At 43.3% G+C, this 143,373-nt stretch overlaps 6 protein-coding genes across 16 annotated transcripts; 4 read left to right on the forward strand and 2 right to left on the reverse strand.

Moving 5' to 3' along the window:
* The first annotated feature begins 9,545 nt into the window (after positions 1-9,545).
* On the forward strand, positions 9,546-29,812 carry SEPTIN3 (septin 3). Of its 4 annotated transcripts, none has more exons than XM_063133616.1 (10): positions 9,546-10,017; positions 16,621-16,812; positions 17,286-17,414; positions 19,104-19,185; positions 22,393-22,530; positions 23,804-23,921; positions 24,044-24,139; positions 25,850-25,949; positions 27,419-27,470; positions 28,967-29,812. In XM_063133616.1, exons 1-10 carry the CDS (start codon positions 10,008-10,010, stop codon positions 29,100-29,102), a joined length of 1,053 nt encoding a protein of 350 aa, XP_062989686.1. In that variant the 5' UTR covers positions 9,546-10,007; the 3' UTR covers positions 29,103-29,812. The 4 variants fall into 4 exon arrangements, with proteins under 4 accessions (XP_062989686.1, XP_062989687.1, XP_062989688.1 ...); XM_063133617.1 differs by having other exon boundaries at positions 25,853-25,949; XM_063133618.1 differs by lacking the exon at positions 22,393-22,530.
* A 7,762-nt stretch (positions 29,813-37,574) lies between these two features.
* Positions 37,575-52,366, forward strand: WBP2NL (WBP2 N-terminal like). The gene is made up of 8 exons (XM_063133621.1): positions 37,575-37,680; positions 39,528-39,636; positions 45,394-45,529; positions 46,470-46,562; positions 46,900-47,112; positions 47,679-47,816; positions 48,624-48,700; positions 50,359-52,366. Exons 1-8 carry the CDS (start codon positions 37,622-37,624, stop codon positions 50,404-50,406), a joined length of 873 nt encoding a protein of 290 aa, XP_062989691.1. The 5' UTR covers positions 37,575-37,621; the 3' UTR covers positions 50,407-52,366.
* Positions 52,367-57,224: 4,858 nt separating this feature from the next.
* On the reverse strand, positions 57,225-75,482 carry NAGA (alpha-N-acetylgalactosaminidase). Of its 8 annotated transcripts, none has more exons than XM_063133624.1 (11): positions 75,313-75,447; positions 74,096-74,155; positions 73,737-73,795; positions 69,701-69,878; positions 68,629-68,803; positions 66,672-66,849; positions 64,217-64,311; positions 63,133-63,294; positions 61,613-61,810; positions 60,605-60,748; positions 57,225-57,832 (listed from the first exon to the last, which is right to left on the reverse strand). In XM_063133624.1, the coding sequence occupies exons 4-11, from the start codon at positions 69,859-69,861 to the stop codon at positions 57,650-57,652; spliced, it is 1,296 nt and encodes a 431-aa protein (XP_062989694.1). In that variant the 5' UTR covers positions 69,862-69,878; positions 73,737-73,795; positions 74,096-74,155; positions 75,313-75,447; the 3' UTR covers positions 57,225-57,649. The 8 variants fall into 8 exon arrangements, with proteins under 8 accessions (XP_062989694.1, XP_062989695.1, XP_062989698.1 ...); XM_063133625.1 differs by having other exon boundaries at positions 75,372-75,445; XM_063133628.1 differs by lacking the exons at positions 74,096-74,155; positions 75,313-75,447 and adding an exon at positions 75,463-75,482.
* A 3,892-nt stretch (positions 75,483-79,374) lies between these two features.
* Positions 79,375-84,613, forward strand: PHETA2 (PH domain containing endocytic trafficking adaptor 2). The gene is made up of 3 exons (XM_063134655.1): positions 79,375-79,624; positions 81,955-82,179; positions 83,372-84,613. The coding sequence occupies exon 3, from the start codon at positions 83,387-83,389 to the stop codon at positions 84,188-84,190; it is 804 nt and encodes a 267-aa protein (XP_062990725.1). The 5' UTR covers positions 79,375-79,624; positions 81,955-82,179; positions 83,372-83,386; the 3' UTR covers positions 84,191-84,613.
* A 2,984-nt stretch (positions 84,614-87,597) lies between these two features.
* Positions 87,598-90,954, forward strand: SMDT1 (single-pass membrane protein with aspartate rich tail 1). Its single transcript, XM_063134656.1, has 3 exons — positions 87,598-87,800; positions 89,480-89,620; positions 90,661-90,954. Exons 1-2 carry the CDS (start codon positions 87,657-87,659, stop codon positions 89,615-89,617), a joined length of 282 nt encoding a protein of 93 aa, XP_062990726.1. The 5' UTR covers positions 87,598-87,656; the 3' UTR covers positions 89,618-89,620; positions 90,661-90,954.
* A 2,311-nt stretch (positions 90,955-93,265) lies between these two features.
* NDUFA6 (NADH:ubiquinone oxidoreductase subunit A6) lies at positions 93,266-96,326 on the reverse strand. Its single transcript, XM_063134657.1, has 3 exons — positions 96,158-96,326; positions 94,606-94,721; positions 93,266-93,485 (listed from the first exon to the last, which is right to left on the reverse strand). Exons 1-3 carry the CDS (start codon positions 96,300-96,302, stop codon positions 93,354-93,356), a joined length of 393 nt encoding a protein of 130 aa, XP_062990727.1. The 5' UTR covers positions 96,303-96,326; the 3' UTR covers positions 93,266-93,353.
* Positions 96,327-143,373: the final 47,047 nt, after the last annotated feature.

Raw genomic sequence — 143,373 nt, forward strand, 5'->3', positions numbered from 1 at the left:
AGCAGCCATCAGGGGGCAATATTAAACAGGAAATTGGTGCTGGTCCTGATCCGGATCAGGGGGACATTCCAGATCAGTGCCTCCTGCGTGCTTTTTCTTCAAAGTAAAAGTGTGCTTACCGTAATGTGTAGTTTGGCCCCTGTGTGGATTTTTCTCATACAAGTGGCCTATTGTGTTGCACAAATGCACAGAGGCCTGGGGGTGGATGTCTCAAAACATTTAAGTTAGGGGTGTGCACCACTGACCACAAGATTTGCTTCGAGTCCTGATTCAGCGATTCAGGAAATTGCCAGATTCATGAGGCCACCCCGAAGTCAAATCTCCCATTGAATATCATTGCAAATTAACAAATAGCTATAACCTTTTTGCTGTTCGACAAAATTTGCTAACATTTGCAAGCATATGTGAGGTGATGCAAACAGACAAATTCCAAATAGGTTTTTGTGTTGGCTGCCATTAAAGCTTGATTTTATTTTTAAGGGAACTGCCAATAACTTTTCTATTTAGTAGTAGAATTGAATGAAATGTTCAGGCATAGTTGCCCTTTCTGATGGGATCATGCCTGCCACATTTCAGATGAAGTGTGTGTGTGTATGTAAGAGAAGCTTTTAGTGCTTGCGGGTTTCCAAAAAAGTAAAAAAGAAAAAGAAAAAAGGATGTGCTGATGATGTGCTACATCAGTTGTGGGCAATAATAATGAAAATAACGCATAAAATTTCAACAGGATAGCAGCAATGTATTTTGTGGAAAGGGTGTCTTCAGATTTATTTATTTTTCTTTTTTTGGGTAGAAGTGAATCATATCCCCTTCCCGTCCTCCATGGTTTTTTTGTGGGGAGGGGGAAATTTGTATGAAAATGGGACACATTATAAAAGTGTCCATAGACAAGAAACATACAACATTTCAGAAGGACCGGTGCAAGGGCTAGGGAATTATGACTAATGAAAACCAGTTGAAGTCTTCTTTATTGTGGAAAATGCAAGCACTGGAAAAACTCTCATAAAAGTTCCAACCTCTAGGCCGGATCTACACTACTGCTTTAAAGCACTTTATAACAGTTTTGACAACTGTATATGGAGTGTGTCTTGGGCCCCAACAGTTGTCGAAACTGTTATAAAGCACTTTAAAGCGCTTTAAAACAGTAGTGTAGATCCTGCCCTAGTGTTATTATAACTATTACTAGTAGGAGTGCTGTTAAAGCTGTAGAACCTTTATTTCCCTCCTCATGTCTTTCTCCTTTAGTTCCTTTCTCTTTCCTCGTATTGTTTTTTTTATGGGATTTGCAGGCAGGAAAAATGACCCAAAACAACTAAAAAACACTAAAAACGGTGCCATGACCTCATCACCTTCTCCCCCCACCATCGCCTACTCTTTCATGATTAATTTTGGGTGGTTATTTTTGACTGTGCATTTATGGAGCTGAACAATTTATTTTTGAACCTCCATTAGCATGCACCATTGAAGGTGCGCATGCAGACAGCAGACTAAAAAAGAAAAGAAAAACTTGAGAAAAGTGAAAGTGAAATGGCAGCTGGCCCTCCCATTACCCTTGCAATTGCAGCACTGTAATAAGGCTTGTGACACGTGCTCATACACACATGACCCTTCGAACTCTTCCTACTTCTCCTGCAATTAAAACACTGTGCATTTGTGTGTGGCACTTAGTCATGTTATAAACACGACTGCTGTATTCATTAGTCAGTGCCCCCAGAGCAACGACTGCATATTGAAAAAATACTGCCACAGCCGCATAAGTACATAAGAACATAAGAGTGATGCTGGATCAGACCAAAGGCCCATCTAGTCCACACAGTGGACAACCAGCTGTCCATCAGGGATCCACAAGCAGGACATGGTGCAACAGCACCGTCCCACCCATGTTCCCCAGCAACTGGTGTGTATAGGCTTATTGCAAATCTTTAGCACAAAAAAGGGACTCTAGTGTAGATCCCCCTTGTGTTAGTATCTTGACTGATGCTCAGATTGTTTTATATAGCATGATTTTGGGATATCTATAATTAAGAAATGTGTACATCATTGGTTTATAGCACTTGCATAGACTTGTCTGGGGATGACAGGGTTAGAGTGGCAAGAATGTGGTAGGGTCAAAGGCCTGGAATGTAAATAATCTTAGGATTCCAAGCCCTTCAAGCCTTCCACAGAAAGCCTATTGTTTCACCCACTCCTGCACTTACGCCCCATAAACAAACACTGGATGAAGATGGAAGTGGGCATGATGACTGAGTAGATATGTTCTTTCCATGTATGACCAAGTAGGTCGAGGCGCTAGGTGATTCAAGACACTCAAATTGTGTATCAAAACTCAACCCATATGAAGCAGAAAACCTAAACTCAGGAAAGCACTACAGAAGTAAAGGCACTTTTTAAAAGGCTTCAATACGTTTATAAGATTGCTGCTACGCATCACTGCGATCAGTGACAAAGGCGACAGGAAGTACTGAAGAGATACTTCCTGTTGAAGGAATTTACCGCTTCTGTTGCTGTTCTGGTGCAGCTGCAGCCCTGCCTCTTTCAGTGACCCTGCTCGTAGTAATTGATGAGGAATCACTCATTGAACCATTACATTGTACTTTATCAACACATATATGCCAATTCATTTAAAAGCATAAAAGCAGTCATATTGGGTCAAGTCAAGTCACTGACCCATCTAGTCTGCCATTCCTTTTAGGCTGCTATAGGAGAACCAGCTTTACATGTAACTGGATATGCTGTTAAAATACTTTTAAAAATATATACCACCCCAAACCTGTAGAAATTTCAGAGTATGGCAAAATATGGATACCCAGGCTTAGGATGTGACAATGAGCCTTCTGAGTTTCAGGTTAGACTATTCCAGCCCTTCTTCTGCAGCTGGCTATGTCACTAGTCCCACATCCTTGCAGTAGCTAGAGGCTACCAGATAGTGATCTATCTATGACCAAGTGGTAACTTTAATCTCCTTCACCAGATTTTCTCAGCAGTAAGAAAGCAAGTCCAATGTGTGTCCAACCTGAAGTATGGGAGCAGATACTGAGACAGGATCACACCTGAGCACAAACACCCCATCCTAGAAACCTTGGCATGAACATCACAGTCTCTTAGTATCAATAATCTGAAGTGCCACACCAGAGCTCACCTCAACCAACTCAGGCAGGAAGACTATTGGATGGCAGGGTGAGTGATGCACTAACAGAATCCCAACCCTGTCTCATACCTACCATCAAGAACAGACACTCAAACTGCTGAACTGTGCACCTAGATAGAGGAATAGGACTTCTAGCAAAAAATCCCACACACTTACTGGGGCTTTGTCTTCTGGAGCCTTTGCGGATTTAACAATCAGCACAATACATGCACTCCCCCTCTTGTTTTTTCCAGTTCCTTGCCATCTATTTCAATTATACTGCCAGCAGATGGCACTATTTATTGCATGATTTCAATTTATTACAGCATTTTCAGGGTGTTATAAAATGACAGATCCCTGCTTGAAATGGTGGGAGAGGCATTGGTGGTTGCTGGCATCATGAAAAGCACCTGCACACTTCACTTAGTGACCAACCGCGAGCATGCTAGAAATCGCTCCTGTGGAGAAGCTCATAGACTCCTAAGAGACCACCGTGACTCTGCCTCCCTGCCTCTTAAGTCTTCACTGTTTGCTGGGCTTTGAAAGACAGGAGAGATTCCCTCCTCCTACCACATCCATCCAATCAGGCCTGTGCAATGCATGTCAGAGCAGCTTGCTCCGCGTTTGTCATCTGCAAAATGCTTTAGAAGAAAAGTCTTGTGCTGTGTGAACAGTTGTTGATATTGTTCTGTGCACTGAGACCTTTAGGATTCACTTGTCCCTGTTTTTCATTTCCTGCTCATGAGTGCTCTCATTCAGTGGCCCTGCCCACTCCTTCTGGCCTCTGCATCCAGCTGTGTTCAGGTCCCAGACCTCCCAGACTCTCTCTCCCCCACTCCCACTTAATCTCTTAAGAAGGATGGAAAAACACCCCACAGTTAGGGACAGAGAAAGAGAAGGCCGGATCTCATGTTGGAAGGTCTGGATATCGTACAGCTGATGTTCCTTCTGCTAAGTGCTGATGCAGTTAAAACATTTTTGGCGGGATTCGCTGCAATCTGTGGGAGTCTGTGAGGGGGTCTGGCTGCCCTGGAGCCTCTGGGACGTCAGATGTTTCTTCACAGTGGAGATTCAGCTGCGTCACATTGACATCTCCCCAGGTAAGCTCTTAACATTCTCTTTTATCGTTAAAAAACAAAGTAAGGTGTCTGGGTTGGTTCATGAGGGGTGGGGTGGGGGGAATCCAAACTCCACAGTTGTGCAACACCTTTACTAGGAACAATCAAAATTCCACAAAAATGTCCTAGCTTTTGAGATCTCCTGAAATCTTCATTGTATGGTACAAAAGCAGGGGATGGGAGAACTGTTTCTTTCCCCTTCCTCCCGATGAAGGATTCTGAAGGACTTGAAAGCTTGCACATTTTTGTAGAATTTTGGTTGGTCACAATAACAGTATCCCACAACTGTGAAATTTGGATTTTCCATTGTTAGGAACCATCTGGGAAAACAAGAGAAAAAACAAAAACAAATGAAAGAGCAGAATAGTCCATAACCTTGTTGAACAAATTATTCCTCGAACCACGGTTGGCTGGAGGTTTTAAAAGAGCGGCATTACTTTCCCTGCTGTATAGACAGAGATTTCTTTCATCCCACTGTCACCTCTGGTCAAACAGGCTTTGTGGGTATTGGAAGCAGCTCGCCCCTGCCCTCGTCTTCACGACTTTGATAATGCTGCACCCAGCAGCACAAGCTGCAGCGCAGCCGCATGGACGCTCCTTCTGACCATCTACATTGGAAGGAGCGAAGCTGCGAGCTTTCCAACCACCACTGCAGCTGCGCCCGCCCACGTGAGCACTCATGCGGCCAGTCCGGGGGCGCCTGGGAGCATCTGCGCCCCCTCTTCTAAGGGTAGAGGATTTAAAAAAAAATGGGATGGACGTTGTTGCTGTTGTTTCTAAAGCTGTAAATGCAAAGGATCGCATTTACAGCTAACTGGGGTGGGGGATGGGGTGTTCCTCCCTGGTGGGATTTCCAACCCCCACTTTAATTTTCTTTCTTTCTTAACAAGGCTCCGCAGAGGCGCAGAGCCTTGCTCCAAGCTAAAAAAGTTGGGGATCAGACTTAGGGTCCATCTAGTCCAATATTCTGTTCACATAGTAGCCAACCAGCTGCCCACGGGAAGCCTACAAGCAGGACATGAGTGGAACTGCACCCTCCCACCCATGTTCCCCAGCAACTGGTGCACATAGGCATACTGTCTCTCATACTGGAGATAGCATCAAGACTAGTAGCCATGGGTTGTTGTTGGGTTGTACAGGGTGGATAACAAGCTATGCTGCATAGTTAGTCACCAAGCCAGCCTGCAGAAAATGTCCTGGGTTCAGACAATCACACGCTAACCCACGTTTCAACAACAATCCACACCCACAAGCTTCAAGTCTAACCAGGCCAAGTTTACAACATCTTGAGGAAATGTAGGGTCCCATAGTCTCTCAAAGCATATTGGCTGGGGAAAGTATGTAGGAAAGGGGTACCAGAGTTGCCAGGACAGAACAGCTTGGTCCACTTTGTTTTTTGGCATTAACCCTTCATTTGCTTTTGCTACTTTAGGAAAAACAGAGGCAGCAAGCATTTGTAATGGACAAGGACTTGGCTCCTTCCCCACACAGGACCCAAAGATGCCTTCCAACCTTGGGAGCCCCATCCAGTCCCAGCCGCATCCCAGGACTCTCAACCCGTCCCACTGGAGCTGGGGGCCTGGCAGCTCGTAGCCCCATCTTGAAAAAGGAAGCCTGCCTCAACTCTTTCATGCAGGACTCTGCCAAGCAGAACCCCTGTCCAAAAGGTAGAGGGATTCCCAGACCGAATTCCAGGCTTGGGCCCCCAAAACCGCCACGGAGCCATGAGCTCCCCGCCTCATGTCCTCCTCCTCCTACATCCCAGCCTCTTCAGTGGACAGCAGCCAACGGCCTAGAACCCCGGAAGCTAAGCTCTCTCTCTTTCACCCTTCACCGGAGCAGCAACGCCCCTCCACCAGGCCGGCAACTCCTCTTGCACACTCTGGCAAGGAGAGAACTCCAGAAGATTCCGCTGAGGAAGGATCCACTGGGAAGGGCTGGACAGTCGCCTTTACCTCAGCCACCCAGTGGATCACAAACCTTGCCCCAAAGAGTAGATGAGATCTCTGCTGAGCATGGGCAAGTCACCCCCTGCTGTGAAGTTGAAAGTCATGTCTCAGATCTGGAAATGTCAGATGCCCAGAGAAATTTGGTCCCTGTTAGCCCGCCATCATCACCTCCCCCACCGCCTCAGCCGCATCCCCAAACCACAGGGAAAGATCCTCAGAATTCAGCCCTGAAGGAAACTGCTCAGGAGGGTCTTGATTCGAATAGCAGCTATGGAGTTCTAAAAGACATAGGTACACCTCAGGCCTTTCCTGAATCTGGAACCGTGTTACTTCCTCTTCCTCAGGAATCTCTTGAGGGACAAGCTGTGATGAGCAATCTTTTCAGGGCAGATTCAACTCTGTCTCCTGTGACAAATACAACCGGGATGGAATGTAAGTGCCAAAGTGATGGTCTGTCAAGTATTTGTTTTAAGTATGAGGGAAGGGAGGGGAACTGGTAGGTTTGCTCTAGAACATTGTAGACCAACATGGAGGAACGTACTTCAGTGTTACATGAAGCAACATTCTGATTTAATGTGGTTTTATCACCTCAGGCCAGCAGCTCTGCTAAAGCACAGAATCAGGGATTTTATACACGAGGCTGTTAATCCGCTGCATTTACTTTTGGTTTCCTTTCCTGTTTTTCTTTGACATAACCTGGACATGGCACTGTGGTATAGCAGAATAGTGCAAATACACAGGAGGAAATTGCACATTCTTTCACCATAAGTAATAATATCCCATTTCCTTTCAATAATAATATTATTATTAATAATATTAATATTAATAATAATAATAATATTCCATTTCCTTTGCATCAAAAAAACTTGCAGAAAGTGCTGCTTACAAACAGAAGTGAAACTTCTGGCTGTATGCTACTTCCAGTACCAAAATGCCTATGTACATCAGTTGCTGGGGAACATGGGTGGGAGGGTGCAGTTGCACCCGAGTCCTGACTATTGGTCCCTGATCAGCAACTGGTTGGCCACTGTGTGAATGGAGTGCTGGACTAGATGGACCCTTGGCCTGATCCAGCATGGCCCTTCTTATGTTCTTAACTGGAGGGTCACAGCATCATCTAAAGAACCTGTAAACAACATGAGTAGGGAATGATAAGAGCAAAATAAATGCTTCATGTAGAAAAGCTCTCAGTCACAGCCAGTTCATATATGTGAGACATCCACATTATTACTTACCCTCATATGATCCTCCAGCAAGCAGGATCACATAGAGAAACTCCACTGGACATACGAAAATGGTTTATATCAATGGTGGACAACTTTGGGAGATCTGGAGGCCATTTTTTCCTACTTCCAAGACCTCTTTGGCCTCACTCCATTCTTTGGGGTGCCAGCAGCAGCAGCATCTCACCCCACCTGACTAATTTGCTGTTGGAATATCACACTGGACAAATTTGGAAGCAAGCTAATTTTGTGCAGTGAAGTGTTCTGTATTGGTGCATGGCTGATTTTCAGTGGCAGTAACTGCTTTTACTGCTTTTAAATTATATATTGTTTTAACTTGGTTCATGGTTTAATTTGTTTTTAACTGTGCATATTTATTGTTTCATACTGTATGCTTTTATCTGTACACCTGAGATCTTAATGATCTAGGGCGGGATACAAATGTTTTAAATATATAAATAAACTGGTGGTGTTTTTTGCCACTGCGAATGTTGGTGGCTGAAATGCTCTGAGCATATGTGAGGTTTGTATTTTAAACTCCATCTTATTGATTGATTGATTGATTGCGCTTATATACTGCTCCCATAGCTGGGGCTCTCTGGGCAGTTTACAGAAATTCTAAAATTAAGATAAAAACGAGTATACAAAATTTTAAATTCTAAAACACAGAACATACAGACATAAAGCATTAAACCGTTAAAAAACTAAACATGTGGGTGATTAAGATGTGCCGCCATATGCCTGGGCAAAGAGGAATGGAGTTTGCTTCTGCTGCCCTCATCACTTGTTACTCTCTGGGTAGTCATTTGGGGAGCCCTCAGGCTGCAGGACCCTGCCTTTGACCCCAAGGTCTAACCCTAGATGCACCACTGGGTCCATTGTGCACAGAGTTGTCTGCATTGATGAGTAGCAGCTCTCTAGGGTCCCCGCTCTGATCTGGACATGCCAAGGACTGAGCATACAAAACATGTACTCTGCCACTGTGCTACAGCCTGTCCCTCAGGAGTCAGGCATGCCAGTACAGTACATCCAATCCAGTGCAGACTGTACCAGTTCCTATGCTGATCCCCGCTGATCCAAATGCTACTGGGGGGTGCGGTGGGGGATAGTGAATAGATTTAGCTCAGGTGATTTTGTCTATAGGAGGGATATAAATGCTACCTAGGGTATTTGTAAAAAGGCTGGATATAAATTATTATTAATAATAATATAAGGTGGTACAGTCCAAATGATGGTTTGTATTGGAGGCGCTTTGCACAGCCTTTGTTGTAATACCACTTTAGTACTCTTGCTTTGAGTACTTCTTCAAATGATACCCATTTTCCTCATGGAAAGCCATTTTGTGCAGGAATGATTATGCACCTGCATCAGGCATCACCTGTGAAGATTGCATAAGTGTGTATTTATATTGATATATTTATATTGATATATTTTCCCTGTGTGGACATGGTTTCCCAGTCATGGTTTCCCAGTGCAGTGAAATTTAATTGTACATGATTCTCACATGTTGCAATAGCAATGTATCTGTGGATTGTAGATTTTATCTTATGTGGAAGTGTTTCCCATTTGCACAGAGTGTGTGTCTCTGTGCATTTGCCAAAGCAAGTGCAATTGTCTAAGAGAAAGGGAGAGGTAAAGGTGTGCACTAGACACACCTCCATGCTCTCCACGGCATTCATGCTTGCCATGACAAATGTGCAGAGACACACACAGCTGTGGATGCCTACAGGCACATGGAGAGACATCCTGGGTGCACTCTGCACACTGACACAAAGGCAGATTTCTTGCTGGGGCTGACATGCAGACCATTGCTGGCAGACACGCCGTGTCTCTATACATTGGTTTATTGCTTCTTGCTGTTTCTAAGAACTCAGGATGATGGGGAAGGCTTTGGAAAACAGAGGCAATGTGCTCTCAAAGTCATCATGGCACATAAAGATTGCAAGCAGGCAACAAGGCTAAAATCCTAGGAGATTTAGACACAGACACACACTTGCCTCATTGCTGCTGTCTGATGAAGAGGTTAACAATCCTTTTGCATTAACTAGCGGCTGTCTCTAGAGATGCTCAGCAGACAATGTGCCATATGAAAGCTGCCTGGGAACAGGGAGGAGAAAGGCGGGGTGGCGAGGCCAGGAAGAAGGAGTATTTGCATGGTGGTGGTGGTGGTGGTGGTAGTGGGGGACATGTTCTCTGGCTCCACCTAACCCACTTATCGCAGTATCTTCCTTCAGGAGCCAGCACATATTTTCATGCCCACCAATCCGGTCAAGGTCTCCCAGATGCTTGAATGATACAGCCCTGGATCCTCGGAAGAGAAGGAGGCAGCGTGTGGGGGAGATTTTGCAGGGACGTTTAATATTCAGGTCACGTGATCATGGCAGTGGCGGCAGCAGCAGCAGCAGCATCCCTGCTTATCTGAAATATCCACTGGAGAAGTGGGGAAAGGAGGAAGAGAGATAGAGACACGCAGGGAGGGAGGGAGGGAGGAAGGAAGGAAGGAAGGAAGGTTTCACAGGCAGTCTTTGGGAGCAGAGAAAAGTAAGGAGAAGCCGCACCCCAAAGGATCATATCCAGAGACAAAGGAAGATTCATGTTCAAAGGTAGGTGGTCCACGGGGGCTATGGGCTTGGCTGGGCTCAGAGATGCAGGAGTGATGATGCTGAGACAGCTCTCTGCTGGACAGCTCATCCATTCTGTGAGCGGTTTGGAGTGGAAACCCTCGCTGCTGTTCCAATGCTTGCAGGGAAAGCCTGTGGAAAGGGAAAGCGGCCTCCCCTGCTCATCTCTTCCATCTGGTGTCAAGGGGGAAGCTGGAGCGCCACGCTGCTGTGCACCAGACGCTGGGGCTTTTGTGAAGGGAAGGCTTTTATCTCAGCTGGCCCAGGGGCGTGAGCTGCCTGCTTCGACAGCGGCTTGGATGGTGCTGAGTGCAAGTGGAGGCTCTCTATTTTAGGGACCTGGTGAACATGTCGCAGCCTGGGGTGTGGGGCTGAGTGGGGGGAAAATGTCTGTTCTGTGGGCCTCTGAGGGGATCATGGTGGATGGCGCATTCAGTGGTGTGGCTTGCAAGGGTGGAGAATGGGGCTCAACCCTGGATTTGAGGCAAGGAGGAGAAGAAGGGGTGTGATGGTGGGGTTGGGGAGCAGGCGCAGAAGGGCTATGAATTAGGAAGGGGGCAGGAGAGGGTGGAAGAACAGAATGAAGACAGTACAAGGGGGATGTGCTAAGAGTGGGAACTGCCAGACTAGGGAATAAGACTGGGATCATATAGAGGAAGATCTTTTTTTGGCCATGGCTCTAGTCATTTGAAAGTGGAGAGGAAAATGTGAGCTTTTGGCAAGACAATCGTATGTGCTTGGGGCAAATACACCCCACTGCTCAGATGAGCCATTTTGGTGGGACATAGGAAGCTGTCCTGTACCAAATCAAACCATTGGTCTGTCTAGCTTAAGCCAGTTTTCCTCAACCTGGTGCCCTCTAGATGTGTTGGACTATGCCTCCCAGAATTCTGGGAAATGTAGTCCAACACATCTGGAGGGCACCAGGTTGGGGAAGGTTCATCTAGACTGTGCAGGTAATGGCTCTCCAGGACCTAAAGTAAGGGTCATACCCAGTCCAACCTGGAAACACCAAAATGTGAACCTGAAACCATCTGCATGCAAAGCCTGCACTTGACCACTGAGCTACTGCTTTCCACCTATATTTTAATATTGCTTTCAATGCAAACTATGACATGGAGGAGGAGAATATCATAATTTTTGGGAGCAGAGATCTGAAGAGATCTCTTTTCTTTCTACACTCTGTTGTACATACTGATCTACATCGGGGTAGTGTTGGCTGCAGCTCTAGCTCCAGAAAGTGGGGACAATATTAGGATAGTTAAGACTGCAATCCTATATGCACTCACCTGGGCGTAAGCCACACTGAACACAGTTGGACTTATTTCTGAAAGGCACGTATAAGGATGCCCTGTGTAATTTGCAAAAAAAGATGTTTGGGAGTAAGTCCTCCTAGAAGCCATATCCTTTGTGAAGATATGTGAACACTGTCTGGGCTTACTAGTGACAGAAAAGACACTGCACATGCTCAGAAGCATCCCTTTCTTAGATCTTCACATTTTCCAAGGTTGAGGCTTGGTGTTCAAAATCAGGCCTGAGGCCTGATGCTCCCCTGCATTCTCATGAAGAATGGAGCCAAGAAAGTGGTCTTCTTGAGGCCAGTCAGTGTGGGTGTGATGTGCTTGAGAGTGGTTTGTCTTAAAGCCTACATGTTTTTTTTATATTATTATTATTATTATTATTATTATTATTATTATTATTATTATTATTATTATTATATGGATGTGCATGCATTGGAAGAAAAATACCTCCTTGTACAGTTTTTGAAAGAACACCTGTATCTTTTGTATGGATGTCCATCACTGGGAAATCTGCCTTGATGGAGTTCTGTGGCATGTAGGAGTCTCTTTGTGTCTGTGAACCGAGCTGCGGGCTTTTTCCGAACTCTGGGAACTTTTGGACGCATCTTTTTAATCGAAGATTCTGAGCAATTTGCACAAAGTTCTGAGCAATTTGTGCAAATTACTGCTGAATTTTTGCCAGTTACAGCCATATTTGTGCAAATGATGGCCAAATTTTTGGGCATAATTTGAGCAAATTCTGCTGTTATTTACACCTGTTGCTCAGAAATGTGTGCAAATTGCAGAACCTTCCCAAGAAAAAAGTAAAATTCCCAAACAATCCGCTAACTGCCCTGACTCACTACAGATTGAGTTTGGCACTGCAGTGGGAACCAAAACAAAGTCCAGGGGTTCGAGCCAAGGGAAACATGTTAAACTCCACTCCCCAAACAAATTTCTTCAACATACCTAATACTGAGGATCTGTACTTTCCTGTGTTTTTAAAGGACTGTTAATTGGAAGCTTGTTCAGTAACAATAGTTCAGCTCCCAGGGATGGATGTTGAATGTGCTCCTTTGGAGATCCTATGTGTGAGTCGTTCCACAAATTTCAATGGAGGTGGGATCTAAATGGCACATAGCATACAGTGAAGCTGGGGGTGAACTGAATGATAGCTTATTATTTTGTTCCATAGACAAAGACAAGGAAAGAAAAGGGAGAAAATGAGCCTTCCACAGATAAGGACAATACACACACACACAGTTACTGATTCTCATCTGGCCACAAGACAGTAGCAACCACAGGCTGCAGCCAATACATATAACACACATAATTTGATGTATTGAAGTCACATTATAGCAGAGTACATGTCATTTAAAACTCACAGTTAACTAAAAGTTGTCATCCACTAACTTAGCACATGGAGAACAATTTTCACCCACAGGAAATCTTTTCTGAATCAATCCTAGATATTTTGGTGCCTAAGCCATACAATCCAAACTGTTTCTGAAAGACAGGAAAAATATGAAAGTAGAGTAGGTATCCCCGACTTGGTGTGCAACAAGTTGGGCCAGGCAGCAGACTTTTCATAAGGTTTTTTGTTTGTTTGTTTTGCTTTAAAAAATTGCACACATTTCAGCTGTAAATTGCACAAATCTGCATAGTTTGTACAAATTATAGCCATAATTTGCACAAATTATGCACATTTGCACATTTTACAGTTGAAGTTTGTTCAAATTAATAAAATAACAGCATTTTAACAGTCTATAAATAAATTTTAACTTGGTGTTTTAAATTTGTAATTTTGCATTGCTGCTGTTTTTATCTGGTTGAGCTTTTATTTTGTATTTTATATTATGGTTTTATACTGTTGTTTTACACTTTGAATGGTTTTAATTATTTGGGATAAAAACAAAGGGTGATTTGGTTTACCCTAGTCATGGCACAGCATGTCAAAGGAAGCAGACCTTTGGGCCAAGAGGGACCCGGAGGTTAGACCCAGGAATGGTAAATGGGCCACTTAAAAATAATGCTGATCAGGGTGATTTTGCTGGGCGATCTATCATCTATCTATCTATCTATCTATCTATCTATCTCACAATGGGTAGTTCACAGTTAATATATATTTAAATGTATTATTTATTCATCTTGCTTGATATTCTAAAATCTCTAAGCAGTTTACATAAAAAAGAAGTAATAAAATAGAAAAACAATTGTAAAAGCAACATAATGTAGTAAACTAAATGCATGAAGTTATTTATTTATTTATTCATTCATTTACTGCATTTGTATGCCGCCCAATAGCCAAAGCTCTCTGGACACTTCACAAAAGGGCAGGCCTGCCTTGAGTATTCAGCAGGTAATGCTTTTAAAAAAGGAAAGGCAATAAAAGAAGGAAGAGAGACGGCTGTGGGAGTTTCTTGCTTTTAGCCCGACAGCTGGAGGTTTCTTTTCTGGGCCAGCAGCAGCTTCAAGAAATCTCGAAAAAAGACAACAGAAGCCTCAGGGGAAGCCCTGTCAGCATGGAAACCGTGAACGGATTGTGAAATGTTGAAGACAGACTTCCAGCGGGGGAGAGCTCAATTTGGTTCTTGCTTGATCCTTAATTCAGACACTGTGGGTTCTTCCCTCCACTAGAGGCAAGCTGAGCTGGGCTAACTCCCCAATCTGCTTATCCATTACAGTGCAGGTGTAGGCTCGGTGGAAATTGCATTTGAAAATGGTGCATGGTGGTGATGGTGGTGGGAGAAGGACTGATTTTGCATGTGTGTTCCTACTGCTGTTGAAGGTCAATTAAAGCCAAATGATGCCTTGGATCTATCAAAATAACTCTGGATTGCCACCCTGCCATAATTGTCATGAAAAATTAAGTGTTCACGGCTGAATCTAATCTGGCCTTCCTAAACTTAGTTCTGTCCAGGTGTACTACAGTCCCCATCATCCCCAGCCAGCATGTCCAATGTCCATGCTCCCTGGGGATATGAACTGTTGACCAGGGAGGGCACCAGGTGGGGAAGGCAGGCTAGAACTACTACTGCCACGGATTCACAGCAAAGCCAGGTGAAAAAATGCTAATATGAATTAACATTGAATGTGTTCAAAGTTTTACTGTAATGTGCTCTACGTAGGGCTGCAATTGAAAAGCATTCAGAAATGTCAGCTGGTCTGGAATGCTGCGGCCAGGCTGTTGACTGAGAAGTAAAAGGAGGAAGAATTTTAAGATCTTGGAGTGGGTGGGTTGGTGGGTTGGCCATTCTCTCAGTGCTGCCACCTTCAGAGGCACATTTGGTGGGGATGTGAGAGAGGGGGCTCACCTACACCAAGCCGAATATTGCACTATGAAAGCAGTATGAAAGTGGTATATAAAAGGTAGGAGCCACACCAAGCAGGATCTAGCGGTATGAAAGTGGTATATGGTATGTTAGGGTGACCAACTGTCAGGATTTCCCCGGATTTGTCCTGGTTTTTGTTCTTTCCATGGTGTCAGGGGGGATTTTCTATAATTTTCAATAATGTCCTGGAATGACACACCTTCCTCTTTAAGGCTGCCATTAGCATGGCAGGAGGGAGTGACATGCTTTCTTGAGGCACATCATTCCCACACCCCGAGCTCCAATTGAGGTCTTAAAAGGGAAAGTGGGTCATTCGTGGACATTATAGAAAAGGCCCCAATTGGAGTGGATGGTGGTGTTGCAGAATGAAATCCTTTCCCCTCCTCCACTCCAATCGGGTTCTTTAAGGTGGCGGGGGAATAACGTACTTTCTGCAGGACTCAGAAAGCTGCTTCCCCACACACACACTAGGTGTCCTCTTTTTTAGTTTCCCAAATATGGTCACCCTATGGTATGTGTCAAGGGCTCCAACAGTTGTCAGTGCACTTCAATACCACTATAAAGCAGTAGTGTGGCTCCTGCCTTTTGTATGCCACTTTCATCCCACTTTCATAGTGGAATATCCTGTTCGGTGTAGATGAGCCCGGGGTCTTCTCAGTAGTTCCCTGTTGATAGGGTCCTGGCTGGTCCTCTCTCTTTTGCCCTTCCACCAGCAGGGAATGACATTTTTACTCAGGCATTTGGCACGTAAGCTGTTGCTGAAGAGATTTTTAATTGGTCATGTGCTGTCTAGTTCTTTTATGTGTTTTGGTGGATTTATTTTTGTGTTACGTTTTTAGTCTGTATTTTATTGTTGGCCACCTTGAACACAATTTTGACAGAAAACCATTACACAAACAAACAAATTTACCTAAGAGCACCTACCAAGTACTTAAGGCAGAGAAGAAATTTAAAGCAGGGGCTTCCTGATTTGGAGTCCAGTTCTTAGCCACTATGCCAGGTTAGAGATTTAGTTTTAGGTGGAGGGCCCCGCCACCCAGAGGAATCCCCACTGTTATCTCCAATCTGAGGTCAGAGATAATGGTGGTGATGTAGGCCAAGCCCCGCCCTCTGGAGGAATCCAAGGAAGCTGTATGGGCTCATGGGCTGGAGGTTCCCATCCCATGCACTACACTGTGGTGAGATGTCTTAAAAGGTTTTTTCCACAGCATTCACTACAGGAGCTTGGCAGCAAATAAAGGAACAGAGGAAGCACTCAATAGAGGCTTCTGGCTGTTTGAAGCATTTGGGCATTGCTATTGGCACTGGGTGTTCTATGCGTGGGTACAACCAATTTCTTAAGGAGTGTGATTGTCTCTTTGCTGGAAGGCCCCCAAAACACTATTCTCATTAAGCTGAAAAGATGCTGTTTCCCTTCAGTCCTTTAAAAAGGTTTGCTTCTCCCCCTTCTGTTGCAGAAAAGTCTAGCAAAATGAACCTCTTGTCTTCTGGGAGAAAGTGATACTCGATAGATAGACCAACATAGAACTTGGGACTGGGTTAAGGGAAAATACCTTTCCTCCTGGATCTCCACCATTTGGCCAATATTACTGTCAAAGAAAAATAGTATCTCTTTGTTTAGTTTCGTAAATAGCAATGTACTGATATTTCAATATTTCAGAACAGCTGAAAATTAATTGGCAGTGGATTGTTGGAACATGCTTTCAACAGACAACCCATGGTTCAACAACACCCCCTGAGTGTGGGTTAGTGTTGTGTGGACCCAGTGAATCTCTTACTATCCCCACTTACAAGAGCACAAACACAAAAGGATGAGAGGAAAAGGGAGTTTAAAGTGGAAGAGCTGTCTCAGTTTGTGCCTCCCTTTCCTTCTATTTATGGTGTAAACATAAGCAGAACATAGGATTTCTACTTGTAGAGCAGCAGTTCAGCTTTTTGTTTGAAATTAACTGCTATTTCCCTTAAACTTGCAGGCCCAGCAGATACCAAGCCTGAAGCAGCCATGTCTGAGCTGGTGCCAGAGTCCCGGCCCAAACCAGTGGTGCCAATGAAACCTGTTGGTATTAATTCTAACCTTCTGGGCTACATTGGGATTGACACCATCATAGAGCAAATGCGCAAGAAGACCATGAAAACTGGATTTGACTTCAACATCATGGTTGTAGGTAGGAAGGGTTGGGCCCAAGGGAGAGGCTTAGCCTGGGTGCTATCAGCATGGCTGCCTTGTCACACTTGGGGCAAATATACTTGCATTTCTTTGGGTCATTGCTTGCGCTGAGTGGAGGCTGGTGGCTCCAATGTCAGTGGACAGGTGAATCTGTTTCAGATTTTAGTCAGAACTCTAAAGTAGCTATCCAAGATGCAGAAGTGCCTTGGATAACTCCTTTAGAGTTCTGACCAGTTCTAAATGAAACCCGGAGCAGGTTCGTTGCCCCACTGACATAGGAGCCACCAGCCTCCACTGCTTGCGCTCCTAGTTGTCTGCTGATACACCAAACCAGGAATGCAGGAACCCATCATCCTGATGAGCTCTTGCTCTTGACCCAGCACCCTCCCTCCTTTCAGCAGTACTGCTGTAGATGGTTCTGCTGACTGACATGAAAAGGCTGTGGCATAATGTGTGCACTTCTTTTTCCAGGCCAAAGCGGACTAGGAAAATCAACACTCGTGAACACTCTGTTCAAATCCCAAGTGAGTCGCAAGTCTTCAGGCTGGAACCGTGAAGAGAAGATCCCTAAGACAGTGGAAATCAAGGCCATTGGACATGGTAAGAGCCTCGGCAGGAGTTCTCATGGCTCACCATTTTCCACTTCTTCTTGACCTTCACATAGTAAATAGGCAACCCGTGGTGCATTATGTCTAGCAATGGGTGAATCTGTCAGTTTTGCTTTCTCTTACATTTCATTTTTAAAATCTTAAGTGCTTTCTGTCCTGGACATGAAGAACTTTGCGGATTTTGGTAAAAACTTATTTAACAGAAACAAAATTCTCACCCATCTGCACCAGCCAAATTCAGTAGGTGCAGTGATTTGCAACATGGAGAGGACCATGATGTGCCTGCCTGCCATATAGCTGTTAAAGATGAAGAGAACACTACCCTAATTAAGATCCAATATGGTCAAAAACACAGTAATTAAAGGCTTTTCTATATGAGGCTTTCAAGCCTCATATAGAAAAGCCCTTAATTTGCACCTTTACCAAGGTTTCTGCTTCTGGATTCTTTGCGGGATTAAGGTTGGCTCATTTACATATGTTTTTCCCCTGGTGTTTTTTCCTTTCTATATGTTCCATTACACAACCACTAGGTAGTGCTGTATAGTAGAATTGCACAAATACGCCATTGAGGAAAACACCAGAACCACCCCACCCCCCTTGCAATAATGGTTGCAAAGCACAAGAGAGACTCTGGAAGATGATGTCATGTAAAGGACCTGCAAGCTATCATGAGTGAGGAATCACGGGTGCACTATAAAAGCCTCATGTGGAAGGGGTCTGAAACCCAGACTTTTAAGAGCAAAGCATTCAAAGTCCTGGGCCTGGGTGGATGAATCTGAGAGTTTAATTTTCTCTCACATTCAGTTTTTTTAATTCTCAAGTTCTTTTTGTCGGGAATATGGAGAACTTCAAGAGTTTTGGTAAATTCTTATCAAAATATAAAAGCAAAGGTTAAGGGACATCTGATGCATCAGCTTGGATAGGTGCTGGCCAGCATCCTGATTGCAAAAGAGAGTCCCTGGCCATCATCCTCTTCCCCAGCTAGAATGCCAGAAGTGATCTGCTATATTTATAGGCTAGGAATCACAGGTAAGATAAACTCCTTTCATGTGTTACTCACATGAAGGAGTCTCCATGCATGGAAAGGGCTGCTGGTCCCACTTCTGACATCCATGCCTCAGCTGCCTTTGTGAACAGTATGGAAAATTCATCTGGTCCACATAGGGCAACATAATGTAGGCATTATGCCTACATGCCTACGATTTTATGCACATTATGACTGTATTAGGATGGACTGTCCCCATATGTAGGGATGGCATGGTGGCTTCATGTGGTGGGCTTTATCTGTCCTTTGGGGTATTGTCCAACTGGTCCAGAGTGGCTAAAGTCAAGAGCACCTCTCTGTGCTGAGAACTAGTGTCTGTTTACCTGGGCCAATTGGGAGGCAGTGTGGCTAACCTTCTGGAGGTAGGGTTACAAGAAGTGTGTGTGTGTATGCCATACATAAATAGGCCTTTCTGTGTTTGAGAATTTAAGTCATTTGCTCCTCAGCTGGGGATCATTGCAAAGGCTCCGTGTTGTACTGTGCTCCCCTTTCACAAAGAACATGTAGAGCCCTAGACAAAGGTCGTTCTTTCTACAAGGGCCATAGGAACCAAAAGTTGCCTATCTCTTCTCACTACCATCATTACTACAAAAGCATTTGTTTTAAGGGAGGGTAACTACAACGTTTCTTCTCCAGTTATTGAAGAAGGCGGTGTCAAAATGAAGTTGACAGTTATTGACACTCCTGGATTTGGTGACCAGATCAACAATGAAAACTGGTGAGTGTTTTGTTCCTTCTTTGATTCTCTGTCCCAACCCCACTTTCTCTTTCTCCTAGGGTAACTAGGGTGAGGGAGTGGTGCTTGAGACAGATACAATGTCCTTGCTCTGAGACACTCTGTGGGTGTGTGGGGAAGAGAGGGAGGGACAGTCTATTCCCTACAACCCCAATTATACAATGCTGTAGGGTTGATGCTGTTAAGGTATATACCAGTCAAGAGCCAACAAAAGATCTTTAATACACAAAGGTAAATATGAGCTATAAAAACAGTCTTTTTAACTACATTAACATTTTAAGCAGTTATTGCTCAGCAATTCCCCTGAATAAAAGCAGGACTCACTAGTGTGATCATAGGGACCTTCTGCATGGGTCATTATGATGTCAAAGTGGGGAAGGGCAGGAAAATAATATATTTTATTTATTTATTTATTTATTTATTTATTTATTTATTTATAATATTTATATGCCGCTCCCCATTCAAAATTTTGGAGCAGTGAACAATATAAAATAGAATAAAAACAGAATAAAAACACATTAAAAGTACATTTTTAAAAGAAACTAAGTGCAAAATAAACCACAGCTGGTCATCAAGTGAAGGCTTCCTGGAACAACAACGTTTTCAGGAGGCGCCAGAAGGAATACAAAGCTGGCTCCCACCTGACCTCCAGAGGCAGGGAATTCCATAGATCCTCCTTAAGGTTTCAGGTTGTTAGTATTATTATCCTAAGATGAGCAGTAGGCCTGAAAGTAGAAATACCCTGGCAAATTCCGGCATAGTTTCTACTTTCTGGTCTGGTAATACGATGTTGCTAAATGGATACAGACAGACATTCTGTATCAAGGGATCCCAAATTCTACATTCAGTGTTGTCAGAAGGGCATGGCCTCATCGTCTAGGGGTGCTCCTCCATGGAGAGCTCCTATAACTAACAGTCAAAAGCTATTTGTTTCTTTCCACCTTAACAGGTTTTTTTTTTCTGGCAGTAAGAAAGATGAAAGAGAGGGTGGGAAATCACAGGATGGTTACAAATACAAAATGTCTGGGTGCTCCGTAAAATTCCATGGAGGCAGGGAGATTGCACAATAAAAGCCTTGTCTGGAAGCACCCACGGTGCCCAAGACTGCCAAAAGAACACTGGATTCTTAGACTAGCACGAACATACGAAGATACATAAAGAGAGAACTTGGTGGGTTTATTTGGAGGATTTTGTCCAATAGAATAAAAAGATGAAATAAATTCTAGCCATTTCTTACAGATACATATTCCACAATACCAGAAAATCACACAAATTTACATTGCATGTTACACTTCATGGGTCATAAAACATGTAATAATAAATGTCCTTTTATCTATAGATCATACAAATATATAACAATAACTCTTTACCTGGGGCAACCTTGCAGCAGAGCCAGTGACTCCCAACTCAAAATGCCAAAGTTCTGGCTTCCTATATTCCCGTCAAGCAGATGGTTTTCACTTACCAAGGGGCTGTCTATACGCCCTCTATACCCTGTGGTGGCTGTACAGTGGTACCACGTCTTTTATACGATGCAGCTGCAACTCAGGCTTTCCCCCTGAAACTGCACTTAAAAAGCCACTGACTTACTGCAATGTTTTCATTTACTCTGAGGTCACCACCTTCTTTGCTTGTCTGTTGGGGGTGATCTTGCTTTGCATCAAAGTTGGAGGCATTCAAGGAGCGGATCAAGGCCCACGATAGGGGATGTGTGGGAAGGCCAGGCAGAGGGCAGGCTTGATGAGCTGAATGGCCGCTGGTGCTACGCAGAAAGGCCATACTCCCTCCTGCAGTAGGGATTTGCTACTCCCACCCTGCAGCTTCAGTGCTGCGGGGTTTTGAAGGAACAAGCGGCAAAGCAACGCAGTCAAAACACCCCCCTGAAGTCAGCAGCAGGTTATGTTAAACCAGGGATGCAGGACTTCTTTCAGCCCAAGGGGCTGCATTCCAGGGGAAGGTGGGGCCTGAAGGCAAAAGGGGCGGGTCCAAAAATCAGCATATTTTAGCTTAAAGCTCTTAGTGCCAGTAATTAAGCCTTAGGAGAGGCAATTGTGGAAATGAAGATAGAACGAACACCAAAAGTTGCATTGCTGTCACTATTTGAAGAAGATTTTAAATGTAAAAAGGGAACTAAGGAACTGATAACGAATTTGTTGATTGCAGCAAGATTAATGGTAGCTAGGAACTGGAAGATTCAAGGGGAATATTCTATTGAAGAATGGTATAAAGAAGTATGGGATATAGCTATTAATGATAAATTAACAAGTAATATTAAATGGAGAAGAGGTATAGCTAAATCAAATGATTTTGAAGGAATTTGGAAACAGTTCCTAATATTTGTGTTTTCAAAAGGAAGTGGGAAACCACCAGCAGAAGAAAGTATGAGATTCTGGAATCAGGAATGAGATCCCGAGGTGGGGGGTGCACTTGTAGGTTATTTTGATTATGTTATTAAGATAAGATTTTGTATTCAAATTGAACATTATGTAGTATGTTGTTGTTGTTGTTGTTTTTATGTGAATGTAAATGTGTATGTTTAAGTATTGTAGAAAATAAAATAAAAAAATTTTTTAAAAAAGGAGAGGCATTTCAACCGTTTAGGAAGTGGGGAAAAGACTGCACAAAAGTTGGGAAACCTCCAAATGACCGGTGCCTGGGGGAAAGCATTGTGGCTGTCTGGGAAATCTGAGAGAGCGGAACTGGGACCTCAACTGGGCCAGATTTGGCCACCGAGCCAGAGGTTCTCCACCCCTGTGCTAAACTAAAGTTATGTCAGCAACAGCTCAATTTTATACTGTAATGCAACAGGCTGATATTAAATGCAGATCCAAGTGCAAGCAATAAATTGAGCAAATTATAGTATTACGATACACTCATTGGCATAATACTTGTGTTTTAATAATGCAGAATGCTTCAAGCCCAGGATAATGGATCATTTTGAATTATTACCCTGCCTTTTCCACATTTCACCTTCCCTTCCTGAAAATTTCTCAGGATTGGGTTATTTAGGCTATAGCAGGGAGCAAATCTGAGAATGGTTTTGGTCTTGTAAACATTCCTGTGTCTGTTTCCTCATTATCAAAAATTGGTGCCTTTTAATGTGTGACATGAAACACTACTTAACCTGTCATTGATGGTTTATCTGTCTGCCTCTTCTCCACCCACCCCTTTTCTTCCCGGCCCTCTTAGCTGGGAACCCATCGAGAAATATATCAATGAGCAATATGAGAAATTCCTGAAGGAGGAGGTGAATATTGCAAGAAAGAAACGAATCCCAGACACAAGAGTCCACTGTTGCCTCTACTTTATCTCTCCCACAGGTCACTCGTATGTATCTCTCCCTAGTTCTGGTGCATATCCGTAAGATGGTGGGGCAGGGGAACTGACATCGATATGCTAATTGAACAAAAAATATTTCCCACAAACCATTGTGCTCAAATTCCCCAATAAGTTGCACAGCAGAACAAAGTAATCACAGGGATAGCACAGGGAGGCACAGTCCATAAGGTAACTGTGGTATCCTTTATGCTAAAGTGAGAGTGTGATAGGCTTGGATGAAAATATTTTATTTATTTATTTATTTATTACATTTTTATACCGCCCAATAGCCGAAGTTCTCTGGGCGGTTCACAAAAATTAAAACCTTAATAAAACAACCAACAGGTTAAAATCACAAATACAAAATACAGTATAAAAAGCACAACCAGGATAAAATCACGCAGCAAAATTGATATAAGATTAAAATACAGAGTCAGAACAGTAAAAATTAAATTTAAGTTAAAATTAAGTGTTAAAATACTGAGAGAATAAAAAGAATAAAAGAGAGAATGAAAAATAAATTACACACCTTGCTGGCGGTCTCTTAACGTTGCCCCTCTAAGACTACTGATGACTATAGAGTTCTAGAAAAAATATTTTTCTCCCTCTCTTAGCTGATTGGTGGGAGATTCAAGACAGATAACAAGAAGTACTTCTTTACACAGCATATAGTTAAAGTATGAAATTCTCTACCACAGGATATGGTGATGGCCACCAATTTGGGTGGGTTTAAAAGGGGATTGAAGAAATCAATGGAGAAGGCTATCAATGGCTACTAATCCCGATAGCTATGTGCTACCTCCAGTATCAGAAGTAGTAAGCCTATGTTTACCAGTTGCTGGAGAACGTGTGTGGGAGGATGCTGTTGCACTCATGTCCTGCTTGTGGCCACCGTTTGAACAGAATGCTGGTCTAGAGATGGACCCTTGGTGAGACCCAGCATGGCTCTTCTTATGTTCTTATGATAGTACATCAGGGTGGCTGTGAGGTGTTTCCCCCCCCTCTTTCTGATACATTGTGCTTTTGGCCCTAAGAGTCTCCCTGTTTCCTCTTCATCTCTTTGCCTGTCAGCTGTGTGTGTATATTGGCTGTTTAGTCCCATAGCCATGGAGGAAATTAGCAAGAAGAGATATAGAGCCAGGAACTGAGAGTGCTTCTAAATGAAGGGCCTCTACCAATTAACTAAGCAAATAGAGGGGGTGAATTTTGTGAAGGCTAGAATTAGCAAGATATGCTCTTCTGTGTTAAAGATATTGATGCTAGTCTTTTTCCTGGATTGCAGCTTGCGACCTTTGGATATGGAATTTATGAAACATTTGAGCAAAGTAGTAAACATCATCCCTGTTATTGCCAAGGCAGACACCATGACTCTGGAGGAGAAGATTGAGTTTAAGCAGAGGGTAAGATTTTCCTTACCCGGGAAACATCCAGTAAAGTACACAAATGCACACACCTTTCAGTTTTGTGTCAGGATTATGCTCTGCTTACACAGCTTTTCATTACAAAATGTTTTCCTACTCAGGTCCGCAAGGAACTAGAAGTCAATGGAATTGAGTTTTATCCCCAGAAAGAGTTTGATGAGGATCTTGAGGATAAGACAGAGAACGACAAAATCAGGGTAGGAACCTTATGACTATGATAGACTGTTGAGCAAATCTTATTATCATAGATTCTGAATTCACTGGATTTCAATGGTTATTTGACTTTACCTTGCTTGATATGAGCTGGATGTTGAACTGGATGTAGCTGGCTAACTTATGGATACTGAGGTGTCAACCATGGTTTCTTCCAAATGTAGCCTGTCAACCAGGGGTGGGGAATCTATGGTCCTCCACCTGTTGATTGACCACAACTCTCATAATCGCTGATCATTGGCCGTGCTAGCTGGAGTTAAGAGTCCAACAACATGTGAAGAAAAACACAGTTGCCCCACCCATGATCTAAGCATCTATTTTTGGTAGTTCCTGAGATTAAAATTAGATCATATTTAACTTTTGGTGGCTAAATCAAGAGTTACTCTAGAATTTATAACCTCTCATATCTTTGTATTTTATAAGTTTAGTGGGGAAATGTGACTCCAAAATTTTGCATAGTATTTATTTATTGTTTATTGATCTAAAATACACGTATTTGCTGCCTTTCCACTTATTAAGTGTTCAAGATAGCTATTAACTGTTCAATATGAGCAGCACCTATGTGGGTTCCTGTTGCATATTAATTAATATAGACATTGCTGGCCAGTTGTACATTATGATCATTGCAATTTTATTCAAGTCTATTAAGAACGTCCCATTGTGTTCAACAGGGCTTACTCCCAGATAAGTGTGTATAAAATTCATGTTAGCTATAGCTTATATTTGCAATTTAGCTGTACTAGTTCAACTTGTTGCTCAGTGCTAATTGATAAGAATCTTATATGTTTTTGTAAAATATCCTGCTAAATAAAAATACTAGTGTGCCCAAGGAAGCTCCTACAGATAGCTACAGGATGCATAAAAATAACACAAACTTCAATAATGTTATACAAATACTAAGAGCTCCTTCAGACAGGGGTACAAGGCGGGTGAGCATCCAAGATGTACACAAAAAGGGAGAAAAGTCTCAGGATGCTATAGGAAAACTTTATTATACAAAATCCTATAGCAACCTGAGACTTTTCTCCCTTTTTGTGTCCTTCAGACGGGGGAAAATCCCGTTCCCTTACCTTGGCTCAGCTTCCTTTTTCTCTTCCGCATTTTCAACAAGGTGTAATTACATGAGGAAGCGAGCAGTGACCATGTGGCTTGTACAGCTCAATTCAGTTTAATGAACAGTGCCCTCTAGTGGGCATTTTATAGTTCAGTTTTGCCTGCACACGGCAGGAAAACCTGACAAATATCGGTATATCCCAGAAAAGGCGGGTTTTCTGAGGTGTATTTTTTAGCTCTTAAACTAGAAAATGGAGCGGGAGATGCACTGGAGGCTGACTTTGTCGTCAGAATGACCTGTGAAGATCCGTGAGTGGCCAGTTACGAGCACGCTCATTTAAAGAAGCCCTAAGGCTGCTGTCCTGAACAGGTTTACTAGAGAGTAATCCCTGTAGAACATGGTGGGTGTTATTTCTACACAAACATGCTTAAAATTTTGCTGGAAAGGTATCTACAGTCTAAAGAATTGACTCTGAGAATATTTTGACTGTCAATGGCAGCATGCATGTCCTGTTCTATGAAGGAAGGTGGAGTGGTGAAAGGGACGGAAACAAGTATGGAGCAAGATGGGGAAGAAATGAGCCATTGTTCTCCTTACCTGTCACACAGAGGAGCAAATTCATTTCACTATGTATTCTCAGCAGGAAAGTATGCCATTTGCAGTGGTGGGCAGTGACAAGGAATATCAAGTCAATGGAAAAAGGGTCCTGGGCAGGAAGACACCCTGGGGAGTCATTGAAGGTAAACAGATGATCATTCTGTAGTTTCGAACAGTCCTGTTTTTAGATGCCAATAGCTTGTAGATGCTGAACAGCATGTTCAGGATCTTATCAACAGCAAGTCTCAAAATGGTACTACTAGTGTTTCCGGAGAAGATGTCTAGCATTTTTGCCATTGTCTTCCCTGGAATTGTCAACCATTCTACTTCTCTCCCTCAATGGAATCTGTTACCCATTAGTTATTTGGATGGCTGAACAGAGGGTATGGTTATCTGAGTTGTTAATAACGGCACTAGCTTTGAATAGACTGTAGATACTTTCAAGGCTGGGCTAAACATTCAATGTTTCTGTAACTAGAGAGCTACATAGATAGCAACAAAATGAAATTCCATGAGGATAGGTATACGGTTTTAAACACAGGGAAAACCATATGATAAGTGGGTAGGTTGATACATGATAAATATTTGGGGATTCTAAACTCCAAGATGTGATGCTATGAGAATATGAACCATTTATGTTTTATCAGCAGAAATATTGGCTAGGATCCTAAGATAAGTTAAGGAAATTCATGGAAGGATACTTCCAGTACAGGAGGCAATAAGCCTATATATACCAGTTGCTGGGAAACATGGGTGGGAGGATGCTGTTGCACCTGTGTCCTGCTTGTGGGTCCCTGGTGGACAGCTGTTTGACCACTGTGTGAACAGAGTGCTGGACAGGATGGACCCTTGGTCTGATCCAGCGAGGCTCTTCTTACGTTCTAAATGTTTCTATACCCTCCTTCTCCTGCAACCACCTATGTTCCCTGAAAAGCCTCTCTGGAGGATCAGGTGGCCCAACTGAACAACGGTGGGATGGGGGATGGGGCTGCTGAGCTCTACCTGATTTGGGGTGATTCTCCTGTCCCTTTGCAGCCCACCCACACCCATCTCACATTGTTCAGGAGAGCTTCTGGAGATGCTTGGGGGTAGCAGCAGGGAGGACAAAAGTCTTCACCTCCGATATTGCTGAAGTTAATTTGTCTTAGGATCCAAACCATTATTTCTAAACTTATCTAGTAATACGATTACTGTACTAAATGCTGGCAAGATCTCATTAATGTTCAGTTCTGGAGGCCACAGTTCATAAATTGGGACAGAGACAGAGGATAATGTTCATAATAAGAGAGAACTGAGAAGGCAAAGAAAATAAAGGAACGTTAAAGAACTAAATTTGTTTAAAGAAAAGACAATTAATGGATGATGCCTTGATCATTTCCAAATATTCCAAAGAATATCAGAAAGAAGGACAATTTATGCTGAAGCTGAGGATAAAGCAAGACAAAGTAGCTTTAAAGTACACTGTGCTTAGACTACTAGTCAACATGGGAGAACTACAAAAAACAAGTGCTGCTTCAGGCACGGGCTGGCCTTGGTGGTTTTCCTTCCAGTTCTGTGCTTTTATTACTGTCCCCATTTAAGGCATTATTAATGTATTTCCCTTTATTTACAGTGGAAAATCTCAATCATTGTGAATTTGCCCTACTCCGAGACTTTGTCATTAGGTGAGTCCATCATGGGTGCTGGCTATTGAACTGAAAATAACTTGCTGGTAAGAACTAGCAAGCAAGTTGAGATCATACTAGAACAGATATACCTTTTGAAATGGCCTCTCATTCTGTGGTTGTGGAAAAAGAGGGGAAAAGCACCACGAAAAGGCTATGAGAAAAAGAGGCGACTAGCTCTGGTGCTATATTCTATGGGTCAGCCTGGTGTTTTGGATGACAACTCCAGGCATTCCTGACCATTGGCCACACTAGCTAGTGCTGAAGGGAGCTGAAGTTCAAAATATCTGGACAGCACTAGGTTGGGGGAGACTGATTTTAAGTACTTTAAAGCCGTTTGAACAGATCCTAAGGGCAAAAAAACAATAAATGCGGTTCAGTGTAAGTGTAAAGTAATCCATACTACAGCAAACAGTCTTCACATATATACTGCTGGGTCTGAACTGCTGGGGATTAATTGGTACAGAAATCTTGACATTGTGTGGATAGGTCAATGAAAACATCAACACAGTGTGCAATGGCAGTGAAAATAGCAATTCCATGTCATGGCTGATTAACAGAGGAACTGAAAAGAAGATGGTCATATCATCATGTCTATATAGAAATCTATGGTACAGACATATTTGGAATAGAGTATATACTATACACACCGATAGGATCTGAAATGGCTGTCATCCTCCATGAAAGTGATTTTGGGGATGTACTAAATGAAAATTGGCAGTTCCTCTGACAATTAAGCAAAGGACTGAAAATCAAATAGCGAATACAATGCTGCCCTTATTTAAAACTATGGTATGGCTCCAGTTGGAATAGTGAATACAGATCTGATATCTCAAAAGGGATATCATCTCAATAAGAATATAATAGAATTAGAAAAGGGCTGCCAAAATGGTCAAGGGGTAAGAAGGAAAGCTAAAGCACTTTGGGTTTTTTGGTTTAGAAGAAAGTTGATTAAGGGGGGATGATCAATAGCAGATTCAGGACAGACAGAAGTGCTTCTTCATACAACACATCACTGATGTACGGAATTCACTGCCACCCATCGTCTTCCATAGTTTTAAAGGGGAGTTAGACAAATTCATTGACGAGACACTGTAATCTTGGTTTGGGGAGGGAGGAAATAGCTTTGTGCAGGGGAATATGAATAGAGGGGAGATGTGTAATGCAGCACTGAGGGAGGTATACAGTCTTCAAATTAATACATGTAAGTAAAAGAAATATCATAAGAACATAAGAAGTGCCCTGATGCTGGACCAAGGTTCCATCTAGTCCAGCACTCTGTTCACAGAGTGGCCAACCAGCTGTCGGCCAGGGACCAACAAAGCAGGACCTGGTGCAACAGCACCCTCCCACCCATGTTCCCCAGCAACTGGTACATTTAGGCTTACTGCCTCTGATACTGCAGGTATGTCATATGAAATGATGAGCCAAGTGCTCCCGTGCTTGCATGATATTGTAGATTCCTCTTTTTCTCTTCTTCTTATCCCATTTCTCAGGACCCACCTTCAAGACCTGAAAGAAGTAACGCACAATATCCACTATGAGACTTACAGGGCTAAACGACTGAATGACAATGGGGGACTCCCCCCAGTGACCGTAGAGACAGAAGAAAACCATGAAAGTAACCTGTGAACATCCCACCTTCGTATGTGCTGTCTCGGAGTTAGAACCACTACTCTCACCCCATCCCTTTATTTGAATTCAGGCCTCTCTTCGAAGCATGTGGAATATCCTTTGTGTGTGCATATGGGGGAAGAATGAGGGACACCACCCCCAACTTTCTCCAAATGTCCCCATCTTGTTCTTTTATTATTTTTATTTGAATTTTGTATTTTGCACAGCAGACTCTAGTCTTCCGTTGTATTCTAATATTCAATTGTGCATCCTGGGATATGTTGAGGGAATTCTGGAACTTGTGCAATCTCTGGAGTCACATTTAGTACTTCTAAGGGGGGAAATGAGATCAGTGAAAAGGTGTTGTGAACACTGCGGTGGAAACAGAGGGACATACTTTGGATGCGACTTTGAATGGTCTGGAAGAGATTGGGTTGCTCTGCACTGTGATAGGTGGTTTGTGTCATAGGGTCACTTCTCAATGTAAGAAAAGTAGACTTAGACTGGTACCTTAAGCACACTTGTGTGGTAGTAAGTTCCAGTGAAATCAATAGGAGGGATTTGTTCCGAAGTAAATGTGTTCAATTAGAAACAATGTGCCAGTGTGGAAAAGAGAGACAGGATTTGGACCATTTTGTTTCCCACAGTAAGACTGGTTGGAGGCAAGGTTGTAGAGAGAGAAAATAAGAGTTGAAGTTTGATGGGAAAGTATCAGTTTTCTCAGTGTGGAAAAAAGAGCATTTTAAAGAAGGGAACTCGTTTTAAATTATGATGCAAATATTTTGTTGTTAGAAGCAAAGTCCACCCTTACGACACCATAACACGTCTCAGATTGCTTGGTCCTGCCTGGCACTTAGCACTGTTCAGCCTGGCATTTAGCCTTGTTGGAGATGCCCTAAGGATGCTTTAACAGAAACATTACTGTGCTAACAAATCCCCTTGGGATTGTTGCAGCAGCTAAAAACACAAAGAGCGCAACATATTCCAATTGTGCCTTTCCTCTCTCTTTGCGGAGAAAGCTTTTTTGCTAGGCAGAAAGCACCTTAAGCTGGGAACACTCCTCCACCAATTGCATAATGAGACGTCAAACGGCATGAAGAGGCTACTTAGGGGACACTCTTTTTTGAGCCCATAGTAAGGCATTCTTATTCTGGCTTTGCTCATTGCAGGCCTTGTCCACTCGATTGCTGGTGTACTGCCAGTTACACAATATATTTCCTGATATGGAATTTGGCAGCTCCATCCCAATCTTGAGAATCTCAACATTTATTTTTAAAAGCAAGAGCAAGTGCCTAGTTTTTGTGGCTATAGAGAAAACAATTAAAGGTGTGTGGGCATTGGTGGGATGCTTAGGAAGCAGACGTGGCCTGGAGGCCAAGAGAACTTCACTGCCTTGTGCGGGTCCCAAACTGTCCCTGCTACATCCTGTCCTTGTCATTTCACACTGCTGTCCAAAGTGCCGTAAGTACTAACTGGTATTGACCCTTCTTGCAGAGAAAATGCAGCCCTGACTCATTTTCAGATATTAATATGCCTGTGTCCAAATCAAATGCTCCTTCTGCCCAATATAATTTATTTATTTTGAAATTGGACTCCATCTTTCTCCCAAGTAGAATGGAGCTGGCTAACAAGATACAACACAAACTGGGAACATAGGAACTGCCAAAGGTCCATTAATCTCAATATTGTCTACAGATTGACTGGCAGTAGGTGTCCAAGGTTTCAGGCAGGACTTTAAAAAGATGACTGGCAAACCCCAGTGCAAACCCCAAAATCTAATCAAGCCAGGGAGGTCAGGAGGTTTTGCATCTTTTTTTCTGCTGCAAGGGATGCTGTATTTTGGAAACAGGGGAGAAAAATGTATATAAGATCCTGCACATTTTTTTTAACAGTCACTGACTTTTGTTGGTGTCCAAACCCAACTTATGAAAGACCAGGGACAAGTGATGTTCTAAAGCCCTTCCAAATAGATTTTCCACTGTAGCCACCCAGATCCCTTCACTGATACATCTGAAGGCCCACAAGACCAGATATAGATACTTTACAGCCCCACAGCATGAAAAGTGGGCATTTATAGCAATGTATGTTTAAAATAATGAAATTAATTTAGTAAGAAACACTTTAGGTTTTTAGCATTATGTTTCGGTTTCACTATCCCAACTTAGTCGCATGCCATTTAATTATTTTCCATTCCTCAAACAAAAACCCATATACAGGCTGCTTCCAGACAGAACTCCTAGTGTCACCAATAAAAAGACATTGAGCACCTCTACATAAAGGGGAAATTATTCTGTTTACCCGGAGCTTTGTGCTTCCTGCTTCTTTGGCGCAATTATTATGGGCTGCATTACATGGGCAGAGAGGGGCAACCACGTGATTTGAATTGAATACTTTCCCTCTAAGTGAGCTCCATTCATTTCAATTCAGACATTGTCATCTAGTGGCAGAAGATCCCGCTTTCCCCAGATATTACCACATTAAAAGGGGTTCTTTTAATAGAGGGATTTCCACGGGATAGCATGGGAGACGCCCTGGTCATTGACAACGTCATGTAATGGACCCGCAAACTTCCATGAGTGGCCAATCACAAGCCTGCAATAAATCGCTCATTTAGAGGAGCCCATTGTGCAGCTATTCCATCTTTTTTTCTTTAACAGTTTTTTTTCTCAGTGGGAAAAAAGACCGAAGAAGCCATGGAAAAACATGGAAGGGTTACAAATGGGAGTCAATGTCTGGACCCCTCCACTTACAATTCTGTGAACGAGGCAGGATAATTGCAAAATGAAAGCCTTGTCTGGAAGCACCCCACCACTTTCACAGTCATTTCAAGAGATAGTTGCTTGCTAGCAGACAATATTTGTCTTAGTGACCCAATAAAACATGAGGATTAGAGCAATGACTGTTGTTTCAGTCTATGTAGTGGCAATACAGGATGATGGCATACTGCTATACGAGCCAAAAGACCCAAATTGTTACAGCTCAGGCAAATATCCAAGGTAGCTTTTTTCTGTATTTTATATTACTACAGCACTAAAATCATAGGACTTTGGACAAGTGATCTTACTCTTCCTTTGGGGATACACAAGACCATGTCTGCAGTGTAGTCAATGACACAGAACTTTGCCTGATATGGAGGCAGGCCTTTCTGTGTAGAATATCGTAATTCTTCCTCTATCTAGCTTAGCCACTGAGAGGCCAGTGAGACCAGCAGGCTATGAATATGCCTAATCAAACACAGCTTAAATCATAGATGAAATGAGCTTGTTGACTTTCGTCTGGCCCTGAGAGGATTTTTGTGACCTAGTATGATTTTAAGCCGTCCATAGCATTGCAAGAGCAAGATATAATGGCAGAATAAGAGTCATTTATAATTGTAATATCTAGAGGAAGTGCATTTACTTGCATCCTTTGGAGGACTGCTTTATAACATGGCTGTAGTGTCGTAAGTGAACAAAAAAGTCTAACAGAACAATCCTATACATGTCTAATCAGAACTGAGCCCCATTGATTTCAACAGGACTTACTTCCAGGTAAGTGTGTATAGGATTGCAGTCTAAGATGCTCTAATGTAATAGCAAAAGCATGTGAGGCTAGGTTGGGTACTGGAATAACAGACAGAGATTCAGGAGAATTGGTGTGCATCGGAAGAGGTTATCAGAGATTCCCATGGCTTTTAGCTACCATATCTGTGAGGAGGCCTCTTCAGTAGCAGCATCATGAGACATAGCATCACATCTCTAGTAGAGTTTCTTCCATCTCTGCTTGTTTTTACTTTGCTGGAGACTGGGCAGAGCAAACCTAGTGAAGAGGTTCTACTGCCCTTTAACCTGCATTATTTTCCCTAACGTGAGGAACGCATCAGGAAGGGTGCTTCAATGCAGGCATATCAGCTGTTTTCCAAACAAAGGTCTCATCAAAATTCCATCAGTGTATCCTTCTAGCTCACTTGTAATCAGACTACAGTGCTCTTGTGGTCATCCTAGCCTCTGTCAAAGTGTTCCCTTCTCAATAATGATTATTTTTAAAGCCTTTTTGGTGGTAAACCTGTCTGGGCAAATTATCAGCCTTTTCAATGTTGGGCTATGTTCATAATTTTGATCTCCACATCTTACAGCCATTTAATGATATTAAGAACATTTCACAGCCTGTAGTTTCTCCTCAACCATCAATATGATCTAGAGTTAGGACCGGTGCACATGATACAGCTGCCACCTGGAGACCACTAAAATATTGCCTAAAGTGAAATTCAAACTGAATTTTGAAGGGTCCTCCACAGGCAAGGTAATTTTTCACACAATCAAACAAGCCATGATTAACTGTGGGTTGTTTGTGACTGCACCAGAGTGAGTAAGCATGCTGGTTCCTGCCTGCTCACCTGCTTCTGCTTTCAATAAACAACCCAGGAATGACCTGTTCCTGGGTTGTTAGCATGATGTCTGAACCTGGAAACTCTGTGTAATTTAGAGGTTAAACAATCTAGAATTAACCCATAGTCTGTTGTTGGGTTGACTCTGAGTTGCTTAACCCCTAAACAACACAGGGTTTCCAGATTCACATGTCATGAAACAACCCAGGAAAGGGACATTCATGGGTTGTTAATTGAAAGCAGAAGCAGCAAATGGGCTCACTCCTTGCACCCCCACCAATTCCTGGGTTAAACAACCCAGGAATTGGCTGTGGTCTGTGAACCGGGTCAATGTTGAGGGAGAAAGTCAAGGATCATCATCATAAACGCAACTAAAATATACTTAGCATTGTATAGAAATAAAATGAATAGGATGCTGTTTGCAGTCTAAAATCTAAGATGCCTGAGATGAAAGGGGGCAGGATTTGGAGCAAAAATGGAAAACTTTTCACTAACAGTGTGATGATAAAAGAACAAAAAAGTAAAATAATACTTATAATTAATTAACCTATGTGCATGTGTAGGAAACACATCAAAGAAGTCAGAACATCAAGAAGGAAATGTAAGAGAGAAAATATGAGTTTTTAATAATTTCTTAAAGTGGAACAAAGAGGAGGCCTGATGAGTATTTAAAAGGAGAATTCTGATACATTAATTGCTACTGCTTTAAAGGGGGTGTAAGTGGTTTTAATTTGATGATTTTACATATTATTATGTTTTTAATGAATTTTATGCACTGCTTCAAGAGGGCATTTGTGCCCTTAAATAAGGTTTATAAACAAACAAATAAAGAGAAAGAAAACATAGAGATAAGAAGTAATACAAAGGTTCAGGAGAAGAGTTTTAGTAAGAAAGTTATTGTTTGATGAACAGATAAAATGTTTTCTAAAAGGACTGATGAAATTTCTTAAGAGGGTTGCACATATGTCTAGACTAGGCTATTATTGGATGTTGCCTAAAGCAAAATTCAGAAGGAATTTAGGAGGATCTCCTTAAGTGAAGTAACTGTGCGCTTCCAAGGGAAGTCAAAAGTGTTACAATAAAACTACTAAAATGTCTTGCGTGTGGATGTGTCAGGCATCCCTAGTTGACTGTCATCACATGGTGAGCTATTTATGTCCAGTGGACTTACCATGTGGATTGGCAATTTTCACTGTGATCATTAGAGAGTGTTTTTTGGAGTAATTTGCAATATGGAGAAAACAACCAAGTGGCAAACACTGTCACACAGAACAATTTGAAGCAGGTTGGCCTCCATGGCAGCTGTAACATGTGCATTGCCCATTGTAATTCTACAAGATGTTGGGTGTATCTAAGGCTGCAAAAGCCATTAATGCTTAGCCATTTGAGCCTTTTTTCCTTTCAGGCAGGGAGTGATAAGTCATAATCATAAAACCAATTCATTAGATGGTGTTATTTACTGACAATAAACACCAAAACATGCAAGGCACTGATGCTACTATCCAGTGAAGGTGTGGCATACTCCAGACCAGTTCTGCAAAGAGGCAAAACTGGATTTTCACTCTAATTTAAACCACTGCAACGAGAGGGCTATGTTTTTCTTTTACTATAAATAGGAGTAATTGTTTGAGGAGTGGAGGTTATTCTCCTTAATGGAGGAAGTCTGGTCTGGTGCATGGATCCCAAATCAGAAGAGTTTTGATGGGTTCCATTTCTGTCTGCAACGCTGTAAACAGTAAAATAATCTTATTTGTCACTTTACTTCCAACATAGATTAGACTTTAAACCCCATCTCCATGATGAACTGAGTAGGTTCATTTATTTTAGGAGAATTTTTCATCTACATAATAGAAGATCTAAGTTTTCATGATCCAGTAAGTGCTGGCAATAACAGGGGGGAAAGCAGAGATCTACATGCACTCTTCACCAGTGTAGACCTTAGCCTTTCTCAGTCCAACAGTGGGAGCATCAGGTGTTCATGGCCTTCTGCGGCAGCCAATTAAATGGTATTACGAAATGATCACCATTCCAATATCTCCAATTCTAATACCACTGGAAGACACCTAAACTACCTAAGCAGAACTCTGTTGATGATGATGACTAGTATACATGTATTATGAAAGGAAATGCCCCATAGTAATATATCGGTTTCCTTTTGTTTGTTTGTTCTTTCATTCTACACACGGATCTGTATCATAACACCAGGCCATAAAAGAGATACGGGTACAGAGAAAAAAAGATATTAATAGAATACTTCTGTAGTCTCTAAAAATCCAACATTGTCATTGTGCATAGTGAGATGTACCTAAAGTGCTTTGGAAAGCTAGATCCTCTTGGAAACAAGTTTGTGGATAACTGGTAGATTAAGTTTCTCTTTTCTGGCAGAGAAACAAAAGCAAGCATGAACAAAGCCTAGATCCTCTTGGTACCTCTAGCCTATGAAAGTATCTTAATGAAGTCCTCTTGTTATCTGTCCAGCCCTGATTGAGAAAAATGACAGTGATGTAAATGTTACTAGACTTAACTTTCTGTGTTCTGTTGTCTGATTAAAGAAAATGTCATTTGAACAAGATGTTAATTAGTTTATTTGCTCAATATATATGTTTCTCTCTCATCTGGGTCAGAGTTGGCACACACATTTCCAGCGTAATTGTGTCACAATGTAACCCTGCACTTTACCAGTTTGAAGTATAAAAGGGAAAGAAAATAGACCTAGTAGTGCTCAGATATTTAACACTTGCTCTGCCAGCGAATAAACGCCTAGGACACAATGCTAAATAGATATTTATTTTATTTTTATTTATTTACAACATTTGTATACTGCTTCTCATCTAAAGAGATTCTGGACCAGTGAAAAATAAGAGATAAAAGAATAAAAAGATAAAAAGAGTAAAACATCAGATCAAAGATTATTTTTAAAACCAGTGTCAATAAAAACCATGGCTGGTCAATCAAGGAAGGGTTCTTGGAACAGAGCTGTTTTCAGGAGGTGCCAAAAACAACAGTGTTGGCACCTAGTTCCACAGAAAGGGAGACACCACACTGAAGGCTCTTCTCTGGTTGGACTCCAGTCGGGCTATAGGTCCATGTGGCACCACCAGGAGAATGCCCTCTGATGACCTCAGTAACTAGGCAGGTTGGTAAGGGAGAAGATGCTCTCTCAAGTATCCTTGTCTCAAGTTGTTTAGGGCTTTGTACACTAGTACCCAAACCTTAAACTTGTCCCTGTAACACATAGGCAGGCAAGTATAACATCACAAATCAGATTTTAAAAAGAGTTGTTCTTGAATTAGAATACATTAGAGCTGTTATTTAAATTTAGGAACTTTTTTGATTGCTGTTCCCAAGCCAAAGAGGGCTCATTCACTAGATTCCCCAAATTCTCAAGTGTTAAAAGGTAGTGTTTGAAATGAATCCAGAGAGGTTACTTTGTCATTTTCTTTGGAGATGGGCCCATTAGCTTACATTCTTCACACTTAAGGAAGGTAATGGAGTCAGGACAGATGAAAGGAAGCATTTCTTAAGACAGCACATAATTAATCTATGGAATTTGCTTCCACAGGGTGTAGTGATGGCCAGGAGCTTGGATGGCTTAAAAGGGGGATTAGACACATTCCTAGGCTTTCAATGGCTACTAGTCATGATGGCCTCTGAAACCATAAGTGGGTGTGTACACACACGCTACCACACTCATGTCCTATTTGTGAGCTTCCCATAAGCATCTGGTTGTTCAGTGTGGGAGCAGAAGACCTTTGATCCAGCGCAGCTCTTCTAAGGCTCTTAAGTACTGTGCAAGAGGGGGGAAAGACACGGGACGGGAAGGAAAACGTTTTGAGAGGAGAGAAGCCTCCACTCCTAATACTTTAGCTGAAGGAACAGTCAACACAACTATACAATGATGTACTGTCTTGAAAATAATATAGCAATACACAAAACTCACACTAACAATGTGAAAAAAAGCTAAGGGGTGAGAAGCGCGGAGAAGAAGGGAGCCCTCGTCCTCCTCACAGGCTTTCCGTCCGTTGCCCGCCCCACACGCCCGCAGTCTCCCCGCCCCGTTGAGAGGCGGGGCTGTGCGCCGTGAGGTCACGGCCGCTACGGGGCGGCTCCACGGTATTTGTCAAGGGGCGAAAGGGAAGGACCGCCCCAACTGGTGTCATTGGCCGGGAAGATGGCGTTGAACAAGAACCACTCGGGGGCCGGCGGGGTGATCACGCCCAACGGGGAGAGGTAACCGGAGACGAGACACACCTGCGCTCGGTGGGGGTGGGTGGCTGGGGGTGGAAATCGGGGATTTCCACCTTGCCAGACTTCTCCGCTCTCGGGGGCCGTGTTTGTCGTGGCGTAGGACAGCCCGTGGGAAAAGGCTCGTCTAGTGAGCCTCAGGGTGCACCTTCTTGAGAGGAAAGTTGCCCCAGTTTCTCCCCGGACAGCAGTGCCCGAGCAGTGCAACTACCCAGCGCACATCTCTCCACCTTTGGGATGCGTGATTGTGACGCGCAGTTAATAGTCCGTGTGAATGTTACGCAAGGCGCCCCCTTTTCTCCCTTGTCTCCTGTGCCCCCCTGACCTCCATGGGGACGGGGCCGTTAATGGGATGGACACCTCTTTAACAGTGGCGCTGGTGGAGGCCCTCAAGCTTAGAGCTTGTTTGTAGTAAAGTCCAAAGTAGGGTTACTTCACTTGGAAGGAAAGCCCTCTGACTTCAGTTTACTTCCGTATGAACGTTCATAGGAGTGTGGTCTTTTATCACGCAGGCTGTAATTGTGATACACACACACACACACACACACACACACTCTTTTCAGGCCCACCCGCTAGGTGCGACTCTAATCCACATTTCTGACATGTGCCCCACACAAGTCCATGTTGATAACCACAGACTGTCGTGGGGGAAGAGAATGGAGATTGAGCCTGGGATAAATTGCTTCCTTCATATTTCACCTTTAGGCTAGCCACTTTACCAGAGGTTTAGATGTTACCATGTTACCAGATGTTACTTAATGTTACCAGAGAAACATTAAGGAAGTAGTACCAATTTTACCGATATCAAGGAAGTACTACTATATTCAGGACATATTGAGCGGATTTGGCAGTCAAATGTCCTTCCTCAGGGGATATCCAGTGTTTGAAGCTATGGAGAACTCTGTCATTTTTTCTGGTAAACAGCTGGGAAGTGTAATGAAAGTTAGGTGCTGTGGAGTGATACACACAACTGTTTAACACACACACACACACCCCTTGGCTGAATGGAATCTTGTTGGTTTAGAAAACTGACGCTAATATTCTCTGTGCTGACACAGACTTAGAAGGAAAGCTAGCAAAACTTAAATCAGTCACATGATTGATTTCTAGTTGGTTATGAAGACAAATTAGGCGTTACATCGCTCTTTCATAATGTAGTCTTGAGCAGTTGTAGGTGACATTTCCTGAGCAGTATGTAGCCTGGGGATATTTTGATTAGCATGTTCAGAACCTTTTGCCAAAAGAATGGATCAAGTAACTGATTATGAACCACTCTCACTATAAGGAAGGTCTAAAATGTTTTTGAAAGGTAAAAAAGGCACATGCTGCAATGACTATTCACATATCAGTGTATGTATCCTTAATATTCATAAGTGTTTGACGCACTAAGAGGGATACATTTATCACAGACACTGTTTGCATAGGACATTTTCCAAAGCAGTGGTGTTGGGTGGTTTGGGATATTTTTATGCAGACTTTCCTTTTAGAAAGAAAGCTATAACAATGGAAATCCACCGAATATATTTGTCCTGGAGCCAATGCCTAAGAGTTTTTGACTTTGAGTAAAAGATAAGATTAATTGTTGGGATGTGGGTGAAATTAATCACCAGGTTTCCCCTATTTTGCTAGTTGTAGAGTTGAAATGTCCAGGGAAATTGCACTCCAGCTTAGTGTCCAAAAGCTAATAAGTTATGTTTTCTTAAATGATATTTTGGCTTCGCATTGGCTCTTCTTGACAAGTATTACAAAGCTAATACTCACCTGTACTGGCATGTTCTGTAACACTTACTGAAAATTTTTAATGTATCCTTTTTTTGTCTCCTTTCGTGAAGTGTTCTGAAGTATTGCAAAGATGTCGAGCTGACCTTCTCTGATGTGACTAACAAACCAGAGATCTTCAAAGGCACCAAGAAAGGCATGGTGTTCCTCACTCCTTACAGAGTAAGTCCTGGGGAAGGGCAGTTGCATCTTCCATGACATTCTTTTAGTCCAGATGCCTTTCTGAAGGATCATTTTCTGATTAATTAAGGACTGGAGTCAGCCCCCTCACCCCCAGATAATGGCTGTCTTTCACAATATTTTTTCCCAGCAACAGCTGATGTGAGATCTTTCAGTACAAATATTTTATCCTGCACTTTTGGTGTAGGTTTTTTTTTCTATGCTAGTTAAAACCTTAATGTTGAAAAGAGGTTTTTATTTTGTTCTCTTCTCTTAATATTCAGAAAGCCTACCACAAATTCTATGAGAGTTTCTAGATTATTTTTTGAAGTTTCATCTTGTTTCCAGTGATACCTGGTAATGGGGGAGGACTCTGACTGACACAAAATGGAAACTGGCTCTGTGGATTGTGTACATTACAAGCTCCTCTGCAGGAAGTAGATTTCTTATTAGTAGACAGTAGTTATTGAGCCTCTTTGGACTGACTAAGATTAGTTGTGGGGGATATGGGGGAACTGCCTTGATGGTCCTTCCTAACTGATCAGTCTCACAGAATGGGAGGGTTTTCCCAGCAGTTTGGGAGCTGTTCTGTGGGATTCCACATGGCTTTGCCCTATTGCTAAGCTGGTGTGTGGTGATGTTACTATTCTGAGGACGTCCACCATTCCCTTTCATTTTAATAGCTTTGAGAATCAGAAATCTCTGTTTTGAAATAAAGACATTGAGGTAATTGGGGTGGATAAAGGCAAATAATTTATGGAAGCTGGAAAAATTGGAGGTACTGATTGCAGGTGGTCTGCTTGATGTAGAGGAAGTGTGTTTACTTGTCCTTAGTAGGATTTACTTTTCTTAAAGGAGTGCATGTGTGGCTTAGTTCCTGGATGTGCAGAGAACCTGGATGGCTTTTAATCAGTTGTATTTGATACGCCAGTTAGATCCTTTCCTGGAGAATGAGGACATGGGAACAGTGATCTGACTATGGCCCTGTTCAGAAGGCACCTTAGACCACGGTGCTTAAGCAAAAAGCCTTAATCACCATGGTTAAAGCCATGGTTTAAGGTGCCTTCTGAACAGGGCCTATGCCTTTTTTACATTGAGGAACTGACTCTATAATCTTTAGCCTTTCAAACATGGGAGACATCTTTAATCCCAGCCTACATCACGGGACCTACTTTTTAACTTTTTATCGTTTACATCTGACTTGCGCCTCCTTCCTCTCGGGTGACTGGATGCAAAGGAGGATAAGGCCTCCACCTCTCCAATAGTTGTATAGAAGAGGGAGATTTGGCAAGTGCAACTTTCCTAAGCATTGCATCTGCAGAAATTCCATTTTGTATATAAAAAGGAAAAGTGTTTCCCCTCCTCTGGATTAGAACAAACCATCTTAAGCTTACTTCAGATAAAATGAGGAAAAAAATTGTGGGTTGGGAAGTTTGGTTGTTTTCCTGGGCCTGATGCTAATGCCTAGGGTGCAGATACTATGAGTGGCTATGAGTGCCTTTTACCAGGTTGGGCTGGTTCGTGAGCTTTGCACTAATCTAGAGTAAGTGAACCTTGCCTCAGTTCACATGCTCTGGGTACATCCAGAAAGACTACTGCAATATACTCTGCATTGGGCTGCCTTTAAAGATGGTTCAGAAACTTTTACAGAACACAGTCACCAAGATGCCTCCGGGGGCCAGCAGCTTGGAACATATAACACTGATACTATACCAGATGCATTGGCTGCTTATTTGTTTCCGCACTCAATTTAAAGTGCTTGACCTTTAAAGCTGTATAAAGTTTGTAACCAGGACCAGATCTACACCAAGCAAGATATAGCACTATGAAAGCATTATGAAAGCAGTATATAATAGGGCTGTGCACGGATCCGAATCGGAGCTCCATTTCCCCCCCCCCATAGACTTGCATTGAAATCTAAATGCCTATAACTTTTTTTCTGTTAACATTAGAAACCTCAAAATCGGCACCATGAGACCTTATCCATGTATACACATTCATGCCAAGCCTCAAGCAAATCCAAGCATCCCCTGATTTACAGGGAATTTAAAAAAATCTGACACCCCATTTTCAGAAATGGGATTTATTCCGACATTTTTACAGATACAAATGTGAAAGTGGGCACCCTCACAGATGCCATCTAGATCCACATTCATAGCAAGTTTCAAGCAAATTCCATCATCCCCTGATTTTCGGTGATTTTTTTTTTCATTTTAACTCACCCCAATTCAAATCCCATGCTAGAACTCTGTCAGTTTTCACGTTAGAAACCTCAAATTAAGCACCATGACAGCTTATCCATGTATACACATGCATGCCAAGCCTTCAAGCAAATCCAAGCATCCCCTGATTTTGGGGGGATTTTTGAAAATCTGACACCTCATTTTCAGAAATGGGATTTACTCCGATATTTTTACAGATACAAACTTGGAAGTGGGCACCCTCACAGATGCCATCTAGATCCACATTCATGGCAAGCTTCAAGCAAATCCCATCATCCCCTGATTTTTGGCGATTTTTTTCCCTTTTAACTCACCCCAATTCAAATCCCATGCTAGAACTCCATCAGTTTTCACGTTAGAAACCTCAAAATCGCCACCATGACAGCTTATCCATGTGTCCACCTTCATGCCTAGTTGGAAGGAAATCCAAGCCTCCACTGATTTTGGGGGAATATATGAAAAATCCCCCACAAAGAACAGTATGCCCATAAGGAAACCATAACTGCCCATAGGGATCCATTGCAAACTGCTTGCCCATAGCAATCAATAGCACAGATGATTTGGGGGAATCAAGTTTTTTTTTCTAAATAAGGATCTTCATCTCAGGTGAAACACTTCCAAAAATGCACACACACACACACAACAAGAGAGTGCAGTTTAGCTGCCTTTTATCACACAGAAGGATACCCTCCCTGAGTCAAAGCAAGACACGCACAAACCATCCCTGCGAGGCGGGCACAGAGGAGGACAGGCAGCACTGGGAGCAAGCATGTCAGAGGCTTGTGGGGTTGAACCAGAAAGCCCATCATGTAGTACATCTCCCAGGCACCAGGAGGGCAGAGTGGCAGGCAGAGATGTACAACTATGCCATAGATCTATGGGGAAGTAAGTCCCAGCAGATACCCCAAAACAACAGCACCCAGGCGGAAGCGGGAAGGCAGCCATGCAGCAGACATTTCTGGGGGCCGAGGATTTTTTCAAAGCCTGTAATGCAAACTGTCCCTGTGAGGCAGGAGCAGCACAGAGAGATGCTTTTTCTTTTGCATCCCATAACTAGGGGACTAGGAGGATAAGAGTCAAGCTTTGTGATCCTTGCTTCAGAGTTGATTGACTGCACTGTGATCACAGCCATTAATAACGTTAATAATAGCAGTACTAATTAATACTAATAGTAATACTACTACTACTACTACTACTAATAATAATAATAATAACTACAACAATAAGGAGTTGAACCACAATGAAAGCCTGCCTGACTTCACTGAAGAGAGAAAGCCAGGAGAGCTTGGGCTATGGGGTGTATAATAAATGTAATAAATAAATAAACAAACAAAGGAGGGGTGGAATTAAAAGCAGCAGTGTTGCTGAATCACAACAACAAGATTTTTTTTTTAAAAAAAGTCTATGTCTGTCTTTTACCAGTGAGAGGAAAGTGGACGTGCCCAGTGGGAGGGGAAACTCTGCCCATTTGACTGGCCCTGTCTAGGGACCAGTCTTTAAGAAGCTAACTTACACTTCAACTCATGACAGGCATAGCTTCTCCACTGGTTAACCTTTGGAGGGTTCTGATTATCCTCCAAGGGCAGGAGTGTGCACTGGGCATGTCCACATGCCCTAGGGGACCTCATCCTCTTGCACCACATCTATTCAGTTGTTCACCAAGGTTAGGGTGGGTAGCAGTGCTGTGTTTCCTATCTGTTATTTATTTGCTTAGTATATGATTTCAGGTTCTGTTTGTGCATTTGGTGGGGCTACTGTTTCAAAAAACACTGGAAAAAGTCTGTTCAGAGACTAAGAAAGAAAAGTTTCCCAGTATCCCAAGTTACTAAGTATCCCATTTTGCTTATCCCCCCCTCCAACTTTGGGATTGGGGGAAGCTTCATCAGGTGATCATGATTGGGAGTTGAATCTGCCTCTCAGCACTTCAAAAAAAGGTACCTCTCCCGCTTTTTTTACCCTATTTTAAAAATATATATAGCAAGCAAACCGCAGCACTCAAAGTGCTGAAAATAGGCACAAAATGACCCCCCACCCATGACTCGCACAGCGAGTTTCAAGGAGGTAGCTTGAAAAACAAAAAAGTTATCTGCTAATCTTTTCCGCAATGCAATCCTATGGGAGGGGGGGAATCCAAAATGGCAGGCGGAGCGCTCCGCGAAAAGAGGAGCGCTCCGCTTATGGTAGCCTCTCTTCGCCATGCTCTGCTAGCCCTCCGATTCGTTTCTCCTCCACCTGTAGCGGAGGTGGATCACCCCGTTCACTGTTGCTTCTCTGAACCGAAGAGAAGTGGATCACAGCCCTAGTATATAAGAGGCAGGAGCCACAGTACTGCTTTATAGTGGCATCGAAGTCCACTGACAATTGTTGGGGCTATGACACATACCATATACCACTTTCATAGTGCTATATCATGCTTGGTGTGGCTCCTGCCTCTTATATACTGCTTTTATAGTGCTATATCCTGCTTGGTGTAGATCTGGCCCAGGTTATTTGAAGGACTGGCTGTACCCTCTTAGGCCTTAAGCTTGGCCTCTGTTGCCCTACTCTTAGGTCCGCCATCAAGATCCATCAGATTGGCAGGCACTAGAGACAGGGTTTTTCAGTATTGGCCCCATATCTTGGGAACTCTCGTCAAAGAGGTACAAATGTCCTCATCTTCATTTTTAAATTGATCTTAAAGCATGATTTCAATCTCTGTTTTATTAAACGTGTTGCGAGTTGAGTTTTAAGATGCTCCTGCATTTGGTTTTTGCTACTGGGTGATTATTCCTATTGTAAAAAATGCCTTTCATAAGCTACCCTGGGAGGGTTTTGCATACAGGGACTTTAATTAAATTTAAATTTGCACCTTGCTGCCTTCTCTCTTAACACACAAATACACACAACAAAAAAGTGGATTTCTCTTTGAGTTGGGAGACACTGTCCATATGTGGCTCCTGATGGGCCAATTGAAGATGAAGGGATCATTGCCACACATTCCAGATGAGGTTATTTAGAAACTGCAGTCAGCTTCTTGAACTGGGATAGGGCAGAAAGACAATGACTCTACTCTTCCAGTATCTACCCTGGTTCCCGTTTAGTTTCTAGATAGGCACAACTCAAAGTCCTGGTGACTATGAAGCCTATACAGGTTGGGCCAGGCATACTTTTTCCCTTTCATAGCCCCCGCCCTCTCTTATTGATGGCCTGCTCAAGCCAAGAGATGAAAGCTATGAGCACTAGGAACACACCAAGGAGAAGGTTTGATGGGGCACCTCCATACTGGAACTCTCTCCCAAAGTTGGAGCCCAATGTTGTAGACGTTTAGGAAAAGGGTGAAGACTTTTATCAGGCTCCTCTGAAAAAAAATGTTATGAATCCTGAAGGTTTGACATGGTGAGCTGGCTTTCTCTGGCTTTGAAGTATGAGTAACTTGTACATGATTGTTTAATATCAAATGTTATCTTATGCATTCACTTCTACCCCTTCATTAGCTGCTTGAGCCTTTTACAGGAGAGAAAAAGTGTGGATATACCTTTGATAACTCAATATCTTACAGGTCATTTTTGTGTCCAAAAACAAAGATCAAATGATGTCGTTCATGATGCCGTATCACCTGTTGAAAGGATGCTCAATTGAACAGCCAGTATTTTCTGCTAATTATATCAAAGGAGTGATACAAGCAGAACCAGGAGGTCTGTATTACCACTTATAGCAGCAAATTAATTTCATACCTCATTGATTTTAGAGTAGCTGTGTGCAAAATCTACTAGTGGGATTCAGTTCTGTATTTCTATTGTTCTTGAGCAGCTGTATCTACAGGAAATCTGTGCAAATAGATTTGAAGACGTGATATAATTCCAGTGTGAACATCACATGCCAGCAATGGGCTTTTCCTATTGAGTGTTTACTACCCCACTCCACTATCCCATAAGAATTTGATTCCCTTTCATCATTTGCCTTTTGGAAACATCCTCTTGGCTTACAAATTCTTTCTTCAGTGGAAGAACTATGGAGTAATCACCAAGGGATTTTACCTTAGTTTTTTTAAAAAAATTCTTGTATCTTGATCTGCGAAGAGAGAAAGTTGGGTTTTATTGTGGAAACTAGTTTTTCAGAAAACATTCACTTCTGCTCAGAATTTCTTGCAAAGTCATGCAGACTTCTTGCTGGAATAAGAAAGTGAAAGATTCTGCTGATAGAAATTCTTCATTCACATTTTGGTTAAATTCCAGACCCTGATTAAATTCATAAACATGTTTCAGGGAAAACATGTGACTGGGCTTTGGATTAAACTACTCACCTCCAGTCTTATCAGAAGAAATACAACTTTTCACACATTGGCATCTTTAGATGCTGCTTTAAATAACGTGGGAACACTTGTGTGAGATCATTTTGGTGGCTGTGAGGAAAAATAGAGCAATTCAAGTAATGCTCTTGGACAAAACACGTGGTAATTCAGTTTGTGGAAGAAGTACTTGATGGTATATGGAGGCTGTATTAAAATCTTCTGCGTCTTCGTTTAGACTCTGCTTGATTATTCTTTTGACAAGAAGCATTCAAGCTATCCCTATTAATATTGTCTTGACAATCTCCTTGGAAGCTGCCCTGATTACATGGCTGTTTTTTTCCTAGGTGGCTGGGAAGGGGAGGCTTCATTTAAGATGAGCTTCTTCAGTGGAGGTGCCATAGAGTTTGGCCAGATGATGTTCAAACTTGCGAGCGATGGTAAGGTTTCCCTCTTGCACCCCTGAATTATTCTGTAGTTGCATTCGATTTATGATAGTGGTAACCGGTGGCTGTACCTCGAGGCAGCCCTTCGGCAGTGCTTAACTGTTAGTACACGGTCCTAGCTACTGCCTCCCTCCACCCCTGGCTTGTTTGTTTTGAAACTCATGGTCTCGTCGCACTCAAGGTGCAAATCTGGCAAAAACATCATCAGTCTGATGGGAAAGGAGATAGCTTTGCCTAAAACCTGTCTCCTTTTAATTGATTTAGGACCCAGTGATTTGAAGTCCAGGAGTTCATGCGCTGAATCAATCTTACTAATTGTATTTATGTTTAGCTTCCAAGGGAACACCTGCACAGAGCTTTGGCTATGGCTATGCACCTTTTCCTGGGGGCTATGCCCCCCCACCTTTTCCTGGAGGATATCCACCCGCACCAGGCACCTATGTTATACCACCAGCTGCTGGAACATACGTTTATGTGCCTGCACAAATGAATGGATATGGACCTGCTCCACAACCTATGGGATACCCATATGCACCTCCTCCAGGTAAACAGTTCTAACTGTCTTCATAAGACTGCTGCTCAAATCAGGGCTGCATGTAGAACTGAACAAAATGTGTAGCCATTCCATGCAGATAAAATGACTAGAGCAGCTTGCCCAAATTAGCTAATGTAAACAGCAGCATGGAAGAGTTTCATACTGTGGAGAAATTCATATTAAGTATAGAATACATTAAATATGGATAAAGGTGACTTCTCTAAATAAGATAGAATTAAGGCTTGTCCACATGGCTTGCGACTTGAGACGTTTGGATGCATCTTTTGGCACATCCATTCTCCATAGTGTGTCTATGCTGGGTGACTGAGTCTCTGTTGGTGCCCTGCTACCTATACAGCCAGTGGAAACAATTGCAGGAACAGCACAGGCTGTGCAGTTTGCACAACATTTGTCCCATTTTGAATGTGTGGTGATCTGGGAAAAACTCCCTGGCTGCTTTTGGGAGAGGAGGATGAAATGTAATGTAGGAAAAAAATCCCTTGCTAAACTGCTCGTAGTTGAATACTTCTCTGAAGTGTGCATGGACAGATATTTAATTTGCCTTCTTTCTTCAGGCATGTATCCACCACCTCCTGGGATGTATATGGCACCACCTCCCCCATATCCTGGTCCCTCTTCTGCTGCAGGACCTTCAGCCCCAACTGATGAAAGAACCTCAGCACCTAGAACCTGGACAGAGCCGGGAATGCCAGGTAAGACTATAGATTAGCTTGCATTAAGAATTGGAATAATTGCACCAGACTCTTAAATCATCTGTTTCTAGGTTTTGAATAAGTTATTTGAAGAGATGTGAACTGTCAAACTGTTACAATACTGTGTAATTGTCTTCTGATCTACCAGATCTCCTGTTCTTTGGAGCATTCCTGTCTAAAATGAAATCCCAAACTATCTGGAATGTAGTCTGCAGAGGCAGAAGAATATATTGTATTTTCTGGAACTCCTGTTACATGTGGTGATTGTCCAGAAGCAGTCCTTAGGTGCACTTTTTTTAAAGTGAGGACATATCCCATTCTAACTGCCATAGAAGCCAATAAAGCTCTATGTGGAGCTTTATCAGTGGAGTGATAATTATGAAAGATCAGCCCCAAATCGCAAAAGCTTTGGATTCCAGAATGCTCACTAACAAGAATGCAGTTTGGCTAAAGCCCAGGTGGCTACCTAATCCTGGAATAAGTGTTGGGACTGCCATCCTTGTATGTGGTTTCCCCCTCCCACCCCTCTCTATCATGATATTTCTTGATTTTAAACTCAGTGCTCATTGTGGGATCTTTTCTCCTGTTGCCTGCCTCCCAAAAATCAATGTAGTTCACAAGCCAAGCTGCTGCCAAGTACCCAATCATGTCCTAATTCTTTCTTGCTGAGAATGCAGAGTCTGCCCTCTTGTCTATTAAGAAAATGAGGCAGAACAAGGATACTTGTGGATATAAATGGTATCTGTGTGTATTGAGTTTTGTAACAACAACAACAAACCTCTGACTGATTTGTCTTTTATGCTGTAGGTGGCAACAAAGCAGCAGAGGCAACTTCCAGTGCATATTATAACCCAGCCAATCCTCATAATGTCTACATGCCTATGGTAAGGAATTTCTGTAGAACTGATCTTTTTGGGGGGGAGGCGGAGAAACAAGAGGAGGAAAAGGTAGAATTCTTGCTCCCCTAGCATCCCGCTGAACATAATTTGGAGCTCCTAAAGTTATAGAATGCAGCTTTTTACTTATAGAAAGCACACCTGTTACCTTTGCTTCCAGTTGCATTGGAACATGGCAGTGCAAGGAATTAAAATGTAATGTGAAAAAGCATATATAAGGCAATGGTCATATCAGGCATATCAAAGTAGCCTAAAAAGGCTGTTTTTTAAACCAAAGGTTGCTCTCGGCCTATTGCTGACAGGCAGCTTAATCTGGAGAAAAGAGAACATTACAAGACAAATTCTTGCTCAGTAAGGTTCATAAGGCCTCAGACATGGTAAACTCACAACAAACAAGTTGGGAAATTTCTATAGAACTGTACAAATAAACAAGATGTTGGCAGATATGAATAAATATGGAGAGGCGGGATTAAAAGAACACAGCAGCCAATCACATAACATTTCACATTCAAGAGTAAAACTGTAAAAGGGAAAAAATACTAGGTGGGATCATTCCAGGCAGGGAGTAACCTCTGCTAGCAGAAATCTGTGTGTGTAATGTATGTACTATGCTTTGTCTTGTTCTCTTTTCTTGTTTTCAGCTTACTCAATAAGCATCATCGTTATCATTTTCTTTCTATATTTAAATATATTTTTACTTTTCATTAATGTCTTAAATATATTTCCTTTTTGTTAATAAATACTTTGAAATATAATCTTTGAGGATATATTTATAAAGTAACCAGGCCTGTTTGCATGTCACAACAAGCCACCATGGGTTAATTAACTTGCAGGGTTTTGCAATGTGTACTCGCCACTATTTGGAGTAGGCAAAGTGCGGTGGGCACAAGTCATAGAGTGGCGTATCATGCAAACCCAGGCAGCATGGGTTTTGTGAGGGTTAAATAATCCTTGCACAAGCCTAGAACAACCCACAGTGACTTCACCTGCCATGTGAACCAGGTCATTGCATTTTCTGTGTATGACAGAGTTCTTAGTATCAAGAAAACCCAAGCCAGATATAGAGAGGAAGGAAGGGCCCACTAAGGAACAAGGAGTCGAATTAATTAGGTTTATTATCCTTACATTTTCCGCCTACAGCTGCAGTTCTAAAGATGAAAGAAGGTGTTGCATTCCAGAGAAAAATAGATTGCATTAAAAAGAAAACCTCTCAACAGTCGAATAATGCTGCTTGGAGAATCCAGAGTTCACCCCTCCTCCCATTAGTTTTATCTAGAATGGAACAGTTGCAACTGTGTCTAACTGGCCAGCTTCTATCCTACCCCAGGCCTGTGCCAATTACATAAAATATTGTACTCTGGCTTACATTGTATTGCTGGGTGGAACTGGCTGCCTCTTGTGCTGTGTGAAGAACAAGATATCTTGTGGCTTGATGACTGTCATTTTAGAGGTCGTGTTGATTTTGGAACATGTTGGATCACAAAGGATGTGGATTGGAATGTCTTAATCTAATATAGCCTTAAACACAACAAAGATGCATCTTAATAGTGGGCAGAAGTCATGAAAATTGTCAAAACTTGGATATGCTTAGTAAAAGGAGAGAACCCATGTATTAACCAAATTAATAACGTCTCCCTTTATTTTAGGATCTACCACCTCCTTATGCACCACCTGATGAAAAGAAGAACAACTAACAGGAGCCACCCTCCCAAGTTTTTTGTCCTTGGAAGACTTTTGCTGTTGCCGCCTCCTCCCAGTTCTCTATATCTAGTCATCCGGTGTCAGCAACATGCACAATGTTGTGGGACAAAACGCCTGCTGTTCTAAAACGTTTAGCGTGGCATTATAAAAGGGCAGTGACAGCAATGCTTTCCTGACTGCTTGCTTTCTCTCTTGAGACTAGGATAGGACTGCTGTGACTGTGTGAGCCCTTACCTTTGGAAAGAGAGGTGAATCATCCATAATGCGGATTAAGCCACTTCACATGTAGGAATAAAACTGCAGCTCTTTGTGTGAAACAAAATACTTTCATAACAGGAAACAGATACTTGCATGTGACATGGACGTTACGCTTTCATGCACCTCTGCATGCCTATTGGCATCAGTGTGATATGTTACAATTCTCACTCCATGCAGTTTAATGCATAAGAGGGAATTCTGTAAATACGTGGAGGTTTGTATCTCTTTCTAGAGAAAAGTACCAGGGAGGACTTTGGGGGAAAGTCTTCGATGTTTAGAAAAAGTGGCCTAAGGAATGGGTGGGGGGGGATGACAACAGATGACCAAAGTAAAATCAGCAGCTGTATTTTTAAACAACTGTCACTGCATCTCCAGCTCATAGGTATAAAACCAGGTTCTGAAGCAAATATCTTCTCTACACATCTTGTAACCTAAGTTATCCCTTGCAAAAGGGTGCCAGGTGATAGATGTAAGTGTGAAGGTGTGTGCAGCAGTTTTCTCTGCTTTTTTGTTTTGTTTTGTTTTGGCTATTGGATCAATGTCTCTGAAGTTGAACCTGTTGTTTGATGTGGGGATACTGCAGTGGGTCTCAAGTTCCACTGAGGCCAGATTGTCTGTCTAACCATACCTATTTTTACTGCAGGTAGGCAACCTGGGAAGGATCCATTTATCTGAACTGGAACCAAAAGTGAGGGGTTTATGAAACTAGTAGCCTGGAGTTAAGAAGAGCAACGTGTAGTTAAACAAAGCTTATAGAATCTGGTCCAGAAAGAGACCAGGCAACAGATCACAAATGTTCTGAGAACAGGACCCAAGCAGAAAGTTTGGTTTCTTGGTTTCTTCTGCACCAAACCTTCTTGGAGATGGATCAGTCCTTGCCCAAAATTCCATTATATCCACTTATTATATCACACTTCCCCCCTCCCCCATATAAACATCTCTAAAAATGGGGTGCGTCTTAGAATCGCGGGTGTGTCTTAGGGGGTGTTTTTTTCTGTTGGTGGTACTGAAATTAGTGTGCGTCTTACAATCGAAGAAATACGGTATATTTAATAGGAGAGTACTTTTTCTGTTACAGAACATGGAAATGATTCTAGCAATTGATAGTCCCAAGCTAGAATACCAAGGCCATTTCTCCTTTTGATCTAGGCCCTAACTTAATTAGAAAGCACTACTTGAGGGATAATGGGTGGGGTGGAGAAAGTATTGCAATTTACCATGTTGGAGGAGAGATGGCTTAAATTTGAGCAAAGTAGGCTAAAATGGTGTTTGCCACCAAACAATGCAGAGAGAAGTAGCATTCCTGTATTTTGGTTTTCTTACTGTTCTAGCGGTGACGTTTCACATACTTATTTTCTTATATTTATTCTAAAGAGAACTCCTGCTCCTCTGATGTAATGGAGAATATAACTTAAAATCTAATCATTTAAGGCATCTTTTTCTCTCATCTTCTGGATGCTAGGGGTATATTTTACAAGAAAAGGCTCAAAACATACACTGGTATGTGTTCATAGATCCCTTTCTTTCTATATTCCCTGTAGTAACTGAGCATATTACTCAGCAGGCATAGAAGGAACTTTTCTATTAATCCCTTTTAATCTGAATCCATGAGGCTTCAAACCTTCCATAATTTAATATTTAGCTACGTTTGTAATATTTTTGAACTGCACTTTAATACAGAAACATTGAAATTTTTATTTGTGTTTGTAGTGATGTGTTAATAACTTGATGAATTTCAAGGATCATGGAATGAGGGGTTGGGGATCATTTCTTGCTAAGGGTGTGAAAAACTGTTTTAAGTTAAGATGTTTGGTATCAAGTTGCCAGGACAACTTGCAAAACAAATATTAAAATCTACCATTTCTCAAACTTAGGCAGGAAATGTCAGAGGAGCAATTCTGGATACCTTACTAGAATACACACATGACATAAAGGCATAAAATTACCTACAGTGTAAGATCTACTGCAGCTGGATCCCTTACAGCAGTGGTGGGGAACAGGGGGACTCTAATTCCCCATCAGACCCAAGCAGCATGGCCAGTGCTCATAGATTATGGGACCTGTAGTCCAAAATTATCTGGAGGGCCCCAATAAACTGTAGATGATGATGATGATGATACATTTATTTCTTACCAGCCTCTCCGTTTGGATCGAGGCGGGGAACAACAATAAGTATAGAATACATAAAATACTGATTAAAAACATACTATATACTGTTAAAACATCCCTAAAAGCATACTAAAAGATGCTTGATCCACATGACCCTCCCTGGGTTCACACCAGTTCCAGCCTCTTCACGGTCCTCCAGCGGTTCTTGATCAACAGGGGAGGCCGTCCTTCAAAGGGATATGCTTGGCAGATGGCTTTCCAGTTGGGCGGGGCTTTGTGGATCTGCTGGCTGGACAGGAATCACTGCGCTTTGCCCCATGGCGCAGAAGACTGTTGCCTGACTTCAAGGGTGTATTTGGAAGTGTGAAAGCCAGTGACTGACGGCTGTCCGACTGTTTGTCAGGCGCTTGGGCTTTGCCCTTCTTGCCAGCCAGATGGGTGCTGTGATTATATTCCTTGGTCCTCCCCTTGGGAGTTTGCAGCCGGGGAAAGCAGCTGGCAGATTTCTTGGACTCACAGGTCCCTGGGCCAAGCTGGGATGCCTCCAAGACATGCTTCTGCTGCTGCCAAGTGACCATGCCTCCTGCAGCCCAGGTGGAGCTCCGCATGCTGCAGTGGGTGGCGGGGACCTCCACGACCTGAGAGGGCATCAGTCTGGCATGCTGGAGGGTCTCCCTGGGATCCCCGGTCATCTCGTCTGTGATGGTTTAAAAAATTAGGGCTGTGCTCCACTCCGGATCCCTGAATTGGGAGTGGAGTGACCTGATCCGCCTCCGTTAAGGGCGGATCCGAATCAGGTCGGGGAAGCTGCGGATCGAGGCGAAGTGGATCGCTCCGCATTAATCCGGAGCGCCGCTTGCAGGTAAGTGGGGGGAGGGGCTTACTTGCCACCGCCGCAGTCCTTGTAGCGACGGTGCCAAGTAAGGGGGCAGGGGGGCTTACCTTCCTCCGTCATGGTCTGGCAGCGGAGGCTTCAACTGAGGTTGTTTTTGAAGCTATCGTTCTGAAAATTCTTGTGCTCAGAGAGTCGTGGATGGGGGTCATTTTGAAACTACTCTCACCTCTCTGCGTCGTGCGGGTCGTGTGCTAGAATTTTTTAAAAATCGGGTAAACAAACGGACAGCGCGGGTCAAACGGCAGTTTTCGCCCATAGGATTGCATTGAGGAAAAGAATGGGGGATAACTGGGTTGATTTTTAAGCTATCGTTCTGAAAATTCTTGTGCACAGAGAGTCGTGGATGGGGGTCATTTTGAGACTGCTCTCACCTCTCTGCGTGGTGCGGGTCGCGCGCTAGAATTTTTTAAAAAATCGGCGGGAAAAATACCTTGTTCAAAGGGCTGAGGGGCAGAGTCAGCTCCCGGTCATGATGATCCCAAAGTTAGAGGAGGGCATAGGCAAAATAGGTAACTTGGGATTCTGGGAAACTTCTCTTTCTTAATCTGAACGGACTTTTCCCAGTGTTTTTTAACACAGTAGCCCCACCAAATGCACAAACACATTCTGAAATCATATACTAAGCCAAGAATAAGAGATAGAAACAGCACTGCTACCCACCCTAACTTTGGGGAACAACTGAAAAGATGTGGTGCAAGGGGATGAGCTCCCCTAGGGCATCTCATTGTGGACGTGCCCCCACTCTCTCCTGCACTGGAAGGCCATCAGAGCCTTCCAAAGAGAGTAAAACGGTGGAGCAATGCCTATCATGAGTCGAAGTGAGCGTTTACTTCCTAGTGGTGGAGCAATGCCTATTATGAGTTGAAGTGAGCGTTTACTTCTCAGAGCTCTCGTGGTGAAGCAATGGCTTTCATGAGTTGAACTGGCAGCTGCTTCCCCCTCCCCCGGGCACGTCCCCCTATTGCTGGTAAAAGACAGATATAGCCTTTTTAAAAAAATTCTTCTTGCTGTTTATTGAGCAACACTGCTGCTTTTAATTCCACCCCTCCTTTGTTTATTTGTTTATTTATTCCATTTTATATGCATTACTGGCTTATCCTTGGCTCACTTCCTTATGCCCCCAGAAATGCCAGCTGCATGCCTGCCTGCCTTCCCTCCCTCCTCCCCTGCCCACCTCGCAGGGATGTTGTGTGTGTGTGGCTTTGACTCGGGAGAAGTCCTTCCTGCGCTCACTTGGAGTTTTGGAAATTCCAAATTTTGCAGGTTTAAGCCCCGCCAAAAAACAGGGGATGATGGGACTGCCTTGAGTCTCGGCGTGCCTATGTATCCCTGGATAAGCTTTCATGGTGGTGAGTTTGAGGGGTTTTTTTAACGTTCAAAATTGACGGAGCTATGGAAAGGGGTGTTGGATTTTCATAAATTCCCCCAAAATCAGGGGATGATGGGACTGCCTTGAGTCTCGGTGTGCGTATGTATCCCTGGATAAGCTTTCATGGTGGCGAGTTTGAGGTTTCTAACGTGCAAATTGACGGAGCTATGGAAAGGGGTGCGAATGGGGTGCCTGATTTTCAAAAATTCCCCAAAAATCAGGGGATGATGGGACAGTCTCGGTGTGCGTATGTATCCCTGGATAAGCTTTCATGGTGGCGAGTTTGAGGTTTCTAACGTGCAAATTGACGGAGCTATGGAAAGGGGTGCGAATGGGGTGCCCGATTTTCAAAAATTCCCCAAAAATCAGGGGATGATGGGACTGTCTTGAGTCTCGGCATGCTTATGTATCCCTGGATAAGCTTTCATGGTGGGGAGTTTGAGGTTTTTTTTTAATGTGCAAAATTGATGGAGCTATGGAAAGGGGTGATGGATTTTCATAAATTCCCCAAAAATCAGGGGATGATGGGACTGCCTTGAGTCTCGGCGTGCGTATGTATCCCTGGATAAGCTTTCATGGTGGCGAGTTTGAGGTTTCTAACGTGCAAATTGACGGAGCTATGGAAAGGGGTGTGAATGGGGTGCCCGATTTTCAAAAATTCCCCAAAAATCAGGGGATGATGGGATTGCCTTGAAACTTGGCGTCCATGTGGACACGTGGATAAGCTATCATGGTGCCGAGTTTGAGGTTTCTAACGTGCAAATTGACGTAGTTGTAGAATGGGACAATTTGGGGTGAGTTAAGCCGCGCCCAAAATCCGGGGATGATGGGATTGCCTTGAGTCTGGGCGTCCATGTGGACACATGGATAAGCTGTCATGGTGCCGAGTTTGAGGTTTCTAACATGCAAATTGACTGAGCTATCCCAAGGGGTCTGAATGGGGTGCCCGATTTTCAAAAATTCCCCTAAAATCAGGGGATGATGGGATTGCCTTGAAACTTGGCGTGCGTGTGTATACCCCCATGAGGTGTCATGGTGCCAAATGTGAGGTTTGTAACTTGAACAGAAAAAAAGTTGTATAATTTTTTAGCTTTCAATGCAACCCTATGGGGGGGAAAAACGGAGCTCCGATCCGGATCCGGAGCTCCGAGCAGAGTGGAGCAGAAATGTGCGGAGCGGGGGCGGGGCGAAGCGGCCCGCTCTGAAAATCGCGGATCTGCAAGTGAAGCTGAGTGGGGGGTCCGTGCACACCCCTAGTTAATAGTCAACTCCAGGGTTAATTATCAAGGGGGTACTCCCCACACAACGTTATTATAATCAACCGTGGAGTGGATTAACTCCAGCACCGAGCTGACTGTTAGTCAACTATGTGTTTGATTGACACATCCCCCGCCCTCTGTCCACCCTAGTCCTCCTGCTGGTATCCCATCAGCCATTGCAAGTTCTGCTGGCTGGACTAGAACAGCTTCCGCCACTTTGGTTGCTCTTGCTGGAGGACTCTGTAGGCAGCCAAAATAGTTAACAGGGCTAAACAGTCCATGAAGCCCAAAAGAAAACACGCTAACCAACAGTTGTGCGACTAGTCAACTGCAACGGTTGACTATTCAACTAACAGCTGACTACTTAAACCACTGTGAGGGGGAGAAGGAGGGGAACTTGGGCCCCTGGGTTCAAGCAGGGCTGGGTGCCAGACTATTTTGTGCCCTAGGCAAGGCGAGCAACTTGCACACACACACCCAAAATTGCCATCTTTGATTCAGCTGTTCAAGAAGAGTTCCTGAACTATTATATTTTCCTTTTATTATGTTTTTTCTTTAAACAGCTAATTTGTATAAAACTGTGACCCTTAAAGGACAGTACTGAGCCCCTCTGAGGTCTGCGCCCTAGGCGGCTGCCTAGTTGGCCTAATGGTAGCGCCGGCTCTTGGTGCAAGGTCAGAGCGCTGTCTCCAGCCTCGGATCCAGGAACCCAAAGTATCCTATGTGCCCCCTCCCCCTCCAGACTCTATCTAGGGACCATAGGATTGCTCTCCCCATCTCTGATCCAGGTCGAATGTGTTGCCATGTCTCTGTGCTCTTTCCTTTCTCCCCATATAGCTAATGAAATGAAGTTTAATTTAGCTGCCACTGACAATACTACAGTTAAAATACTTGCAGTGTACGGAAGGAGAGAAAGAAGAGGAGAGTTAATTTGAAGTTTATTAGATCAGCAAAGATATTTTCAGGCCAATTACAGGTAATCCAGGTCAAGTTACTTTTTTGTGTCCTATGGGTATATCCTAATTTCCTTCTATTGTTTAAAATGATCTGAGTTTACACTTCTGTTATGGAGTATCTGCCCACCATTCAAGCAATAATTCCATGCAAATTTAACAGTGCAATCCGATGCATGTCTACTTAACCCCTACTGAGTTCAATGGGACTTACTCCTAGGCTCGTATAAGACTATGGCCTTAGTGGTCCTTTATTCCAAGAGAATCCACAAAATAAGGCCATAGAACTGAGCTTTCAAATAGCCCTTGGAGGTAGATATGCAATGGATCATTTAAAATCACAATCAAGTCTGTTTTTTCAATTTTGAGGCACCATCAGAAATACCATGATTATCACAGGGTAAAGGGATTGAATTTCTTGGCTCTAGACTGCTGCTTTACAAAGCTGAACGATGGGTCCAAGAACATTGTTGGGTAGAGATACCACATGACTACTCCGGAGGGATTGATGACCACTGTGAAGTTGTCAGCAGTCTTCAAGCCACTGATAATTTGACTGGTGTAAACATCCTGTGCCTGGCAAAAAACAAAAGGAATAACTATGACAAGAAGAACTGCTTACCACAATTTATATTTGGATAACTAAATTATTATGGATACACCCACTTACGCATACCGTTGGTGGAAGACAGCAAGTAGCTATTTCACAATGATACTACCCATCACGTAAAAAATACAGCACCTATAAGCTGGACTTTGAAACAGCACCATATTTTTCTCTTGAAGCTTGTCTTCCCCAAGCAACCATTGGGAGAAAAAGGTTGCTGGTTTACAATCTATCTTGCAGTTTAGTATTCTGACATCGCAGTGAATATACAGCATGATAACTTTAAAAAAAGAACCAGCAGGGACATAGGGGCCATTTTAAATGCAAACGCGTGAAGGCTGTTTTGTGTGGCAAACACATCATGGTTAAACATCACCATCCATAGTGGGAGGTCTTTATCATACCCCTCTACTAGAGATGTGAAGGCCCGGGTGAGTGGGTGGGGTGGACCCAGAAAATAAAACACAATTCCCCCCACCCCTAAAGACCGTATTTGGTTTTTTTCTGTAAAAATGGAAACATTGAGTAGCTCTGGATCATGAAATGTTTTCTTATAGAATTTAAGACAAAATGTTTATGTATCAATACCTAGCCTTTACACTCCCCAAAATGATTTCTAAAAACTATATAATGAGAACACTTTTATAGAAAGACTAGAGATGTAAAATGTCTGGAAATAATGAAGCCATGGGGAAATATGTTGTTTTAATCCTCTCTGTAAGATTCCCAGCATAGTCATTTCTTTCATTCCTTATTAAAATTATTAAAGGATAATGATAATTTTATGAGAAAACTAAGTTATACATAAAATAACTTTAGGAACAGAAAGGCTGCTTTATGTTCCTAAAACAGCCCACCCCAACTTGGATGTTTTGGACTACAGTGCCCAGCATTCCTGACCATTGGCTATGCTGCCTGAAGCTGATCAGAGCTGAAATCCAAAATGTCTGGAGGGCACCAGGTTGGGGAAGGCTGTCTTAAAGCAACAAAGTGATTTTAGATCCATAAAAATGTTTTTTTTAAAAAATCTATTGTTTAGTTTTCAATTTTTCTAAAATTTGTTTCTCCCCCCACCCCGCCCGAAACCCTCTGAAAAAACAAAACAAAATGTTTTTTCCCCCATGGCCTCAAAAATTTCTGGAAATGTTGCATCTCTACCCCCCCCTCCTCAAATAGCTTTTGCAACTGCAGTGGGGGGAAAAGTCACCCTTCGATGCAGTGTGTCAACGGAGCAGCCCAAACATGGCTGCATTTGAAGCAATTTACAACACTGCTGCTCAGTTGTGTCAATTGGGCCTAACCCAAGATAGGTAGGAGAGATCAGAATACTGGGTACCAGTGGGTGGGACCTAATGGTTGGAAGACTGAGAACAAGATTTCCCAACAGAAGCTGAGACTAGCAAGACACACTGTTACATACAAAGACAGATTCTTTGGGAAATAAATTTAAATTGCCTTATACAGCTAAATGGCAGTACCTGCAATTGTAACATTTATTAGAAACTAGATTCGACCCTGTGACTTTTACTACCTTGGACTCTCCTGTGCTATTGGAAACACTTATTGAAGCTGGCCAGGTATATCGACCCATGATTCATGTTTATAAATACTTATCATCAGTGAAAAAAATATGATACCTGGGGTCTTCAGCAGGAATGGAACAGGGAATTGGAATGTCCTATTTTGCCTATCAATGGACCACCATTTTGGCATCAGTATCTACTATGTCTATGGACCTCCGGTTACGTCTTATTCAGCAAAACCTTTTGTTTTGTGTCTATTGGAAGCCACAACGTCTCTTTAACAAAGGTTTGTCTAACTTGACTAATTGTTGGAGGTGACATATTGTTAATTCTTCTTTTGTTCATATGTTCTGGAAATGCCCAATATTTGCCTCCTTTTGGTAGGAAGTCAGATGCCATAAACTTTGGAAAGCTCTTTAATATTTTCTGATGCACATGTTCTCTTAAATTATGTACCTGCTTTTTGGAATGTAGCACATGGTCAGCATAAATGGACTGCTAAAAGCTGGTTCCTAAACTTGGAAAGATAAAAGCTCACAGCCTATAATGCAATGGATTGAAGTCCTAACACTAGCAACATTTGAAAGTGTGGTATATAGGTGCCATTCACAAATGGACTTATATTTGGATATTGGGTCTGCCTTTACTGAAGTCTATGTGTGATTTATTCCTTTTTCCTTTTTAGAATATTTTAATATTTGAAACGGACTTTCAAAGTATATAGTTACATTTGCATTTTTATTTTATTTTGTTGAAACTTGTAATAAAAAAATGATCAAGAAAAGAGACCCTCCCCCAAAAGATTTTCCAACAGAAGGTCTGACTAGCAAGACACACCGTTACATGCAAAGACAGGTTCTTGGAGATTATGTCTAGTATACAAGACGGGCTCTCAAGTGCTTGGTCCTCACTCTTCCGAGGCCAGCAGCAAGACTGTGGATTGTGAAAAGATGGGAGCCAATGACCCTGTTCAGACAACACACTAAGCCACAGTGGTTAAGCATTTTGAGCTAAACATTAGGGCTTAGTATGTCGTGTGAACCATGACTTAGCATGTCATATGAAACATTCCCAAACATGGTGGCTACATAACCACAGTTTAAACAGACTTATTAACCATTTGCTGCAAAAAAGGTTGGCAGTGTAACCATGGCTTAGTGTGTTGTCTGAACAGATACTTATGAGATACTTATGCCCCACCATTTTTCTTTTACTTACCTCATACACAGCATTCTGTGTAAAATTGAGCTGGGCAAGCGACGTGGTGTACCAATATGGCATGTCCGTCCTCCGGCTGAAGAAAACCAGAGCACTGGCTGAGTGGGAAAGCGGCCGCAAGAACACCTCTATGAGAGATTTCTCCTACAAAAGCAGATGGAAGAGTATGTGCCAAAAAAAGGAAGAAAAAAGAACCCTCTGGATGTGTACAGTGTACTAGAAAGCCAGTGAGGTATTGGGGTTAGTGCATGTTGGATGACCCAGGTTCAAATCTCCATTCAGCCATGAAGCTCAGTGGGTGACCTTGGGTCAGTCACTCTTTCCCAGCCTAACCAAGATCAAAGGGTTCTGAGGAAAAGGGTCAGGTGGGGCGGAGAGGGGTGCAGGGCAACTATCTATGCTTCCTTAAGCGTTGTGGAGGAAGATATAAATATATTAAAAAATGAAAATACACACATTTGGCTCAAGTGATCTCTCTCAGCCAAAAGGGAGATTTACCTACTGGGACACAAAGGTCATCATCTGAGATCCCTCTCCAGGGGACTCTGCCAAATGAGATGAGACAGGTGGCTATAAGAGAGGGCCTTTTCAGTGGTGGCACCCCATCTGTTGAGTGGCCTCCCCAGAGAGGCTCCCTTGACAGCTACATTATGGTCTTTTTGGTACCAGGTGAAGACCTTTTCATTCTCTCAGGCATTTGATGAAACATTTCTTAGTGCTTTTAGATGGTTGCACTTTTATTTTGTTGCTGTAATATTTTTACTCTTTGCTGCTGGCATTACTTTGGTTTTATTATGTGCTTGTTTTATTCAGTTTTTCGCCGTATGGATCTTACATTTTCAATGCATTGCACACTGAAAGTTGGGTGGCTTAAAAGTGAAACAAACAAACAAACAAATTAAATAACATAACATAAAAGGATCAAAAGGCAGGAACATGCATTCCAAGCTCCAAGGGTTTCATATTATGCTTATCTAGTCACAAGATCCAGCCCTTGATCTTCCCTACCTTAAGGATTCTGCGGCCTTGGATTCCCAGGGGATCTTGGTTAATTTTGATCATCAACTTGTTCTGCAGAATCTCCTGTGCACTTTCAGAAATAGTACGGAGGTCCATGGACATTAAAAGGGGAGCAGCCATCACAGTCCATAAGGCCATCTGGGATCGGGACTGTTCATAGCTGAGCCCAAAATTTCCAATGATGAGCTGCAGGACAAGGAGTGGTTAACAGTGAGCTGGGGAATGAGGTGAAGGATGAAAGCCGAAGGAGATACTTTCGACTTAGAAAACATTGTGGCTCTTGTTGGCCAAATAAAAACCTGATAAACTAGTTCCCTTGCCTGTAGTTGGGGTTAATAACTAAGCTGTGATGTTTCTAGTCTAGGGTGGGGTTTGGGCAGAAGCTAGTTTGGGATCTGCTGGTAGATCTCAGGGTGATTTACAGAAAGTTGACAATGATTTTTGAATTCCAGTTAACAAGAAAATGACTCCTCCCTCCTACCCAAATTAGGCTGCTGAAATGGAGAGCTTGGGATAACCAGGAATGGATTCTTCTGTGGAAAGAATATGAGCTCACTCAAAACAAATCCCTGTGCTCACTCAGCAACCACTCAGAGGCACCCTGTTCCTCATTTCTAAATGTATGTCTTTTGTACCCAGCTCCAGTGGGTGAATCTTGTGGCTGTAGTCACGCAAGCCTGGGAGTTACTGTCAGGGCTGAGTGTGTTCCAAATGCCAACATGACTTTAAAAACAAAATCTACTACGGTGGAATTCTCAATGTTTCTTTAAAGTGGCTTACAGTTCAGTTCTATGTATGTATAGACAGACATAAATCTCATTGAATTCAATTGGACTTATTCCCAGGTATGTGTGCACAGGATTGTAGCCTGAGGCACAACATACAGACTTGACAGCCAGTGAAATTTCAAAAGCCAGAAAATCTCTAAGAAGTGGAGACTGATGGCTTTGATATCAGTACTGGGTTTCAGTCAGAACTCTAAAGGACTATCCAAGGTGTTTCTGGATAGCTCCTTTAGAGTTCTGATTGAAACCCAGAGTGGATTCTTTGCTCCACTGACATCGGAGCCACCAGCCATCACTGTTTGCATGTTTGCATAAGTCAGTTTGATCTCCAGTGGGGCTTTCTTGGGGAGAGGGCTGTTGTTTGGTGTTTGTGTCATCCCTCCATATAATGCAGAATAAGTTGTGCAACACACAACAATATGTGCTTATTTGCATAATTTAAATAGGTCACAGGATTCAGTCTTTTCTTGATGCATTTGTATAGCACAGAATTTAAAATGCAGGATATGCACCATCCATGGGAGAAGGATGGGCATTTACAGCAGATCGAAGAATTCCCAAACAAAAAAGATGGTGCAGATCAGTTAACTTACTGATGCTGAGAAGAGATGAGCTCCTACCAACAGCCACCTCCACTGCTTCTTTCTAGATCTAGAATGCCTGAGACAGTCTCGCCCTGACTCCTAACTTTCATGCCGACCTCCTCTGCTCGCTCAACATTACCATGTCTGGGTCATTCCACTGGCTAGGGCCAGCCACTGGCTGCAGGGCATCCTGATTGGTTGAGAACCACTCCACAATGGAGAGGACGCTGTCCCAAGAGTCTTGGATGTCACCGTAGTTTCTCCAGAGATTACACATGTTTGCCAGGAGAGTGTAGTTCACCTGAAAAAGACATGGAGCAGGACCGTCAGAGACAAAGCTGGGTGCGTCATCCTTTGGAGAGTTAGGGAGCAAGGTGCAGATAAAAGGGTTGGAAAGGGGGCAGTGCGACAGGACAACGACGACAACACAACACTGTTCTTGTAGCACCAGCTGACACAATACTAGACACTTGTGATGCATTTCCACCAGGAAAAGTAGTTGAGGGTAGAAAAAAATAAACAAAAAATAAACAGCACCAAGCTACAAATTGTTTGGCCATCCAGGTGGAGATGTGGTGTAAGTGATGAGACACAAGTGTCTCATCATGACATAGAGCAGAACATCAGGCCTGGGGTAATGGTCTAGCTCTCCATGGTTGCCAAGATGCTTCTTTTTGCTTGCTCTGCCCCCTTTCCCCAGATGGCCCTGATGACCACCCCTCCTGGGTCTGCCCCTTTCCCCAAATGGCTCCTCCTCTTGGCTCATTCCCCGAATGGTCCCTTTCCCCAAATGGCCCCATCTCCTGGCCCCTTTCTCCACTTGGCCCTGGCCCCATTTCGAGATCTGATGCTCAGCTCCAGCTAAAGCAGGGCTGCACATCAGAACAGCAAGACTCCTTGCTCTTTTCTGACTGCTTCCGAAGGACAGATAGGAGAATCAGCCTAACTCTTGCCAGCTTACAATGCACTTGCCTGGATGCTCGTAGTGAGTAGTGTAGATCCAGGGTGGCCAGAAGGTAAATCACCAGATGGGGCTTCAACTCCCAGAAGACCTTGCCAGCATGGCCAATGGCATCCAAAAGGTCTACTTTCTGGTCACCCCTGCTGCAGGTCCTTGTCCACACCACCCAAATGGTCAAAATGGGGTTGGGAAAATTCTGAAGACGCTTCAAGGGAATTGTGGACGTAAGCCCAGCCACAACGCTTTCCTAGATATGCCTCACCTGAGGTGGGAGTCCCCCTTGATAGGCTGGCCAGCTACAGGAATAGGCAATGGGACGGCCTGTTGCATTCAGAGCCTTGGACATTCTAGGATAACCTTTTAAGAACAACATAATACCAGGATCACTGATGAAATAAATTATTATGTGAATAAGAAAATTACCCCATATTTGGAAATGAGGGAGTGGCACACGTTAAAAACAAAAGCTTGTTTTTAAAGAAAGAAACGAAGAAAGAAAGAACTCTAATGGGTAATTCCATACCCCAAGGCTAGAATCTATTCCAATCACCAGAACTTATTTTTATCAGGCAAACTCTAGTATACATCTTTATAAAGCAAACCTGCGTTAAATATGTTGCTAGATGTGGGATATTTTAAGGGTTTATGTCTCCCATGGCAATAGTCTTTGTTATATATTTTTAACTCCCTAACATTTTTCATTGTAAATGTTACGGAGTCCTTAGGGCTCCGTTTTCACGTCATAGCTGCCTTTCCTTCAGAAAATCTGATATGACAAGAATATCTTCACTCTATAGTCAAGATACATGGCACCTACAAAAATAAATCTATCCAGTGATGACCTGTTCCTTTATCAGAACAGTACCTTAAGTGAGGATATGACCAATTCCTAGCATTGTTCCATCAGCACCCATTTCAGATGCACTTGGGAAATTCTACAAAGAGATCAATCATCTCAAGGATTGCAAAAATACACACTTGGTTGTTATTTTTAAGAATGGTTTAACTTGGTGTTGATGCCACTCTCCTTCCTGAAGGAGCTCTTTGCCAATACAATAGCGTTGGTGTTTTAAGGATCAGATACAAACATGCCACTCAGCACTGGGAAGAGACGCAGGACAGCAGCTGTTCTCCTTGCCTCCCCCCCAATTATGTAATAGCTGTTTCCTCGGAGGGTAGCAAGCCCCATAGGATGTGCCTCCATTTCGGTCTAAAGCCCACACAGCATCTTCAAGCCCAGTAGCACAGGATCCAGATGGAAAGATTTAAAGAAAATGTCCCAGTTCAAAATCCATGTACCATAAATCATATATAAACATGCATGCCAACTGACGGCTGTAACAAATAAAACAAATCAGTTTGCAAGTAAACAGAGCCCTTACACAACATAGGATACATGTTGTCTTTGTATGCTGTCTCTTTTATATTTTTAAATTTTGTATATTGATTTTTAATGTTTAATGCTTTAATCTTTTGTAAACCACCCAGAAAGCTTCAGCTATAGGGCGGTAGCAGCAGCTATAGTCATTGAACTGCAAGATGATACCTGCTTAAAGATATGATTTCTGTTTCCAAGGCTGGCCCCTAGCCAAAGTAGCAAATGTCCTTGCCTGCTCTGGTCAAGGTGCATAGTTTCTATGGCCAGAGAAAAGTTATTTTGGCACCCAAGGCAATAAATAAATAAATCCCACAAGCACATGTCCTGCTCCTTGACAGTAAAAACACAATAACACATTAACAAATTGCCTGCTCTTTCATAACACTAAAATCAGTTGCCTGAGGCAGCTGCCTCACTTTACCTAATGGCAGGATTGGACTAATGGTAGGATATTAAGCAGGATCATTTACGACAATGGAATCAGTTACCTAGGGAGGTTGTGGGCTCTCTCACACTAAAGGCATTCAAGAGGCAGCTGGACTACCATCTGTCAGGGATGCTTTAAGGTGGATTCCTGCACTGAGTGGTTGGACTCGATGGCCTTATAGGCCCCTTCCGACTCTACTATTCTATGATTCTAAGGCTAAAGTGGTAATCTGGTACACATATTTAAAAGTAAGCCCTATTAAACAAAGTGGGGCTTACTTATGAGAAAACATACATAGGCTCAGATTGTCAGCAGCCAGATTTTTTCAGAAGCAAGGGCTAGTAGAACCTAGGCAAAATTGTGTTTTTCAAAAAGCTGGAACGTGTCCATACAGTTTGGTAGAGTTATAGGCATTTATTATTTGAAAACGGGACAAGTTGCAGAGGTCAGGTATGCAAAGGGCATGAAATAGGAATACTAGGTCATCCAAATGGATTTCAAATAATGAACCTGATGAAATACAAAAAGCATCTCCTAGATTCTAGTGCTTATGGTAATTTGCTACACTTTGAATCCAGTAGGAATTTCACAATCATAGATACACCATGTGACATTGTGTCATCTATAACGTTTCAACTCAGAATATTTTTTGCCCAGTCTACTTCCATGTGTTGTTTTTGTTTTACATAGAAGAACTACTTTCAATAATTAACAGGTTTTTAAAAACGGTCAAAGATTGTCATTTAAAATTTAGTATGTTTATTCACAGTCCATTCAGATTTCAATTTGAGCAACCTTTTTTTTTAGACTTACATCTTTATTCACTCTACTTAAGAGCAGAGAGGAGTTGGTGGTCCAGGAGCATTGAAAAATGGAGAGAAACAGTGGCAAACATGAAGCCTTGGGCCTTACCTTGGGCCTGTTCATCTGCCGATGAGGAGCAGCCATCTAGCTTCAGCATGTCCACTCCCCACTGGGCAAACGTTGAAGCATCTTTTTCAATCCGGTCCAAGGTGGTGCCAGGATATCCTGCACAGGTGTGGGTGCCTAGGTCACCATAAATGCCGAGTTTCAAGCCCCGTGCGTGCACCTGTGAAAAGAAATCATGGCTTGCGAGAACTCAGAGAAAACTCCCATGGAGAAACCCTAAAGGCAGGCAGCAGACCCAGGTCAAAGTTCTTGATGCACTTCCCTTCTTGGCATTGCAGAGCACCTCTCCCCATCTTTGATTGGAAAGCTACTTCCAAGACTCATTCGCAGTGCATGCTCAGAGCTTAGGACATGCAATGCCTCAGCAACACTGGCTGCAATTGATAAGAAGAGCCCTGCTGGATCAGACCAAGGCTCTTGCCAGTCCAGCATTCTGTTCACACAACTAGCTGTCCACTGGGAACCCACAAGCAGGACAGGGGTGCAACAGCACCCTCCCTCCCATGTTCTTCAGCAACTGCAAGACATAGACATACTGCCTCTCACACCGGAGATAGAATATGGCTATCAGGACTAGTAGCCATTCATACCCTTCTCCTCCAGGAATTAGTCTAACCCTCTTTTAAAGCCATCCAAATTGGTGGCCATCACTACATCTTGTGGTAGCGAATTCCATAGTTTAACTATGCGCTGTGTAAAGAAGTACTCCCTTTTATCTGTCCTGAATCTCCCACCAATCAACTTCATGAGATGACCCCAGGTTCTAGTACTGTCTCCCTATCTACATTCTCCACACCATGCATAATTTTGTGGACCACCATCATGTCTCCCTTACTTGTCTTTTCTCCAAGCTAAATAATGCCAGTTGTTGTAACCTTCCCTTCATAGGGGAGTTGCTCCAGCGCCTTGATCATTTTAGTCACCCTTTTCTGCACTTTTTCCTGTTCTGATCATGGTTACAAATAATCCACCCTGTGAGGGCACACACCCTGAAGGGGGAGGGGAACATTAAATTTAAATAAATAAATAAATAAATAATAAATAATAAATGTGTGTGAACTGACTCTCATTGTGGTGTTTTCATCCCTCTTATGCCCAAACAATATGGACCTCAATGAGCTAAAAACAAACCCAGACTTATCTACTGCTTAACGTTATTGGATAACATACAGTGTGACTTCTGCCGGATAACCTGGTGGGCTAGATACAGAAGCCCACCATATCCCAAACCTTCATTTTTCTTAGACAACTGTACCTCCCCTTCTTTAGAAAACTTACCTGAACCCTTCATCATAGACACACCTGTTTATTCTCCTACTGCTGCAAGACACACAACTGGAACTGTGTGTGTATGCATATATGTGTGTGTGTGTGTGTGTGCGTGTGTGTCTATATGCTATATTAACCCCGCAGTGGCTGCGTAGAGGCTCTGTATTGTTTAAATGATGCAGCTGCCAACTCCCAGCCACATCAGGATTTCCTCTCACCAAAACTGCAGGTTTTCAAAGTGCTGATTTACGGTAACTTTTACCTTTGCTCTGGGTTATCTATGGGCATTGTGAAAAAGCTCCAATGGGCTGGAAAGAGGGGCTGTCTTTTGTTGCTGTTGGGATGGGAAAGTGTGGGAACGCAGGGTAGGGGACGAGCTTTTCCGACCGGACAGCCCACACTCTCTCCTACCCTCAACTAGCTTTATTGATTTAGCCTCGCAGCAGCGATGCTGTGGGCTTTTGAGCTGATGCCCTTCCAAGGCGGCATATGGACACTCCCCTGGCTGCATTCTTCCTCCAAACACCTTGCCTTGGCTTCCCACATGCCCTCTCCAGCACTATCCTACTGGGCTCCCCATCCCTCCAACACTTCAGCTTGACTAGGACTCCCTCCAGTTCTCTCTACTAAATATGGATTGCTTTCTTCTACACCTGGAGAGTCCACTCACATAATCTGCCAAGGCTTTGATCCCGCTAGGGAACCTCTCAGGATCGGCAGCCAGCTGTCCTGTTGCATCTCGCTCCTTTGCCATCCAGCAGTCGTCTATATTCACGTACACATAGCCCAACTCCCTCCAGCCGTCTGTTGCCAGGCAGTCTGCCATGTCCTTGAAGAGCTTCTCACTGTTACCCAAAGAGAAAAGGTCGGTGTTAAAAACCTGCGGCCATGGGGAGGATAGAGCATCAACAACATGACGGCGCTGCACAACTGCACGGACATGCTTTTATTCCCCAACAGATGGCAGGCTTATCCTCTCTGTGGTATCCAAGGCTGCTTCCACACTAGCTCTTCATCACTGGTTTTCCACATAACCAGCTGGACTTGGAATTAAAATGGATGTTTCATACGGTACTTAATGGGCCTGTTCAGACAGCACATTAAGCCATGGTTAGGCTGCTAACCCTTTTGCAGAAAGTGGTCAGTGAGCATGTTTAAACCCTGGTTATATAGACACCATGGCTAGGAATGGTTCACACGATACGCTCAGCCATGGTTCACACAACACGCTAAGCCATAATGTTTAGCTCAAAATGCTTAACCACTGTGGCTAAGCATATTGTCTGAACAGGTTAATTATAGCACTGTATTATCCACCAATACCCTTCCTTATGGCTCTGATCCTTCTATTACTTACTCATGAGTAAATCCTGTTCAGCAAAGATGCCAGCATGCTTACTGTAAGACTGCTAAACTGATTACAAATTAATATAGATTTCAAAACTTCCAGTCTTACGTAAGACTTCTTTTTAGAACCTACGTAATTAAGCCTGTTACTGGATCAAGCCTTTCCTTGCTCTTTTGTGAAATGGAACACACTTGGCAGACATTTGGATAGTGCAACACAGAAAGGCTGACCGGTAGCACATATTTGGGTGGGGAGGTAAAACTGGGCATGCTTCAAGGGATCCTTCCTACAAGACAGGTCTAGCCTTGTGTGAATTCCATGGCTTCTTTTGTCCACCCTCCTTTGCCTCTGCCCCATGCATGAGCTGCATTGTGTCCCAGGTTCCTTGACTTACCTGATGCAGTTATGGGGATCCCTCTTGCAATCAATATTACAACGAAATCGCTCCCATGAAAGCCATCCCATTGGGGGCGTTTTCATGAGCCCATTCTCCAGAGCCAGTGAGAAGGAGGTGAGGGCCAGAAAGAGGACAGGGACTACTAGCTTCATGACCATGGACTGATGGATCAATACTGGAGAGAGAGAGAGAGAGAGAGAGAGAGAGAGAGAGAGAGGGAGGGAGGGAGAGGGAGGTGGGGGGGAGGTGGGGGGAACTTTCCATTAGGAAAAGGCCTGTGTCCAACAGCTCCATCCTAATAAGCTGAAATATGCTCTAGCCTTTGGCCCAGCCATGAAGCCCCTTCTCTCTTCCCTCAATGAAATGTGGAAGCTTCCAATTAACTATAGTGCCTGGTCTTGTCCAAACCAGGAAACTATGGTTACCAGCTTCAGAACAAGCCAGAAACTTAAACAAGCAAAAGGCATGTGCACATCTCAGTTTATAAAAACAAAAAGGGATTGTCTGAATGCACCCATTGAATTCTTGCACACTATTTCCAGGAAGTCCCTTGCTTGTATAGTACTATCCACTCATTTGTTCAATATATTCCAAATGTACATTACAACAAAAGTGACCCAACTATCGTGCTTCATTTCATCCCATCACCGATTCCCACCAATACAATGTTCGCCCACACTATCATTAGACATTATCTGTATGTCTTTCTCTATCCCACTCCTATTTCCATCTCTAGGCAGTTCATTGCTACATTAACTATCTCTATATTTATTATATCCAATACATATGGGCCACTTTTCTATGCTACTACTGTAGGACCAGTTGTTGTTCTGAAGCAGGGGTGGGGAACCAGAGTTTTCCCAGTGGCTGGATTTCCTACCATGACCAATTTGTAAGGCCAGATGACACCAGGGGCCAGGAGCTTTCCCTGAAGCCCAGCCCCTGCCCCCATTTTCTCTTCCTCCATGCAGAGGAAGGCACAGAGACATATTTCTCTTTGCATGGAGAAAGGCTCTCCACCTACACATGGAGAAGCCGTTCCTCCAAGCACCAGCTGAGTTGTGTGGCGGCTTCATCTACTGCTTGCTACTCTGATGAAGACAGCAAGCCACCATAAAGAGAGTCAGCCAAGGCCTAGAGGAGTCACTCCTCCAAGCGCCAGTCAATGGCACAGCTGCTTCATCTGCCACTCACTGTCCTGACTGGACGATTAAAGGGTCACAGCTGGCACCTGGAAGAGTGGGTCCTCCAGATGCTGGTTGAACCCTGAGCTTGTTTTGCTCCTCTAGCCATGAGCTTAGTCTCCAGCCAGCTTCACCTCTCTCCCCTTCCTCAAATGGAAAATGGGAGGGGCGAAGCTGGCTGAGAGCTCCTCGAGGCCTTGGCTCAGTTGTTCTCTTGCCCTTCCCCCCTTCTCTGAGTGAGGGGAGGGCTTCAGGAAGGGGCAAGGAGTCTCACCCAAGGCCTCCAGGGACCAAATTGGCAGGCTAAATTTGGCCCACAGGCCAGAGTTCCCCATCTCTGATCTAGAGCCATGGCACAAGGCTACGAGATACACTGGCAAATAGTTTTGATCTCAAATATGTGAATGAAGGAGGACTGCAGGGTTAAGAAATGGTAAAACACCTTTGTGATCACTCTTTGTGTAGGGGCAGTTTGTGGGTCTGGGAGTGAAGAAGCAGTTAAGGCAAACTGGCATGACAATGACTGAGATGGAAAGTGCCTCCGGCAGGCACATGATTCCGTCCACCCTCTGACTGACACACGCTCTCCCTAATGTTGTGTTCTAGGAGCAGCACAGCCTAGTAGCCATAACTCCATCCATGCTCTATCCATGGGTCAAAAACTATGCACAGAACCAGGGCCCAAGATCTATTTTCCAGAGCCCTGAACAGGATCAGCTGTAGGATAAATAGCACCCTGGGTGAAGAGTGCCTTTAGTGCCCCATCCCCATCCCTGTAGTCTGTTTTGCAGAACCACCTATAAGATTTATGGGGCCTGATTCAGATGTGAAAACGATTGAGAATGATATTGCTCAAAACCTTGATCTCTCAGCCACTGTGCTACAGTATGCACAAGCCAAAGTTCAAAAAGCTACATTCTGAGCACTGGCAGTGCACTAGGCAACACTGCAGAACTATCACAGGTTTTATAGTTCTTATCTTTTGGTGAGCATTCGTTATCCAGTATTTTTGGCTTTAGAAATAATAAAGTAAAGTTAGAAATAAAAAGCGCACCCAGCTGACCTCTTACAGATCATTATTATTTATATAGCATATATTATTTAGTATGTAGTATATATACTATACTAGTATATACTAGTATATATACTATAGTATTTATTATTTATTACAGTGCTAAGTGCTTGGTAACATTGCTTCAAAGTAAAGCTGTGTTCCACTGATTTTTACCTAGCACAATTAACATCAAAGTGGAAATAGAAAAAGAAACATAGAATCATAGAATAGTAGAGTTGGAAGGAGCCTATAAGGCCATCCGGTCCAACTCCCTGCACAATGCAGGAATCCATCATAAAGCATACCTGACAGATGGTTATCCAGCTGCATCTTGAATACCTCAAGTGTGGACGAGCCCACAACCTCCCTAGGTAATAAGTTTCATTGTCGTACTGCTCTAACAGTCAGGAAGGTTTTCCTGATGTCCTGATCTGGCTTCCTGTAACTTGAGCCCATTATTCTGCGTCCTGCACTCTGGGATGATGGAGAAGAGATCCTAGTCTTCCTCCAGGTTGTCAACCTTTCAAGTACTTGAAGAGTGCTATCATGTCTTGCCTCAGTCTCCTCTTCTCAAGGCTAAACATGTCCAGTTCTTTATATCTCTCCTGGTAGAGCTTTGTTTCCAGACCCCTGATCATCTTCGTTGCCCTTCTCTGAACTCCCTCCAGCTTGTCTGCATCCTTCTTGAAGATGCAGTACTCAAGATTAGGCCTAACCAGTGCCAAATAGAGGGGAACCAGTACTTTGCGCCATCTGGAAGCTATACTTCTATTAATGCATCCAAAATGCATTGACTATTGCAGCCACATCACACTGTTGGCTCATATTCAGCTTGTGATCTACAACAATTACAAGATACCTTCAAGCTAATTGTAGGAGTATCTTTTCTATAGATACTACCCGAACAGCCTGTAGTCTCTTGAAACAAAAGTTACAGACACTTGTTTTTTGCTACCTTCACTCATTGCAGTTTATTCAAAAACCACAGCCACAGAGCTCAGCCTGGCACCTGAGCTGACTGCCTAGGTCACCCTCCCTGAGGGCTGGCCCTGGCCTTGAGTGTCTGCTGGTGCCAATGGAAGGTTTTTTTGGGGTGTGTTTGTGCTTTGCTTAACTGCCATGCAAAGGCCAGTTTTCAAGGAGGAATGCAGCTGGGAAGAGATGGGTTAACTCTCCCCTTGCCACATGCTACAATACTCCCCCACCCCCACCCTCCAAAAAACTCTCTCCCTGCATGGCATTTAAGTTTTAAAAATCCTTTCCCCATTGGTTTAGGATGATCTGGGGACAGGCTGCAAATGAATTGAAGAATTTATTTTATTTGAAATTATTTGGATGAGAAATTATTTGGCTGGTTTTGCCTCCTGTGAAATTTAAATAAACCCTACAACTTTCTATATTGGCATATATAGACATAAATCAACACATGCACATTTTATGCAAATTTGTGTTCTGTGGGTCTGGGATCTGAATCTTTAAAGTGCCTAGCAACACCCCTGCACAGAACTAAATATTTCCCAAATAGTTTCAGTATCCACTGGAGTGTTTTCCAATATCCACATTATACAAAATGATTTAAAATATATATATATTATCCATATTTCCCCCCCAAAATCCAGTTTCCCCCCACCTTCTCTTAAGAACTCAAAAGGAGATTACATTCCTTGCCAGCCCAAGGTATTTTCTTCCCCAAGTTGCTGTGCTGCACAATTCGAGAGGTGCAGCTCAGAATTCTGTGTGACTTTGCAAAGATTTTGAGGGTAAACCAAACTGCAAGTAATTTCATTATTATTACCTTCCAAGGAACGGCTTCGATGGCTTGTGTATTATACTGTATTTAATGTTATTCCCAGCCTAGATCCAGAGGGAGAGGTGGGTAAGAAATAAATTATTATTATTACATTTTCAATTCAAATTCATAAACACATACCATGCAGAATGATCAGGGGTTCGTAAGGCTGTAAAAAGTATCTGACTATTACCTGACCTATCCCATCCACCATACTAAAATAAGATCCCTGTAAAATCATGGAGTAGCCCATGCTAGCCACCTGGCAGGTGGGGGCAGCAAAGGGGTTCATGAGATCATTCCTGCATAATTGTGTGGCTTTATGGTCATTTGGAGATTCACTGCGCAGACAGGTAGGAAATGACCTCGAGAATCACTCTACTCGCTGACTGAGAACTGGTGCATTCCAGGATCATGGAAGTACCCTGCAAATATATAAAAAAATTAAAATGAAACCAACGCGTGTGGGTTGTGTGGGATACATTTTATCCCTTGGCTACAGATGACACCACTTTGATGGTTGAAAGCGAGGAGGAGCTGAGGAGCCTTATGACAAAGGTGAAAGAAGAAAGTGCAAAAGCTGGGTTGCAGTTAAACCTCAAAAAAACCAAGATTATGGCAACCAGCTTGATTGATAACTGGCAAATAGAGGGAGAAAATGTGGAGGCAGTGACAGACTTTGTATTTCTGGGCGCAAAGATTACTGCAGACGCTGACTGCAGCCAGGAAATCAGAAGACGTTTACTTCTTGGGAGGAGAGCAATGACAAATCTTGATAAAATAGTTAAGAGCAGAGACACCACACTGACAACAAAGGTCCGCATAGTTAAAGCAATGGTATTCCCCGTAGTAACCTATGGCTGCGAGAGCTGGACCATAAGGAAAGCTGAGCGAGGGAAGATAGATGCTTTTGAACTGTGGTGTTGGAGGAAAATTCTGAGAGTGCCTTGGCCTGCAAGAAGATCAAACCAGTCCATACTCCAGGAAATAAAGCCAGACTGCTCACTTGAGGGAATGGTATTAAAGGCAAAACTGAAGTACTTTGGCCACATAATGAGAAGACAGGATACCCTGGAGAAGAGGCTGATGCTAGGGAAAGTGAAAGGCAAAAGGAATTCTGGAGGTGACAGACTTGACCTTGGGGGAGCTAGGGGTGGCGACAGCCGACAGAAAGCTCTGGCGTGGGCTGGTCCATGAAGTCAGGAAGAGTCGGAAGCGACTGAACGAATAAACAACAACAAAACTGCAAAGCAACTGCTGAATTTACAATGTAGCAGCAGTGAAGATGCAAACCTATGCCTGTCTACTTTCAAACACGAGTAATGAAAGAAGTAATTGTGGATATCGCGATCATTTTATGAGTTACTTTAGGATCTCACCAATTCCCAACGAAAGTTTTTTTGTTTTGTTTTGTCAAAGTTAATGCAAAGCAGTAGTTGGGAGATGTGGTGGTGGGGAGTGAAATTATATATTTACGATACGATTCTCAGCGATAGCTAGAACTGCATTGACTATTCATATACTTCTGTTGCTTTTCTCCTGCTGAAGACTCTAATCACACGGACTAGAAACGGTTACTCACCACCGCGCCCCCGGTTATTAGCCGTAACCACTGTAGCGCCAGCAAACATGGACACCTACCAAGTGCAAGGCAAGCCCCAAAACACTATGTGAGAAATCCAGCCCCACGGAACCTGTAACTACTTCACTCTTTGCAGACTGGGCTACTGACCACGTGTTTCCACCGAGATCACCTGACCAGTTCGGTTTCCTGGACTATCAGCTGGTCTCAGTACTTTGCGTTCTGCCAGCAACACCGCTGCTTGTTTGCGTGAAGCAAAAGAGGAAGCAGACGCGCCCCAGTGTTGGAAGGAAGGAGGGGCGGGGGAAGGGCAGTCTGGTTCCTCATCCCACTTTATGAAGATGTAAAACCTATTATAGAGCAGAAAGAAGTGCGTGTCTTACAGCGCAGAGGCACAAACCAAAGAAGCCTGAATAAAATGAACTGACGTTTCATCACCTCTGCTTTCCAAGACAACTTTTGGGCCACCTATCCTTATGAGCAGGAGACTGCCCCCTTCCAGCAAGAGGTCCGTCCCAAAGTTTGGTTGGTTGGTTCTGGGGCGCAAGGCATAGGGGAGAATATAATGGGTAAGGGGGTCATTATGAGAGTGCCTTGTCTAAAAACAAAGCTTTGGGTGGGACAAATTGCTAGGACACGTCCCAGACAGTTGTGCAGTGGTAAATTTTGAAGTGCAGCTGCTCATCATGACAGTGCCCATAGTCACGCCCAGAAGAAGAGCCCCCAAAACAGTGTGGATCCATGTCAACAAACCAGCTCTAGCAGTTCACATCTCTGCCAGGAGCAGGGCCAGATCTACACCTAGCAGGATATAACACTTTGAAAATGTTTTGAAAACAGTATGTGGAATGTGTCCTGGGCCTGAACAGTAGTCAAAACTGTTATAAAGCTGTAGTTTAGATCCTGCCCTCTTTTGTAAAGCTAATGACTCTTAATGGCCATTCAAGACCAAGGTATCCCCAAATACTTTGTATTAGAACAGGAAACAATATCTAGTTATGGGGAAGATTGTCTAGCTCCTTCCTATCTTTCCTCTCTCATCTCACACTATTGCCCCGCTCGTGCTCTTCGCTCCTCTAATGCCATGTTTCTCACCTGCCCAAGGGTCTCTACTTCCCTTGCTCGGCTTCGTCCATTTTCTTCTGCTGCCCCTTACGCCTGGAACACTCTTCCAGAACATTTGAGAACTACAAATTCAATCGCAGCTTTTAAAGCTCAACTAAAAACTTTTCTTTTTCCTAAAGCTTTTAAAACTTGATTTTGTTCTGACTTTATACTGCTAGTTTTACCCTACCCTGTGCCTGTTTGGTGCATTCTCTTCCCCTCCTTATTGTTTTATTATGATTTTATTAGAATGTAAGCCTATGCGGCAGGGTCTTGCTATTTATTGTTTTACTCTGTACAGCACCATGTACATTGATGGTGCTATATAAATAAATAAATAATAATAATAATAATTATAATAAAAATAAGATTAGTTCTTTCCCAGCTACTGTGAGAACTGCAGCTAAGTTCAGTGGAAACAGCGATTTCTGAGGGGTGGGGCAGATGACATCAGTGTCTCTGCTAATAAAAAAGTACTACACTGCATCCCTGTGAGCAATGGTTCCACTATACCACTGATCCTTGAGATTGTTCTCCTGGGCAGGATCTACAGTACTGTTTTATAATAATTTTGACAACTGTTTGGGCCCAGGACACATTTCATATACAGTTTTCAAACCATTTTCAAAGTGTTATAGCCTGCTTGGTGTATGAGTTGAGGTGGCTCAAGCTTATTTTGGGGATGCATATCCTTGCATTCAGGCTGCTTTCACATCTCTATGTTGAATAAGGAATTGAAACCCAGCAGCTGATTTCAGCCTTGGAGATAGCTGCAGACACACCAAGCCTCTTCTCAAAATGACGGCTTCTTGCCTTTTAAATCTTGACCCCTTTCCCTCATGGGCCCCTTTCAGAAGGCACCTTAAACCGTGGCTTTCACCATGGTGAATAAAGCTTTTTGCTTGATTCACCATGGTTAAAGCCATAGTTTAAGGTGTCTTTTGAACAGGGCCATGGAGACATAAAGGAAAATGTGCAAATCCTGTTCTACCCAATTGCTTTTTAAGGGATGGGAGGCTGTGATGCTGCTCCTGTCCTGAACCACTTAACCTATTACTCAGTAGAAGACAAGGGCCAAGGGAAAGTTATGGCACAGGACATGCATAAGATGAATTCGACCAGTAAGTTTTCCTGATCGAATGCATTCTTGTCCCATAACTTTCTCTCCCTTGGCCCTTTCTTTCTTTCTTTCTTTCTTTCTTTCTTTCTTTCTTTCTTTCTTTCTTTCTTTCTTCCTTCCTTCCTTCCTTCCTTCCTTCCTTCCTTCCTCACATTCTTAATGTCAGCAGTGACAAGCAAGAACAGGAGGTAGAAGATTTGGGCTAGATCTGTCTTACTTTGGGAATGCTCTCAAGGCTGGCAGTGAGGTGGCTGCCTCAGAAAGGGAGTAGCCAGTGGAGGCTGGTGGCTCTGATATCAGTGGGATGATGAATCTGTTCCAGTTTTCAGCAAGAACTAATCAGAAATCTATAGGAGCCATCCAAAGTGCTCTGCACTACCCCATTAAGATTGGAGGTAGCAGCAGCAGCAGCCCCCCAGTTCTTCCCATGCTCCTCAGCTGATGCTCTGGCAGTGGTGATCCTTGCTGGCTTGGCTGGCTGGCTGGCTGGCTCTTTGTTTTTAGAGGCACGAAGGTGGAGGCTAGAGGGAAAGTGTCAGGAGTGTGTTTGAGCAATTTATTCACATCAGATTGAGGGGCTTCAACAGAGGCATTTTCAGATTTCCTTGTCACTGGAAACTTGCTTAAAACTTGCTTTTTCCCTCTTTCCTGTTGTTCCCTTCCCATCCCTTTTTCCTTTTGTGTCATGTCATTATAGATTGTAAACTAGTGGGGCAGGGGCACTGCTTTAGGACCCTTTTGGGTTGATGAGTGGGATAAAAAGGCTTTAAAATAAATAAATACAATTAAAAACATACTGTATGGTCTCGTGAAGCCTTGATTCCTGCTACTAGCTAAAGCGTTTTGTTTCTGTCTCAATACACTTGGGAGACTGGTGCTGTTTGGTTTCTGACTTTTAGGGCACAGTCCAATGCATAATTAGACAGAAATAAGTCTGACATGTTGGCAGAGAAATGCTGCGGTTTGTAGGAAATAGTTCTGTCTAAACATGCATAGATTGTGCCCTTACTTCCTTTTTGCTCAGTAGTGCATGTTGCAATGTGGTGCCGTCTTGTGGATACAATTTAAAGTAAGGAGGCAACTTTAAAAAAATAATACAAAAAAATACATGTTCAGCAATTTCTTTGTTTACGTTTTCAAACAATAGAACTGTCACATTGTTACATTAGCAGCTCTTCAGGATATACTTTCATTTGTTCCTTACTTGAGTAAGGATCCTCGAAGAAGATCCCAGCATAACTTATTATAGACGGAGATTTTTTCACTTGGCATAGCAGAGTCGTCCTTTGAAAATAGCTTCTATTGGCAGAATTTTCTGGAGGTTTTGCGAATAGCGCTGATCTTGCGAGCGGAGGATTAAAATCTAAAGTACTAAAGAGACAAACACACACTAAAGACGCCCTTGCCAACAATAAAAATAAGATGCTTTGGGACAAGAATTCTTGGGAGTGGGGAGGGAAGAGGATGCTAACACGAGATGGACTTGGTTGTAACGTATTAAACTTGTTAGGATCTACATTACTGCTTTAAAACGGTTTATAACAGTAATGACAACTACACTCCCTATACATTTGTCAAACCGTTTTCAAAGTGTCTGTTCCTGCTTGGTGTAGATCTGTGAGCAGTGAATATAACGACCACGAAAAAAGATTAATCTTAAAGGACACCAATGGCAAATCAACCCTTCCTCGCTGATATACAGTCTGGTTTTTCTATACGTGGCTTTTATGGTTTCGTAAGAAAAGTGTGTGTGTGTGTGTGTGTGTGTGTAGGGGGGAACATTATAAAGAACGTAAAACCTCCCCTCCGTGATGTGAGGTTGCTGGAAAACCTGGACTTTTAAAGAGCTACCTCCGGAGGGTCCCAGTACTTGCTACTCCAGTGACGATCCTGCGTTCCGGGTTTTGCATTAGGAAAACCTACACCAATAATAGTCAGAGCTCAACAGAGAAAGAGGGAGGACAAAACTACTACCACTTAAAAAAAAAAAAAAAAAAAAACACCAGAAAGGAAAAGCAAGCAGGGATAACTGACTAAGCCAAGGTTGAACGAAGTCCCGAATAGTTATGTTTCCAGGATTTGAGGAAGGTAAGATTATTTTCCCCTTCTACTTCTCGGAGGAGGCCTGTCCCTGAACTCAAAATCATCTCCGGCAAACTCGGTTAACGAGGAGATCCCCCCTTCGCTGCCCCTCCGGAACGATGCAGGCATTCGGAGCTCTGGGCCTTTGAAAGAATCGTCATAGCCAGCCTTTGGCTCTAAGGACTCAGTTCAGTCGCCCATCGATTACACCCCATGTTGTACCACGTCTGCTTAATGAGACTGTGCCAGTGGAGGCTGGTGGCTCCGATTTCGGTGGGACTGTGAATCCATTCTGGCTTTCAGTCAGAACCAACCTGAACTCTAAAGAAGCTATCCAAGGTTCTGACTCCATTCTGGTGATAGGGTTCAGCACTTTGGTTAGCTCCTGTATAGTTCTGGCTAGAACCCAGAATGGATTCACAGCCCCATCGAAATCAGAACCACCAGCCTGCACTAGACTAAGTATAAAAAATAACTTTTCAAGTGCGGCTCTCAGTCTGGTTTCAACATGCAGAAGAGGTGCTCCCATTAAATGAGAAGGGAAAGAGTGGCTGTTCCAGTGTTAGGAAATATCAAGATAAGGTACTACTTTCTTCCCTTGACTTAAGCTAGATCTCCATTACTGCTTTATAGAGGTATTGAAGTGCACTGATAAATGCTGGGGCACAATCTACATTCCATATACCACTTTCATAGTGCTTTTTATTCCACATTCATAATGAACTGACACAAGGTGTAAATCTGGCCTTTATTAGGGAGACTGTCTTTCTCCTCCTTGGGTGGGACAGTTAAAAGATTATATATCTGACCATTTCCCTTAGTATTGTCTTCTGCACCAATTGACAGCAGCTGTTCAGCATTTTAGGCTCTTTCCTAGCCCTACCTGAAATTGCCAGGGATTGAACATGGGACTTCTGCATGCAAGTTCTGGATCAGTGTCTGGACTTAGTGAGACAGGATGAGGTCCAATAAACTGAAGTTGACTCCTGGCAGGATGGAGGTCCTGTGGGGTGCATGATTATGGACTCTGACAAGCTTATTGCCTGTTCAGGATGGGATTGCACTCACTCTGAAAGATCAGGTGTTAGGAAGCAGACAGTATAGATGCTCCAACCAAACAAGGGTCCCAGCCACAATCCTGGCTACTGAAACACCAGGGTAGGGGTGTACAAAGTGGCTGGGGCTCTGACCAAATGCAAGGTAAAGATTAGAGCCAAGTTACCTAAACACACACTCTCTCACACACGCACTTACTCAGAAAGAGGGGGTGGAGGAGGATGCTTTTGTAGATGAGCCTCCAAGACCTAAATACCTTTCCTTGGATCTGAATTACCTGTTCCTGAAGGCTGGATAATAGGGTGTGTTGCAATTCCAAGTTTGAGGCAGTAATGGGCTCCTTTAAAAATAAAAAAATGAGGCTTCTGTCCCCTTATGAGAGAGACAGACCTATCCAGCCAAAGTGCTCCTAGCGTGGTGGATGAAAAGCTGCTAGGATGACGGGTCTTGCCACATGGGGTGGTTCAGGTTTTCATAGGCAAGAAGCCACCAGATTTGCAAATAAAGCTGTGTGTGTTCACAGGCTCTGGGTAGGTCCCTGCCTGTGACCTTGTAAACTGTAGTGAGTGGTTGCCAGGTGTAGCCGGATCATAAGCCCCTTAACTTAGCTTTCCCTCCAAACCACTCCCCTACCTCTTTTGTTTTCCTACTCCCATGAGTGTTAGGGATTCTGCACTACCCAATCCCCTCCTTTTTGTACTTGTTCCCCAGGCTACTCCCTCCTTTGCAGAGCGGACAGATCACACATGTCTGTAGTCTCATTAGGGGTTGTAAAACCAGCACTGCCAAGAATATAGCTAATTTCCCCACAGAGTACATTTCTCATGGAAGGCTTGCCAAGTTCATTATCATAATTATGTTTATGTTATATTGCTATTGCTTTACCAAATTAATTTCCCCAATATCAACTTGGGCATTTTAAATGCATGTGCATAATCAAAACATGTGCCAAGTGGTTTTCTTTGGTCTGCGGGTGGATTCTTGGGTCAGGGCTCTTATTGCCATAGGTGCGCCATTGTCAATATCTAGAGGTCCTTTGGTTTAATGATTGTGTGTCTGAAAACAATGTTATATTGCTAGGAAGTATACCTTAGGAGAGGCATTTCAACCTTTTAAAATGGGTAAAATGCACAAAAGCTGGGAAGCCATCAAATCATTGGAAAAAGGGCCATGGTTATCTGGGGAACCAGATAGTATGCATTGTGTGCTGTTTCTGGGGTATGTGTATGTGTGTGCACCTGTGCACATTTTAAAATTGAAATGTCAATTATCTGTTTCAGTTGGAATGTTGGGAGTCCATCTTCAGCATTTTTGCACTGAGTGACACCAATAGCCTAGTGAATCCTCATTGACTGGGAAACTGTCGAAGAACTTCAGCCTAAGTAACATCAATGTTGATACACTCTCTTTCCTATTTGCACAATCAGGATGTGTGCATACAAGGACTGATGCATCTGCACAGATTCAGCTAGCTGGAGTTTATTTTTCTCAATGAATAGGAGCAGGTGAGAAGATAGAACAGTTTCACTAGATGAGAAATTTCACTAGGTGAGTAGAATAGTTTCACCAAAAGAGGCTGCAGTCAGATGCTGCTAAGTATGAAAGTCTTCTTCTGTATACCCTGTTTCCATCACACCAGAATGAGGAGGTATTAAAATGTACATGGTAGTACCTGAAAGAAAATACTTGTTTGGGCACCCTGTGGTAATATTAGTGATGCTTAATGAGTCTAGTAAAGAGCATACAAGAAAGGATCTATTTTTTATGTTTTATATTACAAGTTGCTTTATAGAAGGGAACATCATACATATTTGAAGACAATTACTTGGGAATGAAAGATGGATTTCAAGAGATCTCCCACTTTCTACAATCCACAATTCTCCAAGAGGCATGATGTACTTTGGAAGAGAAACTATCAAGATAATTGTGGCTCCTGCAAATTTATTCTGCTACTGATAGAATATTGTGGGCTCATTGATAGATATTTTAAAGCAGGCATGAGCAACTTGTGGCCCTCCAGATGTTTTGGCCTACAATTCCCATCAGCCCCAACCAGCACAGCCAATAGTGAAGGGGAAATTAGGGGAATTGTAGGCTTAAACATCCAGAAGGCCACAAGTTGCCTACCCATTTTGAAGCAATGATATAGGGACTGTAACATTTCCTAGATGGATCTGGGAGTAAGATCCTATGTTTGTCAGGCTTGTTTGCAGCACCAGCAAATTTACATGGCTGAGTAATCCCCCTGCATATCATTTCCACATGAAAGTGCCCAGTGGAAGACTTTATAAACCTGTGAGCACAGCATGCCACACTGGAACTAGCACTTGTGTGCATATGAGTGAAAGAACTCTGTTGTAACTTATTGAGATCAGTAGGAACTTTTCATTTAATCCCTTGGGGAATCTGTTTCTTTTACTCTTGTGTATCTAAGTGGCAGAGCTACCTAGTCTAGTTCTGGATAGCTTAATAAACATCCAGCAACAAGATGCTCAGAAAAATTACTTAGATCTTAGTAATTCAAGGTGGGGGGGGGGTTGGCCCAGCATCACAGTCAATATTTTATAGGGTTGATTTTGTAGTGTGGACATCTTTAGACCTTCAGGAGCAATCCTGAGACTATGTTCTACAACTACCTGGATTAGCAGTCTGTTCCAAGTGGCAATTCAGTGCATTTCCTCTCTCTACATTCTGCAGGGTAGGATTGCTACAATGAAGCTGAATGAGCGTAGTGTGGCATATTATGCCACGAGTGACTCTCCAGCAGACCACACTGGCTTTCTGTGCAAGCGGGTGGAGCGCCACCATCACCACCACTACCACACCACTTCCTACCACCGCCGTTGGTTCATCCTCAAGGGTAACTTGCTATTCTATTTTGAAGCGCAGGAGAGCCGTGACCCCCTTGGTCTCATTGTGCTGGAGGGTTGCACCGTGGAGCTGTGTGAGGCTGCTGAGGAGTTTGCTTTCGCCATCCGCTTTGATGGCACTGGCGGCAAGGCCTATGTGTTGGTTGCTGACTGCCAAGCTGTAATGGAGGCTTGGGTGAAGGCACTTTCGCGGGCCAGCTTTGATTACATGAGGCTAGTGGTTAAGGAACTTGAGAAACAACTACAGGAGGCCCGGAAGAGCTTGGTTGCCTGCCACAAATTGCCAAAGAAGTCCTCTTCTGGACGGAAGAGACATCTCTCCAATCCCACGATGGTACCCGTCCAGGAGCATCCTGTCATCCTGGAGAATGGTTACTCTACATGGGACAATGGTTGCACTCTTGCAGGAATGGTTCCTTTGGACACTGATGGGGGATATTTGAAACCTCCACCTTTACCTCCTCGCCGAAGATTCACAGGCAGCAATGTAAATGCAGCACTTGCTGCTGGCCTAGCTTCTTCTGTTCAAGAAAGTCCTGTTTCTCCAGAGACAGCCTGTTTCTCAAAATTACATGATTGGTATGGTCAGGAGATTGCAGAAGTGAGAAGGGAATGGCTAGAAAGTCAGAAAAGAATAGAAATGTGAAAATGCATATCAAGCAGGTTTTCACAGAGTTCTTGCTTGCCACACTTGTGTATTGTTCTCCCAGACAACAAAATGACCAAAGAACTGATATTGCTTTCCTGAATAATTAATTTCAGATTCTGCATGACTCACTGTCACAACTTGGTGACAGTGAACTCACTCTGTAACTCCAGCAGAAGTTGCATGCAAGAGGCTACGGTGTACTTTCACACACTGATGTAAGACTCACAATAGTGGTCCAGTTCTCTATGTTAAAATAGCAGCTTCTAGATATGAGAGCAATCTATGCATCACCATTCTGCCTCTTCTTCCATACAATCTTAATAATGGCATTTAATCTTGATATTACAGCTGCTTTAAGATATGCTGGAGAGGCTAAGTGTGAGTTAAATAGCATGGTAGTTAGGTACCTTGCCCTACTCACTAGAACAATAATATCCAGCAATGTATATATCACATTTCAAATATTCCAAGCGCTTCACATGCATTATGTAAGGATTATGGACAACAACCTGATATGGCAGACTTGTATCATTATCCCCTAATTGTAGATGGGAGTGGGGAGAGAGTTGAGAGCACAGTAGTTTGCCAGACCACTTAGTGAGTTCACAGCCAAAGTGAAATTTGCCCCAGGATTTTCCCAGCTCACACTCTTAGTCACAACATTGCACTAGCCCTCATACCAGAAAAAAAATGCATTAAGGAAGAAAAGATTGAATAGCTTCACAATGCCTTTTGGTTGGTAATGCTATGAGCCTTTCATCTGAAAATACCCAGGTAAAATACACCAATGTTTTGAACAACATTTCAGAATGGCTCTTTTGACATTAAAGCCCATCTTTCCAATGTTCACAGCTGAGGACTCAAGTTAATACTAACTTCACATTACTCCACTCCAGTTCTTGTGCAATAATTACGAAAAGAAGAAATGATTGTTACCTGAGAAGAAAAATTCCCAAATGGGATGGACTAAGAGAAAGATGAAAAGAAGCAGGTTCAATTTTAAACTTCTTAGCCACCTCAACCACAATAATTTGGTTGTGGGTTTTGTGGTTTTAAATCTAAGAACTGTAGCAAATAGCAAGCATACGTACACAGTCTATATATAATATTACTGCTTTCTGCTGTTTTGGATCCAGTTTGGTCTTTAAAGATTTTGCACACTAGTGACTAATTGTTATCCAACAAAACCATTGTTTACTACTCCATGATGGGCTCAAATAAGCCAATGCTGGTAATAACCATTCCTTCTATTATTAGTTTATGGGCAGGTGCAATAACTTAATAGGATGACTATTTCAGCTGAGAGAAAAGAACCACCATGACTGTTGTTACTAACATAAGACTAAGATGCCAATTCCAACACAAGTGAGAGTGGCTGATTACTTGATTGAAAATTGTATTACATCTGACCCCAAAGACAGACTTTCCTCCAGCAGTGCTACTCTGGAATAACCTCATCAGTAGGCAATATATTTGCTAAATTCAAACAATAAAAGAATATTAATAATGTCATGGTGCTTTACACTCTGGTAATGTTGTATTAGATATATACTGCATGTCATTTTTAAAAGAATATTTGCATGTGTTGTGTTTTATACATAAATCAAGAATGTTCAGTATTATTTCATAGTTATTTCATAGTTCAAACTTAATATTGAATAAACCTTTTTTTTTACATGTAGCTTTTGGTTGCACACTTACTTTAGAGTGTGTCTCATTAAACCATGTGAGTCTTCTAACATAAGAAGAGCCCTGGTGGATCAGACAAAAGTCCTATTGAGTCCATCCTCCTGATTCCCAAAGTGACCAACCAGATCTTTATGGGAAGTTGACCATGAGAGGTTATAGGCCTCTAGCTGTTATTGTTTCCTGGAAATATGCTGACTTGTGTAGTATTAGGTCATGATGACTGGAAGCAATTGATAGCATTATGAATTTGTCTAGTCCCCATTTTAAAGTCATCTTTAGTTAGTGCCCATTACATCTTGTAGTGACTCCCAAAACTGCATATCACTGCAACAGCAGGTGAAGTAACTTTAGCAGTACTGCATTTCTTTGTAACACCCACCACATCCCCAGCTGCTGAAAAGGGAGTTCTATGGGGTGAGTAAAGGATAGTACTCTTAGGGTGTAATCTTATGCAACAGTGAAAGGATGGTGTGCATGCATGCCTTCTCCTACGTGGCCGCAGTAGGAGGGGTGTGCTGAGCAGCGAGCGGCCATAGAACTTGGGCATAGGAGCAGGAGCACCGCTGCACCTCTTTTTCTCAAGTCATTGCCACTGCTTGCTTCCTAGCTGGGGCTTGGCTGAGTTCTCTGAGCGGGGGTCGGCAGCTGTAGGTCTGAGCGAGCACTGGAGGAATCACAGCTGGCTTTTTCCCCTCGCAGGCTCAAGCCTCTGGCACACTTCACTGTGCGCTTGGAAGCTAGCCCTGTTCTGAGGCCTACGCTGGCCTGGGGCAAAGCGTTTAACTGACAAGTGTTTTACTGTTGTGCGCCGTCTTGGGGGGACTCCTGCCCTGAAAGGCAGCCAAGAAATACTTTAAATAAAAATGAAATTTAATAAACACAGGCTACACATTTTCTTGTCAGCCCAGGCTGTTCGCCCTCTTCCCCCTTGCCGCCCTGTCTCCCTGCTGGCTAAACGGGGCAGACGGAGGGGATTCGGTGTCGGGACTCAGTGTGGGTATTGATCCACGAATTCCCTGCCTATGTATGCAAATCACATATAGCGTGTGGATGCCCACTTGTGCAATCAGCCTCATCTTTTGCGAGTCCCCACTTGCCGAAGGACAATGAGGCTGTTATCTTATACCCTCATACCTAGGAGTAAGCCCCATTGAGCTCAGTGGGATTTACTTTTGAGTAGATACCTTGTCTACTTGTAGGAGGCTGTCTATATAAGGAATATATAACCAGTGCTCGCTGCCACTAGTGGCAGAGTTTTGAAGTCTGCTCCCTTTGTCCTGACCCCTAATTTGCGATATTCAGAGTGCACTCCACTGCAGGGCTGTGGTAAGGCACTCTCTCAGCCACACAGCCTCCTTACTCTGCAGATAACGAACTGTATTTGAACTGGCAGGTATATTTATTGTTTCAATGTGTGGTGGTGGTAGAATTGCATGAATTAAGTCCCAATTTAGAAAAAGTAGGAACTCCTATTTTTTAGTTGGCGGTGCTTAGTCACAGCTACATCTAAAGCTTAGATTCTTTTCTATCCCTCCCGTCTCCGGAGGACGTTTAAAAATGGCTTCTCAATGGCAACCAGGAAAAGATCAACTCAGACAATGAGACCGTTTCTCTAGTTTTTAATCTCTGTGGCTTCGCCTCAGCCGCGGACGCATGCGTACTGGAAATATACGTCTCCGTCGACGTATCGCGATATTTGAAAAAATACCGCCCCACTCTTTTGACAGCCCGTACGCGTCACTATAGCGCCGAGGAAGAAACCAACACAGAGGAGATGGCTGGACGCCTGTGGGGAACGGCTATGTCTTGGGCACGGGCGGGGCCTGTTGGGAACGACAGAGGATCCTCGGCGGCCGTTGCGCCCTCGCGAAATGTAACCGTCACCCGGAGTGGCGCCATCTTGCCTAAGCCGGTCAAAGTGAGTGTATGGAAGGGGAACCATGGGCCGTAATGGAGAAACCGGCGAGGAGTAAGCCCACCAATCGCTAAGCAGGATGTGGTGCCGTACATGGGTTTAATTGGCAAATTGTACCAGCCACTGGCTTATACGGATTACTTTCAAGGGCGGGGTTTGGTAGTTGAGTGGCAGATTGTTATCCAATAGACGCTGGGCTAGGTGGGACTTAGAACACGGAAGCATCGGTAGAATGAGGATTCCCTTTTCTACTCGACAGGCGTTACGGTTAGAGAATGAGCAGTGGCCCCTTTCCTCTTACTACCCCTCTCAGACACGGGTTATTTTAAAAAGCCGGGGCGTCGGCATGTTTTCTTTTTCTTCTCTGTCATTCAAACTTCTGAAATGTCGAGTACTGTATTCTCTCTGTCCCTTGTAGCTCTCTTGTATCTTCGGTGAGATGGAATATTACTAACGTGGATGACTGACTTCCACCGTGTTGCTTCTTGCCAAATTGACGTTGACAAGTATAGAGTGGAATGAACTAGACAACTTCATCAGGGACCAGCATTTTGCCTTTCAGTATTCTCTTCCCTGCCCACCCACCCACCACCGAACAAAGTCCAGAAGCCAAGCTCCAGACTTTTTTTTTTAGATGTTCCATACCTACCTGACCAAACAATGGTGAATACAAGGGAGAGTAGAGGATAAACGTTAGGGACAACGTGAATGGGAAAGGGCATTCCGAAAAGGGGAAGTCATCTTAATTTGACCCGGGGGAGAAAAGTTTTCCACTGCTTTGTTTGAATAGAATTTCAGATATATGCAGTATTACTGTGTAAAAATATTTGCAGTGATGTGCAGGTTGGCTGGCCTTTGAAAGCTGTAGTGTCATACATTCTGTAATATAGTCATACTGTAAATGTACTCCTTTATTACTCTTGTGCTTTGTACTGAAAGCAAAACTGTTTTTGCTGGACTGTTCAGTAGATCCATTCCTCAAGTCTAGAAAACATCTTTGAGAGAGTATCTGATATTATGCATTTTTGTTTTCTTAATTGTGATTTTAGGATCACCTTAATTGGTGTTGCATCCTTAATATCCCAACTCTATTCTGTTTGTCTATGACTTCCATTTTTTTCTATGTACGAGGACAGCCTTACAAAGATTTATGCATGTGGGATTAAATATGTGTTAGTTGAACTCTGTAAGACTAAAAGCTCCATCCAACGAGCGTTTTATTGCATGCTCATTACTGGGCACTCAGAGTTTGCTCAGGTCCCTCACATGACAGCATCTGCCTCCCGTGACCCTTCTGGCCTTCCTTGCGCGATAAAAAAAACCCTCATTAAGTCCAATGATTTTTTAAACTCGGAATTGCTGTCTCCTGCATATCCTCAGTTACTTCCTCTTTTCACAAGGCCCATTGAGAACAGCAGACTCAATGGGCCTTGTGAAAAGAGGAAGTAACTGAGGAATGAAAACATGGTGTAGAAGCAGAGGTAGGGAGCTTGTTAACCCCTGGTGTGATGGAGTTTTAAGTGTGTTATTCATCATATGAACAAGTCTCTGATGTTTATTTAAACCTTTCTGTCAGTTCTACATTTAGATACTCTGGCAACTATGCAGAGATTTAGTGATGGCTATCTTTTTCTGCAGAACCTCCAGAGAGATATTAACTGATGTTCAATTAATCTCTGTAGATGCCCTTTGGTCTTCTCCGTGTGTTTGTCATTGTAATCCCCTTCCTCTATGTTGGGACACAGATCAGCAAGAACTTTGCAGCTTTGCTTGAGGAACATGATATCTTTGTGCCAGAGGATGATGATGATGATGACTAACAGGTATGACTATAGATAAAACTACTAACTTAACTGAAACATTTCCATTTGACATAGAAGATTGTGCAGCAAGGCACTGTAGCCTATCTTGTGAAAAGCTGTGGTATAGCAGTTTTCTACATCCACAAGCACATTTACATCCTTTAGTAATAGCCGTGATGTCTTAGATTCTGATCAATCCTTGAACATAATACATCTAAAGCAGGGGTGGGCAGACCTCAGGCTTCTGGGATCACCCTTTGTTTTTATTTTATGACAACCATGGTGTAAAATAGTAGTTCAGATAGGTGGACATATATGCTAAGTTAATGAACAGCTTACCTCTGAGCATATTCTCAGTCCAGGAACTAATGGCCAGTATCAAAACCGAGCTCACAAGTCCTTTCACACACAAAAATCCACTCCTGATTTTCCTCCAATTGGTTTTTTTTTTTTTTTGGCACCCTAAGTAAAGGGTTGGTGGGAGCTTTTTAGTTGTTATTCTAAAATGAATGGGAGCCAGAACCCCTTGATCTGCCTTCTGCCTATCTAAAGGACATCTAAATACTACAGATGGATTAAGACATCTCTCCCCACCACTTCCACTGTCTTAGCATCATAACTACATAGTTCATAATCTCTGCCCTTTCCTGCCCGCCCCCCACGCTCCGTCATCTATATCCAGTTCTGTAGTAAGAATACAAGAAGTTATGTCTTACTAACTACCTGTCTATCTGAAGTCTTCTCCTTATGTGTATAACATTGGAAAAATTAAAGCTGGACAGTGTACGTTTAGGGCATGTCAAGGAATTCTAAAATTTCTTGGCAGCCTATTCTATAGCAAGCCAATAAAAGTATATTTCATTTGGCAAAGTTACAGTAAACTTGCTTTCTTACTGTCTGTGTGACAGAAAGCAGTACACATATCACATAACATATGATATTACAATCTTGTCCATTTGAGCCTACTGAGTCCTGCTGTACAGAACGCAAAATTAATATTTTACAGCTGAACATAGGGGCAGTTTCATAGTGTGGAATAACGTTTTTTTGTTTCTTTACAGGGCTGCAAATACATAGAAATACATAAAGTATTCTGACATCAATCTCTAGTCCTGCACCCCTCTCTCTAGTTTGTAAAGAAGGCATTTGCAGGCAGCTGGACTTCCACCATATCACTGAATGATCTGTGCATGGCTAAACGAGCACGACCTATATGCATGAGGATGCATATATGCTTGTTGGTTCAATAATCATTGTATGCAGCACTTCACATTTTCTGAAAGAGCGTTTGGGGACCTTGTTTTAATGTAGGTAAAGAAATGGTTTAGACTGCAAATAAAAATGATAGAGCAAAACTTAAGTGTCTTCTTTAATTGTCTTGTGCTGCAATCTAAGCAGCGCTACCAAGGAATATATCTTACTGCACTCAGACATTTATATCTGGGTAATTAGGACTTTGCTGTTCATAATATTTATATACTACTTTTCATTTGAAACAATGCTGGAAGCCATTTACAAAAGAATAAGCAAAGTAAACACACACATACACACATTCTCCCCCTCCCCCTCTAAAAGGAAAGAAAGCACACTAGAATCCAAGTTTGGGCGAGTATTATTACTATTCCATTTCCTACAGAGAAAAAAGCATAGGTCAAATGGAACTGAATTTGTTACATCTTTTAAATAAACTGTAAATCCTATTTAAGGAAAAGCCGTTTAACTTCTTGTCTAAAGCAGAGCTCAAATTTATTCCACCCCTAACCCTCTAAATTTGCCATTTCATTGGTATGACAATTGAGTATTTCACATTTACCAAGTCAAGAGATGCATTAGTCTTCAGTTTTGAATTAGTTTCATTTAAAAACTGGCCAAAGGAAATTGGTTTGCTGTTTAATCATAGCAACTTTGCCCACTTACCTAAATTATTTATACTTGTACTGTATTTTCTTCCATGCATCTGAAATATTCCTAAAGTCTAATCTGAAGGACAGTGGGATTGAAGTTCATAGAGTGAGGTCTATAATCAGTGCTAAAAAATTTCCAAGAATTCTAACCTGAAGCCTAGGATATTTAAAACATCTAGTATGAGTATCTCAGTCTGTAGAGTTATGACATACTTGCCAAAGATGGTTGGGTAGCACTGCTCTAGAATTGTACAGTTACACATTAAATGTACATGCTTGGATCTGCTTGCATATATTAACAGAATTAAGATTTTCTTATGTCAGCCTTTTGAGGAAAGAAGCAGTGGTCCTACATGCAATCTAGCCACAAGAGGGCTCCTTTGTATAGTGGGAGAGAATACAAAAGAGCAATGGAGGTTGGTTTAGGGAGCAGTAAGCAGCCTTCATGATAGTTGCAATCTTTGTTTCAGAAAATTGAATTTGGGAAGGTTGGAATGTGGCTCAGCTTTCTAGAGAAGGAAGCATCTGTGTAAGGAAGGCCTAAACTATGCTTCCCTAACAAAAGTTAGCAAGCAAAGGGAAACACGATTGGTAGTCTTGGAGGCAAACATTCTTCCTGGCTGAAATTACAATACTGTAATTACAATACTCTTCAGGGAAGACTCAGTGAACTGATATCTTATCAAAAGCAGCATCAACAGAAGCTGCATAAACTAGGATCTAGGTATCTCAGTGGATCACAAGCTGTACCTAAGCCAGCCACGTAGGACACTGACTTACACTGAGCCAGATCATTGGGTCATTTAGCTGACACTGACTGGCAGTGGCTGTACAGGATTTCAGGCAGAAGTTTTTCCAACCTTATCTGGAGAATCCTTCCTCTTGACACCTTGTTAACATTCTTAAAATGTGGTGCCCAGAATTGCACAGTACTCCAGGTGCAGCATGCCTAGTGAAGAACTACTGTGCCTCATAATCCTGAGCCTGTGCTTTTATGAATGTAGCCTAAGGCTAAAAAAAATTGAATGTAGCAACAACATACTTTGTGGCATACATTTAGGGGAGGGGCTCTAGCTCATTATGAGGCACAGCAGTTCTTCACTAGGCATGCTGAACCTGGAGTACTGTGCAGTTCTGGGCACCACATTTTAAGAATGCTAACAAGGTGTCAAGAGGAAGGCTACCAAGATGGGGGTGGGGGAACTAGAAGCCAAGACCTGTGAAAAACAACAGAATGTGGGATTTGTTTAGCCTGGAGAAAAATATGGGGAGACACAATAGCAGTCTTCAAATATCTGAAAAGCTGCCATATAGAAGATGGAACAGAATTCTCCGTTGCTTCAGAGGGCAGGACTAGAATCAATGAATGAAAATTATAGGGAGAAAATTTCAGCTAAACTTTAAAGGAAACTTCCTAACAACTGTTCAACAGTGAAACACATTGCTTTGGCAGGTGGTGGACCTGTGCCGGAGGTCTGTTGGGGATACTGTCATTGCATCCTGCATTGAGCAGGGGTTGGATTAGATGACCTCCAAGGTCACTTCCAACTCTGATTCTGTCTTCAGTGAAAAAACACAGGATAACTCAAATGAAACTAAATGTTCATAGGACTGCAACTGATTTATTATTATTGCACCAGTTGCAACAGAGGTACTGCACACCCAGACTATCCTAAAGTAGATTGCACAAAAGGAATAAAGAATGAATGAAGTATTGGCATCAAGAATTCAGACTCAGAATATAATATTAACAGCCAAGATGGAAACTTTCCGCTGAAGAACTCTTCAATATGTAGGGCTTTATTTCCAACAGAAAATACAGAATTACAGCTCCACAAAGTCTGTTTAGCTCAAGGGTCATGGCCTGCATAGAACTTGGACAGGAAGTCCGTGGGTTGTGGTGTTTCTGTCTCATGAAAAAACCTCATTATATGGGTCCGTTGTTTCCACACATGAATAGTCTCCTGGAGTTCCATTTTCCCCTATATGAAGCAGAAAAAAAGGTTTAAAATTATCCAAAACATTTTCTACCCTATTACTCTAATGCAAGGTAGGAACACAAAATCCTTTTGTTCAATGGTGGTAATATTTCCTGTCAAATCAGGGCTTTGAAATAAAATGCGCAAGCATTACAAGTGACCACTGAAGTTTACTGTGAAACCCGGCTATGTTACGTATAGCTGGAAGAAAGGTACAGTGAGCTGTAGGGTTAGGGAGGTCACCTAGGGAGGTTGTGGGCTCTCCCACACTAGAGGCATTCAAGAGGCAGCTGGACAACCATCTGTCAAGTATGCTTTAGGGTGGATTCTTGCATTGAGCGGGGGGTTGGGGGTTGGACTCAATGGCCTTATAGGCCCCTTCCAACTCTACTATTCTATGATTCTAGGGTGCCCAAGCCCAGTTGAATTGTCCTCAATGCTTCTGAAGATTTCTCTCACTGTCCCTCCCTCCACAGCAGAATAGCCAAGTCCAGTTTCAACATCTATCAGCTGTACATGTATTTCTCTAAGAGTCACTACCCACACAATCCAGCAGCAAGACACAATGAATAAAAAAGACAGGAATCTTTTCTATAATGGAGTAATTACTCCCTTCCTTAACAGGTGAACATTTCAGAACCTGAAGTGTTCTAACACATCTAGAAAGTTTTGAATGGACACTTGCTTCTATAAAACCAATATACAGAACAGAGAAAGACAGCATGCATACATTTAAGTAATGTATTAAAAAAAAGACCAGAATAAGACAATAGATGATAGTTAAAGATTATGCCACCTCAGGAAAATTTATTTTATGGTCTTCCATGGTTGTAGTTATTACCTAATCTTTGATAAGACCAGGTTTATGTGGATTGTTCCTGTGATGACAGCAGTTGATGTTATCACGTGATAACACTAGAGAGGCATCTACATTGTAAGATATGCTTTAGCATTTAAGAAGGAGAATTTAGCTCTTTACTATTTATGACTGAGTCGGGCATTTTATGATGTCTATTATGGACTACTCTATTCTAGATTCCTATGGAAGTCTGACAAAAAGGGAAAGTAGTAGCTCCATGTAATAATCTCCCTATGGATTTAAGACAAGTGTTATTTGGCTTACCTTAATAACAAGCATATCAATAACCCTGGGGTCTGTGGCATGGGCATTCTTCATGAACATCTCCCGCACCTTATCTCGTCCCTGTTTCACTGTGATGTCCAGCTGGTACAGATGCACTAGATATGAGATAAAATGTAGTCTTATGTGAGAAAATGGGCGTTAGTGTTGTTCTTACAAAGTCTAGTACCTCTACTCAAACAAAATTATACTGGCTGGCTGTTTTGTGGAAATTTATGGAAAATACACAAGAATTCTAACAGGAGGCAATACTCCTTTAAGTTGCAGGAAAGAAGAAACTCCTTTCCATTATGTCCAAATTATTTTGGATTTTTACAATGCATTAGTGGGTCAAATCTACTCATTTCCCAGAAGCCACCTGGGCTACAGCATCCAACTTCGCTCCCACCTCCACCAGCCCATTAAATAATATAGTAAGAAGCCACCATCTCTTGGCAACACACATCCTACAGGCATAAATATTATTTCTCTATACATATAACAGTAACAGAAGCAGGCAATTACGCATCCCTTAAGGTATTTCGGTTCTTACAAAGATCATGCTCAAACGCTGACAATTTCACTTTGTGACATGGTGGACTAGAGTTCAAGATTTATTTTTAAGGGATTGCAAAAGCAACAAGACAGTCCACAGTTCATTAAATCTTTCAAACTCTTGTGAATTTTCAGCAGCAGACATTAAGAATTTTTAAGGGGTGAGTTCTCTCCCACTCTACATTTGATGGTATCCATGTTTGAAGACTATATATGGACACTAAACTGCCAGCAGCTGTTTTGCATCTGCCAACCAAACATCACATACAATATGCTAACATGCAACCAATACATACAAAATAGCTTTTGGCTTGTGATACTGCTCCAATGTGTCTCCATGGTATTTAGGAATGTACAAGCTACAACAGTGGCTGTGAATCAATGAATCAATGAAAAAAAACTCCATCACCCTCTTCTAAGCAGGCCCTGGGAACCAAACAGGTTGGGGGGAGAATGCACAGAAATAAAAAAAGGAGCGTAATACAGCCTTTAGTTAATGGGCATAGCTCGAGTCACCCCTGGTTTGGATCTCCCTTACCAAATCATAATATTATACTCACTGCTAACCAATCTCGAATAACAATCAATCTGTTTGTTAGTGGGCACTAATGCAGGTTAGAATTACCCACTAGATTCCAGGCCATGCACTGTCAGAATGGGAAGGTATCTCCCTCCGTGACTTCCAGGGTCCTGGAGGAACTCAGTAGCAGGGAGAAGGTACAGTTCTGGCTCCCACCCTGGCTTGATGCTGCTGAAATACAGACGGGTAGGGGCCACAGCTAAACCTTGCTTTGAATCCGAAAGGGGCAATCCCCCGCCACCGATCTCTACGGGAAAAGGCAGCTAGGGAAAGGGAAGTGGGAGAACACAGCCTGCGATGGTCTCTCCCTAGCAGATCAGCCAGGAAACGGCTCCCGCCCCGAGCAGATTCCACCCACCTCACACCACCCCTTGAAGCGACCTTGAAGCGGAGGTCGCGCGCCTAGTCACGCCTCCTCACCAGTGTTTGGGATTTCTCGGTACCAAGCCCTATACAATTCTCGCACACGCCGTTTGGCCTCAGCCAAGTCTCGGCTGAAGATCGGCTTTACTGCTGCCCCAGTGGCGGCGGCGGCTGCCACTTTCCCGGCTCCGGCAGCCGCCATATTCCTACTATGCAGCTCCCTCGTCGCTTTCCGCATAGAGTAGGAAGATTTGCTTTAGGGTATCCCAAACCTATTGGCTTAGGGACATGTCATTCATCTAAGACTCGCTAGCGATTGGGTAATGCTACAAGTTCTGAGTGGATGCGGCTGCTCTAAATAAACTCACGGCTCTGCTTGGGGAATATACACTAGGATGCGTTATTTACGTACGGAATAATGAGAGGCGTAATCCTATGAATGTTTACCAGTCTTCCTCAACCTGGGGCGCTCCAGATGTGTTGGACTGCATCTCCCAGAATGCCCCAGCAGCTGGCTGGGGCATTCTGGGAGATGCAGTCCAACACATCTGGAGCGCCCCAGGTTGAGGAAGGCTGGTTTAGACAGAAAGAAGTCCTAGAACTCCCAGCATTCCTCAGCTAGCCTGGCTGGGGAATGCTGGGAGTTGTAGGACTTCTTTCTGTCTAAACATTCATAGAACTACGCCTCTAATTATTCCGTATGTAAATAGCGCATCTGTCTATCTTAAAGCTTCATCCCACCTACCTGCTTCCCTCGGATTATCCCGGTAGCGCTAAGCTTTCGCGGTTGTTGTTTTTGCTACTTAGCGACAGCGATCCTTTGCATATCAGGAAGTGAGTTTAAGGGGAGAAATGTAAAAAAATTAAAATTAAAATTAAAAAAATCAATGGATGACCCAATTCAATTCAAATTGGGCATGCCTAAAGCTCTCCCTAATATCTATTACTGTGCCAATTTTGGTATCTTTATCTTTAAAGCATACGAAGATGTGGATTTCTTTAAAATCCTGCTTCTGTGCCCCAGCGGCGGCTTGGAAGTTACGTTCAAAATGTAGGGACGGTGTAAAAGCCGGAATGGAAAGGAACAGGCCGGAACGTCCCCATTATATTAAAAAACCATGCCAAAAACACTGGCATGTGTTAGCAACACTTGGGAACAATATTTTAGGACTAGAACCATTGCAATATTACATCACTATTAACCCCAAAAATCCCAAAACAACATCTAGAACAGAATGGGATGGCCGGAACAGCCACTTCTGAATGAGCGATATCAACCAAACTCACCTGTCAAGTATAACTCCATGGCAGAGATGCAATAAGCCACAAAACATCCAAAGAAACTCCATTTCGATACCCGTTCCGCGCATAGCGCATATTGCTCAAAATGGGCTGGGACAGCAGCTTCCAAGTGAGCTATGTTAACCAAACTCACCAGACACACATTACTAGGTGAGCCTGATATAATAAGCTCCAAAGATTGCCCCCAAAACATGTTCAGATAACTGTTCGGGGCAAAAGTCCGTATTGCACAAAACAAGCCGTAACGGCAGCTTCCCAATGAGGTAAGTCAACCAAACTCACTAGACGCACATTACTAGGTGGGACAGATATAAAAAGTTCCAAATGTTGCCCCGAAACCACGTTCTGATACCCGTTCCGGGCAAAAGTCTGTATTGTGCAAAATGGGCCGTAACGGCAGCTTCCCAATGAGGTAAGTCAACCAAACTCACCAGACGCATATGACTAGGTGGGATAGATGTAAAAAGCTCCAAATTTTGCCCCGAAACCACATTCCAATACCGGTTCCGGGGAAAAGTCCGTATTGCGCAAAACGGGCCGTAATGCCAGCTCCCAATAAGGTAAGTCAACCAAACTCACCAGACGCACATTACTAGGTGGGACAGATGTAAAAAGTTCCAAATGTTGCTCCGAAACCACGTTCTGATACCCGTTCTGTGCAAAAGTCTGTATTGCGAAAAATGGGCCATAACGGCAGCTTCCCAATGAGGAAAGTCAACCAAACTCACCAGACGCACATTACTAGGTGGGACAGATATAAAAAGCTCCAAATGTTGCCCCGAAACCACGTTCCGATATCCGTTCCGGGCAAAAGTCCGTATTGCACAAAACTGGCTGTAACAGAGGAAAGGGGAAAGAAAGAGGGGGGAATGGGGATAGCAGCAGTTAACATAATATTTTGCCTACAGTGTAGATTATTCATTTCTCACAACACTTTGGACATTTGAATATACCGCGAGAAGCTTGATTTATCTCAAGGCAAGAGAGATGGTACCAGTCCTGACATGCTCCCTCATACAGAACCATAGTGTCCTTCTTGGGTCTCTTGCACTGATCACCCATTAAGCACAAAGACCAAGATGAAGTGTAATACTGTTGTATTGCTGAAGACAAGAACTGGATTGTAGAGAATGTTCCTTTGGGTGATTTTCTAGAAACAGGACTATTGAATTGCTTAATTTCTCTCTGATTTATTTGCTTCTTTATTCTCTGCTGCTGTCTCTGCATTAAACTTGGCCGTGGAAGAAGTGATTTGTGTTTGAGAAGTTCATTTGCAATCCATTGCTGTACAGGCACCATGTCTGCTGGGAAAGGGACAGGTTAGCCACTGCATAGCAAATGTGCAAAGAGTCATACAAAAACACCACAGTTGTAAGAGTCTATCTGAACTGGTATATCAAGTGGTGCATGAATGGCCCATTCTGACCAATCAATGGGTGAAGTGGACTGCATCTCTATAAATGTTTGCAGCATGTCACTGTACTTTGTGGCAATAGTATGTGTGGAATCAAGATACAAAATTATTCTCCACTTGAAGAAAACAATCATTAATATCCAATGAGATCTGTGTATGTTGGTGGGAATGAGCCAGATGTCCTTCACGATAACGTCTGAGTTATGTATACTAGTTGTATACCCATTTAATTCCAGAGACTGTATAATAAAGGGTTATCGGAACGTGGTTTCGGGGCAACATTTTGAGCTTTTTATATCTGTCCCACCTAGTTATGTGCGTCTGGTGAGTTTGATTGACTTACCAAATTGGGAAGCTGCTGTCCCGCCCCATTTTGAGCAATATGCGCTATGTGCAGAACGGGTATCGGAACGGAGTTTCTTTGGATGTTTTGTGGCTTATTGCATCCCTGCCATGGAGTTATACTTGACAGGTGAGTTTGGTTGATATTGCTCATTCAGAAGTGGCTGTTCTGGCCATCCCATTCTGTTCTGGATGTTGTTTTGGGAGTTTTGGGGTTAATAGTGATCATAGAATCATAGAATCATAGAATAGCAGAGTTGGAAGGGGCCTACAAGGCCATCGAGTCCAACCCCCTGCTCAATGCAGGAATCCACCCTAAAGCATCCCTGACAGATGGTTGTCCAGCTGCCTCTTGAATGCCTCTAGTGTGGGAGAGCCCACAACCTCCCTAGGTAGCTGATTCCATTGTCGCACTGCTCTAACAGTCAGGAAGTTTTTCCTGATGTCCAGCCGGAATCTGGCTTCCTTTAACTTGAGCCCGTTATTCCGTGTCCTGCACTCTGGTAGGATCGAGAAGAGATCCTGGCCCTCCTCTGTGTGACAACCTTTTAAGTATTTGAAGACTGCTATCATGTCTCCCCTCAATCTTCTCTTCTCCAGGCTAAACATGCCCAGTTCTTTCAGTCTCTCTTCATAGGGCTTTGTTTCTAGACCTATGATCATCCTGGTTGCCCTCTTCTGAACACGCTCCAGCTTGTCTGCGTCCTTCTTGAATTGTGGAGCCCAGAACTGGATGCAATACTCTAGATGAGGCCTAACCAGGGCCGAATAGAGAGGAACCAGTACCTCACGTGATTTGGAAGCTATACTTCTATTAATGCAGCCCAAAATAGCATTGGCCTTTCTTGCAGCCATATCGCACTGTTGGCTCATATTCAGCTTGTGATCTACAACAATTCCAAGATCTTTCTCATTTGTAGTATTGCTGAGCCAAGTGTCCCCCATCTTGTAACTGTGCATTTTGTTTCTATTTCCTAAATGTAGAACTTGGCATTTATCCCTATTAAATTTCATTCTGTTGTTTTCAGCCCAGCACTCCAGCCTATCAAGATCACTTTGAAGTTTGTTTCTGTCTTCCAGGGTATTAGCTATCCCACCCAATTTTGTGTCATCTGCAAATTTGATCAGCGTTCCCTGCACCTCCTCGTCCAAATCATTAATAAAAATGTTGAAGAGCACTGGGCCCAGGACTGAGCCCTGAGGCACCCCACTCGTTGCCTCTCCCCAGTTTGAGAAGGTTCCATTGATAAGTACTCTTTGAGTCCGATTCTGTAGCCAACTGTGGATCCACCTAATAGTTGTTCCATCTAGCCCACTTTTAACTAGTTTGTTAATCAGAATGTCATGTGGTACTTTGTCAAAAGCTTTGCTGAAGTCAAGATATATGACGTCCACAGCATTCCCACAGTCCACAAGGGAGGTTATCCTATCAAAAAATGAGATCAAATTAGTCTGACAGGATTTGTTCCTGACAAATCCATGTTGGCTTCTAGTAATCACTGCATTGATTTCAAGGTGTTTACAGATTGACTTCTTTATAATCTGCTCCAGAATTTTCCCAGGGATGGATGTCAGTCTGACTGGTCTGTAGTTCCCAGGTTCCTCCTTTTTGCCCTTTTTGAAGATAGGGACAACGTTAGCCCTCCTCCAGTCATCCGGCACCTCACCCGTCTTCCATGATTTTGCAAAGATAATAGACAAAGGTTCTGAGAGTTCTTCCGCTAGCTCCTTCATTACTCTTGGATGCAGTTCATCGGGCCCTGGAGATTTGAACTCATTCAAGGAAATTAGGTGTTCTTTGACCATTTCTTTATCAATCTCAAACTGCAATCCTGCCCCCTCAACTTCTGCTTCACTTTTTCCAGGGGGGTCATAGACCCACTTTTGGGAGAAGACCAAGGCAAAGTAGGAATTGAGCACTTCAGCCTTTTCTTTGTTATCTGTTATCAATTTGCCATCCTCATTAAGCAGTTGAACCACCATTTCTTTCCTCTGTCTTTTACTACTCACGTATCTGAAGAAAGCCTTTTTATTGCTTTTAGCATCCCTCGCTAATCTCAGCTCATTCTGAGCTTTAGCCTTCCTGACGCCATTTCGGCACTTCTGCGCCACTTGTCTGTACTCTTCTTTTGTAACCTGGCCTTCCTTTCACTTCCTATATGTATCCCTTTTTGTTTTCAGTTCATCAATAAGCTTTTTGTGGAGCCACATTGGTTTCCTCTGTTGTCTTCTATCTTTTCTCCTTGTTGGAATTGTTTGTAACTGTGCCTTTAAAATTTCATTTTTTAGATACTCCCACCCATCCTGCACTCCTTTTCTCATTAGGCTCCCTTGCCACGGGACCTTACTTATTATAGTTCTGAGTTTATTAAAATCAGCTTTCCTAAAATCCAGAGTACGTGTATGGCTACGCTCGACTTTTGTCTCCTTCATAATCAAGAATTCAAGTATGACGTGGTCACTTTCCCCCAGAGTTCCCGTAACTGCCACTTTATCCACTAAGTCATCCCTATTGGTCAATAACAAGTCAAGGATTGCCGATCCTCTAGTTCCTTCCACCACTTTCTGTAGGAGAAAGTTATCACCCATACATGTCAGGAATTTCTTGGAAGGGCCGCTTTTGGCAGTAATGGTCTCCCAACAGATATCAGGGTAATTGAAGTCCCCCATTGCAATGGTTTTAGTCCTAAAATATTGTTCCCAAGTGTTGCTAACACATGCCACTGTTTTTGGCATGGTTTTTTTAATATAATGGGGTCGTTCCGGCCTGTTCCATTCCGTTCCAGCTTTTACACCATCCCCAAAATGTAGGGGCTAAGAGCTTTATCACACCAGCGTTATACTGTGCAATCACTGCAAATTGCATGCAAAGGACTCAGAAGTTTTCCACCTTATGATCTACTTTGATTGTGAAGTACTCTCATGCATCCTGCCTTAATTGTGCAATAAAGCAAAAAGATTCTCCCTATTTATCCCCTACATTTTGAGCGTATCTTCCGAGCTGCCGCTGGGGCGCAGGCAGGAGCAGGATGAAGCTATAAATATGGCGAATCTTTTTGCTTTATTGCACAATTAAGGCAGGATGCATGGGAGTACTTCACAATCAAAGCAGATTATTAGGTGGAAAACTTCGGAGTCCTTTGCATGCAATTCGCAGTGATTGCACAGTATAATGCTGGTGTGATAAGCTCTTGTTTTATACACAAATCGTAAAGGTACAGAAGCATACACTGTATGTAATGCTGACTAGAATAGCAATATTGATAATAGTAGGGGGGGAAAGGGACCATCCGTCGATATTATTTTCCAAGAAAGGATACCAGTTCCAAACTAACATTCAGGCCATGTGGTTGTACAGTGTCAAGCTTGAAAATCCATTCTGCTTCCTTCCTTAAAAAAGTTTATCATGATTGTTCCAATTCTATTTATGGGGGTATACTCCAACTATAACCAAAAACTTGAACTCATCATATCTATGAGAGTTTTCGGTAAAACCCCTTTTTATTATCATGCAGAAAAAAACGCTTTTGGAGGGCTTAAACTAAAAACAGTACAGGACTACTATTTAGAGTCTGCAAACCCATACTCCCACAGCATTTGCTCACAAATGGCACACATTCTAAAATATGCTTGGAATCCTGATGCTCTCTGAAGATAATGATGTTACCCTGTATGTTATTCAATTTAAGTCTTGTTTATTGGTTTTACAGAAAATGAAACTTTTTCTGAAGAAGTCTAGTATGACAAAACGGGATCAACACCAGATGCCTGTTAAACTTATGAAAAACAACTCGGTTATTTATGTTTCATAGATAATCCATCTATTAAATTTGTGTAAAAATTCAGACTTGTGATATAACCAGTTAGTTGACTTATTTGTCTTATAAATAATCTTTTAATTGTGTTATATAAAAATAATTTACTTTGTACGCAGTTGTATGCTTTTTCGGCACTGTTTGTTGTTGTGAACAAACAAGAACAAACTGAACAAGAACTGTTTGTTTTTGTTTGTTCTTCAACTGTTGCCCTTTTGTTTTGTTGTTCCCTGTTGCTCAGCCAGCCATCTGAGCATCAGGCACACCATGTTCCACTGTGTGGGGGACATCCTGCAGCAGCCTGTGCTGCAGGAGACTGAGCTCCACTTGCTTCTCCCTAAGCAGCTGGCTGCCCTTGACACTGCTGTTCAGATATTAGCTATGTGTATTTAGCTATTTTTATTCGGGCCTTGCCTAAGTGTTGTGACTTATAACATACAGGTGATCGTGGCTCCTTGTTGGATTCTTCTCCCGTGTCCAAGGCGGCTTCCGGTGCGCCAAGGAGCAAGGGTTTCTTCGAACCTGTGTCGCCCTGTGCCTGGGTTACAGGAGGAGGCAGAGGTCCTCTGTACTTTTTAAGTCTACTGAACACACAAGAATGGCTCACTAGTCCCACAATATATATAGTCTCTCTCTCAACTAGCTTTTAATGTCTCTTTTTTCCACTTTCTCAGGAACACCTCGTCTCTGGGCTGGAAGGGATGGATGGGCGCGTCTAATGGAACTCGCTGCTGGGGCACAGTATACGCACGGAGCTGCAAAAGAGGAGACTGTAGGGCAGTTAATTGCTCCTTCAACATTTGATCTCTCAATTCCCATTTTACTTCCTCTTTTCTGGGGTATATTACTCTTGGCGGAAACCCAAACATCAATTCAAAGGGAGACACTTTAAAAATTTTCTGAGGCATCCTTCTAACTTTGGATAGTGCTATAGGCAAAGCATCTACCCATTTTAAACTAGTTTCTATACTGATTTTTGTCATTGTTTCCTTCTTTTACATAACTTGAGCCGTCTATACACATCTTCTGCATCACTCAAGGGCTCATCTTCAAGGTCCTGTCTATATTTAGTGTCTAGATTAAGTACTTCTAGACAATCATGCTCTATTCTCTCCTTGGCTTGTTCATTAACAGGCAGGAAGGCTGCCAAATTAAATGAGGGACATGGCCTAAAAGTCAGGTTCTCATTCAGGAGAAGAGCAATCTCATATCTAGAATGTCGAGCTGGATTCAAGAACTTCGTACCTCCTCCAGATCCCAGGATCTGGGGGACTCCATGAGGGACCCATACTTCTGTGGATGCTCCCAAAGTCATTTTCTAAGCCTTTTTTCTAAGAGGGCTGTGGCTGCCACTGCCTTCAGGCAGGCAGGCCATCCTTTGGCTACTGGATCCAAAACTTTAGAATAATATCCAATTGGTCTCCAGGAGGGGCCACATTTCTGGCACAACACTCCTGATGCCACTCCTTTCCGCTCATGAACATAGAGTCGGAAGGGCTTACGTGGATCTGGTAAAGCCAAAGCAGGTGGACTTACAAGAGCAGCTTTAAGAGTCAGAAAAGCTTTATTCATTTCTTTTGTCCATTTCTATTCCTTTATTCTCTCCTTCTGGAGGCTTTTATAAAGGGGTTTGGCAACTTCTCCATACTGAGGTATCCATAATCGACAGAAGCCTGTTAGGCCTAAAAACGCCCTCAGGGCTCGAGGGTTTGCACTTTTGAGGCAATACACACCAGGCTAGTTGAATCTTTTCTCCTGTACAGGGGTCATCCCACTCAAAGGCAAACAGTTGTTGGCCTTCCTCATCCAAAGGGATGGAGGAAAAGGCATCCCTTAGATCTAGAACAGTGAACCAACTGTGCCTCCCATTTTCAGCTCAAATGTCTTGATTCACAGTGTCTAGCAATAATTCTTCATTATCTTCTCTCATAGGGGAACAGGTTCTGTAAGAGGAGGGCCTTCTGATAATTACTTCCTTGCTGCTTAGGAATGACAACTTCAAGTTGCCCATTTTCAAGAAAACAAATCTGGGTCTGCAATTTAGTTAAAATGTCACAGCCCAGTAAGAGGACAATTAGCTAAGCAAAACAAACTGATGTTTCAAGTGAGTGTTTCTAATTTTGGTCAGCAGAGGGTGCATAACATCTACTTGTTGAATCTTTTTCTCTTACTTCCATCTAGAGCTAAGGCAATAAACTTTGCCTGTTACTTGACTTGATTCTTGTCTCTGCACACGTTTATCTTTTGTTCTTTGGCCACAGTGTGGGCTCTTTCTAACTTCTCTTCTCACAAGGCAGGGGATATCTCCCCCTTCTTTCCTTCTACGCGTTCTGCCTTTCTCACATCCTCTTCTCTTTCTAATATCTGGCTGTGCTGTCCCTATGAACTGGTTCACCATCACTCTTTGGTTGGCATCATCTGAGGGACTCATGCCAGAATACATTTTGAAAGTATTTGTCAGCCGTTCCAAAAAAGCGGAAGGGCTCTCAGTTTTTCTCTTGTTTGATTCCAAAAACTTTAGACAAGTTCACTGGTTTACAAAAACACTATTTTAAACTGGCTGGTTCCCCTGCTGGGATCTGCCTGGGGCATGAGCTGACTCACTCAAGCTGCGTCTACTGAGCCCCTGCCAGCTCCTATAGATTCGAACAGACTTGTCAGGGTCTTTGCTAAATGAGGGGTTCTGATTCTTCTAATTATACAGATCTGACGTGGAGAAGGGAGAGTGAGCAAATATGCTTTCTCCCGCGTCTGTTCGCAAGCCCGTTTCACGGAGCGGCATTACTCATGCCTCTTGATTGGAGTCGGGGTGGGGTGGGGCTCTTGTTAACTTCTTTTGTTTTAATCTTAGTGACTGCAGGCGATGCCCTGCTGAGAGCGCTAACCTTATTCTTGGGGGTAGGTTTCAAAGGGGGATGATCAAAAGGATCCTCTGCCACCAGCGGCTTGAGCTTCTTGCAAAAGGTCGTAGTAAGGGTTGGACAGGGGTGTGTGTGCAAAGGTTTCACTCTCGGGTAAAACACAGGACTTTAACTCCTTAAACCATTTCTGTATTATCATTTTACACCTTTGCATTTTACATTTTAAAAACCAAGAGGGGGCAGGCTGTGATGTCATCAAAATTGGCCATTCACAATCACAAAACATAATCAATTCATCTTTAGACATTTTAACACTACAGACATTTTCAAAGGAGCCCTCCTTTGGCCATTTAGGGCAAAGAACTGGCCACTCCTTTTGACACAATAATACTAATTTATTTTTAGTCATTTTAGTTCCATAACCCTTTTTGTATTTCTCACAGTTGCGCAGCACACATCCTAAGGGGGTCTTAGATCCTTCTTCTTCTTGGGATTGAGACCCGCCCATGACAGCAGTGGTGTCTTTCAACAGTTCACTTCACTTAGTCCGTCTCTGACTAGGCTCCTCGTGGAGGACTAGAAATGCAAATTGGGACTCCACATTCACTTCGCTATAAAATAGCATCTCACACATTCACAGCACTCTACCACTGTCCCGCAGAGTTCCCCTACAAAGTGCACATAACACTTACCGAAATCGGGATCTCACTTTCCCTCTCAGTCACGTCCGACTGCCACTTACTACTGCATCCACTCTCGGTGCTTTTAATTAGGCTCTGGCTTCCTCTGCCTTACAGGTGTCAAGGCTGTTGTCCGTCGCCAATCAGTTGGAGGAGAAGACTGAAAACTCAGTCTGTGGCCATGTCCCATCCAAGATTCTCTCAACGAATTAGATCAGCAAAGACCCTGCACAGGAGAGTTATCCGAGTCATGGCACCAAATTGTTAGAAAACATGTTCTTTCTCCTGTGGGCAATACCAATTGAAGCCCCAAGGAATCAGCCAGCATGCAAAAATGGAGGCAAAACATAGATTTATTAACTGCTTGCAGCAGTTAATAAATCTATGTTTTGCCTCCACTTTTGCATACTGGCTGATTCCTTGGGGCTTCAATTGGTATTACCCACAGGAGAAAGAACATGTTTTCTAACACCAGCACCCTCCAGCAGTTTCATCACATGCTCCCTGCAGCCCCGATACAGGGATGGCACCACCCTACCTGGGAATATGGTGTGTGAGGGGACTTTGTATTGGGGATGGGGGTGGGGCACCAGAGCCATCAAACAGTGAAACCCTTCCTGCCCCACCATCATGAAGGGCTGGTTACCTCCCTATTTGCGGGCATTTTGAACTCCCCTCTGCCTTTGCCCTGCTGGTCCAGTGTGGACTGCCTCTGTCACATACCAGAGGTTGGAGAAGGGGCACAGGGAGCAGGAGCCTTGCCGACAGCACTGCTGCCACTGCTGTTGCCAGCCTGAGAGCGACCGCTGGCTTCAAGGAGGTGCAGCCTCTTAAGATGTGTAAGCATTGTTCATGTGCCCAGACGCTTCACATCTTTCTCCCTGCTGGTCTTTGCCTGGCAGATGTTGCAGCTAGCATACCTGGGATCCTCCAAAACCACAGAAAGATTATTCCAGGCGCTAGACCTTCATTTTGCAGGAGAGGGTGCAGGTTGAACCAGAAGATCACCCACACCATCCTCAGCATGGCTAGATCTGGGGCTAGTGTATAGGAGGGTCAGCCAATGCCCTTTCTGCTGTTCCCAAACTCCACTGGCACCTTTTGCTAAGACTTGGAGAGAGGCACTGTGACCAGTGAGGCAACATAAATTTGTTTGTCAGTTGGCACTGGGTAGGAGAGGTATTGTTAGATCAATGTTCTTCACCCAGGGACGAAATCCAAACAGCCCCTAAGCACGACTCCACACTTTCAGTGACAGAGGGTTCAAAAGCACTTTATTGATTAATAATCAAGGTCTGGTCTCTTCAAAGGGAGCAATCAGACAAAGACATTGGGAATTTAGCACAGCATTTGAGCCTGCAAGGGGCAGGGCCTAGTAGCAGCATAAACTAATCAGAATATAACACTGGAGCATAGCTAATTTTGCTAAACAATCTCCTTTGTTCTATAAACAATCCCCTTTGTTCTACAGTAAGTTACAGAAAGTTAACTTTGACACAGGAGCCGAGGCTCTTGTTTATGTTAGATAAGACAGATGCAAGGATGCACTCAAGGAGATATTCTCGCATACATGACATTTTGCCTTCTGTATAATGGCTACTTCACAGCTTCCTTTAGAAAATGGAGGCACCTATGCTAACATTTCCCCCCTTTAAAGCAATTTAAAACTTAAGCTTGCTAGCTTCTTCTAGATCATCTAAGGCTTCATGATGCAAATACATTTGCTGGTGGATTACAGATTTTGCAAGATTTTTCTACAAGACAAAATACAGGGAAGACAAAATGCAAGGATAAACAAAATCATTACAATGAAACAAAATACAATGCAAGAAATCCCTCTTTTAACTACTCCATATTGGGTAACTAACTAGTGAGCCATCTAAATAGATCATCAGTGGGTGGCTGTCTTGTTTTATGAAAACTTATGAAAGTGGCTCCACTTTTTCTGAAAAAGAACACAGAGTTGTTTAATAAGGCTATTGATTCATTTTTCTAAATGACATTTGTGAAATTTAAACTATGGCAAGACTATAGGAGGGCATGTCACTAAAACTATATGTGTTTCTGCATGTAGATTATTCTTTGTTAACTTTCTTTTCATCATTTATGTAGGGCTCTAAAAGTCCTTGGGTAGAATCAAACCATAATATGTGTGCACAATTCTGAACCTTTAACCATCCTATATTTTGACTAGTTGAATTCTCTGATTCTATGCATATTGAGTGTTTTATTTCATTAGGTATTACTTGGTAGGCTACAAGTCCTTTGGGACGTGGATCTCGCACCCACAAGCTTCTGGTAGCATGTGTGTAATTCATTTTTAAAACCCAGTCAGCTGCCCATATTGTGTTTACTTTTGAGTTCTAATAGGTTAGGGGCACAGGGACTGGAAGTAATTTATTACTTACATTTTTCTTCTCTAGTTGTTCACAAATCCAACAGTTTTTTGGCTTGTATGATTGTCATAAGTTTTTGCAGGGCAGGAAGATAAGGGTTTGCAAGGAACGTTTGGCAATTGTGGAGTTAAGTTACTTATGAGTGATATAAGGCACAAATATAGGCAAAATCCTTTCTTAAAAACATTTGCCATGGCAATTAAAGAATCACTTGGAACTACCAAAGTAAGAAACTTATGAACAGGATAAGAATTATCAAAATTACAGCTACGCAATCTTCACACAAATGTAAGTTCATTAGTTTTGCTTATCAAATTTAACTTTAGTGCCCCCCTTTAATGTTGGGCTGAGTACTTAGGTTGCTCCGTGCTGGTTTCTTCGCCTGTGCTTCTGGCGGCTTCCGGTGCACCAGAAGGCAGATGGCTGTTGTCTTCTCTGTTGCCCGTGTCCTCCTGGTACGCGGGGCCAGGGGGAGGCAGGGGTACTCTGTAGGACTTGATTCTAAAACAATGAGTCTATTTATCTGTCTCTAGTAACTTCACAGCAGAATGACTTACAATTTTGAGCAGGACTTTACTAGGTGGATAGGATCCTTCTAATGGCAATCTCTGGAAAGGTGCAGCGTAGCGATGGAGCTGAAAAAGAAAACTGCAGGGCAATTACATATTCTTGGAATAAATCATTCCCCAATTCCTACTTATTTTTTTTCTTGTTCTCCCACTAAAACCTATGGGGGGAGAGCCAAACATTAGTTCAAAAGGAAACAATTTAAGACTTTTTCTGACTTTTGACAATGCAATTGGAAATGCACCCACCCATTTCAAGGAGATTTCTAATTTAATTTTTGCTAGGGTTCTTTCAGGGTCCTATTCATTTTCTCTACCTGTCTACTAGACTGGAGTCTCCATAGGGTATGGAGGTGCCAGTCTATTTAGAGGGTTTTTGCTAGGCATGTGCTCCGCTTCTATTAGAAGCGCAGAAGCAGGAGCGAATTGGCCTGCTCCGCCTTGCCCAGAGGCGGAGTAGAAGCGGACCACGGATCCCTAGAAGCAAGGCGAAGAGAAGCACCCATTTTCGGAGAGCTTCTCTTTCCGCAGAGCGCTCCGATCGCCATCTTGAAACATTTCGCCCATAGATAACTGGGTTGTTTTTGAAGCTATCGTTCTGAAAATTCTTGTGCTTAGACAGTCGTGGATGGGGGTCATTTTGAGACTACTCTCACCTCTCTGCGTCATGCGGGTCGCGTGCTATATTTTTTAAAAAATCGGGTCAACAAACAGGGACAGCGCGGGTCAAACGGCAGTTTTCGCCCATAGGATTGCATTGCGGAAAAGAATCGGGGATAACTGGGTTGTTTTTTAAGCTATCGTTCTGAAAATTCTTGTGCTTAGACAGTCGTGGATGGGGGTCATTTTGAGACTACTCTCAACTTTCTGTGTCCTTTGGTTTGCGTGCTATTTTTTTTAAAAAAATCGGGTACATTTACAATACAAACAGTAGGGTAAACCCGGCTGCGGCGCGGCGGGGTTTATTTGAAGCGATGACAGGCACATTCAACTCCCAATCCTGATGAGAACTGATCACCTCATGAAGCATCCTCCAATCCCAGCGTTGGAGGGGGGGACTAAGGCAGAGGCACCCTCAGAGCTTTCTGCTTTGTGTCTCTTTGTGGGTTGGTGTTCGTGGAGAGAGGAGTTAGTTATAGGTGCTGCTGCTGTGTTTGGACTTTGGAGATAGATTAGGATTTAGCTTGGCATGCGTGTGTGTGTTTGTTTGCTTCTTTCTGACTTTTAGCTTAGTTTGCTCTGTGTTTTTCCCTTACTTTGATTTAATATAAACTTTATTTTTAAACTTTGGAGTGCGTGTTTGTTTGTTTGTTTGTTTGGTTGTCCCCCCCTCTCTTAAAGCCTGACTGTGTTTCATCTTCCTTCCTTCTATATACCAAAAAAAAAAAAAAAAATTATTCTCTATTTCTTCTCTCTGTTACTTGGACTCTGTGTGTGACTGTGTGATTGTGTGAGCATGCTGTGTGTGCAGTGCACTGTTTGTGAAGTGCAACAGCCACTGATTGAGCATTTCAAATCCTGTTTGGGCAAAGCATACACACACTTATTGTCCCATTTCCCTACATACAGTAGGATTAGACACATGGATTAGCTTTCATGGTGCCAAGTTTGAGGTTTCTAACATGCAAAATGACAGAGCTATGGAAAGGGGTGTGAATGGGGTGCCTGATTTTCATAAATTCCCCAAAAATCAGGGGATGATGGGATTGCCTTGAAACTTGGCATCCATGTGGACACATGGATAAGCTATCATGGTGCCAAGTTTGAGGTTTCTAACATGCAAATTGACATAGTTGTAGAATGGGACAATTTGGGGTGAGTTAAGCCGCGCCAAAAATCAGGAGATGATGGGATTGCCTTGAGTCTGGGCGTCCATGTGGACACATGGATAAGCTATCATGGTGCCGAGTTTGAGGTTTCTAACATGCAAATTGACGGAGCTATCCCAAGGGGTCTGAATGGGGTGCCCGATTTTCAAAAATTCCCCAAAAATCAGGGGATGATGGGATTGCCTTGAAACTTGGCGTCCATGTGGACACATGGATAAGCTATCATGGTGCCGAGTTTGAGGTTTCTAACATGCAAATTGATGGAGCTATCGAAAGGGGTGTGACTAAGGGTTATGGGTGGTGCGTTAGAGGTTAGAGCCGCGCCAAAAATCAGGGGATGATGGGACTGCCTTGAGTCTGGGTGTGTGTGTGTGTGTGTCCCTGGATAAGCTCTCATGGTGGTGAGTTTGATATTTTTAGAGTGCAAATTGACAGAGCTATGGAAAGGGGTGTGAATGGGGTGCCCGATTTTCAAAAATTCCCCAAAATTCAGGGGATGATGGGATTCCCTTGAAACGTGGCGTGCATGTGTATACCCCCATGAGGTGTCATGGTGCCAAACGTGAGGTTTCTAACTTGAACAGAAAAAAGTTGTTTACTTTTATAGCTTTCAATGCAAGCCTATGGGGGGGGGGAAAAACGGAGCTCCGATCTTGATCCGGAGCTCCGAGCGGAGCGGAGCGGACATGGGCGGAGCGGGGGCGGGGCGAAGCAGCCTGATCCAAAAATCATGGATCTGGAAGTGAAGCGGAGCGGGGGGGTCCGTGCACACCCCTAGTTTTTGCCATGTTCTACACTACCTAAGAAGTAAAATAGCTTTCTAGATCTGATTCTATGGTTCTAGGCAGGGAAAAACTTCTACTTAACCAGTCAGTTAGTTAACAAAAACAAGTAAGTATTCAAAAAAACTTTTACATTTCAGCAAAGTCAATCTGGATTCTTTAAAAAGGATAACAAGCCCATCTCTTCTCTCCCATGGCTGCAGGGGCTTTTCTTTGATGCATTTACTTTTTGACAAATGAGGCAAGTAGAAACAATTCGTGGAGCATCTATCCATATTCTTTGGCTGATCATGGTTCTCAAAAGTCCTTCAACCATTGAAGAGGCTGATCAATGTCCATCTTGGGAGGTCTTTAAACAGGGTGGTCATGATGATTCTTGGCACATCAGGGGTAACAAATCATCTTTCTGGGTTCTTAAAAGCTTTGAGTTCTTGTGCTAATTTCAAGTCTTCTTTTTCATAATGTGGATTCAAATGCTGAGAAATTCAGCTAGCTCCAGTCATGGCAGCTTGTTTGTAGACAAATTAGCCAATTATTTTGGCAACATCAGGGCTTCTAACAAATCAACTGTCAATTCTCTATAGGTCACTGGCTGCTCACTGGCAGTCACAAATCTTTCTTTCTTTCCAAATCTGTCCATGTGATATTTTGAATCAGTAAATATAGTTTTTTGCCTGAAGCAAGTTTCAGGGCTTCTGTGCATACTACGAGTTCAGCAGCTTGTTGTACAATTGTAGCTGGATCCATCGGTAAACAACTCGAGGTCATCATACAGGTCTGGGCGAGGTTTGGTGCCAAATTGCAAGGCTTCAAGGCAATCATGCTCTGGAATGTCTTCTTTTCTTTGTAGTTCAGGTATCAATGTGGCAGAATTCAATGGGGTGAGCCTTGGGTCCATGAGGAGGCTGATCTCATATCTGAACTGGCGGGTGGGGTTCAGGTGTCGGCTTCCTCTACTGTACTCCACTGGTCTCCAGGTGGGACTTGACTTTTTTTGGCACAGCACACCAGTGCTGGTGTACAAGCTTGAGTTCTTTAAATTGCTTTAATCATTTCGCAAGTCCATTTATAAAAAGCAATAAATGGCTGTATTCTTCTTCTGGCTTTTAATTTCAAAGGATACTGATGCAAGGACACATGGGTACTTTTAGGCTTCAATTGTAGTTGCATTTAGGGCAAAAGCATTTCAAATGTTCTATTAGGCCAAAGGAAATTTGGGCCTGTAATAAGAATATCTTTGCCCGAAAGAGTCACTGGGCAATTTTCAGAATCTTTGGGGGCGGGAGACGTAAACCTCGAGGCAACAACGAATGAAAGCCAAGGCACCACAGTATAGAGAACAGCTCCAATAGTGCCCCAAAATAGTGTCCGCAACAATGTAGGAACAAAGCCAGACTATAAAACACATGGTCTTCGATGTCTATATACTAATGCCCAGAGCATGGGAAACAAACAGAACGAACTTGAACTCTTATTACATGAAGGCAAATACGACTTGATAGGTATAACTGAAACTTGGTGGGATGACTCCCATGACTGGAATATAGCAATTGAAGGATATAACTTGTTCAAAAAGAACAGAAGAAATAGAAAGGGAGGTGGAGTTGCACTATTATTATTATTATTATTATTTATTTATATAGCACCATCAATGTACATGGTGCTGTACAGATAACACAGTACATAGCAAGACCCTGCCGCATAGGCTTACAACTATATGTTAAAAATACCTATCCCTGCACAGAAATACAGGCAGATCAGACTGGGAGCCCGATCGAGAGTGTCTGGATTAAAATAAATGGGGCAAGGAATAAAAAGAACATGATAATCAGACTCTACTACCGACCACCCAATCAAGGAGAAGACGAGGATGAAACTTTTGAGAAACAAATTGCCAGTGTTTCAAGGAAGTGTGATGTAGTAGTGATGGGGGACTTCAATTACCCTGATATCTGTTGGGAGACCAATACTGCCAAAAGCGGCCCTTCCAAGAAATTCCTGACATGTGTGGGTGATAACTTTCTCATACAGAAAGTGGAGGAAGGAACTAGAGGATCGGCAATCCTTGACTTGATATTGACCAATAGGGATGAATTAGTGGATAAAGTGGCAGTTACGGGAACTCTGGAGGAAAGTGACCACATCATACTTGAATTCTTGATTATGAAGGAGACAAAAGTTGAGTGTAGCCATACACGTACTCTGGATTTGAGGAAAGCTGATTTTAATAAACTCAGAACTATGATAAGTAAGGTCCCATGGCAAATGAGCCTAATGAGAAAAGGAGTGCAGGATGGGTGGGAGTTTTTTAAAAAGGAATTTTTAAAGGCACAGTTACAAACAATTCCAACCAGGAAAAGATAGAAGACAACAGAGGAAACCAATGTGGCTCCACAAAAAGCTTAGAGATGACCTGAAAACAAAAAAGGATACATACAGGAATTTATTAAAATCAATCAGGATTGGTGGGCTGCCCTTTTTACCATTATAAATCAATCTGGCAAAATCCCTGACAGTTGGTGACACGCAATTGTGGTTCCAATATACAAAAAGGGACACCCAAAGGACCCTGGGAATTTTAGACCTATTAGCCTGCTCTCAATAATAGGCAAGCTCTATGCTCGATTTCTATCTAATAGACTAACTAACATCCTCGAGGCCAATAATGTTGTCACTGAGGCCCAAGCTGCCTTCAGAAAGAATCACTCCACCTGTGATCATGGTCTGATTCTTTTTCACTTAGCGGAGAAACATCTTAAATTTTTACGTAGCAAACAGTTTGTTGCCTTCATGGATCTGAAGTCCGCTTTCGACTCCATCCCTAGAACTAAACTATGGGAGAAATTAGATAAGATCCTGGTGGACAAAAGACTTCTTAATCTTATAATGGTTAATCTTATAAACAGCGACAGCAGGATGCGAGTTAGATGTGGCACACAGCTGGTCCAAGCTTCTTGCCAGGAAGGCAGCTTCAATCGGTCTCTCCTCTTCCCTCCTCCTTAATCTGGGCTTGAATTTTGCTATGAAAACTGTTAAACAAAGACTGTGGGATATAGCCTTCTGCGACTTACGCGCTCGCTCTTATGTTTCCTGCTCTCCCAGTGCATTGCATGTTCATTACGTTGGGCCTCTTCAGCTGGCTGACTATATAAAGAACCTGTCGGTGGCTAAATATCGTATTGCTTTCTCCAAGGCCAGATGCAATGTTTATTCCATTGAATTACTTCAGGGCAGATATGCTGGTGTCCCCTATCAGGAACGATGGTGCCCCTGTAGGAACATGGAAGTGGAGACGATGGAGCATATCCTTCTGTCCTGTAGCTTTTATAATCAGGCCCGCCATCTTATGATCACCCCATTGTTGAGTAAACTGTCCAGAAGTTCAGACAAATTTTATGTTAAGTTTCTGTTGGAAGATAAGTCCTCAAGAATAACTTTGGCTGTTGCTAAATTTCTTACAGTGGCAGCCAGGATTAGAGTTCTCTATGTATTAGACATAAGTTCATAATAGTTCTAACTGTATGATTTCATGTTTGATTCTTGTTCTTTGTTTTTTTAATGGATCTATGGATCGTAATAAAGAAGCATAATAAATAAATAAACAAACAAAGGAGGGGTAGAATTAAAAGCAGCAGTGTTGCTGAATAAACAACAGGAAGAATTTTTTTAAAAAAGGCTATATATGTCTTTTACCAGTAAGAGGGAAGTGGACGTGCCCAGGGGGAGGGGGAATTATGCAAATTTTGACTGGCCCTGTCTAGGGACCAGTCTTTAAGAAGCAAACTAACACTTCAACTCATGATAGGCATTAGTCTGTCTCCACTGGTTAACCTTTGGAGGACTCTGATGACCCTCCAGGGCAGGACACAGTGTATGTGCACTGGGCACGTCCGCATGCCCTAGGGGACCTCATCCCCTTGCACCACATCTATTCAGTTGTTCACCAAGGTTAGGGTGGGTAGCAGTGCTGTGTTTCCTATCTGTTATTTATTTGCTTAGTATATGATTTCAGGTTGTGTTTGTGCATTTGGTGGGGCTACTGTTTTAAAAAACACTGGGAAAAGTCCGTTCAGACTAAGAAAGAGAAGTTTCCCAGTATCCCAAGTTACTAGTATCCCGTTTTGCCTATCCCCTCCTCCAACTTTGGGATCATGTGATCATGACTCTGCCTCTCAGCACTTCAAAAAGGTACCTCTCCTGCTTTTTTTACCCGATTTTTCCAAAATTTTTAGCAAGCGAACCGCACCATGCAGAGAGCTGAGAGTAGGCTCAAAATGACCCCCAGCCACGACTCTCTAAGCACAAGAAGTTTCAGAAAGATAGCTTAAAAAACAACACAGTTATCCCCTATTCTTTTCCGCAATGCAATCCTATGGGTGAAATTTTCCAAAATGGCGATTGGAGCGCTCCACGAAAAGAGAAGCGCTCCGCCTATGGCCGCTTTTCTTCACCATGCCTCTAAGGGTCCGCGGTCTGCTTCTACTCCGCCTCTAGGCAAGGCAGAGCAGGCCAATTCGCTTCTGATTCTCTGATTCTAATCGGAGCGGAGCACATCCCTACTAAAAGCAATAAAAAGGCTTTCTTCAGATATGTGAGTAGTAAAAGACAGAGGAAAGAAATGGTGGTTCAACTGCTTAATGAGGATGGCAAATTGATAACAGATGACAATGACAAGGCTGAAGTGCTCAATTCCTACTTTGCCTCAGTCTTCTCCCAAAAGCGGGTCTATGACCCCCCTGGAAAAAGTGAAGCAGAAATTGAGGGTGCAGGATTACAGTTTGAGATTGATAAACAAATGATCAAAGAACACCTAATTTCCTTGAATGAGTTCAATCTCCAGGGCCCGATGAACTGCATCCTAGAGTATTGAAGGAGCTAGCGGAAGAACTCTCAGAACCTTTGTCTATTATCTTTGCAAAATCATGGAAGACGGGTGAGGTGTCAGATGACTGGAGGAGGGCTAACGTTGTCCCTATCTTCAAAAAGGAAGAACCTGGGAACTACAGACCAGTCAGTCTGACATCCATCCCTGGGAAAATTCTGGAGCAGATTATAAAGAAGTCAGTCTGTAAACACCTTGAAATCAATGCGGTGATCACTAGAAGCCAACATGGATTTGTCAAGAACAAGTCCTGTCAGACAAATTTGATCTCATTTTTTGATAAGGTAACTTCCCTTGTGGACCGTGGGAACGCTGTGGACGTCATATATCTTGACTTCAGCAAAGCTTTTGACAAAGTACCACATGACATTCTGATTAACAGACTAGCTAAAAGAGGGCTAGATGGAACAACTATTAGGTGGATTCACAGTTGGCTACAGAATCGGACTCAAAGAGTACTTATCAATGGAACCTTCTCAAACTGGGGAGAGACAACGATTGGGGTACCACAGGGCTCAGTCCTGGGCCCAGTGCTCTTCAACATTTTTATTAATGATTTGGACGAGGAGGTGCAGGGAACGCTGATCAAATTTGCAGATGACACCAAATTGGGTGAGATAACTAATACCCTGGAAGACAGAAACAAACCTCAAAGTGATCTTGATAGGCTGGAGTGCTGGGCTGAAATCAACAGGATGAAATTTAATAGGGATAAATGCCAAGTTCTACATTTAGGAAATAGAAACCAAATGCACAGTTACAAGATGGGGGATACTTGGCTCAGCAATACTACAAATGAGAAGGATCTTGGAATTGTTGTAGATTGCAAGCTGAAAATGAGCCAACAGTGCGATATGGCTGCAAGAAAGGCCAATGCTATTTTGGGCTGCATTAATAGAAGTATAGCTTCCAAATCACGTGAGGTACTGGTTCCTCTCTATTCGGCCCTGGTTAGGCCTCATCTAGAGTATTGCGTCCAGTTCTGGGCTCCACAATTCAAGAAGGATGCAGACAAGCTGGAGCGTGTTCAGAGGAGGGCAACCAGGATGATCAGGGGTCTGGAAACAAAGCCCTATGAAGAGAGACTGAAAGAACTGGGCATGTTTAGCTTGGAGAAGAGGAGATTGAGAGGAGACATGATAGCACCCTTCAAATACTTAAAAGGTTGTCACACAGAGGAGGGCCAGGATCTCTTCTCGATCCTCCCAGAGTGCAGGACATGGAATAATGGACTCAAGTTAAAGGAAGCCAGATTCCAGCTGGACATCAGGAAAAACTTCCTGACTGTTAGAGCAGTGCGACAATGGAATCAGTTACCTAGGGAGGTTGTGGGCTCTCCCACACTAGAGGCCTTCAAGAGGCAGCTGGACAACCATCTGTCAGGGATGCTTTAAGGTGGATTCCTGCATTGACCAGGGGGTTGGACTCGATGGCCTTGTAGGCCCCTTCCAACTCTGCTATTCTATGATTCTATGATAATTCAGCCATCATTGCTGAATTAAACCATCATGGGTTATTGCGTCATCCAAACTCAGTCAAATACTTTCTACTTCATACATGACAGGTAGATACAAAAAATAACCATTATATTTAAATCCAGCCTTGCATGCAACCCAATTCAGAAGTTATAGAGAAGGGTGATGAGTTTAGGTATGGAGAGGCAGGTGGGCTACTAGCTTTTGTGGACTTATTTACAAAGTTAATCATGCTGGTCAATAGGACAACTATAAGCTATTGGTTGCGTGAGCTGAAGTAACATAAACCAACTTGGAAGGCAATAACATGAACAAACTTGGAAGTCTTTAGAAGGGGATAAAACAAATTTATGGGAAAAGAGGCAAACGATTGCAACTACTCATAATGACTTATTATTATCTCCAGTATCAAAAGAACATTGCATGTGAACATGGGCAGGAGGGTGGTTTTGCTTGGGAATTCTCACAGGGCAGCATCTGATTTACCACTGTGAAAAGAGAATGCTGCACTAGATAGTAGGCATGTGCTCCGCTCCGATTAGGAGCGTAGAAGCAGTAGCGGATTGGCCTGCTCCGCCTTACCCAGAGGCAGAGTAGGAGCGGACCGCGGACCCCTAGAAGCAAGGCGAAGAGAAGCGACCATTTTTCGGAGCTCCTAGTTCAGGCGGAGCGCTCCGGTCGCCATCTTGAAAACATTTCGCCCATAGGATTGCATTGCGGCAAATAATCGCGGATAACTACGTTCTTTTTGAAGCTATCGTTCTGGAAATTCTTGTGCACAGAGAGTCGTGGATGGGGGTCATTTTGAGACTACTCTCACCTCTCTGCGTCGTGCGGGTCGCACGCTAGAATTTTTTAAAAATCGGGTCAACAGCGCGGCTCAAACGGTGATTTTCGGCTTTTCACCCATAGGATTGCATTGCGGGAAAGAATCAGGGATAACTGGGGGGGGTTTAAGCTATCATTCTGAAAATTCTTGTGCTTAGACAGTCGTGGATGGGGGTCATTTTGAGACTACTCTCACCTCTCTGTGTCATGTGATTCGCGTGCTATATTTTTTTAAAAAACGGGTAAACAAACATTACAAACAGGGACAGCGCGGGTCAAACGGAGGTTTTCGCCCATAGGATTGCATTGCGGAAAACAATCGGGGATAACTGGGTTGATTTTTAAGCTATCATTCTGAAAATTCTTGTGCACAGAGAGTCGTGGATGGGGGTCATTTTGAGACTACTCTCAGCTCTCTGCGTCGTGCGGGTCGCGCGCTAGAATTTTTTAAAAAATCGGCGGGAAAAATACCTTTTTCAAAGGGCTGAGGGGCAGAGTCAGCTCCCGGTCATGATCACATGATCCCAAAGTTAGAGGAGGGCATAGGCAAAACGGGTAACTTGGGATTCTGGGAAACTTCTCTTTCTTCATCTGAACGGGCTTTTCCCAGTGTTTTTTAAAACAGTAGCCCCACCAAATGCACAAACACAACCTGAAATCATATACTAAGCCAAGAATAAGAGATAGAAACACAGCACTGCTACCCACCCTAACTTTGGGGAACAACTGAAAAGATGTGGTGCAAGGGGATGAGCTCCCCTAGGGCATCTCATTGTGGACGTGCCCCCACTCTCTCCTGCACTGGAAGGCCATTAGAGCCTTCCAAAGAGAGTAAAACGGTGGAGCAATGCCTATCATGAGTCAAAGTGAGGTTTGCAGGTTTAAGCCCCGCCAAAAAACAGGGGATGATGGGACTGCCTTGAGTCTTGGCGTGCGTATGTATCCCTGGATAAGCTGTCATGGTGGTGAGTTTGAGGTTTTTTTTTAACGTGCAAAATTGACGGAGCTATGGAAAGGGGTGTTGGATTTTCATAAATTCCCCAAAAATCAGGGGATGATGGGACTGCCTTGAGTCTCGGCGTGCGTATGTATCCCTGGATAAGCTTTCATGGTGGCGTGTTTGAGGTTTCTAACGTGCAAATTGACGGAGCTATGGAAAGGGGTGTGAATGGGGTGCCCGATTTTCAAAAATTCCCCCAAAATCAGGGGATGTTGGGATTGCTTTTAAACTTGGCGTGCTTGTGTATACCCCCATAAGGAGTCATGGTGCCAAATGTGAGGTTTCTAACTTGAACAGAAAAAAAGTTGTATAATTTTTTAGCTTTCAATGCAAGCCTATGGGGGGGGAAAAACGGAGCTCCGATCCGGATCCGGAGCTCCGAGCGGAGCGGAGCGGAAGTGGGCGGAGCGGGGGCGGGGCGGAGCGGCCCGATCCAAAAAATGGCGGATCTGCAAGTGAAGCGGAGCGGGGGATCCGTGCACACCCCTAACTTCCACTACGTGCACACCACACTCTAAAGACACCACTCACTACACTGACTCTCAAATTTCCCAGAACTTAAGTACTATAAATACAGAGAGCACTACAGACTCTAAGAGTACCTAACAAGTCTCCCTGAAAGGTTCTCTCCTGAAAAGAACAAGAACAAGAACACACAATCCCCTCAGTCATTCCCTTATATATATCACTCCTCCCCCTCCCAAGACATTCTAACTCCGCCCACTTAGGCCAACATTCTACAAACCACAGACTTACAAACTGCAGACATACATTTGGAATTGACTTGTGGGGTGTAACGCCACAGCCCACTTCAGCAGAAGCGAGACTCCATCTACCAGAACCAGGCATTCTTGGGGAAAGCGTTGGTGAGGGTCGCTGGAAAAGCCCCAGATGTAATGGCCTGGAAAGTGGTGGTGTCAGGGATGAAGCAAGAGACTGAGAAGCTATGGAAACCACCAGAATCATGGGAATGAGGTCCTTGGGCTAATATAGGATTTTCATCCAAAGCAAAACAAACGGGAAATACCCTGGCCAGGATATTTCCCTTAACAGGGTGGCCTCCCCTGCCAAAACTAGTGAAAAATGGAATCTTCCTGTAGTGCTGTGGAAAAAACATGGGGACTTCCATTGAGTCATCATACTTGACAGGGCTAGAGTTGTTGTTGTTGTTGTTGTTGTTGTTGTTGTTGTTGTTGTTGTTGTTTTAAATGAAAGCTAGGAATCTAGAGATTATGCCCCTCCTTGCCTCTTCCTGCTGATGCCCATGAGCACAGATGAAAGTTGAAATGCCACTTCTCATTCCTCCTTATGTTCCTTTTCAGTATTTTGCCAGTCTTTGTTTTCTCTGCCCTGAATCTGTGTCAGTTCAGTTTCATTGTATGACTTCAGGTTCTAGTATTAAGCAGCCTTATTGGGAGGCACACCCATAAGGCTGCTTAATACTAGAGCTGATTTAAATCGAGGACATCCCACACCTGCCTGTGTAATTTGCTGAACTTCTTCTTGTCCTGAGCCTTGCCAATGTGGCAGGAAACTGGAAGTAGAGATAGAAGGGGTAGGCACAGCACAGCTCGTACTGCTCTAAGAATGACATCATGACAGGAGGCCAGGGGGGCAGTTGCACCACCTTGCCCCTATGAGCAGATGCCTATGCTACGCAGTGCCTTAGGGATAAGCCACTCTTTGACTGGGTGTGCTCACCTCTAACTCCTGATTAATGTACCTCAATAGGCATTGCGGGGCACTCATTTCAGTGTGGCTATTCCGTTTATATTGCTGTATCCTGTCCTGTGTACATGTTCACCTATTACCAAAATAGCCATCTTGAGCATTTTTCTTCCTCATATCCACCCCAAGCTACTCCATGTCTCAAGAACAAGATATACCTTCATTAAATTCAGAGCACAAATATCCAGCTTCCTCAGAAATTCTCTTCTCAAGCGTTTTCTTCCCCATCCCAAAGTTTTTCAGGGTGGAGACACAGAATCTCCTCACCTCCTTCCAGCCACTGCTGCATTCTGCCATCAGTAATCCTGAAGGACATAGAAGACATTCCTGTGAGTTCATTATTTCTCTCTTGATTTACCCAAGAACCATTCCAAAGTTTAGTTACAATTTAGTTAATTTTTCTTCTCATATTTTAGAAGGACAGGTTGGGATAGTCTCCTTGGAAAGTCTGAGGTATTCCTCCTAATCCACTGAACCCATGACAGCTGAAGGGTCCAGTCCAGCCCTGATAACTTTCAGTGTTGTTGCCATTCATAAGCATATCAGAAGCGCAGTGCTGGATCAGATCAAAGGCCTATCTAGTAGGGGTGTGCACGGATCCCCCGCTCCGCTTCACTTGCAGATCCACCATTTTTCGGATCGGGCCGCTCCGCCCCGCCCCGCTCCGTCCACTTCTGCTCCGCTCTGCTCGGAGCTCCGGATCCGGATCGGATCACCGTTTCCCCCCCCCCCCCCATAGGCTTGCATTGAAAGCTAAAAAATTATACAACTTTTTTTCTGTTCAAGTTAGAAACCTCATGTTTGGCACCATGACACCTCATGGGGGTATACACAAGCACGCCAAGTTTCAAAGCAATCTCAACATCCCCTGATTTTGGGGGAATTTTTGAAAATCGGGCACCCCATTCACACCCCTTTCCATAGCTCCGTCAATTTGCACGTTAGAAACCTCAAACACGCCACCATGAAAGCTTATCCAGGGATACATACGCACGCCGAGACTCAAGGCAGTCCCATCATCCCCTGATTTTTGGGGAATTTATGAAAATCCAACACCCCTTTCCATAGCTCCGTCAATTTTGCACGTTAAAAAAAAACCTCAAACTCACCACCATGACAGCTTATCCAGGGATACATACGCACGCCAAGACTCAAGGCAGTCCCATCATCCCCTGTTTTTTGGCGGGGCTTAAACCTGCAAAATTTGGAACTTCCAAAACTCCAAGTGAGCGCAGGAAGGACTTCTCCCCTGAGTCAAAGCCACACACACACAACATCCCTGCGAGGTGGGCAGGGGAGGAGGGAGGGAAGGCAGGCAGGCATGCAGCTGGCATTTCTGGGGGCATAAGGAAGTGAGCCAAGGATAAGCCAGTAATGCATATAAAATGGAATAAATAAATAAATAAACAAAGGAGGGGTGGAATTAAAAGCAGCAGTGTTGCTCAATAAACAGCAAGAAGAATTTTTTTTAAAAGGCTATATCTGTCTTTTACCAGCAATAGGGGGACGTGCCCGGGGGAGGGGGAAGCAGCTGCCAGTTCAACTCAAGACAGCCATTGCTTCACCAACAGCTCTGAGATTGAGAAGTAAACGCTCACTTCAACTCATAATAGGCATCGCTCCACCACTAAGAAGTAAACGCTCACTTTGACTCATGATAGGCATTGCTCCACCGTTTTACTCTCTTTGGAAGGCTCTAATGGCCTTCCAGTGCAGGAGAGAGTGGGGGCACGTCCACGATGAGATGCCCTAGGGGAGCTCATCCCCTTGCACCACATCTTTTCAGTTGTTCCCCAAAGTTAGGGTGGGTAGCAGTGCTGTGTTTCTATCTCTTATTCTTGGCTTAGTATATGATTTCAGGTTGTGTTTGTGCATTTGGTGGGGCTACTGTTTTAAAAAACACTGGGAAAAGCCCGTTCAGATGAAGAAAGAGAAGTTTCCCAGAATCCCAAGTTACCCGTTTTGCCTATGCCCTCCTCTAACTTTGGAATCATGTGATCATGACCGGGAGCTGACTCTGCCCCTCAGCCCTTTGAAAAAGGTATTTTTCCTGCCGATTTTTTAAAAAATTCTAGCGCGCGACCCGCACGACGCAGAGAGCTGAGAGTAGTCTCAAAATGACCCCCATCCACGACTCTCTGTGCACAAGAATTTTCAGGACGATAGCTTAAAAATCAACCCAGTTATCCCCGATTGTTTTCCGCAATGCAATCCTATGGGCGAAAACCTCCGTTTGACCCGCGCTGTCCCTGTTTGTAATGTTTGTTTACCCGTTTTTTAAAAAAATATAGCACGCGAACCACATGACACAGAGAGGTGAGAGTAGTCTCAAAATGACCCCCATCCACGACTGTCTAAGCACAAGAATTTTCAGAATGATAGCTTAACCCCCCCCCCCAGTTATCCCCGATTCTTTCCCGCAATGCAATCTTATGGGCGAAAAGCCGAAAATCACCGTTTGAGCCGCGCTGTTGACCTGATTTTTAAAAAATTCTAGCGCGTGACCCGCACGACGCAGAGAGCTGAGAGTAGTCTCAAAATGACCCCCATCCACGACTCTCTGTGCACAAGAATTTCCAGAACGATAGCTTCAAAAACAACGTAGTTATCCGCGATTATTTGCCGCAATGCAATCCTATGGGCGAAATGTTTTCAAGATGGCGACCGGAGCGCTCCGCCTGAACTCGGAGCTCCGAAAAATGGTCGCTTCTCTTCGCCTTGCTTCTAGGGGTCCGCGGTCCGCTCCTACTCCGCCTCTGGGTAAGGCGGAGCAGACCAATCCGCTACTGCTTCTACGCTCCTAATCGGAGCGGAGCACATGCCTAGTGGAAGTATATTAATCAATACTGATAATAAAGAAAGTTCAAGAGTGATTGTGTGAGAAAAAAGAAAGCGCGAATGTGAGCGTGACAGGATTGTATGGAAGGTTTCAAAAAGGTTTTTAAATGTTGTTATTTGAAACAAAGCTTATGAACTTTTAAAAATAAATTTTGATTGTTTGTTTTAAAACTACCACAAAAATCCCAAGTGTCTGTTTGGCATTTATCATCTTAAGTTTACACATTTAACACCCACTCTGACAATCATTCACCTAAGCAGATATAACTCACAGCGCATTATTATATATATTAAAATCCATTCTCCATTTTAAACCCCTTTCTCCGCATAGTTTGGAGGAAGGTGGGCTTTATCCCTTGCCTCAGGCGTATCAAGTGGTGGTGCTTGGCTTGAGCAGGGAGTAGCCTCAGCCGGGTCTGGTGTTCAGAGCCTGTGTCGCCCCATAATAAGTGGTGGTAGACGTGAGGTCTGGTGTTCAGAGCCTGTGTCGTGGCATGGGCCCCCAGCAAGTGGCAGCTCAGAGCCTTGCCCAATGCCCCTTCCCTGTGACAGCTGCAGGGGTTTCCCCTGGACCCAAAGCTGCAAGACAATTTTGAGAAGATAGAAATTGTTCACTCTAAAGATCAGGAGAAAACCAGGAAGAAATAGGAACACGTGTGCCAGGCCCAAGGAGCTCTTTGTATGTTTTACATCAGCTTATTCTATAGCTCTACCCACCCCTTTGTAATGCAGTAATGCAGCAGGCTAGCCCATAAGCTGATGCACAGTGTTCTTCTCTTTGTTCTTCTTCTCAATTTCATAAGCAAATCATTCAATGATGACAAACCTCTAATCTCTTTTCTGTTCTTGTATTTCTCATACAGGTTCTCGCATTGACCCACATGACATCATCTTCAGGGCAGTAGGTAATATAATCTGCAGCCTAACATTGGGTGCTCGTTTTGAATACACCGATGAGACCTTCCTGAGGTTAATGGATTTGGTTGATGTGATCATGAAAGGATTAACTGGAATCTTTCCCCAGGTACTTTCATGTAAATAAATAAAGCTTCAGTAGATGAACACATAAGATAGGGCTTCTTAGGTCACCAGATCTCAGTTATGGAACACCCTCATGAAGGAGGCCTGTCTTGCTCATTGTTTGGCCACTTTTCTAAACCTGCATCTAAAGAAGTTCTAAGGATCCCCATTTCTTGGCATTATTATTATTATTATTATTATTATTATTATTATTATTATTATTATTTGTATTCTACCCTATATCGCTAGGATCTCAGGCAGTGTGAAGACAAAGTCATACAATATAGATACTCAGTATTTCAGCTGCTGAATTTATTTAGGAGGTGTCATTTACAAGTTTGGTGGCTTGTACTTATAATTAGTAGATTTTTTACTATTTATGTTATCAGCTGCCTTGAATATCAATATATATTTTATAAATAAACTATTTTTTTAAAAAAAAATGACTGAGATGATCAAGCTTAAAGCTGGTGCGGTGGCGGCACTAGAAAAAAAACTCAGGGGTGTGTGTGGCACAGCAGGGGCAAAGTATGGGCGGGCTGTGTCCCACACGTTAAGATTTCTGAAAGAAAAATAATGGCATATCTCACACTAAAACTGCTGCGCCAACCATACATTCTGAAATAAATCATATATTGATTGATTTAGGTTTGGTTTTTTTTTAAATAATAATAATAATAATAATAATAATAATAATAATAATAGCATGTATTAGCCAAATTCAAATTACAGTAAGTAAAAAGGATTTCAAACAAAGTAAAGTCACTACAGAAGCATTTCCTTGACAGATTAAACAGAGAGAACACTTTCTTTAGAAAGCAGTTATTTTTCAACCAGTGCTGGCAGAACCAGGTAGGTAAACTCTTAGAGCATCTTCACACATGGGAAAATTGCATTTGCTTATCGTTACTTCTCTACCCTTGCATTTGTCCCTCATTACTTCCCCTTTTGAAAGAGGAAGTAAACAACTTGCACGTGGCCCATTCAATCAGCCGTTTTGATCCCACAGCTTCTCCTGCACACAGCAGGAGATAGCGGCAACTTCCGTCTTTAAAATAAGTCAGATTTCCTGGGGTCACACGAAGAAGTCTAGAAGGGGCGGAAGGCATGTGGGAGGCAGAGGACAATATGAGAGGGAATGTAGAAGTATGTATATCTAAAGAAGTTAAGTTGGTGAGGAAGAAAGTACTTTCGCTGGAGACAGAGCCAAGAGGATCATCCCTCCCCTCACAGATACTTCTCCAGAATAATACAGAGAATGCAGTCTGTGGCAGAGCCTACTCATTGAAAGCAAAGGGAGGTGGAAAAGGAAGAAACCAATTTCACAGACAAGCAAACTGAGGCAGCAGGCAAATAACAATCAATGACTGCAAGAGAGAGTGAGTTTGGGTTACAGAGAATCATAGAATAGCAGAGTTGGAAGGGGCCTATAAAGCCATCGAGTCCAACCCCCTGCTCAATGCAGGAATCCACCCTAAAGCATCCCTGACAGATGCTTGTCCAGCTGCTTCTTGAATGACTCTAGTGTGGGAGAGCCCACAACCTCCCTAGGTAACTGATTCCATTGTCGTACTGCTCTAACAGTAAGGAGTTTTTCCTGATGTCCAGCTGGAATCTGGCTTCCTTTAGCTTGAGCCTGTTATTCCATGTCCTGGAGGGGATCTACACAGTGTACTGAAGGCGCACACAAGCGCCTTCAGTGCGACCCGAAAGCGTGTGTGTAGATCCTGCTGGAAGAGGCGGAGAAGGAGGCAGCTGGGGAATCCGGCCGCGTCCTTGCCACCGCCGCCACCCACCTCCCCGCCGGCCTCGTCCCAGCCACGGGGGTGGGGGGCAAGACACCCTCCCACCGCGGACCAGGCTCCTCCTTCCCTGCCCTGCCCAGGCCAGCCCCTGCCCCAGCACGTCCTCCAGGCTTATCAGGAGGCTGGCGGGGAGGTGGGCGGCGGCAGCGGCAAGGACGCCTCCTCCTCCTCCTCTTCCTCCGCCTCTTCCAGGGCAGGATCTACACACATGCTTTTGGGTCGCACTGAAGGTGCTTGCGTGCGCCTTCAGTAAGCTATGTAGATCTCCTCCTGGCACTCTGGGAGGATTGAGAAGAGATCTTGACCCTCCTCTGTGTGACATCCTTTTAAGTATTTGAATAGTGCTATCATGTCTCCCCTCAATCTTCTCTTCTCTAGGCTAAAACATAATTGCTAAACATAATTGCATAATTGCTAAACATAATTGCAGCATAAACAAAAACAGGGGGAGAAAAGCACCCAAATCAGGTAAAAAAAAGGGAGAACCAAATCTCAGGATGCTGAACTTTTTATTTGTGGGTTGAAGAGCCAGACACGTTTCGGTCTGTATCTTTTCAAGGCTTTCTTTGGAGGGTTGTAGGAAGATGTCTGCAAAAGTCTTCTTATCTACAGAATGTATTTCTCAGATTGCTAATAGGACACAGATCCTCTTTTAAGAGAAGATGCTAGGTATGTCTACACCAGCCCTCTATCCCAGAATTGTCCCTGGATCTTCCCTGTGCATCCAAATGGCCCACAGGGGAATCTGGGGGCAACCCGTTATGATCAGGGACTTCTCCCGGGATATAGGGAACTGTGGAAAACCCAATTTTTATGTGGTCCCGGGACCATGCCATGGAGCCACCGCTCCCGGGTCATCCTTTCTTGCAGGGCAGTTAGAATGGGCACAGAGCTGCATGGGGGATAGTGGAAGTTGGTAAGTCCGTGATCATCCCCCCTCATTCCCTCCACACCCTATGATGTAGACATGCCCTGAGCCAAAGTGGGAGTTGAGCTTTGTAACTTGTCAGCATTTTTGGTTGCCTCCCATTTCCCTCCCTCATTGGGATTGTTTCTGATTGCAGACTTTGTATCTCCATTTTTTTTAGGTACTCCCATTAGGGTTGGGTGAAATCACCAGAGCAGTGCTTGGGGTGTTTTTTTGTGGCACGAAGAAGACTAGAAGGGTTGGGAGATGCGCGGGAGGCAGACGTCATGAGAGGGACCCGTGAAAATCCATGAGTGCCCAGTAATGAGAGTGCAAGAAAATTCCCATCTGATGGATCTCTAAGAGTTTAAACTTGGCCCCTTACAAAGTTGGAATATCAGCCATTGACTTTTTGAGTAGGTGTTGGAATTCTGTATCATTATTTCTAAGCTTCCTCACTAAATCAATGCATATACAGAAATACCAATATATAAAACACAAAATACTAAGCACCACTTGAGAATAATTAACATGATCTTTGCAATGTAACCTTTAATTTCATAGATATTGTTTACAAATCTTTGCTCATAGTTTTACTGTTGCGTATATGGTGCATTGCACGGCCCTTTTTTAAAATTGTTCTTCTAGTAGAGGAAGAAACAAACTATTTATTTATTTATTTATTTATTTATTTATTTATTTATTTATTTATTGCATTTCTATACCACCCAATAGCAGAAGCTCTCTGGGCGGTTTACAAATTTACAAGTTAGCAATTTCAATCACATGAGGGAAGAGACTGGGGATGAAGTTGGGAAAAGATGTTTCTTCCCAGCAGAGTGAAAAGGAACTCGTTAGGAACTTTCTATCAGAATAAATGCAATTTCATTTGAAGTGAAATACCTCATACATGTTATCGTTGTGTCTAAAAACATCCCCACATACCTTTCTTCTTTGGTCACTGCAATACCAGATTCTGTCCGGAGTATCCTGGTTTTCCTATTTGCCTGGACCTCATCGTAAAGTTCAGAAACACTTTGATGAATTTTCAATTATGGTACGAGAGTTTGTGAATGAACATAAGAAAACCAGAGATCCCACCTGTCCGAGAGATTTAATAGATGCATTCTTGGATGAAATAGAAAAGGTGGGATTGTTTCTTTCTTCGTTTGTTTTTACAGCTTTTCAATTTCAACTGCTTAATGATGGAAGAACTTTTGTCACATACACTGAGCCAGTCAAACTGCAGGACCCAGTAGCACTGAGTATTGGGATGCAGACATTGCTGCACCCTTTAGCACTGTTATGCAGTATGTCTCCAGTGCTCCCTGCTCCCACCATTCAGCAAACCTGCCAATAGGGCCTGCCAAGATGGGACAGGAGGGATACTAGAAGGCCCCTTACCGAGGACCCTTCAAGCCTAGCAATGGCTCTGGTTGCTGTCAAGCATGACCCAAGGTGGAATTCAGGATACATCTGATGAGTCATATTTGCTAATGGAGCTATGGCTGTGCCAGATCCCATGTTCGCAATTCCTTCTGATAGGCTAGATACAAAGCTACACGTTACTGGTCTACAGGGTTTAATGAAGCCAAGCTGGGTAGGAGAGAATGTGCTCATTCTCAGGACCTCATTTTTTCTCTTTCCCTTGACCTTGCTTGCGTATAGTTTGCAGGTTACTGCTAATGAGCAATGTCCCAAACATGAAGCAGTATTATCCCATTTCCACATGAATTACCAACTCATTCAATTTCTTTCAGGCTAAAGGGAATCCTGCTGGCAGCTGGCACCGAAACAACTGCTTCCACCATACTCTGGGGTGTTCTATATCTGGTCCTTCATCCTGAGGTTCAGAGTAAGTGATAAGCATTGGGGGAGATGGCGCGGTTTTTGTTTTTTTATCATCTGCCTAGAAAACATTTGCTATTGGATTGATTAAAATGATAATAAGGAGAAGGAGCAATGCGCACACTGGAGCACACACACATACATCCCCGTTCTTTCTCCCACACGCGTGCACCCACAGAGAGATGCACACACACACACACATACTCGCTCTTCCCATGCTCACTCATTTTTTTAAGCTGCAACTTAAACAGGCAGCAGAGGAGGTTGTGAGAGGGGACGGAGGAGTTTCTTTCTCTGCCTGCCTGTTTCCCCTCATTGTTTTAAGCTGTCTTGGAGCTAAAAAAAAAAAAAAAGGCGCGAAGGAATGAGGCAGTGGATAGGTCCTGTGCCAACCAATGATCTGTAGGGGACACTTTCCTCATATTGGATTTAGCGACTTTTTTCAATGCTATGGGCTGATGGTCACTATCTTCCCTCAGGTTTACTGTTATACCAGAAAATTAATAGGTGCTTCTTCTAGGAACACCTAGTCGAGGACACTGCCTGCCCATTGAGAAAAGGAAGTGAAAGGATAATAAGGGGTATTTGTTATTACCTACAATCTGCAATCCAAACTTTTATGTAAACTGAAAAAGGTATATTATTATTATTATTATTATTATTATTATTATTATTATTATTATTATTATTATTTTATATAGCAACATCTTTGTACATGGTGCTGTACAGAGTAAAACAGTAAATAGCAAGACCCTGCTGCATAGGCTTACATTCTAATAAAATCATAATAAAACAATAAGGAGGGGAAGAGAATGTAAACAGGCACAGGGTAGGGTAAACAGGCACTGGGTAGGGTAAAACTAACAGTATAAAGTCAGAACAAAATCAAGTTTTAAAAGCTTTAGGAAAAAGAAAAGTTTTTAGCTGAGCTTTAAAAGCTGCGGTTGAATTTGTAGTTCTCAAATGTTCTATATAAATAAATAATAATAATAATAATAATAATAATAATAATAATAATAATAATAATAATAATGTTTCAGTGGAATGCAAAGGACGCTGCATTATTTATTTTCTTGTCCCGAGATTTCCAGTAATTTAAATCAGAAGGATCAGAAGGATCATCTTCCAAGATTCCACACTGCTCAGCGACTTTTATCAATAATGTTCCTATTCTAGCATTAGAATCACCCAGCAGTATAAGTAGGGCACTGGGGAACCTTATATGCAATTCTTTCAAAAAATATTCTAAATCTAGCCAAGCATCAGGTGTATAGTATTGGGAAGATATTGGTGGTATATATACATTTGCCACGATAAGCATCAAATCCTGTGCCATAAACTTTACCGTAAGTAATTTCTTATCCATGGGTACTAAATCAACCAAGCTACCCTCCCATTGCAGATCTTCCTTGGCCAGGATGGCTAAACCACCTATGGCTCTACCTTTCTCATTTAAGGCTTCATCCCACCTACCTGCTTCCCTCGGATTATCCCCGTAGCACTAAGCTTTCACAGTTGTTTTTGTTTTTGCTACTGGGCGACAGCGATCCGTTGCATACCAGGAAGTCAGTTTAAGGGGGGAAATGTAAAAAACCATTAAAAATCAATGGATGACCCAATTCAATTCAAATTTGGTATGCTTAAAGCTCTCCCTAATATCTATTACTGTGCCAATTTTGGAGTCTTTATCTTTAAAGCTTATGCAGATGTAAGCATTTCTTTAAAATCCTGCTCCTGTGCCCCAGCGGCGGCTTGGGGCTAAATAGGGTGAATCTTTTTGCTTTATTGCACAATTAAGGCAGGATGCATGGGAGTACTTCACAATTAAAGCAGATTATAAGGTGGAAAACTTCTGAGTCCTTTGCATGCAATTTGCAGTGATTGCACAGTATAACGCTGGTGTGATAAACCTCTTTATGTAATCTCTTATTATTACAATTGTTGATTCTACATCCTGCTGTTTATGCAGTCAGTGGAGGTAATCTGAGCTTGTCCTCTATTTCCCCTGGGTTCCTAAAACTGCTTCTTCCAAAGATTCAGTCACGTCGATTTGCGGACATAACCTGTTAACATTTGAAATCACAGGGTGCCTTGAATTTACTAATTGGGAATCATTTCCTCCTGGGTTCTCCAGTTGATCCATTTCTGAGTTCTCATACAAGGACATGATTTGAATTTTGAGGTCATGCGATTTGCATAGGTTATTGGGGGAACTGTGCCATTTCCATTTATTCTTGGCTCAATATTTATCTCTGCAGTAACCAGGCCATTCTGCCCACCTCCCATCACACTGAGGGGCTCCTGAGCAATCTCTCCATCCCTCTGTGGTGCCTATTTTCCTGGTGTTGTTGACCGCAGCCTACTGCCACCAGTTGTGCATCCTTGTTTTCTATTTGTCTCCCCAGGTCTACTTGCCTACTTATCAATTGCTCCTTTAGAAAATCTAATCTTGCAATGATTTCGTTTTGAATTTCTGTTGGCAACGCACTGAAATATTCTAACAGGGCTTTCTTCTCATTATTGTAAGGATCTTTTCCATTAGGGAATGTTTCCCACTTTTGATCTTGCACAATGGAGCACTCCCAGACTGTGGAATGGCCTGCCTGAGGAGACTCATCAACTTAACAAACTTTTAGCATTTAAGAAAGCTATAAAGACTGATCTATTCTGGCAGGCCCATCCAGTGGAATTTTAGGGTGTTTTTAGGATGTTTTAATAATGTATACTATGTTTTAAATTCAGTTTTATGTATTTTATACTTATTGTTGTTCCCCCGCCTCGATCCAAACTGAGAGGTGGGTAAGAAATTATTATTATTATTATTATTATTATTATTATTATTATTATTATTATTATTATTCCACTTAAAGAGGAAGTCATTTTCCGCATCCCCTGACCCCAGCTGGACCTCTTGCTACAACTTGTGCTTTTTCTCTCCTAATTTGTTTAAGTTCTTTCGGTTCTGGCCGTCAGGGGATATATAGGGAATTTCTATTTCATTCCACTCTATAAGGTCTTCCTCACTTTTGCTTTCTCTATCTAAACAACTATTTTCATTTTGAACCTCTCTTAATTTCCTCTTTACCAGAGGCAGGGGGAGAGCTATATTTTCAAAAATGTTAGAGACATAAAGTCCTATTTTTTGGAGATCGTACTTTCTACTATATATTTTCCCAGCCATTTGGCAATTTTGGAAAGTGACCACCGTGCATGCCTGTTTGAAGTAAAAATAAATAAATATTCAATGTGTGTAATATCTGCAGTAGTAATTTCCCCTGAGACAATTGGTTCAAACATTTGTGTTAAGAGGAGTTTGCGTTGTAACTTTGTTAATAACTCCTGAGGTAGGGTGACCATATTTTGGAAACCAAAAAGGAGGACAAAATGGCCACCCTCAGGAGGCGTGGCCACCCCAACATGCCCACCCCCAAGGCGGAGCCAACTCAACATGTCCGGCCCCCAAGGGGGTGTGGCCTCAGTCACATTTATTTATTTATTACATTTTTATACTGCCCAATAGCCGAAGCTCTCTGGGTGGTTCACAAAAAGTAAATGATAGCAACCAATGAGTGCCAAAGGCACACAACTACTATAATCATGTATTAAATACTAGGGGTGTGATCCGCTCCGATTAGGAGCGTAGAAGCAGTAGCGGATTGGCCTGCTCCGCCTTACCCAGAGGCGGAGTAGGAGCGGACCGCGGACCCCTAGAAGCAAGGCGAAGAGAAGCGACCATTTTTCGGAGCTCCTAGTTCAGGCGGAGCGCTCCGGTCGCCATCTTGAAAACATTTCGCCATAGGATTGCATTGCGGCAAATAATCGCGGATAACTACGTTCTTTTTGAAGCTATCATTCTGGAAATTCTTGTGCTCAGAGAGTCGTGGATGGGGGTCATTTTGAGACCACTCTCACCTCTCTGCGTCGTGCGGGTCGCGTGCTATATTTGTTTGAAAATCGGGTCAACCGCGCAGCTCAAACGGCGTTTTCGGCTTTTCGCCCATAGGATTGCATTGCGGGAAAGACTCGGGCATAACTGGGTTGGTTTTTAAGCTATCGTTCCGAAAATTCTTGTGCACAGAGAGTCGTGGATGGGGGTCATTTTGAGACTACTCTCAACTTTCTGCGTCGTGCGGGTCGCGCGCTAGAAGTTTTTAAAAAATCGGCGGGAAAAATACCTTTTTCAAAGGGCTGAGGGGCAGAGTCAGCTCCCGGTCATGATGATCCCAAAGTTAGAGGAGGGCATAGGCAAAACAGGTAACTTGGGATTCTGGGAAACTTCTCTTTCTTCATCTGAACGGGCTTTTCCCAGTGTTTTTTAAAACAGTAGCCCCACCAAATGCACAAACACAACCTGAAATCATATACTAAGCCAAGAATAAGAGATAGAAACAGCACTGCTACCCACCCTAACTTTGGGGAACAACTGAAAAGATGTGGTGCAAGGGGATGAGCTCCCCTAGGGCATCTCATCGTGGACGTGCCCCCACTCTCTCCTGCACTGGAAGGCCATTAGAGCCTTCCAAAGAGAGTAAAACGGTGGAGCAATGCCTATCATGAGTCGAAGTGAGCGTTCATTTCTTAGTGGTGGAGCGATGCCTGTTATGAGTTGAAGTGAGCGTTTGCTTCTTAGAGCTCTCGTGGTGAAGCAATGGCTATCTTGAGTTGAACTGGCAGCTACTTCCCCCTCCCCCGGGCACGTCCCCCTATTGCTGGTAAAAGACAGATATAGCCTTTTTAAAAAAATTCTTCTTGCTGTTTATTGAGCAACACTGCTGCTTTTAATTCCACCCCTCCTTTGTTTATTTATTTATTTATTCCATTTTATATGCATTACTGGCTTATCCTTGGCTCACTTCCTTATGCCCCCAGAAATGCCAGCTGCATGCCTGCCTGCCTTCCCTCTCTCCTCCCCTGCCCACCTCGCAGGGATGTTGTGTGTGTGTGGCTTTGACTCAGGGGAGAAGTCCTTCCTGCGCTCACTTGGAGTTTTGGAAGTTCCAAATTTTGCAGGTTTAAGCCCCGCCAAAAAACAGGGGATGATGGGACTGCCTTGAGTCTCGGCGTGCGTATGTATCCCTGGATAAGCTGTCATGGTGGTGAGTTTGAGGTTTTTTTTTAACGTGCAAAATTGACAGAGCTATGGAAAGGGGTGTTGGATTTTCATAAATTCCCCAAAAATCAGGGGATGATGGGACTGCCTTGAGTCTGGGCGTGCATATGTATCCCTGGATAAGCTTTCATGGTGGCGTGTTTGAGGTTTCTAACGTGCAAATTGACGGAGCTATGGAAAGGGGTGTGAATGGGGTGCCCGATTTTCAAAAATTCCCCAAAAATCAGGGAATGATGGGATTGCTTTGAAACTTGGCGTGCTTGTGTATACCCCCATGAGGTGTCATGGTGCCAAACATGAGGTTTCTAACTTGAACAGAAAAAAAGTTGTATAATTTTTTAGCTTTCAATGCAAGCCTATGGGGGGGGGAAATGGAGCTCCGGATCCGGATCCGGAGCTCCGAGCGGAGCAGAGCGGAAGTGGGCGGAGCGGGGGTGGGGCGGAGCGGCCCGATCTGGAAAATGGCGGATCTGCAAGTGAAGCGGAGCGGGGGGTCCGTGCACACCCCTATTAAATACTAAAAAAAGAATTAACACTTATATAAAACTATTTCTTTATTTTTATAACTTAATAAACAACCACAACAGTCATAGAACACATTAGAATAGTGGTTCCCAATTGGTGGTCTGCGTAACCCACCCAGGAGGTCCACCATGGCTTGGCATTTGAAAAACAATATACAATTGTAGAAACATATAATCACAAAATCTCAGCAATATTTTATCAATTGCCATAAACTTCTTTCAATAGGCTTTTAGCCTGTATTGCCACAAAAATTGAAACCATAAAAAAGTAATAAAACATCAAGACTGAAAACACAAATACAAAATACAATATGAGTCCACATGGTTTTGCAAATCCAAAGCAGCTTTATGTGCAACAGACACGTAAGTGCCATGCCTGCATATGGTGCACTCAGCCTCATTCTCATCACGACCCTTCTTGAAGCAGGTAAATTTGGCCCTCAGCTGTGGTGTGAACTTGCACTTCGTTTTTGGCATAATAATGTATTTATGCAGTGTTGTAAACCAGAATCTAAAAGACAAGACAGTAAGAGATCACTGAGCATCTCTGAATCCTACAACAAATCTGTTACTGTCGTGAAATGCAGGAAAAAGGGACAGAACTACAACAACACTTCCCTTAACATAGATTTCAACTTTGAAAAACTGTATAACTTCTTGTCCAAGGCAAAAATAATCTGGACATACTATAATTCTTAATTTTAAAGTTCAGTTGTATTGAACACCAAAGAATCCACATTAAGTGTATGTTCAACACAATAAAACAAAACCACCTTCAAAGCAGTTAGCTACAATTCACAGGCAAGTCCCTTTTAAATGCAATCTCAAACACGTCACTTATTTCAGCTCACCCTAAAAACCGTGCCACTACACAGTATAGCATAAGTATATGGATTTAAAGCATCCATTTTTCAGAAGCAGGTAAGATTCAAGGCTCAAGTACATTTTACACAACTGTTTCACATGCTAAGGAAATTTTGCAGAACTGCATCACATGCAAGTGAAATGGCCCAAAGTTATTTCCTTGTCTGGAGAGCTATGTAGAACCAGTGAGTAGCAATGAAGATGCAGGGCAGTTGTTAGATATCAAGATGTCTATCACATGAAAACACTTTCAGACAACATGTAAAATTACTGGCAAGAAAATGATAAGGTTTAGAATATGTCTAAAGTCATGAATGGCCACCTTTATAACTTTGATCTTGCATTTGCAATGCAATGCATAGCTACTGGGTTTAAAGGCCCAGAGCAGTTTCCATTAAAGATAATGGTTTTTGCAGGTTCAATGCTAATCTATTATCTCCATGGCACAAGGAATTATATTAGGGCGTGGAAAAGTAAAGGATAACTGGCATTATTAATATCATATTATCAGCATCAACAGCAAGAGACGGAGCCTTATTAATATTAAAATCACCATGCATTACAACACCGGCAAGAGACGGAGCCTTATTAATATTAAAATCACCATGCATTACACACCGGCAAGAGACGGAGCCTTATTATAGCATCACCACCCATTATCAACAGCAAGATGATTATTATTATTATTATTATTATTATTATTATTATTATTATTGTTTATTTATATAGCACCATCAATGTACATGGTGCTGTACAGAGTAAACAGTAAATAGCAAGACTCTGCCGCATAGGCTTACAATCTAATGATTGTAAGGAGCATTTTTAACATTATCACCACCCATTATCACATCACCAGCAGAAGGAGTTTTATTAACATCACCACCCATTATCTGGACATGTAGATACTGGGAAATAAGTTTGCATGGTCTTGCAAACCGGGCTAGTTTCCCTGGACCCCAAGCCTTGGTCGAATGTACCTGTTTCCCCACACATCCAGCATGGGAGCCCAGCCATCTAGCATGGGGAAAAGTCCTGCAATAATAATAATAATAATAATAATAATAATAATAATAATAATAATAATAATAATAATAGAAACACACTCTGTGTACGCTCAGAGGAGCTTTAATATACTTTATTGTATTTAGCACTTTAAAAATATGGACAAATGGAAGAGAAGGAGCATTTTTAACATTACATCACCATTATCCATTTTTCAGGGACAAAACTTGTAAAATAGCCATTTTAAAGTGGCTGAAGCAATGAAGCCCCTCTCTCAAGCTCTAGCCTCCCCCCCGCCTTTCCCTAGCCCTGCGTCCCAGCCTCTCCCCCCTCCACCTCACCACCCCCATGCCAAATTAGGGAGGATGGTGGCCTTGCCTTGTCCTACCTTTTCCCACGTTGTCGTCGTTGCAGAGTTGCCTCCTCCCTCCTCACCTCGTGTCCTGCTGCTGCTGCCTGGTGTGTGGCTGGTGGATGTCCTCCGCCTTCCTTCCGCTTCTGCTTGACCGGCCCACGCACGCCTTGCCCTGCCAGGTTGTCCTGGGACCTGGCCCTTATGGCTTCCCTTGTCCTCCTGATGACCACCTTGGTCCGCCACCACGCTGCTTCCCCCCCCACTGCTTGTTCTGCCCCCCCCCCCCCGTTGCCTTGCCATTTGTCTTGGTGCCTTCGGCCCGCGCCGCCCGCCTCGCTGCTTCTCCTTGCCGCTGCGCCTGCGCCTGCGCCAGGCCACGCCGGGACGGGGCGCGCCAACCGCCTCGATGTTTCTCCTTGCCGCGCCAGGCCGCGCCGGGACGGGGCGCGCCGCGCCGGGCTGTGCTGGGCCGTGCTGCCCGCCTTGATGTTTCTCCTTGCCGCTGCGGCCGCGCCAGGCTGCGTCAGGACGGAGCGCGCCGCGCCGGGCTGCGCCGCCCGCCTCGATGTTTCTCCTTGCCGCGCCGGGACGGGGCGCGCCGCGCCCGGGCCGCGCCGCCCGCCTCGATGTTTCTCCTTGCCGCTGCGGCCGCGCCAGGCCGTGCTGGGACGGGGCACGCCGCGCCGGGCTGTGCCGGGCTGCGCCGCCCGCCTCGATGCTTCTCCTTGCCGCTGCGGCCGCGCCAGGCCGCGCCGCGCCGCCCGCCTCGCTGCTTGCCCTTGCCGCTTGTGTGTTCTTGGCGGCGGCAGGCCGGTGGTGACAGCGGCCGCGGCGGCACTTGCCGCAGATTGCCCTCCACCCTGCCGCCTCCGCCCGCCTCTGCCTCGCTTGCCTTGCCAGGGCAGGGCCTGTGTTGTTAGGATTCTAAAGATGGCCGCCGCTGCACCCGAAAAAAATGCTGCAGACAAGTAAGGGCGGCCGCGGCTGAGTCCCCCCCCGCCATTGTGATTCAGCGGCCCACTCCGGATCCTCCGGATCGTGCGGTTTCCCCGGTGGTTACCGGAGTAAACCGGTGCCTATGGTCACCCTATCCTGAGGTTTTGGAAAGTTAGAAAATACTAATCTGTACTGCATATGTCTCCACTTTCAATTCTGTTCAACTGGTTTCACTGCCTGGTAGAGTATGTCCTCTGTATCTTGTGCCAAAAGATTGTCCCCCATTTTGGATCTTGCCTCCTGATTTTAAAGCACATGTTGCCATGGGCCATTCATTTCAGTGGGCTCATAATTCTTATCAGTGCTGATGTTATATTTAACTGCTTGGATGAAAGCTTTTTCACAGCTTGCTTTCTTTTGTTCTTTTCCTCTTTGGCCAGTTTTCCACTCTTAGATTATTTTTTGACCTGCACCTTCTTGGGGTTTTTGTCTATTAATTTGAATAATTTTTCGTATTTCATTTTCCTATTCTGGTATGTTGGGTTTGAAGCCTCCTTTCCTTTTTGTTTTTGTTTTTTGTTGATAACATTTTTATTATTGTGCGATTCTGGTTACAAGGGTCAACTAATGTATCGCATATGTACATTTGGAGTCAATATAGATATATATACTTAATTACTAAATAATACAAATTTATTTATTATTTATTTATTTAATTAATTACATTTATATACCGCCCCACAGCCGAAGCTCTCTGGGCGGTTTACAACATTTAAAAATAGTAAACATTAAAAGTATACAATTTAAAACACACACACACACACACATAAAAACAGTATAAAAACAACAGTATCCATTTAAAAACAACAATTGTGGGGTCCATTAAAAACAAACTTAACGTTGTTAAATGCTGTTAAAATGCTGTTAAAAATGCCTGGGAGAAGAGAAAAGTCTTGACCTGGCGCCGAAAAGATAACAATGTTGGCGCCAGGCGAGCCTCATCGGGGAGATCATTCCACAGTCGGGGGGCCACCACTGAAAAGGCCCTCTCCCTTGTTGCCATCCTCCGAGCTTCCCTTGGAGTAGGCACTCGGAGGAGGACCTTAGATGTTGAGCGCAGTGTACGGGTAGGTTCATGTCGGGAGAGGCGTTCCATCAGGTATTGTGGTCCCAAGCCATGTAGGGCTTTATAGGTTAAGACCAGCACCTTGAATTGGGCTCGGAAGCATATAGGCAGCCAATGCAAGCGGGCCAGAATCGGTGTTACATGCTCAAACCTCCCTGTTCCAGCTATCAATCTGGCCGCCGCATTTTGCACAAGCTGCAGCTTCCGGACCGTCTTCAAAGGCAGCCCCATGTAGAGGGCATTGCAGTAATCTAATTTGGAAGTTACCAGAGTATGGACAACTGAAGCTAGGTTATCCCTGTCCAGATAGGGGCGTAGCTGGGCCACCAACCGAAGTTGGTAGAAAGCACTCCGTGCCACCGAGGCCACCTGAGCCTCAAGTGACAAAGATGGTTCTAGGAGAACCCCCAAGCTACGAACCTGCTCCTTCAGGGGGAGTGCAACCCCATCCAGAACCAGTTGAACACCCCCCATCCGATCAGAGGAACCACCCACCAGCAGCATCTCAGTCTTGTCTGGATTGAGCTTCAGTTTATTAGCCCTCATCCAGTCCATTGTCGCAGCCAAGCACCGGTTCAGCACATCCACAGCCACACCTGATGAGGATGAAAAGGAGCAGTAGAGCTGCGTGTCGTCAGCGTACTGATGACAGCGCACTCCAAAACTCCGGATGACCGCACCCAACGTTTTCATGTACATGTTAAACAGCATGGGGGACAAGACCGATCCCTGCGGAACTCCATACTGAAGAGTCCACGGGGCCGAGCAATGTCCCCCAAGCACCACCTTCTGGAGCCGTCCTGCTAAGTAGGAGCGGAACCACTGCAATGCAGTGCCCCCCACTCCCAACTCAGCCAGACGTTCCAGAAGGATACCATGGTCGATGGTATCGAAAGCCGCTGAGAGATCAAGGAGAATCAACAAAGTCACACTCCCCCTGTCCTTCTCCCGACATAGGTCATCATACAGGGCGACCAAGGCTGTTTCCGTGCCAAAGCCGGGCCTGAAACCCGACTGAAATGGATCCAGATAATCAGTCTCATCCAAGAGTGTCTGGAGCTGGCCCGCCACCACCCGCTCAAGGACCTTGCCCAGGAATGGAACATTTGCTACCGGCCTGTAGTTACTAAGATTTTCCGGGTCCAAGGAAGTTTTCTTCAGGAGTGGTCTCACTACCGCCTCTTTCAGACGGTCTGGGACCACTCCCTCTCGTAGAGAGGCATTAATCACCTCCTTGGCCCAGCCGGCTGTTCCATCCCTACTAGCTTTTATTAGCCAAGAGGGGCAAGGATCCAGTACAGAGGTGGTTGCGCGGACCTGTCCAAGCACCTTGTCCACATCCTCGAGCTGTACCAACTGAAACTCATCCAAGATTACAGGACAAGACTGTACTCTGGACACCTCACTAGATTCACCTGCTATAACACTGGAGTCTAAGTCCTGGCAGATGCAAAAGATTTTATTCTGGAAGTGCCTAGCAAATTCATTACAAATTCATTCATTTATACAAGCCTGGGTAAACAATATTTAACATTAATTAGTTAATTTGATTTCATTTAAATTCCATTCAATACAATTCCACTTAGGGCATCCCAAGACTAACTCTCTTTACCCTTCCACCTATGTTTTCCATATTTCTAAGTGTGTCAGTGGGGGTGTTCTCCCACTTTCTTCTTTATTCGCCTAATTAATAAATTCCCACCATACCCCCTCAAATTTATCTTCACTTTGTTGCCCTCTTGCTTTCCTGATTTTTTGCATCAGCTTTTCTAAGAGAGCAATCTGCCAAACCCTTTGAAACCCGTTTTCAAGCATAAGCCCTTTGCCATGCTTCCAGTGTTTTGCTATCAACCATCTAGCCGCCAATAATAGATGGTTTATTAATTCGTTATTTAAGAGCTTAATATCTGGTCCCCTATATAAATTTAACAGAGCTAAATGAGGAGATGGGTGGACCCATTGTCCAGTTATCAAATTGATCTCCTGGAACACTTTTTTCCAATAAACACTTGCCGTTGGGCAGGACCACCACATGTGTATGCAAATCCCTTCTCTGGAGCATCCCCTCCAACACAGTGGGGATGACCCTGGACTCATCATGGATATGCTTCTGGGCATCAGATACCATCTGTGAGTTAGTTTTAGCATTAATTCAGTATTTTTACTTGATATTGATTTAAATATACCTCTGTATATTTACATATATTTACATATTTTCTTCAATATGGATTCTAAATCTGTTTCCCAGACCATCCTGAGTGGATCGTTAGTACCGACTTCTTGACTTACTATCCACTTATAAAGATTGGAGGTCAAACCTTTTGTTACTCCACTATATCCTGCTGCCATACTTTGAACTCTGTTGAATTTCTAGTGGCTGCTAATTTTATTTCTGGCTTAGAGAGAAAGGAGCAAACCTGAGAATTTTTAAACCATTGCCCCTTTTCCGAACCAAATTTTTCTGTCAGTTGTTTCAGTGTAATCAGCTGTCCATTTTTAAAGAAATCTATAAGGTGATATAATCCTTTGGATTTCCACTTAAGCATTTCCCTTTTTGTTAATCTACCTTCAAATGCTGGGTGATAAACCATTGGGGTTAATGGTGAGAGCCCTGGTAGTAATGTTTCCATCTTCATTTTCCAAACTTTAAGTGTAGTTAGTGTGAATGGGTTCTGCACCAATTCAATTCATCTGAATTTGTGTTTCAAATATGGCCAAATATTCATGGGGGCTCCTTCACAGCTTATTCTTTCTATCTGAACCCACTGCTTAGAGGTATCATCTTCCATCAAGGGGATTATATGTTTGAGTTGATTAGCCGCATAGTAACCTGTGAGATTTGGGATACCCCATCCACCATTCTCCCGTTGTTTATATAGAAGTGATTTACGTATCCTAACAAATTTTGTACCAAATATAAATGAATTTAACTGCTTTTGCCATTGTTGTAATTGGTTCTTCGGAATCCAAACTGGCAAAGTTTGGAACAGAAATAGAAGTTTTGGGAGTGATATCATTTTCCATCTCCTTTTCCATCT

The sequence above is a fragment of the Elgaria multicarinata genome, chromosome 9, assembly GCF_023053635.1.
Source record: "Elgaria multicarinata webbii isolate HBS135686 ecotype San Diego chromosome 9, rElgMul1.1.pri, whole genome shotgun sequence".
Lineage (NCBI taxonomy): Eukaryota > Metazoa > Chordata > Lepidosauria > Squamata > Anguidae > Elgaria > Elgaria multicarinata.

Excerpts from the sequence above, each read along its gene's own strand:
- SEPTIN3 (XM_063133616.1), top strand. Across the intron at positions 16,813-17,285 it reads CTTCAACATCATGGTTGTAG|GCCAAAGCGGACTAGGAAAA; the intron begins GTAGGAAGGGTT and ends TTCTTTTTCCAG. Across the intron at positions 24,140-25,849 it reads CAGAGAACGACAAAATCAGG|CAGGAAAGTATGCCATTTGC; the intron begins GTAGGAACCTTA and ends ATGTATTCTCAG.
- WBP2NL (XM_063133621.1), top strand. The coding sequence starts at position 37,622 with ATGGCGTTGAACAAGAACCACTCGGGGGCCGGCGGGGTGATCACGCCC. Across the intron at positions 39,637-45,393 it reads TGTTCCTCACTCCTTACAGA|GTCATTTTTGTGTCCAAAAA; the intron begins GTAAGTCCTGGG and ends AATATCTTACAG. Across the intron at positions 47,817-48,623 it reads GACAGAGCCGGGAATGCCAG|GTGGCAACAAAGCAGCAGAG; the intron begins GTAAGACTATAG and ends TTTATGCTGTAG.
- NAGA (XM_063133628.1), bottom strand. The coding sequence starts at position 69,861 with ATGGTCATGAAGCTAGTAGTCCCTGTCCTCTTTCTGGCCCTCACCTCC. Across the intron at positions 64,312-66,671 it reads GGCAGATGAACAGGCCCAAG|GTTATCCTAGAATGTCCAAG; the intron begins GTAAGGCCCAAG and ends TGTTCTTAAAAG. Across the intron at positions 63,295-64,216 it reads AAGGGGGACTCCCACCTCAG|GTGAACTACACTCTCCTGGC; the intron begins GTGAGGCATATC and ends TGTCTTTTTCAG.
- PHETA2 (XM_063134655.1), top strand. The coding sequence starts at position 83,387 with ATGAAGCTGAATGAGCGTAGTGTGGCATATTATGCCACGAGTGACTCT.
- SMDT1 (XM_063134656.1), top strand. The coding sequence starts at position 87,657 with ATGGCTGGACGCCTGTGGGGAACGGCTATGTCTTGGGCACGGGCGGGG. Across the intron at positions 87,801-89,479 it reads TCTTGCCTAAGCCGGTCAAA|ATGCCCTTTGGTCTTCTCCG; the intron begins GTGAGTGTATGG and ends TAATCTCTGTAG.
- NDUFA6 (XM_063134657.1), bottom strand. The coding sequence starts at position 96,302 with ATGGCGGCTGCCGGAGCCGGGAAAGTGGCAGCCGCCGCCGCCACTGGG. Across the intron at positions 94,722-96,157 it reads CCGAGAAATCCCAAACACTG|TGCATCTGTACCAGCTGGAC; the intron begins GTGAGGAGGCGT and ends TCTCATATCTAG. Across the intron at positions 93,486-94,605 it reads TTGATATGCTTGTTATTAAG|GGGAAAATGGAACTCCAGGA; the intron begins GTAAGCCAAATA and ends TGCTTCATATAG.